The sequence below is a fragment of the Cucurbita pepo genome, chromosome 18 (assembly GCF_057944985.1).
Source record: "Cucurbita pepo subsp. pepo isolate OVF chromosome 18, ASM5794498v1, whole genome shotgun sequence".
Lineage (NCBI taxonomy): Eukaryota > Viridiplantae > Streptophyta > Magnoliopsida > Cucurbitales > Cucurbitaceae > Cucurbita > Cucurbita pepo.
In genome coordinates this window covers 4,785,480-4,929,658 of record NC_141815.1, presented here as the reverse complement: position 1 = coordinate 4,929,658, position 144,179 = coordinate 4,785,480, and the positions used below count along the sequence as shown (strand labels likewise).

The window sequence follows — 144,179 nt, the reverse complement described above, 5'->3', positions numbered from 1 at the left end:
TTCCAAGGTAAAAGATATTAAAGCTTGAGAAACTACCTTCATTGTTCCCCTATCATTGAGCCATTGAAACTTGTAAGGTTTAGGATGGTGTTGGGTTGAAATTTGTAACATTTTGATCAACATGGTACTTAGTACATTGGTGCAACTTTCACTATCAATGACAAGACTACAAGAAGTCTCCTTGAATAAAATACCGTGTGTGAAATAGGTTATCTCTTTGATCATCAACATCATTGCCTACGTTCCCACGACATTGTAGTGTCTTGTACCTACACAATTCGACCATCTTTATACCTCAGTATTCAAAAATTGTAAATTTGCTGACAGTGAAGAAAAGCGCAAGGGACGATGTGAATACGAGTATCTTACCGTAGGTATGCTCGAAGTCATGGACTGAAAAGGAATGGTAGAATAATTGGGCAAAGAAAATACTTCTTTCACTACTTTTTAACCATATTTATGATGGTAGGGCTAAAAAAGAATGGTAGCATAATTGTAAACTTGACCTAATATATTAATTAATTTTGATGTGTTGAAACCCTATCAAATATAAAACTGAAAAAACGAGGACACGTTGGTAATTTTCAAAATTTTGAAAGTATATGAAGATACTATTTATTTTTTAAGTTTAGAGATTTATTAGACACATATTTTGTAAATATTTGTGGTCCCCTGGTCTAGTGGTTAGGACATTGGACTTTGAATAGAAATTTACAATTCAATTTTGGAACTAAAAGGTAGGTGATAAAATAATGATTATACATTCAATAAAACATAATAAAATAATGATTATACATTCAATAAAACATAACAAATAATGTCAAATATATGGGCATTTCGTCTAGTAGTATAATTCTTGGAATTGCGCCTCTTTAAATCTAGACAAATGATATTATTGTGTTGCGTTCCCATGCAATACCAAACCCAAAATAATATTGCTCTCAAAATCTATTTTGAAAATCATTCCCCTTTTTAAATCTAGACAAATGATATTATTGGGTTGCTTTCCCATGCAATACCAAACCCAAAATAACATTGCTCACAAACTCTATTTTGAAAATCTCTCTGCTTTTTTTTTTTTTTTTTTCATAGAATGGGTTGCTTTCCCATGCAATACCAAACCCAAAATAACATTGCTCACAAACTCTATTTTGAAAATTTCTCTGCTTTTTTTTTTTTTCATAGAATCTTGAGTGACTGTCGCTCAATGCAAAGTTTGCTGCTAAGAAAAGTGCGATTGTGACACCTTGCATGCATTATTCAAGTCTAAAATTGGTAGGAATAGAGATCTTATTTGGTGGCACTAGGGGAGCTTCCAGCTAGCGTCTAGTAGTAGGCACATGTAGATTTACAAAGAGACCTGAGAGGCTACTCGAGAGCGAGGGCTTCAACATACCTGTTTTATCAACTCTAAAGCGAGATAGACGAGGGCAGCCTAACCTATCTACAAATAGCGCGATGGATAGATGGACCCTAGAATAACATATGTACAAATAGCGTGATGGATAGATGGACCCTAGAATAATAGAACATGAGGTTAGGTACACAATGAAACCATAAGTTAACCCCGTGGGGGTGACCTTGCACCTTTAGATTAAGTGTGTTTAGGGGATGAGACTTGATGAGCCCAATGAGACTAAAACCCTTACAACGTCAAACTAGGTGTCTTTAGGGTATAAGACTTGATGAGCCCAATAAAGCTAGAACTGAACCATGACTCCTTATATTTTGCCCGCTCATGGAGCATGATGAGCACATAGTTTGAGAATCCTAATTAGGAGGAGATGAGATGAGAGCTTATAAGTAAGTTACTTACTAAGTATTTTTTATACTCACTTTTGCTATACTTTATTTTTTAGGTGAATCATAGGCCACCGATAGTAAGACCACTTACTTGGTTGACCTAGGCCAAAGCTACTACGACCCTTTAATGCTAGTTTAACGTTGGTCTCTAAAATTTAATTCTATCTAGGAGTCCAATATCATAAATTAGAATTCTAATATGAGAATTGGCTCACGTAGTTTTGCATAAAATAATTTAAACTAGCTACGTCTAATTATGCATAAATACTTTAAACTTACTCCAAAAATATTGATCTTAAATGCTTCCCAATAATTGAAACTAGAAGAAAAGGTTTGATTGTATCAAATCTAACCTGAATCAGCCAAAATGCAACCTTGAGCGATAAAAAAGTGTACTCTTCGATTGACTCAAACCGTTCAATTAGGATGATAAAATAACATGGGGGCGGAGCTCCCTTCTATAGTCGAGGTCACCCTACCACTTCTCAACTTTAGCAGCAATGTTAGACAAAGTTTCCATCTTTTTGTTCTTTTGGTTATTACAATAATAATGTCATTTAATCAATAAAATAAATAACATGAATTTAAATAAAATAAATAAATAATAAAATAAAATATTTTTCTATTCTAGCCTAAGGGCTACAAAAACAAAATATATGTATCTACCCTAGCTTCAGTCTCAAGGCCGTCACTACGACGTAGTCATCCGTACATAAATGTTTTACCTTTATGTAGTCATACCTTGAATATTTTTGTTCAAAAAGAGACTAAAAATAATATAACATATTAACAGACTTATTAAAAAAAAAGAAAGAAGGCATACTGTAACGTCCAGTTAGGTTTAATATATATATATATATGTGTGTATTAAAATAAAAATAACAAAATAAAGAAAAGAAAAAAAAAACTGACCACCTCCTTTAATCTCTCCGTCCATCCCCTACAATATCTCCTTCATTTAGTATCAATAATTCACCAAAAACAGAAATAGAAAGAAAATATTTTTCTGGAGGAAAAAAATGCATATAATGGAGAGAGGGTTATACACTAATGGAGAGATCGGGAAGGAAGGCAGATAATGGAGAGATGGTAGGCAGAAGAGAGAGATGTCATTTGAAAAGGTTAGTATTCATATTTACCTTTTCCTTACTAAGAAGGATATTAGCAATTATTTAGATCTGAGTTAGAAATTTAGAAATTATCGGTGAATGATCTGAATTAGAAATTATCTATCTAACCAGAGTACATTAAAATTGGTCGAGGAATAGATAGATAAGAAAGAGAGGAAGATAGGGAGATAAGAAAGAGAGGAAGATAGGGAAAAAAAAGATCTGGAAGACATGGGAATGGAATTAAACTGCGGAACAAAATTAAACTATTTAGATATAGGAGTAAAATTAAACCCCTTGAAATAAACGGCTTAAAAGAATTATAAAGAATTATAGAGAGTGATTAAAAGAATTAGATTTAAATTCCTTAAAATAATTAGATATGGATGTAGAATTGAAGGACTCAAAAGAATTAGAGTTCAAAGAAAAAAAAAACAAAAGAGAGAAGATTTTAGGAAAGAAAAGAAAATTAGAACGGGTTGAAAATAGAAGTACTGTTCAAATACTATAAACAAAATTAAAATATATGAAATAAGTGAGGGAAGGAAAATGGAAAATATGAGAAATTATTATATTTGTATCTATACGATATAACATTAAAGGTTTAATTATACAAGCCACTTGAAATATTAATAATATTGACATATTATTAATTTAAGTTTTAAGTTTTATTGTCCTATATAATTTAGAAACAATGAAAACATGGAATTCGATTTTTATTGAGACCATTTAGAGCCGTATTTCACACGGTTTGTTAGATTCTTAATTAAAATGTGAAATACTAACAAAAGGTGACGAACGATGTGATAGGAAGCAAACCTTGGCAACATTTGGTGTAGTTCTGGAGGAACGGGAGCTTACGTTAAATAAATTAGGGAATACTTCGGCTAAGGCCAACCAGGTAAGTGGCCTTACTATAGGATAGGCTAAAAATTGTATGAGTTACGATGTTGTATGAACTATGTCGTACGATGCGGTATATGAGTTATGATGATGTATGACTTATGATGATGTGTGGGTTATGATACCTGATAATGTGCTCAGTATATATATATTTTGATGAATGTCGTACTTGATATGTTTGATACACTTTGTGGCAATATGATGAGTATGATGATTGCGTGACGTTTACCTTAATATGATGATGTTTTCCATATTGAGCATGTCATATGATGATGAGTGCCATATTGCATCATGTCGTTAGATCGACATAGGACACAACCCTAAGAGCGTGAAAATTATATTAATATAAATATCCACGAGTATGTGTTACCTAGAGTAACAAAGAGATGAGACTAGAGGGTTGTGTCAGAAGAGACATTATGATGAATTTAGAGGGACCTCATGCATATTGTATGTTCATAAGCATAGGGCTACTTCCCCTAGAGATGATGAGTGTGGACGCGCAACGTATGATGAGCGCGTATGCGCACAGGTGCGAAAGCACACAGATGAGGGTGTTCATGAGGTGCATGACACTATGGGGTTCCGCTGACTTCCGGAAGTCGCTACAGATTAGCTTGACCAGAGGGTCCAGGGGGTGTGCGAGCGCCCTGGGGATTCACACTCGCACGTGTGAGTCGTGTGTAGGAAAGTACTACACATCCAATTTGTCCGAGACTGGAGGCCACCCCTAAGATGATTAGAGATAGGTCCCTAAATCATGATTGCATGTGTTTGCATTTGCATGGCCCCTATAGTGGGGCCACTTACTGAGTATTCTTTGAAATACTCCCACATCATTTTTCAGGTAAAGGGCAAGGTGCACTTGTACGGAGGACGGCGGCATCGCGAGCAGAGACTGTGGCACGTGCATAGGGTAGATTCATATTTAAATTTCTAGTCTTAAGTTAGAATAGGTTGTTTTGCATTTCATTGTTTTAAATTATTTTGTATTTGTTTTTGTTTTCTCTAAATTTCAGTATTTCATATTTAAACACGTAAGACCATGGCTGTGTTTTTCTGAGAAGAAGTTGTTTTAAACGTTTTTTTTTTAAGTTTACGTTATCAATTATGTTTATGTAAGAGTTATATTTCCGCATTATAGATGAGCATGAGACGTTAGTAGCGACTCTGAGTGTGTGGAAATTTAGGGTCGTTATAGTTGGTATTAGAGCTCTAGGTTTTAGATTCTGTAGGCTAGCCTACAATGTAGGCTTGGCACGTTCCATGGTCCCAACGTTGATGCCCCGTCACCGTCAGGTACGCCTTGCACAAGATAAGAAAAGAGAAATGTTTTCAAACTCGCATGCATTTTTATGTTAATGTTACTGAAATTGTTATGATATTTCACGTATTTATTTAAGAGCATGATGTGATGTGTTGCATGCTGAGTGATTTTGTTTGCAATATGATGTGAACTTAGTAGATGTGATGCATAGCATAATTTCATAGGTAATGAGCCTTAGACTTAAGAGATGCTATCTTGGTTTCTAGAACCATGCTGCCCAGACCATGCGAAAGAGTAAGACGAGGAAGAGGACTACCTCCTATTAGAGATAGAGGACGAGGTGAGACTGAAGAGAGCCCACCTCGAGAGGGATTAGAGACAGGGTTTGAATTAGAACCCTTATGGTATGTATGTTCGGCAAGCAGCCCTGAGAGGGTAGACATAGTAACTAAGGATAGAGTAAAGAATGATCAAGCAATAGTGGCCGACCAAACTCTAAGCGTAGTCCTAATAGTAGTAAAGATGACCGAATTCAACGTAGTACTAGGCATGGATTGACTGGTTGCAAACCATGCTATTATAGAATGTCGCTAAAAAAAAAAAAAAAAAAAAGGTGATATTCTCACTATTAGTGGGACCTAGCTTTAAATTTAAAGGCACAAATATTGGGGCTACCCCCAAAGGTAGTCTCGATGATGAAAGCAAAGAGATTAGTCCAACAAGGCGGTTGGACTATATTAGCATGTGCCGTAGATGTAAGAGGAAAAGAAAAGACCCTAGAAAACGTGTCAATCGTAAACGAGTTTTCAGATGTGTATCCGGATGACCTACTTGGAATACCCCCTTTCCGAGCGGTCGACTTCATCATCGAACTCGAGCTGGGAACTGGGCCTATTTCTAAAGCACCCTATCCATGGCGCTAGCAGAGTTGAAGGAACTCAAGGCGCAATTACAAGACTTACGGGATAAATGGTTCATTCGACCTAGCATAATCCCCTGGGTTGCGCCAGTGTTTGTTCAAAAGAAGGATGGATCGATGCGTTTGTGCATCGATTACAGATAGTTAAATAAGAGAACCATAAAGAACAAATATCCTCTGCCTAGAATAGAAGACTTATTTGATGAACTCAGAGAGGCAACGATATTTTCTAAGATAGATTTGCGATTAGGTTACCATTAAATAAAGAGTAAAGAAAAAGACGTACCAAAGACAGCATTTAGGACAAGGTATGATCGCTACAAGTTCGTGGTGGTATCATTTGGCCTCACCAATGCTCCAACTGTGTGAATGAAGTTAATGAATCAAGTGTTCAAGGACTGTCTAGACACTTTTGTGATCGTGCTCATTGATGACATCCTAGTATACTAAAAAACAAACTTGGTACACCAGGAACACCTCTAAAATGTCCTAGCCACCCTAAGAGAGAACAAGTTGTATGCCAAGTTCTCAAAGTGTGAATTTTGGTTAGATAAGTCTCTTTCCTAGGATACGTGGCGACAAAGAACGGAGTATCCATAGGTCCTACTAAGGTCAAAGCGGTCACGAAGTAAGAACGCCCAACTTCGGTAACATTAGTACAAAGTTTCTTGGGACTAGCGAGATACTATCGAAGGTTCGTGTAGGACTTCGCTACAATAGCCTCGCCTTTGACACAGCTAACGAGAAAAGGGGTACTATTTATATGAAATGATGCTGGTGAGGTAAGCTTCCAAAACCTAAAAGAGAGATTGGTAACCGTCCCGGTACTCACGGTACCCGAGGTCTTAGAAGAGTACGTAATCTATAGTGACTCCTTTAAAGAATGGACTAGGATGTGTGTTAATGCAACACAGTAAAGTTGTTGCATACGCGTCTCGTCAACTAAAAGAATACGAAGATAATTACCCTACCCACGACCTGGAGTTGGCCGCTGTAGTGTTCGTGCTGAAAATTTGGTGACACTACCTATATGGAGAGAAAATTCAAAGTTTAACCGACCACAAGATTTTAAATATTTCTTCACCTAGAAAGAGTTAAATATGAGACAGAGAAGGTGGTTAGAATTGGTGAAGGACGACGATGTAGATATCCAGTACCACCCTGAAAAAGCAAATGTGGTCACAGATGCTTTGAGTAGAAAGGCGGCCCACTCTTTGGCCCTCATTACGAGGGAAGTAGGGGTACAAAGAAAATTCGAGGGAGCCAACATAGTTGTAGCGACCAAGAGAGTCATGGCAGAACTGGCCTGACTTACAGTGCAACCTACACTTAGGCAAAGAATGGTTACCTCCCAACGAGAGGATCCAAACCTACAGAAAGTCCTAAGCCAGCTAGCTGAGAGTCTAGTAAATGGATCCTCGAAGACCTCAGATGAAGGGTTATTGTATCAGGGACGCTTATATGTCTCAACAATAGAGGAGCTAGGGAAAGAAATACTGACGAAGCTCACAACTCGTCATTTGCCATGCACCCAGGAGGTACTAAGATGTACCAAGATTTAAAACAACACTTCTGGTGGAAGAGCATGAAGAGGGACATGGCCGAGTTTGTGAGCAAGTGCTTAGTTTGTCAACAAGTGAAAGCTCCTAGATAAAAGGCGGCGGGTTTGATGCATCCTCTAAGCATACTAGAGTGGAAGTGGGGAAACATAGCAATGGACTTCATAGTAGGATTACCCAAAACGCACAAAGCATATACGATGATCTAGGTAGTTGTCGATAGGTTGACCAAGTTGGCACACTTCCTACCTGGGAAAGCTACATATATAGTTGACAATTGGGCACAACTGTATGTGAAAGAAATAGTAAGACTACATGGAGTCCCAGTGTCTATAGTGTCGAATCGGGATTCACGCTTTACGTCAGCGTTTTGGCGCGGACATAAAAAAAAAGCACTAGGTACCCGCCTCGACTGTAGTACCGCCTTCCACCCCCAAATAGATGGACAAACGGAGTGTTTAAACCAAATTCTAGAGGACATGTTACGCGCTTGCGTACTAGATTTTAAGAGAAGTTGGGATTCCATACTCCACCTCATGAAATTCTCGTATAATAACAACTTCCAAGGCACTATTGGTATGACACCGTTTGAGGCCTTGTATGGGAAACGGTGTAGGTCCCCACTATGTTGGGACGAAGTAGGCGAAAGAGAGTTAGTAGGACCCGAGCTGGTTCGACTCACCAATGAGGCTGTTAAGAAAAATTCGAGCGAGGATGCGTATCGCTAAAAGTCGACAGAAAAGCTACACCGATGTAAGGCGTAGAAGCTTAGAGTTCGAGACAAGGGGCCTAGTATTCCTCAGGGTGGCACCTATTTAAGGTGTCTGGAGGTTCGGACGTACAGGCAAGTTAAGTCCTAAATTCATTGGACCATTCGAGATCCTAGAGCGAGTTGGTCCAGTAGTGTATAAGTTAGCACTACCTCTAGCCCACTTAGGAGTACACGATGCATTTCATGTGTCGATGCTGAGGAAGTACATTACGAACCCTATCCATGTAATAGACTATGAACCACTCCAACTCAATGAAGATTTGAGTTATGAGGAAAAATCAATAAGAATCTTAGCAAGAGAAGTAAAACCGTTATGCTACAGAAACATTGCGTTCATTAAGGTGTTGTGGCGAAATCACCACACTGAAGAGGCCACGTGGGAGTGTAAGGACGAAATAAAAGAAAAATTCCCTGAGTTAGTATACGAGTTGGAGAATTTCGAGGACGAAAGTTCTTTTTAGGGGTAGATAATGTAACGTCCCGTTAGGTTTAATATATATATATATATGTGTGTATTAAAATAAAAATAACAAAATAAAGAAAAGAAAAAAAAAACTGACCACCTCCTTTACTCTCTCCGTCCATCCCCTAAAATATCTCCTTCATTTAGTATCAATAATTCACCAAAAATAGAAATAGAAAGAAAATATTTTTCTGGAGGAAAAAAATGCATATAATGGAGAGAGGGTTATACACTAATGGAGAGATCGGGAAGGAAGGCAGATAATGGAGAGATGGTAGGCAGAAGAGAGAGATGTCATTTGAAAATGTTAGTATTCATATTTACCTTTTCCTTTCTAAAGGATATTAGCAATTATTTAGATCTGAGTTAGAAATTTAGAAATTATCCGTGAATGATCTGAATTAGAAATTATCTATCCTAGCTAGAGTACATTAAAATTGGTCCAGGAATAGATAGATAAGAAAGAGAGGAAGATAGGGAGATAAGAAAGAGAGGAAGATAGGGAAAAGAAAGATCTGGAAGACATATTCAAATAAAAAGAAAGAACAAGATTTGGAAAACACGATGAAAATGAACATCTGTAAAACATATTCAAATAAAAAAAAAAACTAAGATTTGGAAAACCTGATGAGAAGGAAGATAGGGAAAAGGAAGATTTGGAAAACATATTCAAATAAAAAAAAAAAAAACTTGGCCAACAGGAAGATCTGGAAAACATATTCAAATTAAAAAAAAAACCTAAGATTTGGGAATAGTAAAGCCAAAGAAAAAAAAATCTGTGAATAAAATTAAACTGCGTAACAAAATTAAACTATTTAGATATAGGAGTAAAATTAAACCCCTTGGAATAAACGGCTTAAAAGAATTATAAAGAATTATAGAGAGTGATTAAAAGAATTAGATTTAAATTGCTTAAAATAATTAGATATGGACCTAGAATTGAAGGACTCAAAAGAATTAGAGTTCAAAGAAAAAAAAAAACAAAAGAGAGAAGATTTTAGGAAAGAAAAGAAAATTAGAACGGGTTGAAAATAGCAAGTACTGTTCAAATACTGTAAACAGAATTAAAATATATGAAATAAGTGAGGGAAGAAAAATGGAAAATATGAGAAATTATTATATTTGTATCTATACGATATAACATTAAAGGTTGAATTATACAAGCCACTTGAAATATTAATAATATTGACATATTATTAATATAAGTTTTAAGTTTTATTGTCCTATATAATTTAGAAACAATGAAAACATGGAATTCGATTTTTATTGAGACCGTTTAGAGCCGTATTTCACACGGTTTGTTAGATTATTAATTAAAATGTGAAATACTAACAAAAGGTGACGAACGATGTGATAGGAAGCAAACCTTGGCAACATTTGGTGTAGTTCTGGAGGAACGGGAGCTTACGTTAAATAAATTAGGGAATACTTCGGCTAAGGCCAACCAGGTAAGTGGCCTTACTATAGGATAGGCTAAAAATTGTATGAGTTACGATGTTGTATGAACTATGTCGTACGATGCGGTATATGAGTTGTGATGATGTATGACTTATGATGATGTGTGGGTTATGATACCTGATGATGTGCTCAGTATATATATATTTTGATGAATGTCGTACTTGATATGTTTGATACACTTTGTGGCAATATGATGAGTATGATGATTGCGTGACGTTTACCTTAATATGATGATGTTTTCCATATTGAGCATGTCATATGATGATGAGTGCCATATTGCATCATGTCGTTAGATCGACATAGGACACAACCCTAAGAGCGTGAAAATTATATTAATATAAATATCCACGAGTATATGTTACCTAGAGTAACAAAGAGATGAGACTAGAGGGTTGTGTCAGAAGAGACATTATGATGAATTTAGATGGACCTCATGCATATTGTATGTTCATAAGCATAGGGCTACTTCCCCTAGAGATGATGAGTGCGGACGCACACCGTATGATGAGCGCGTATGCGCACAGGTGCGAAAGCACACAGATGAGGGTGTTCATGAGGTGCATGACACTATGGGGTTCCGCTGACCTCCGGAAGTCGCTACAGATTAGCTTGACCAGAGGGTCCAGGGGGTGTGCGAGCGCCCTGGGGATTCACACTCGCACGTGTGAGTCGTGGGTAGGGAAGTGATTGCATGTGTTTGCATTTGCATGGCCCCTATAGTGGGGCCACTTACTAAGTATTCTTTGAAATACTCAGGCCGTGTGCCACATCGTTTTTCAGGTAAAGGGCAAGGCGCACTTGTACGGAGGACGGCGGCATCGCGAGCAGAGACTGTGGCACGTGCATAGGGTAGATTCATATTTAAATTTCTAGTCTTAAGTTAGATTAGGTTGTTTTGCATTTCATTGTTTTAAATTATTTTGTATTTGTTTTTGTTTTCTCTAAATTTCAGTATTTCATATTTAAACACGTAAGACCATGACTGTGTTTTCCAGAGAAGAAGTTGTTTTAAACGTTTTTTTTTTTTTGAAGTTTACGTTATCAATTATGTTTATGTAAGAGGTATATTTCCGCATTATAGATGAGCATGAGACATTAGTAGCGACTCTGAGTGTGTGAAAATTTAGGGTCGTTATACATACACATGAGATTTCGACAAACAAATTTAATTCATGGAATGAAATTTAATTTGTATACTTTAATTTCTTTCAATATGCACAAGTGACTCGAATCACTTATTCTCAACAAGTTGATTTTGCAAGTTGGGTGTAATAGCCCAAAAATAAATAAAGAAATAAATAAATAAAAATAATTATAAAAAATAGTTAAAATAATAATAATAATTAATCAATTAATTAATTTAAATTTAAATTTAAATTAAAAAAAAAAATATTTCCCCACTTCTCTCAGCTAAACCTCTCATCCCTTCCCACAATTATCTCTCCTCAGCCGGCTGTAAAAAAAAACAACAGAAAAACAGCAATGGTCAGATTTGAGGAGAAGTAAAATGGGCTTTCAACATATTGCAGATTTACAGATTTTTGTCCGTTATTACGGTAGATTCGTATTTCAGATTTCCTTTTCTTTTATAGTTATGGTTATAAGAAATTAATTTAGGATCAAATCTTCCTTGATATTTTAACCGGTCCTGTAATAATCCGATCCCATATCCAATTGATTAGATTTTTGTTACCATTTTAAGTTATATGAAATAAGGTTATAAAGTTAGATTCAACAAAATTTTGGTTGGTAGATCTATAAACTAGAAGATCGTAGTCAAACAATCAACTTACAATTGTACTTACAATTGACCACTAATACCTGTTTACACAATTGAAAAACCTATTAGATTCAATAAAATTTTGGTTGGCAGGTCTATAAACTAGAAGATCGTAGCCAAACAATCAACTTACAATTGTACTTACAGTTGGCCAGTAATATCTGTTTACACAATTGAAAAACCTATTTACAGAATGTATTTACAAAATGAAAATAATTAGAGAGAGAGAGGGAGATTGAGGAAAGATTTGTTATACAGTATTTAAGAATAAAACAGGAAATATTAAAGGGTAGTGAGCTCCTTTAAATTTTGTTTAACACGAAATATCATAATTATACGATGGCCAATGTAAATTAGAGAAATAATTTTACAGAGTTCAAACTTGAAACTGATGTCATGAGCTCATATAGGTTGACTCGGATTTCAAAGGACGGAATCGAACTTTCATTAGAGATATATTTGTGACAATGACTTAAGCTAGCCAGGTAAGTGACCTTACTATCGGCATGGTTATATTTGATGTTGACACGTGCCCTGTGGTTCTGCACGTGTCATATATATTGATATGTGTGAATTGTCTGTGGATCGATATGCTTCCTATATGTTATGTTATGTTATGTTATAATATGTGGTTTGTATGATAATAATTATAGTACGATGTGCTCAAGAGTATGTTTGAGATAGGATACGAAAAGGATGCACAAAACGAAATGTAACGATAGGAGTAAGATACGTTCATGAAACGTTAAGGTTAGGTTACATACCGGAGTGCTATGGATAGGAGATATTGATGAAAGAATACGGTTAGGTTATGGGTAGAAAGGGATAGGTTTGTGATAGATTGATAGAACGATAGCGTTAGGGTACATTCTTGTGACGATATGACTAAGGTACGTTACGTAATGATATGTCTGTGATAGGTATAAGAATGTTAAGGCTATGGTAAGTTAGAGAACGATATGACTATGAAGTGTTTACGTTATGACTTGTTTATGATATGATACATTGTATGCTAGATTATTGTGCTTAAGTACGTAGTTATGTGAACGTGAATGTATGCTATGTATGCTTTTAGTCTGATGTTATGTGTAATGCATGTACTTACAGTTGTACTTACAGTTGGCCAGTAATATCTGTTTACACAATTGAAAAACCTATTTACAGAATGTATTTACAAAATGAAAATAATTAGAGAGAGAGAGGGAGATTGAGGAAAGATTTGTTGAACAGTATTTAAGAATAAAACAGGAAATATTAAAGGGTAGTGAGCTCCTTTAAATTTTGTCTAACACGAAATATCATACTTATACGATGGCCAATGTAAATTAGAGAAATAATTTTACAGAGTTCAAACTTGAAACTGATGTCATGAGCTCATATAGGTTGACTCGGATTTCAAAGGACGGAATCGAACTTTCATTAGAGATATATTTGTGACAATGACTTAAGCTAGCCAGGTAAGTGACCTTACTATCGGCATGGTTATATTTGATGTTGACACGTGCCCTGTGGTTCTGCACGTGTCATATATATTGATATGTGTGAATTGTCTGTGGATCGATATGCTTCCTATATGTTATGTTATGTTATGTTATAATATGTGGTTTGTATGATAATAATTATAGTACGATGTGCTCAAGAGTATGTTTGAGATAGGATACGAAAAGGATGCACAAAACGAAATGTAACGATAGGAGTAAGATACGTTCATGAAACGTTAAGGTTAGGTTACATACCGGAGTGCTATGGATAGGAGATATTGATGAAAGAATACGGTTAGGTTATGGGTAGAAAGGGATAGGTTTGTGATACATTGATAGAACGATAGCGTTAGGGTACATTCTTGTGACGATATGACTAAGGTACGTTACGTAATGATATGTCTGTGATAGGTATAAGAACGTTAAGGCTATGGTAAGTTAGAGAACGATATGACTATGAAGTGTTTACGTTATGACTTGTTTATGATATGATACATTGTATGCTAGATTATTGTGCTTAAGTACGTAGTTATGTGAACGTGAATGTATGCTATGTATGCTTTTAGTCTGATGTTATGTGTAATGCATGTAACGATACGAGGTCCTTGAATGATTATGACATGTTTGTATGAAAGATGTGATTGCGAACAGCATGTATTGTATGACATGAAACACGGTAAACTGTCGCGAACCATAACCCCGATAGAAATGTGTATGAAATGTCAAATGAAAATGAGAATGACATGAAGCCTGGAACGTGACAGGGGGGTTATGGTCATTAAAGATAAATGTAGAAATAGGGGGACCTCATGCATATGGGGGGATACCCCCATCCCATCACGAGTGTACGGACGCGTACATCCAATGGCAGGACAACGATCGTTATGCATTACATAGTGCTTCCGTGACGGTTCTAGTTTTAACGGGTCCCGGCATAAGGGGCTCCAGAGTATGCCCAGCGGTGTGCGAACTAGCTGGTGAGCCCATACTCGCACGTATGGGCTATGTGTAGAGTATATGGTACACGTCCACGATTATCCGTTAGGACAACACCGTAGGAAAAACGAAACGAAACGAAAGATAGGTCCCATCATTTCATTGCATGTGATTGTTGCATTTAACGGGGTCACTTACTGAGTATTTCTTTAAATACTCAAGCCATGTGCTACTACATTTTTCAGGTTAAGGCAAGGCATTCATGTACGGCTGACGACGACATCGCAACTCGAAATCATGGCACATGCATAGGATAGTGGTATTTATTTTCTTAGACTTAGGATAGAATAGGATGTTTTAAACTTAAACGCTTATTTATTTTATTTCGGGTCTTTTGTTGTGTCGATTTAAAGATTGTTTCGAAACACGCAAGTCCATGGCTGTGTTTTAAGTTAAATGTTATGTTTTATGGAATTTAAATGAAGTCTTCCGCATTCAATGTTTATGGTACGTATATATTAGCGACCTTAAATTAAGTAGAAAATTTTGGGTCGTTACATTGGAAATGCTAGCTTGTTTTGTGCGCTTCTCGAATCACTTATTCTCAACAAACTTGACTTAGTTGATTTTGTACATTGGGTATGCTAGCTTGTTTTGTGAGCTTCAAATGTCATCTACTTATTTGAATGTCTTTGAATATTATGACTCAATGTTATTAACTATCCGTACTTGATTAGATGGTCATGCAAACAAGTGATATTATTCAAAAATTTTCAATTCTAATTTAGGACACTTGTCAATTTAACTTCAATAATTTATAATTTTATTACCAATGTGATAAATATTTGCAATTTGTGACGAGTCAACGGTTCTCATTCAACCTAACACATTAAAAGAAAAAAAACACAAGTAATATCATGCCGTTGATAATATAATATAATAGAAATATATACATTGTTAAATGTATAATAGGTTAGTTTTGTACCTTAACGATCAACCATTGTCTCTTCTGGCTCTGATAGTCTACGTTCGAATCCAAGGGCACATGATTTTCCTTCCAATTATGTCATCGTGACATATGGCGCAATCGGCAGGGTCATAGCTCACAGGTTATCTAAAGGACATTTGGTCGGTTGGTTGCTGATCTTGGATCAGGTCATCGTGGGTCTACGCTCGCCAACAAAACGTCGACACGTGTAGCCTAGCTGCAGCTCCTCACCAGTTAGCTGACACACGTTTTCGTCAATGCTCGAGTATTAAATCTAGTGATTGTGTGCTTGAAATAGCTCAGTTGGTTAGAATTTGTGGCTCTTAACCACATGGGTGGTGTAACGGGTCAGATAAAAAAAAAAACGGTCGTCAGCAGGACCGAAAACTCCAGCGAATGCCAGAGTTTTCGTTTGCACACGACCCACAAAGGCCGCCCGACATCGGGGTCACCACGGAAACCAAACCCGACCTTCAGCCACCTCCAAGACACCTACAGAGAGGAAAAATAGTGAGAAAACGAGAAAGACAGTAAGAAAATCCGACGAAACTCCGGCAAAGCCAAAACCTACGAAATCGACGTCGAAACCTCCGTTTTACGCAACGAAAGTAATCCCAAAGACTTTTACACACACCAGGGGTAGATCTACACGAGTCCTACCTGTTGTACACCGTCGAGCAAGGGAGACAGAACGTTGGATTTTCGAACCCTCTCAGATCCGGGAGTGTTAGGCCTTTACGAACCAAACAAATACCAAAAACGGAATTAGGGGGAGAAGGAGACTCGGAAACGGAGAAAAAATGAGGGAAAAAGGACGTCGAAATGATGTTACCGAGGTGAGAGAGACGTCATCGGAAAACTTCGGGTAACCGGGCGAAGAAGATGAAGTCTGACCCGAGGGCCAAACTCCACAACCCGAACTGAGTCCAACCCACTCCAGTCCAAACCTCGGCCGACGACACTCCCGCGGCCCAGTTGCCTCAGCCCAAACCAGAAAGCTCAATTATGGCCTAACCCATAATCCACGACCCGAGAACAAAAACCCCAGCCGATCCGAGACTCGCAAGCCCAATCCAACACCCGACGCTTACAGCCCAACCCACCTGCAGATGTTACCTTTCAGTATAGGCCTGGTCAATCACTTGCGGTCAGCCCAGACCCGCGACTGCAACCGAAAACCCGCGCGCTCGACCCGAGACCGCTACACACGTGTCGCCCTCTAGGTATGCCACGTGGCACATCTGCAGCGCGACACCCCTCGGCTCCGGCGGCTTAATCGGCTCGGCGGTGGCTTCTTGGCTCCGGCGGCTTATTTGGCTCGTGAACCCTGTTTCCGACCTATTTTGCCACCATTCTGACCCTCCTGGACCTAGTTTTGACCCCATTTAAGGTAAAATAGATCATTTTAAGGTCATATTTCACAAATTCAAGTTGGAAATTATTTATGTTTGTGAAATACTAACGAAGTTGTCAAATGACCCAATAGGAACCAACCACCAACGGAAGCGTAGGACGTATACGAGGAGCTAGGAGCTTACGTTTATATTTTAGGGAGTACTTCGGTTAAGGCCTACCAAGTAAGTGGCTCACCCGTTGTAGGTTACGCGTTGTTTGTTGTATGTTGGCATGTGCCCGTGGATTCGCACGTGATGTTAAATTGTATGCTAGACTGTTGTGCTTAAGTACGTAATTTTGTGAATGTGAATGTATGCTGTTTAGAATGATGTGATATGTAGTGCTTATGACGTTTATGTGATTCTTAAATGATTATGGCATGATTGTATGAGATATTTGAATGTAGACAGCATGAAATGTATGACATGAAATACGATAAATTGCTTGAAATATAACCCCATTAGAAATATGTATGATAAGTAGACTGAGAGTGAGAAATGACATGTTAAGCATGAAAAATGATAGTGGGGTTATATTCATTAATGATATAGTAGAAATATTGGGGACCTCATGTATTATGTGTGCTCATCCATCTGGGGAGATACCCATATTCCATCACGAGGGTACGGACGCGTACATCCAATGGTAGGACAACGATCGTTATATTTTGCATAGCGCTGCCTTGACGGTTACTAGTAATAACGGGTGACCAGTCTAAGGAGCTCCCAGTGTATGCTCGCCTGACAAGGAAAGTGGCCCAGCGGTGTGCGAACTAGCTGGTGAGCCCATACTCGCACGTATGGGCTGTGTGTAGAGTATATGGTACACGTCCAAATTTACCCATTAGAACAGCACCGTAGGAAGACAGATTGAAAGATAGGTCCCATCATCTCATTGCATGTGATTGTTGCATAACCCCGATAGGGGGTCACTTACTGAGTATTCTAGAAATACTCAAGCCTCGTGCTACTATACTTTTCAGATAAAGGCAAGGCACCCATGTGAGATCGACGGCGGCATCGCACACCCCGAGACCGTAGCACATGCATAGGATAGTTGTTTTTCATTTCGTAGAATAGGTTAGTTTAGGTTGAATTCCCGTTTGCATCATTAGTATAGGTTAGAATAGGTTGAATTGTAATCGCATAATAAACCATAGGGTGGTATAAGAAAGTTGTTTCAGTGTTGTTCTTTTCCCTTTCTTTCCCTTGTATTCGTTTTTCATGAGGTAATAAAAGGCCAGCGTAAGGCGCATTAAGAGCCCACTTAATGTAAATTCCGCATTTCAAGATATAGTAATGACCTTAGATTAAATAGATAAAATTTACGGTCGTTGCGGGTGGAGGTTTAAACCCTCCTTCTAATGTTTTCTTCGGGCACTTATCTTCACATTATTCCTCCATATCCTTCAAACACTTTCTCTAGGACCAACCATTACTCTTTTTTACCCACCCACCGAGACACTCACCCTTACATCTTTTATAGCACCTCTCTTCTTCCTTTATTTATTGAGACCCTCAACCTAACACCTCTACCATTCGGGTCAAAAGTTATCGTTCAACATAACACAATAAATAAAAATAAAGAAATTGAAAAAAAAAATACTGTAAAAGTTTATACCATAGTGAAATTTATGGGGGTGGAAAAGCACTTATTTTATATATATATATAAATAAAGAATAATTTTTATTTTTCATTATTCAAAAAATGTAAAAATTATTTTTAGGCAACAATGTAATATAATATTCTACTCACGTCATTTCTAAAAATTTAGATTTTATTTATTACAATGTAACCCAAATTCTAAAAGAAAAAAAATAACATTAACGTAATCAAATAAATGTAGGCTAGAAATATATGTATATAATACAATAAACATAAATGTATAATGAATTAGTTTTGTACCTTATCGAACAACGATTGCACATTAGGAAACATTGATATATAATTTTTATCTTCATTTTCGTGTTTTTTTTTCCTTCTATCACATGTTCAAATTCTTTCTTTTTGACTCCTTAAAAATAATTATTTTTTCCAAAAATAAAAATTTTACATTTTTTAACATTGGGCGTTACACATATCTCCCCCTAGAACTCATTCTTGACTAAAATTTAAAGTTCAGTTCAATCGATTTGCTTCAAGTGCATGAGCAAGTTATAATTTATTTAAAAAATATTTGTTTGTAAATAAGAAACGAGCTCTGTGGATTTCAAAGGACGGAATCGAACTTTAATTAAAGATATATTCGTGACAACGTTTAAGCTAGCCAAGTAAGTGACCTTACTATCGGCATGGTTATATTTTGATGTTGATACGTGCCCTGTGGTTCGGCACGTGTCATATATATTGATATGTGTGAATTGTCTGTGGATCGATATGCTTCCTATATGTTATGTTATGTTATAATATGTGAATTGTATGATAATAGTTACTGTATGATGTGTTCAAGGATATGTTTGAGTTAGGATACAAGAAAGATGCACAAAACGAAATGTAACGATAGGAGTAAAATACGTTCACGAAACGTTAAGGTTAAGTTACATACCGGAGTGATATGGATAAGAGAGATTGATGGAAGAATATGGTTAGGTTACGGGTAGAAAGGGATAGGTTTGTGATAGATTGATAGAATGATAGCGTTAGGTTAAGTTCTTGTGATGATATGACTAAGGTACGTTCACGTAATGATATGTCTGTGATAGGTATAAGAACGTTAAGGCTATGATAAGTTAGAGAATGATATGACTATGAAGTGTTTACGTTATTACTTGTTTATGATATAATACATTGTGATGCAATATGTCATGGTATGATGTGTATATGGTGAAATGTTATGTTAAAAGCATAGAACGTTATGTTAGGTCTCTTAAATTGTGTGTATACAGCATGATATGAATGACATGAAATTACGATAAATGACATGAAATTACGATAAATGACATGAAATATAACCTCGTTAGAATTATGTATGATTTGAGAACGGAAGAATGAGAAACGATATGATATGAATGATGAACGATATCTAAAATGATATAAAAAATGATATGATATGTACTTAATGCTAGCGGGGTTGTATTAAAGGATAATGAAATTGTAGAAGTACTGGGGACCTCATGCATTATGTGTGTTCATGCATCTGGGGGGATACCCCTATCCCATCACGAGGGTACGAACGCGTACATCCAATGACTGGACAATGATCGTTGTGCTTTGCATAGCGCTCTCGTGACAGTTACTAGTTCTAACGGGTCCCGGCATAAGGAGCTCCCAGAGTATGCCCATCGGATAAGGAAAGTGGCCCAGCGGTGTGCGAACTAGCTGGTGAGCCCATACTCGCACGTATGGGCTGTGTGTAGAGTATATGGTACACATCGAAGATTACCCGTTAGGATAGCACTGTAGGGAAAACGAAATGAAACGAAACGAAAGCTAGGTCCCATCATTTCATTGCATGTGATTGTTGCATTTAACCTCAATAGTGGGGTCACTTACTGAGTATTTCTTTAAATACTCAAGCCATGTGCTACTACATTTTTCAGGTTAGGGCAAGGCATTCCTGTATGGCTGACGACGGCATCACAACTCGAGATCATAGCACATGCATAGGATAGTGGTATTTATTTTCTTAGACTTAGGCTATAATAGGATGTTTTAAACTTAACGCTTATTTATTTTATTTCGGGTCTTTTGTTGTGTCATTTTAAAGATGTTTTCGAAACACGTAAGTCCATGGCTGTGTTTTAAGTTAAAGGTTATGTTTTATGGAATATAAATGAAATCTTCCGCATTCAATGTTCATGGTACGTATACAATAGCGACCTTAAATTAAGTAGAAAATTTTGGATCGTTACACGTGCTATTCATTATGATCAGATCATAGTGTCTTGATAGATTTACCAAAATGGATTTAACTTTAGTCTCATTTTTCTTGAACTTTTCAAAAAAAAAAAAAAAAAAGAGTAAGTTACATTTGATAAGGATACTTATATATTGAATAATCATGAATCTGATCGATAAAATATTAACAATATTCTTTGACTTATGCAACTTTTGCATTGCATAAGCCCAAAACGTTCTTTGGTCTTGCAGCCTTATTCAATAAAAGCCCAATGATTATCCTGGATGAAAAGTGAGATTCCAACGTTTACCGAATTAACTTTTATTAGTCTTTTCATTGTATTCAATTTGACATTAATCAAATTAACTGGCAAAGACAAGTATCATCTTTTGGAGAAAACAATGTCTTTTCATTCTTGATTCTCTAATCATGAATATCTCAATGTTTCGTAGCATAACACATACTAATTGTACTTAATTTGAGCCGAACATATTTTCAAATAATTTTGAAAATATAAACAAATATTTCAAAGTAATTCATACTATATTAACTAAAGTTTGAGAAATTGAATTTCTCTCATGGTTATTAAAAACACCATATTCAGCATTTAGTAATAATTTTTACTTAACGACATCTCAATGTCTTCCACTACACCCACTGATATTAATTTCCTAATGTCAACTAGTAGAATCTAGTCTATCTTATCAAGTATTTTTCAAGAATTACATATAAATGGAATGAAGAACAAATCTTGATAGTAGATCTTATATAAACTATCCAGTGTCACTTAGTCTCCACCAAAAATCTAGTAAATCAAATTTGCTATCATTTAGATTTTTCTTTCCACAGAGTAATTTTGAAAATTTCTCTCTCGAGGATTAGGAACTATTTCCTATCATAGCTTTTTAGTCATAAGATTTTTCTTTAATTTTTGTAATACTTAATTTCAAGATCATTTAGATAACTATCTAAATTTAGCTTTTATTGACTTAAACATCTCACGTGTTTTTGTCATTTTCTTATCTTCTAGTCATGACATCCAACATGTCAACTAGAAGACATGAACAAAGCTTTCTCATCACCTTTGATTCACCAATCATATGCTCTTCGAATAATTCGATTCACATTAACAATAGGTCTTGAGAACATTTCTCAATAAAGACAACAAAAAAAATATATATATATATATATTACCATCATATAGTGCTAATGTTATTTTTTAAACATAATATTTGAAATATATAAAATATTATTTAATTACAAACAATCAACTAAACAATCAACTTCCATTGATAAGTTATGAAGAGTTTAACCATAGATAATCTCTTAACCATCCCATCAAATAAGTAGAAGATTCATTAAACTGTGAAACGTTACCTTGCCATAATGTGATGTGCTTCCAGTGCCAATAAAAAGTAACCCATCCAATGGTATTTAACATCCAGAAAACGGGCCACGATGTATATTTCATTAACTAGACATATATGTAATTGAGATGATATCTCTAATAGAAAGATATATATTGTAGATTCATCTATATTCAACCTCTAGTTTTATAGAGTACAATTGGATACACTTCAATAACAATAAGAGTATGGTAGAAGGATTCATATATTTCTTTCTTTCTAACATACTCTTGGATCTCATAGAAGACTTCTCTCGTAGAATACTAAGAGCAATTGATAGATGATCCAGGGGTTCGGTTCCGTAGGAACTTTTTATCTTCGGATTTCGAAAAGAATTAGTAAACCCCATCTTTAACGTTTGAACCATGATATAAAATGAGTTTGATAAAACAAGCAGAGGGAAGAGACTTTCCGAACCCGCAGAATCACAGCAACAGTAAGACTGAACGAAGTGAGTTACCAATTTCTATAGAGCTAGGGCATAAACCAAATATAGTGATAATTTTATTCTTCGTCTTTACTTTACAAAAAAAAAATAATAATAATAAAATAAAATAAAATAAAATAAAAAATAAAAAAAAGAAGGGAAATTTAGGGCATAAACCAAATATAGTGATAATTTAATTCTTCGTCTTTACTTTACAAAAAAAAAAAATAATAATAATAAAATAAAATAAAATAAAATAAAAAATAAAAAAAAGAAGGGAAATTCATTTAACTTATCAGTTATATATATATTTATATGGGCGAACGACGGGAATTGAACCTGCGCATGGTGGTTTCACAATCCACTGCCTTGATCCACTTGGCTACATCCGCCCCCTACACTATATATAAGTATTTTGATGGAAATAGGGGCAAGAAAGCTCTATGGAAAAAAGATGGTTAAATTCGAGGTTGTCTAACGGGGAGTTAGAATACAGGTCTAGGTTAGGTAAATCATGACGCAATATCTACCACTCAAAAGTGTGCATAGATATGAAAATATTATTACTCAACGAAAGAATACCGATTTAAGAATTAGAAAAAGAATTGGGATCGAATGTTCAATCTTCATTGATATTCACAACCTTTAAATAGGATACAAGATACTAAATAATATCTACAAAGAAAATATAAACTAACTAAATCCTGATAATAAAATAAAATATACTACTATTCAAATTTAACGGATTACGAATATCTAAGATATATTTCCTAACTAATATATTCTTCAAGATTACGAATATTATATATTCCATAACTAATTCAAACTAAAATAAGTTGCACTAAATTGTGACAGCCTCCCTTAGTGCAAGCTTATTTCTCAATAACTTCGAGAGCCTTTACGAAAAACTTCAAACTTCACTTTGGCAAGTGTCTTAGTAAATATGTCTGCAACTTGCTCATTAGTATGTATTTCCTGCAATTCAACATCCTGCTTTAACACTTTCTCTCGAACAAAATAATCTACGAAGAATTTCTTCCAGCTAGGCTGGCGTATGGACTTCTTAGGCATGCCACCACCTGAATAAGACATTGACACATCATGTTCAATGATTTCCTTCTTAATAAGTTCCACATCACAGCGATTCAATCGGGTAATCTTCTGAAAAGATCTAATTTTGAGAGCATTTGACAGTTCCGGTCTCAAAACAGTCTTCTCTCCAATGGTCTTAAACTTTGAGGCGTCCACAACTATAAAAGCTCCTTCGCCATTTGAGTCCACGTAAAGTCCACCCAAAATATACAAAGCATCTACATGGCCAAGCTTCAAGTCGATTGCCTTCTGAAACACCTCAATTGCTCGCTCATCTTCCCGCTTTGCATGAGGCTAAATCACAGTGAGCATCAACATAATCTGGTTTCATGAATATGTCTCTTCCAAGGCCTTAACGGCAGGATCCATATTACTGATATGACCCTCCAATGATTGAATCTGAGCCTTTGACTGCTCCAATTCTAATGACAAAGAGTAATAATTCATCTCAACTTGTGCAGACTCAGCATACTCCATACTCCGGTGAATTACATCACTGGCAGACTGCAAAAGCTCTTGATCTTCTGATCCTTTTTTACCACTCAATATATTTGCAGGAGCTTTATATCCTTGGTCAAGGTCCAAGTTATCCTAAAAAATGTCGTCGCCAAAAGATTTGTTATTAACAATATTCTGGCTTCCTGTCGCCCTCTCAAAATCTTTAGCCACACTAAACTTATTATCCGTTGAACCATGCTCCCCTTCTTCACACAAATTTGCCTGAACTACGAAATCCTCCTCCAAGTCCTCAACATCACAACCAAATCGTGATAAATCATCATCATCAAGCAGTGCAGCTATTTCTGGGTCAGGCTGGGGCGGAGCATCAGTAGCCGAATCCTGCGAATTGGTAGTTTGATCTAAATTCTCCAAGATGAGGAAATCGTCAGCCTCAGAGGGGAGGTAAAGACCGTCAAGATCGTCAAACGTTAGCTCGACAACTTCATTTTCGTCGAATCTCAAATCCAAGGCCGTGGAGTAAACAGAAGGGTCATCAGGGGCAATAGAATTGACATCGGAGAAAAAGAGAGAGTCCAGATGCGAAATTTGGAGAGAATCAAACTCAGAAGCGTAAGTAGTGGAATTAGAATTTTGATCACCTGTAGAGACATCATCTTGATATACGGCTGAAGTCACGTTTGTTGGCTGGTCAAGAACCTCAGTGGTTAAGCAATATTCCCAAATTGGATCTGAAGAACTTTTACTTTCATGTACCGAATTTGCTTCTGATTCCTGCATCTTGACTCGACAATTTGGTTTAATATGGTCTGGCTTTTCGCAACGATGACACACCACTTTCACCTCACAATCTCGTTTAAAATGGCCTGGTTTTCCACACCTGTAACACGCTTTAAATGGCTTCTTTGATGACTCCTCACTCCTGAATTGATTCCCATTGCTTGATGAAGGCTTTGAGTAAAAATTCTGTCTCCTTTGATCTTTGACATACAACGCACCTTCTAACTTTGGGGAAAATTCGTTGCTGCTAGTCATTTGCTTAATCAATGCTTCCTGATTGGAAAGAAGATTCTCCAGTTCAATAACTGTAGGCTGATTTGCCCACCCTTGTATTGAGGAAACAAAGGGCATAAACTCTTTTCGTAATCCACGAATAAGATAACGATGTAATCGGGCATCACTCACTGGCTCCTCAGCATCTAATTCTGAAATTTCAGAACACAGATTTTTCACTTTAAAAAAATATTCTTCAACAGAAAAATTACCTTGAGTTACCATAGCTAGTTCATTCTCTAGAAATTGCAGTCGAGCGGTATTTTTCTTAGTGAACAACTTTTGAAGTGTATCCCATACTTGCTTTGGTGACTTTAAATCACGAACATGATCAATATACTCCTTGCTAATCAAAGTCCGCAAGGTAAATAAGGCTTTTCCGCATTTAATCTTCCATTGTCGGCGTAATTCTGCATTCTGTGGAGTATCTGCTGGAATATCTGTGTCATCACCTTCAATTAAATCCCACAAATCTTGCCCTTGTAGATAAGCTTCCATGCATAACTTCCAATAACTGTAGTTATTGCCAACCAGCTTTTCCATAGCTACACCCATAGAAGCGCTCCCACTATTCATCTCGTTGAGTAATAATATCAAACCGTACCAACTTGGCTCTGATACCAACTGACGCAATATCTACCACTCAAAAGTGTGCATAGATATGAAAATATTATTACTCAACGAAAGAATACCGATTTAAGAATTAGAAAAAGAATTGGGATCGAATGTTCAATCTTCATTGATATTCACAACCTTTAAATAGGATACAAGATACTAAATAATATCTACAAAGAAAATATAAACTAACTAAATCCTGATAATAAAATAAAATATACTACTATTCAAATTTAACGGATTACGAATATCTAAGATATATTTCCTAACTAATATATTCTTCAAGATTACGAATATTATATATTCCATAACTAATTCAAACTAAAATAAGTTGCACTCAATTGTGACAAATAAATCAATAGTCTTGGTCCTATTGAAAGTGAAGGATCAATTATCAATAATATGAATAAAAACATTCCTAGTCATAGTGACAATTCTAGTTACAGTACTGTTGATGATTTAGTCGGCATTTAGAATTTCGTATTTGATGACACTTTTTTAGTTAGGGATAGTAATAGCAGTAGTTATTCCATATATTTGGATAGGGAAAATCAAATTTTTGAGATTGACAATTTTGTAAGTGAACTAAAAAGTTTTTTTTTATAGTTTTCGGAACTCTACTTATAAAAATAATGTATCTAAGAATGACTAAAAGAAACCAAAGATTTTCTCTTCTTAAACATCATATATCCTCCACATGGTCAACTATGGAAAGAAATAAACGCCTTCAAAGTTTGACTAAAATTCGAAAACTAACAATTCTTGAGGCTCAATCGAAACTTTGATCTTTGATTAGCGTTTCTTTTTTTATTTTCTTACTAAAGTGTACCATTTCTTCCTAAAACATTTTTGTCTAATTTCAAAACCTAAAACTCTCATTCCACAATAATGAACTTACCAGAAAACTATTTTTAAGATCGGGTGAGTATTAAAAATATTAAGTAAGATACTTCCCTATTGACTTCTCATTCACAAACATTTATATAGTTATAGCAACCAAGTTATAGCAACCAAAATAAAAGGACCTAGTGCATGGCTACTCATATATTTGTAGCCTTTCCATAAAATCATCTACAGTGACCCTGTAATAATTATGAACATCCAAAGTGAACCTGCAATAATTATGAACATCCAATGTGTTACATGGAAAACCACTCAACTACAAATATGTTAAATGGAAGATTATATGTGTTAAATATTGGTTGGTTAGTTGGTTCCAATGGGCCCTGCAACCTTCGACTCATTAGATCAACGCTCTAACCAACTAAGCTACGAAATCTTGTATGTTTTTCTTAAATAAATATTTGAATGAAAATAATATAAATGGTTCATAATATGGTTCATAATATACCTGGTTGATGACTCGCACTCGCCTTTTATTACCTCAGAGAAAAAAGATTACAAGGGAAAAAGGGAAAACATTATTGAAATAAAGGAAAAGTAACTAAACCCAAAATGAATGTTTTATTCTACCCCATAGTTCGCACACCGCTGGGCCACTGTCCCTAGCCGGTGGGCATGCTCTGGGATCCCTTATACAGGGACCCGTTAACACTAGGACCGTCACGGCAGCGCTATGCAGGGCATAACGATCGTTGTCCTGCCATTGGATGTACGCGTCCGTACCCTCGTGATGGGATATGGGTATCCCCCCAAATGCATGAACACACAATATGCATGAGGTCCCACTAGTCCTACAGTTATCATTAATGAACTTAACCCCGTGTCACATTTTCATGCTTACATGTCATTCTCATCCTCATTTCGTTACATATCATACATTTCACATGATTTCGTACTTAAGCACATTAAGCTAGCATACAATTTAATGACACGTGCATATCCACGAGCACATGCCAACATACAGCAATTAACGCGTAACCTACGACGGGTGAGCCACTTACTTGGTAGGCCTTAGCCGAAGTATTCCCTACAATATAACGTAAGCTCCTAGCTCCTCGTGGACATTCTACGCTTCCGTTGGTGGTTGGTTCCTATTGGTTCATTAGTCACTTTCATTAGTATTTCACAAATAATAATAAATTTCCAACTGGAATTTGTGAAATACGACCTTAAAATGTTCCATTTTACCTTAAACAGGGCCAAAACCAGGTCCGGGAGGGTCGGAACGGTGTCAAACGGGCTAAAAACAGGTTTCCCGAGCCGAATAAGTCGCCGGAGCCGAGGAGCCGCCGCCGAGCCGATTAAGCCGCCGGAGCCGCACTGCAGAAGTGCCACGTGGCACAATCAGAGAGCGATGCATGTGCAGGCATCTAGGGTCGAGGCGCGGGTTAACAGGTTGCTCGCGGGTCTCGGGCCGTTCGCGGGTGACGGGCCGCGCGGTGATGGGTCGGCTCGCGGGTGAAGGGCCGAGGTGTTTGGGCCGCGGGTAATGTCGGTTCTGGGCCGACCGAAGGGACGTGGTTCGATTCGGGTTGCCGAATCCGGTCTCGGGTTGAACTTCGTCCTCTTTGCCCGACTGCTTGCACGATTTTCTGGCAATCTCTCTCTCTCCTCGACAACGTCGTCCTGACGTCCTTTTCCCCTCTTTTTTCCTCCGTTCCCGAGATTATTCTTCACCCTAACCCCGTTTTTGGTACAGATTTTGTTGGTAAGGACCTCACACTCCCGAATCTGGAGGAGCTCGGAAGTCTGCCGTTCCGTCTTCCTTGCCGACGGTGTTCAGCGTACGAGATTCGTCTAAAAGCTACTCCTGATGTGTGTAAAGGGTTCTGGGATTACTTTTGTGGTGTAAAATGGGGGTTTTTTTACGTCGATTCGTACGGTTCGGCTTCGCCGGAGTTCTGTCGATTTTCTGTTCTTTCTCCTTTTTCCTCACCGTTTTCATTTCTTTGCAGGTTCTTTCCGGGTGGCTGAAGGTCAGGGACGCAATTTGTGGCATCCCAGCTCTGCCGATGACCCTCATTTTTTTTTCGTTCCGTTACATTACCTACCCCTAAAAAGAACTTTCGTCCTCGAAAGTCTCGAACACATGGATCAACTCGGGATATTTTTCCGTTATTTCCTCCTCTCGTTCCCACATAGCTTCCTCGACTTGGTGGTTACGCCACAATACCTTAACAAAACCTATACTCCTATTACGTAAGGCTTTCACCTCTCGAGCTAGAATTTTAATCGGTTCCTCCTGGTAACTTAAATTTTCCTCAATTTTGAGAGGTTTGTAGTCTATTACGTGCGTCGGGTCTGCAATATATTTCCTTCACATGGACACATGAAATACATCATGTATGCTTGAAAGTGAAGGTCGTAAAGCTAGTTTGTAAGCTACCAGACCTACTCTTTCTAAAATCTCGAACGGTCCAATGAATCGGGGGCTGAGCTTCCCCTTGCGTCCAAATCTTAGAATACCTTTCATGGGCGCTACTTTTAGGAACATTGGGTCCCCCTCTTCGAACTCTAAATTCCTACGCCTAACGTCGGCGTAGCTCTTTTGCCTACTCTGTGCGGTACGCATTCTTACTCTAATTTTCTCTATTGCCTCGTTGGTGACACGGACTAGCTCGGGTCCTACCAGTTCTCGTTCTCCTACTTCGTCCCAGCACAATGGGGATCTACATCGTTTTCCATACAACGCTTCAAAGGGTGCCATCCCGATGGTTGCTTGAAAGCTGTTATTGTAAGAGAATTCAATTAAGTGCAGTTTGGTGTCCCAACTCTCTGTGAAATCCATAACGCATGCCCGAAGCATGTCTTCTAGAATTTGGTTTAATCGTTCTGTTTGGCCATCCGTTTGTGGGTGGAAGGTGGTGCTAAAGTCGAGGCGGGTACCTAGCAGTTTTTGAAGTCCGCGCCAAAAGGCCGACGTAAAACGCGGGTCCCGATCTGACACAATTGACACCGGTACTCCATGCAACCTCACAATTTCTTTAACATACAGTTGGACCCAATTGTCCACTGTATATGTTGCCTGTTAAATAAAAGCCATGTTCCTTATTTAGTTAGGTTTCTCAAAACATGGAAGAGCGTAATTCTAGGTGCCATTTTTTGGCCAATTTGGGCGAAGTCTTCGTCCACTGTTTTATTTTTGTATAATTAGTTTTCCTATTTTTGTAATTAGATTTGTTATTTAAACCATTTAACCGAAGGAAAATGAGATATCGAGTCTTCAGACAATCTCAGCGAATCTCTCTCCCTCTCTCCTTTTACTTCCGCTAATTTTTCCTTCGAAGAAACCTTCGACCAATTTTTCGTCGACATTGTCCTCCGAATTGCCAGAGTCAACAAGTGGTATTAGAGCCTCGTTGAAGTGATCGGTAGTATACCATTACAGAAGAGCCAATCTTATTAACAATCAAGTTGAATAGCTCAAGTGGTTAGAGTGTCGACCTAACAACACACAGGTCTCAGGTTTGAGTAGAAGAAAATGCAAAGTGTAAAAATAAGCACATTGTGGGGTCCATCCCGAGCAGGCTCGCTCACTCCTCCACGCCGCCGCCAAGTGCCAGCATCTCCATCCGTACCACGAAGAGGTCGACGCCGTGATGACGGGCGTCGAGTTGTCATTGAGCGAGTGATCAGGGAGACAACGACTGTCGTCGTTCAGTACCGGATGTTTCTCCAACTACAACGAGTGGGCCTTGTTGATGCGCGTCAACCTATAGGCGCAAGGGTTATGGCATGCTGTCGAGCCAGAGGAAGGAGAAACAATCGAGTACCGGGAGGATCGACTGATCGGCTGGCGTTCGCCGCCATATTACGATCTGTGCCCCCAGAGATGCTGGCATCTCTTTCCACCAAGCGCACCGCACAATTGGCCTGGGAGGGAATCAAATCCCGTCGAGTCGGTGTACAGCGAGTATGGGAATTCAACATCGAGCAATTGTGGGAAGGAGCTCTCGGAGATCCGCTTTAAGGACGGCGAATTTGTTGATGATTTTTCAATGCGGATCACAGGGCTCGCCAACAGCATCACCACACTCGGTGGCAGCATCAGCGAGACAGAACGTTGAGCAGCGGAAGAAGAATACCGCTTCAGCTGTTGACAAGGAGGGCCGTCTACTCCTCACGGAGGAGGAATGGCTTGCACGCCTAAAGCTCCGCGACAACACCGGCGAGAGCAACGGGCCCTCTTCCAGCCGTAAAGGCAGTAAGAAGCCATGGATGTCCCACGGGCGCACGCCCGGGAAAGATGGGAATCAAAAGAAGGAGTCGACCAATGGCAGGCCGATCCAGTGCTCGAACTGTGGGAAGAGAGGACATCTGAGCAGGAATTGCTCGAACTGTGGGAAGAAAGGACACCTGAGCAAGAATTGCTCGAACTGTGGGAAGAGAGGACACCTGAGCAGGAATTGCTGGAGCAAGCTTAGGAAGAAGGAAAAGGCCGATAAGGCCCATGTGGCTCAATCTGAGGAGAACGAGCCAGCTCTCCTTCTCCGTGGGCTGGGCTAGGAGAGTTGCCTAATCGACGACGATGTTGAACCCGAGAAAGAGCTCCAGTTGGGCGTAGCAAAGGTCGCACCAGCTGGGGAGCCAATTCAACTAGAGGAGGAGCGAGTGTTCGCTCAGATTGGCGAGAGGGACGAGCAACACGAGCACCGGCGATGGATCCTTGACACAGGGGCAACAAACCATATGACCAGGGCTAGATCTATGTTCTCCGAGCTCGACTCGGGGATCTGCGGGACGGTGAAATTCGGCGACGGCTCCGTCGTCGAGATCAAAGGGCGCGGCACCATCCTGTTCGTCAGCAAGGGAGGTGAGCATCACAAGCTGACCGATGTCTACTTCATCCTAAGGCTCAAGGCTAACCTTGTGAGCCTGGGTCAACTCGATGAGACAGGCTGCTTCATTTCCATCGAGAGCGGACTACTCAAAATCTGCGATAATCAACAACGGCTGCTCACGCAGGCAAGGCGCACGACAAACCGTCTTTACATCCTGCAGTTAGAGATACAGCAACCCGTCAGCCTCTCGGCCAAGACCGAAGAGGTATCTTGGAGGTGGCACGCAAGGTACGGGCACTTAAACTTTCCTGTTCTAGAAAAGCTACAGAAGGAGGAGTTGGTGCATGGTTTGCCAGCAATCAGAGGCACACACCCTTTTCGTCTCGAACATCCTACCGAGCCGATGAGCCATTGGAGCTTGTACACGGCGATATCTGCGGGCCCATCAAACCGGCGACCCTAGGCGGTAAGAGTCTCTTCCTCCTGTTAGTCGATGACAAAAGCCGCTTCATGTGGCTGATCCTGCTGCAAGCGAAAAGTGAGGCGGCAGAGGCGGTTAAGCGCATTAAAGCGCGAGCGGAGGCCGAATGTGAGAAGAAGATGCGAGTGCTGCGCACAGACTGTGACGGAGAATTCACCTCAGCAAGTTTCGGTAAGTACTGCGACGAGATCGGCATACAACGGCACCTAACGGCGCCCTACTCCCCCCAATAGAACGGAGTGGTGGAGCGCCAAAATCAGACCATCGTCGGGACAACCAGGTCATTGTTGGTGACGACCAGGATGCCTGGGAGATTCTGGGGAGAGGAAGTAATGACGGCCGTCTATCTCCTCAATCGGTCACCAACCCGAAGCCTCGACAGGAAGACGCCATATGAGGCCTGGTCAACAAAAAACCAGCGGTACATCATTTCTGCGTGTTCGGCTGCGTCGCATACATGAAGGTAACACGTCCCCACCTCGCCAAGCTCGATCCCAGGGGGCTGAAGGTCGTCTTCATCGATTATGAACCCGGGAGCAAGGCATATAGACTCTATGATCCTGTAGGGGGCGAGCTCACGTGTCTCGTGACGTCGTCTTCGACGAAAGCACCTTCTGGCAGTGGAATGACGTGATCGAGGCAGACCATAATCCAAATCAATTCACGGTGGAGTACCTCGTCACCGAGCCGGAAGAAGGAGGAGCCCAGCATCAGGAGCCGTCACCGCCGCCAGCAGGTGCACCCCCTGAACCAGTGGAATACGCAACACCACGGACTGCGGATTCGACGCTGGATGCCGATCACGATACTGATCTGGAGGCCAGGTACCGGAGGATGGACGACCTAGTGGGAGGAGGTGAACCACCTGGACTGGCAGCGCGCGAGCTCGAAGAAGTGGCCAAACTACATGCCATCAATGCAGATGAACCAAACACCTTTGCCGAAGCTGTAACGGAACCGGAAAAAAAAAATGATGGTCGTCGGCAGAGCCGAAAACTCCGGCGTAGTTTTCGCTCACACACGACCCACAAAGGGCGGTCGAGGGCTGGGATGCCACAAAATCGTGTCCCCGATCTTCAGCCACCCTGAAAGAACCTGCAAAGAAATGAAAACGGTAAGGAAAAAGGAGAGAGAACAGAAAACTGACGGAACTCCGGCGAAGCCGAATCGTACGAATCGACGTCGAAAACCCCCATGTCACACCACAAAAGTAATCCCAGAACCCTTTACACACATCAGGAGTAGGTTCTACGTGAATCCCGTACGCTGAACACCGTCGGCAAGGAAGACGGAACGACGGACTTCTGAGCTTCTCCAGATCCGGGAGTGCGAGACCCTTACCAACGAAATCGGTACCAAAAACGGGGTTAGGGTGAAGGATAAGCTCGGGAACAGGGAAAAAAAGAGGGAAAAAGGACGTCGGGACGACGTTGTCGAAGAGAGAGAGGGACCGCCGAAAAATCGCGCAGGCAGTCGGGCGAAGAGGACGAAGTCCGACCCGCAATCTGGATCCGGAAACCCGAACCGAACCCCGTACCTTCGGTCAGCCCAGAACCCACGTTACCCGCAGCCCAAACACCCGACCTTCAATCGCGAGCCGACCCATCAACCCACGGCCCGTCACCCGCGAGCCGGCCCATCATCGTGCGGCTCGTCACCTACGTTCGGTCTGAGACCTGCGAGCGGCCCGTTAACCCGCGCCTCGACCCGAGATGCCTGCACACGCGTAGCTCTCGGATTGTGCCACGTGTCACGTCTGCAGCGCGGCTACTCTCGGCTCAGGCGGCTTCATCGGCTCAGTGGTGGCTCGGTGCTCCAGCAGCTTATTGGGCTCGGGAAACCTGTTTCTAGCCCGTTTGACACCGTTCCGACCCTCCCGGACCTGGTTTCGGTTCTGTTTAAGGTAAAAGGGAACATTTTAAGGTCGTATTTCACAAATTCCAGTTGGGAATTTATTCTTATTTGTGAAATACTAACGAAAGTGACTCATGAACCAATAGGAACCAACCACCAACGGAAGCGTAGAACGTCCACGAGGAGCTAGGAGCTTACGTTATATTCTAGGGAGTACTTCGGCTAAGGCCTACCAAGTAAGTGGCTCACCCGTTGTAGGTTACGCGTTAATTGCTGTATGTTGGGACGTGCCCGTGGTTATGCACGTGCCATTAAATTGTATGCTAGCTTAATGTGCTTAAGTACGAAATCATGTGAACGTGAATGTATGTTGTTTATGCTGCTTAGTTGATGTGATATGAATGCATGTGACGATGTGTGACCCTTGTATGATTATGGCTTGTTGTATGAGTATTGAAATGTAACTGAATGAATTGTATGACATGAAATACGATAAATTGCATGATACATAACCCCGCTAGGAATATGTATGATATGTAACGAAATGAGAATGAGAATGACATGTAAGCATGAAAACGTGACACGGGGTTATGTTCATTAAATGATGACTGTAGGACTAGTGGGACCTCATGCATATTGTGTGATCATGCATTTGGGGGGATACCCCTATCCCATCACGAGGGTACGGACGTGTACATCCAAATGGCAGGACCACGATCGTTATGCCCTGCATAGTGCTGCCGTTACGGTTTTAGTTTTAACGGGTCCCGGTGGGCCCCCAGAGCATGCCCACTGGCTAGGGACAGTGGCCCAGCAGTGTGCGAACTAGCTGGTGAGCCCATACTCGCACGTATGGGCTGCGTGTAGAGTATATGGTACACGTCCACGATTACCTATTAGGATTACACCGTAGGGAAAACGAAACGAAACGAAACGAAACGATAGGTCCCATCATTTCATTGCATGTGTTTGTCACATAACCCCAATAGGGGGTCACTTACTGAGTATTCTAGAAATACTCAAGCCTCGTGCTACTTTACTTTTGCAGATAATGGCAAGGCACCCATGTGACAACGACGACGGCATCGTACCCCCCAGGATCGTGGCACATGCATAGGGTAGTTGGTTGTTCTTTTTCCATTTCGTAGTCTAGGCCGAATTTGGTTGCATCATTAATATAGGTTAGTATAGGATGAAAGGTATTTGCATAATAAACCTTAGGGTAGAATAAAATATGCATTTTTGGTTTCTGTTTCTTTTTCTTTCTTTCAATTTTCTCTTTTTCCCTTGTAACCATTTTTCTCTGAGGTAATAAAAGGCGAGTGCGAGTCGCATTAATGAATAGGGCCCATTAAATGTATATTCCGCATTTCAAAGTATAGTAATGACCTTAGATTAGACAGGTAAAATATTAGGGTCGTTACAGAAGCAGAAAAGAACCCGTGCTAGCTGAAGGCAATGCAGGAGGAGATGACATCCATCATCGAAAACCAGACGTGGAGTCTGGAGGATATGCCGCCGGGACACCGAGCCATAGGGCTCAAATGGGTCTTCAAACTGAAGCGCAACGAAAAATGAGAAGTTGTGAAGCACAAGGCCCGTCTGATGGCGAAGGGCTACTTTCAGAAGCAAGGAGTGGACTTCAAAGAGGTATTTGCGCCAGTGGCAAGGTTAGAATCTGTTCATTTCTTGCTGGAAATTGCGGAACATTACTCTTGGGAGGTTCACCATATGGACGTAAAGTCTACTTTCCTTAACGGAGAGCTGAAGGAGACCGTCTATGTCCGACAACCACCTGGCTTCCTGGACAACGACAACCCCAATAAGGTACTGCGCCTACACAAGGCACTCTACGGGCTTCGACAAGCCCCACGAGCCTGGAACGCGAAGCTCGACAGTACCCTACTGTCACTGAAATTCAAACGTTGTGCCTCTGAGCATGGCATGTACACGCACGGCCATGGCAAGAAGCGACTGATTGTGGGAGTGTACGTCGACGACCTCATAATCACTGGAGGCGACGTGGAAGTCCTCGGAAGGTTCAAGAAGGAGATGTCGAAAAACTTTGAGATGAGCGATCTCGGCGTGCTCAGCTACTACCTCGGCATCGAAGTGCAACAGAATTCTACCGGCATCTCCATCTGCCAAAGTGCATACGCGAAGAAGCTGCTGGACACAACTGGTCTTGTGGACAGTAAACCTACAAGGACACCAATGGAGGCCCGACTCCAACTAAGGAAGGCCGGTACTACGACGACAGTCGACTCCACAAATTACCACAGCATTGTCGGGAGTCTGCGCTATCTGGTAAACTCTCGTCCTGATCTTGCTTATTCTGTTGGATATGTGAGCAGGTTTATGGAAGCACCTAGGGAGGAGCATCTAGTGGCTGTCAAGCGCATCCTACGCTATGTAACCGGAACCAGAGACTGAGGTGTAAGATACTGTGCAGGGAGCGGAAAGGAGAAACTCAAGCTGGTCGGCTACAGTGATAGTGACTTTCTCTCAGGCGACGCGATCTGCTGGCAATCAACAAAACAGAAGGTAGGTGCTTTATCTTTCTGTGAAGCAGAATACATCGCCGCTTCGATGGCAGCAACACAAGGGATTTGGCTTGCGCGACTAATGGAAGAACTCATCGGGAGAGAAAGCGATCCACCAATACTATACGTAGACAACAAAGCTACGATCTCCCTGATAAAAAAATCCAGTCTTGCACGACCGGAGCAAGCACATAGAAATCAGATTCCACTACATTCGAGGATGTGCAGATCGAGGGCTCATCAAGATTGATTTCATCCGAACAGAGAAACAACTTGGAGACATTTTCACCAAGTCCCTGGCGCGGGTGAAATTTGAAGAACTACGCTCAAAGATCGGAGTTTAAATAATAAGGTACAGCTTTTAGGAGGAGATTGTTAAATACAAGTCATGTTTCTTATTTAGTTAGGTTTCTCAAAACATCTGAATTTACGCCAATGGAAGAGCGTAATTCTAGGTGCCATTTTTTGGCCAATTTGGGCGAAGTCTTCGTCCACTGTTCTATTTTTGTATAATTAGTTTTCCTATTTTTGTAATTAGATGTGTTATTTAAACTATTCAACTGAAGGAAAATGAGATATCGAGTCTTTAGCAAATCTCAGCGAATCTCTCTCCCTCTCTCCTTTTACTTCCGCTAATTTTCCTTCGAAGAAACCTTCGGCAAATTTTTCGTCGACATTGTCCTCCGAATTGCCAGAGTCAACATTGCCATACCTGGTAGGAAGTGAGCCGACTTAGTCAGATGGTCCACGACCACCCAGATTACCGTATAGCCCTTTAATGTTTTGGGTAGGCCTACTATGAAATCCATGACAATATTTTCCCATTTCCATTCCGGTATACTTAGAGGTTGTAGTAGCCCGGCGGTTTTCTGCCTAGGGGCTTTTACTTGTTGGCACACCAGACACTTACTCACGTACTCCGCGATATCTTTTTCATACTTCGCCACCAGAAGTGTTGTTTCAAGTCTTGATACATCTTTGTTCCACCTGGATGTATCGAGAAGGTTGAGTTGTGTGCGTCAGTTAGGATTTCATTCTTTATTTCGCTCGTGGGTGGGACACATAAACGCCCTTGGCATAATAATCTGTCATCTGTTGACTTAGAGAATCCATCCACGGAGCCTACGAATTGGTCTAGGATTTTACTTAGGCTTGGATCCCCACGTTGTGAGTCTATGATCCTTTGTCTGAGCGGGGAGCGCACTATCAGTCAGGCTATTAGGGCGGCAACTTCTTTGGTTACTACCACTATATCAGCCCGTTCGAAATCAGTTCGCACTCGTGGCTCCCTGGTGATGAGGGCCGACGAGTGTACTGCTTTTCGACTCAGTGCATCAGTGACTACGTTTGCTTTTCCAGGGTGGTACTGGATGTCTATGTCGTAATCTTTTACCAGCTCTAACCATCTACGTTGCCTCATGTTCAATTATTTTTGGGTGAACAAATATTTTAGGCTTTTGTGGTCCATGTAGATCTGGGTCTTTTCGCCATACATGTAGTGTCGCCAAATTTTTAACGCGAACACTACTGCTGCCAGCTCCAAATCATGTGTAGGATAGTTTTTCTCGTAATCTTTTAGTTGGCGTGACGCATACGCAACCACCTTGCCATGTTGCATCAGTACACAACCTAATCCATTTTTCGACGCGTCACTGTAAATCACATATCCCAAAGAACTTTCTGGAACTGTGAGCACTGGGGCGGATTAGTCTTTGTTTTAGTTCTTGAAAGCTGGCCTCACAAGTATCGTCCCAAATAAAAGGTACACCTTTTTTTGTCAATTGGGTGAGAGGCGTGGCTATTCTAGCGAAGTCCTGGACAAACCTTCGATAGTAGCCCGTCAATCCCAAGAAACTTCGTATCTTGGTGACCGTTGTTGGGTGTTTCCATTTTATGACCGCTTCTATCTTATTGGGATCTACAAAGATTCCGTCTTTAGACACTACGTGCCCCAGAAACGAAACCTGTCGTAGCCAAAATTCACACTTGGTGAATTTGGCATACAGCTTGTTCTCCCTTAGGATAGTTAAGGCTTTGCGAAGCTCTTGGTGTTCTAGGTCCGTTTTCGAGTATATCAGGATATCGTCTATGAACAAGATCACAAACGAGTTTAAGCACTCCTTAAATACTCGGTTCATTAGTTCCATAAATACCGTTGGGGCATTGGTGAGACCAAAAGACATCACTACAAACTCGTAGTGGCCATATCTGATTCGAAAGGCTGTTTTCGGTATGTCTTCATTTTTAATCTTAATTTAATGGTATCCTGATCGAAGGTTTATTTGAGAAAACACTGTTGCCCTACGTAGTTGGTCAAACAGGTCCTCAATACGGGGTAACGGGTATTTGTTCTTTACCGTCCTCTTGTTTAATTCCCTATAATCAATGCATAAACGCATTGAGCCGTCTTTCTTTTTAACAAACAACACTTGCGCACCCAAAGGCGACAAGCTAGGTCGAATGAAGCCCTTATCTAACAGGTCTTGCAGTTGTGTTTTAAGCTCTTTTAGTTCGGCTGGTGCCATGCGGTACGGGGCCTTAGAGATGGGTCCCGTTCCTGGTTCCAGATCTATCCCAAAGTCTACCTCTCGCGATGTTGGAATTCCCGGAAGGTCCTTCGGGAAGACATCCATAAATTCGTTTACTATGGGTACTGTGTCTATAGGTTTTTCCTTTCCTTTTGTATTTACTGCACAGGCTAGAAATGCCCACCCCCCTTGTCGTCTTGCTTTCATCATCGATATTATTTTTGGGGTGGTACCTGTGGAGGTTCCTTTAAACTTAAAGGTAAGTCCGTTGGGAGGTGTGAATATCACCTCCTTCTTATGGCAGTCTATGCTAGCAAAGTTTTCTTCTAACCAGTCCATTCCTAGTATGACGTCAAAATCCGTCATATCCACTACCTTTAAGTCTACGTGGATGGTTTGTCCAGCTATTACCACTTGTCCGTCCTTTACTCTATTTTTCGTAACTAAGTCTACCCCTGCTGGAGTACCGACCGACAATGCATGCATTAAGGGTTCTACTACGAACCCTGCTTGTTTAACAAATGATAAAGCAACAAAGGAATGGGTAGAACCAGAATCAAACAATGTCAACGCAAAGTGTCCTAGTATAAAAAGCGCACCTGTCACCACGGTACCAGATTTTCCCGCCTCTTTACTGGTCGTTACATATGCCCTGGTCTGTGGACGGGTTTGTAAGGTGGGCTCTCGGATGACCGGTCCTCTAAGGGGTTCCTTTGGAATTCCCAGGCTCTTTGTAGGGCAAGTTCTGGCCACATGACCTGCATGAACACATATCGAGGTCTCTAGGACGATGGTTGGAATTCTGTGGTATCAACCTCGACAAGGCGTTTCCTCCCTGTGACGACTGTTGGCTCCGTTTTCTTTTCCTCTGGGGTTCCTCTAGGGCCTTGGTCGTCCTTAGGGCCTCTTCATAGGTTTTTGGGTAAAAGGCCTCTAACATGCAGCGGGTTTTCGGATTCAATCCTAACACAAATTTTTCTGTCTGTTTCTCTTCAGTGTCAGTTAAAGACGGTGCAAATCTTCTCAATCTCATGAAGTTCTGATCGTACTGATCCACCGTGCGATCACCTTGGGTTAAGTGGTTAAACTCTTGCTGTTTCTTTATACGGGTTTCCTTTGGATAATAGTATTTTAGAAAGGCTTCCCTAAAGGTTTCCAACGTTGTAATTCTCCCGCCCGGGTTGATGCTTGTTTGTTATCCGACCACCACACTTCTGCATCTTTTTGTAACACATATGTCGCACATGACACCTTATGTTCATCAGGGCATCTCATTGATTCAAAGGTCGTTTCCATGTTTGCGATCCACATCTGAGCCACTGTGGGATCTTCCTTTGAACCGACAAAAGGACAGGGGTTATACCACCTGAAATCCTTTAACCAACTCGCACCCCTATCCAGGTGCGGGTTGTTCACGGGTTGGATAGCTACCACATCCACCGGTAGCGGGGCTGCCGCATTGGCTGGTTGCGTGGCCATTACCGCGACTTGTTGCGTAGCCAACAACGTGGCCTGTTGTGTGTCTAGCATGGTTTGCATAGTTTTTTGGAGGGATTCCAACAGTAACGTTGTGGCAGGGTCTAACCCAGGCTGTGGTGCAGCTTGAGGGGGCGGTGCATATTCAGGAGGGGGTACAGCTTGTGGGGGAGGTGCATATTCAGGAGGGGGTACAGCTTGTGGGGGAGGTTCATATTCAGGAGGTGGTACAAACGCATATGGGCCGGTAGTCAATCCTTCTTGGGAAGAACTTCTATCGGCGTCTCCTCTTCCTCCTCTCCTAAAGGGAGGTTGTCCTCTCCCTCTCCTACATCTTCTACATCCTCTGTGCGGCATGGTTGTAGAAACCAAGAAAGAATTCTAGCTAAGTTTATGATTTACAACATTCCCTACATCCCTACCATATAAGTCATATGTATATATAATAAAAACATAAATCTCATAACGTAAAGACATGCATTACATCAGATCACATCAACACCAGATAACATCAACACCTTTTCATACAGTATCATGTCATGGATCATTTAAAGCCAATCACATTAAATATATCACAAATGTCATACATTTCTCATTCTACATAAGGTGTACCTGGCAATGACGGGGCATCGGTGATTGGACCGTGGAACATCCAAGCCTATTGTGTAGGCTAATCTACAAGATCTATAACATAAAGCTCTGATACCAACTGTAACGACCCGAAATTTTCTAGTTAATTTAAGTTCGCTACTGTATACGTACCATAAACATTAAATGCGGAAGACTTCATTAAAATTCCATAAAACATAACCTTTATCTTAAAATACAGCCATGGACTTACGTGTTTCGAAAACATCTTTAAAACGACACAACAAAAGACTAAATAAAATGAATAAGAGTTTAAGTTAAAAACATCCTAGTCTAGCCTAAGTCTAAGAAAACAAATACCACTACCCTATGCATGTGCCATGATCTCGAGTTGCGATGCCGTTGTCAGCCGTACAGGAATGCCTTGCCTTAACCTGAAAAATGTAGTAGACATAAGAGTGTATCAATTTCAAGTATATAGAGACATAAGAGTGTGTCAAGTTCAAGTATATAGTCAATAATCTATAGTATAGGGATAAGGCTGAGTACCTTATCCTGGGGAAACTATGGATGCGTCTCACTTTGTGTCAAGTTCAAGTATATAGTCAAAATAATCTATAGTATAGGGATAAGGCTGAGTACCTTATCCTGGGGAAACTATGGATGTGTCTCACTTTTTCTCGCCCTTAACTTTAAGGCTATGCCATCCTAAGGTGCTACTAAATGGAAGGATCTTATCAATGTCCATGAATGAGAAATCATAGATCGAACTGCCGAATCGGAAAACATAGAGTGCTATCATATAGCTTTGTATCGGCTAAGTGAACGAGTTGGAGATAAGCAGACTCGAACCGCTGACATCCGCCACAGGGTAAACCACCGCCTCTCAAGCCCCAAACTGATTCTACCATAGAGGCCAACGACAATAACTCCTCCCCAAACACAGCTTACAACTTTCATCGTACTGTGCTCTCCAAAGAGCAACTCTTCTCAAAATCTCAAAGGAAAGGTACTGAGTTGGAATCCCATTCTAACTAAGGTAAGGATTCTTGTGGTTTTGGAGAATCAAGCTACAGGAGAACCAGGAACGGAGAGCTTTCCCCCCTTTTCTACCTTCACTTCCAACACTCAACTCAAGATTACTGATCCTAAACCTCATTGAAGAACTGTAAACACTCTTTCTTTATTCATGAGACAGAACTACTGAAGGAACCTTTGCCTCTATTCCCTATTTATTCGTTCGTTTATGAAATAATTCGAAAGAGATTGAACCGTCAGTCAAGACTCAACTCAAGATTAATTCCCCTTTTCATTCTCCTTCACCATGATATAAACAATGTGATCACTAAATTGTACATGCGAAGACTTGTGAGTGGGGGCATCCTATGCAATGAGTATTGCATAAGGTCAGACCAGGAAGAAAATCACTCTCACTTTATAATGTCGTTTACTGTTGAGACTGTTTTTTTCATTCGATGACCTAGGTAACTCAATCTTAATCCTGAGCTAACCATGAACTCCTATTTATTCAGAAATATCCTTAGATTTGCATGGGTGAGAGTGGCTCGAGTTCGCCGACTCAATAAGCCTCCCATTTCAGGGGTAAGACTGGGTGAACAGCTGGGGACATAAGGTGCAAGATGGAATTCACTCCTACCCACTTTTATGGATAGTAGAGAGGTTGTTCCCTTAAGTACTGATTCCAAGTCTTGAACAAGAAGCCCCACCCTCTCATTGGTTTGAGAGGGATTTGGTTTACTGGTTGGACCACAAACCAATTGTTCATTACACACAAATCTTATAAATATTTATGGTCCCATGGTCTAATGGTTAGGACATTGGACATTGAATCCAGTAACTCGAATTTATATCTTGGTGAACCTTATTTTCTATTTGTGAATAACACAAATAAATTAATTGATTTTAAAGTGTTGAAATCATATTAGATATAAAGATTAAAACAATGACATATTAGATATTTTAAAAGTTGAAAGATATACCGATATAAGTTCGAAATTTCACATGAGAGCGACAGAATAAGTAATAAGTAAGAAATAAAACATTAATTAATTACAAGTTGCATACTCTTTAAAATGTTCCATTTTATTAGTTAAAAAAATAGAAATTGACCATTCATTTATTATAGTATTAGAACTCAATATAACATACCTCACTTTGCATTGAATCTGGTGGTAGGATTCTTATTAAAAATAAGTTGCCCAAGAATAGGAAAATTCTCCATTTTTAAAGAAAAATAATATTTAAATAATAAAAAATGGAAAATTACTAGAATGCCCCTGAAAGAGTTGATATCTACAAAAATTCTCTTTGGTACGAAATCTAATTGCGTGCACAAAACGCCATAAAACTCAGTTCTCGGACGTCGGATCTCCTTCAAAACTGGGGTGGATCTAGAACACTCACAAATTCAAAATTAACGTCGGTAAAGCCTTGGTCGAAGCACGTCGGTAAAGCCCGGGTCGGAGCAGATGTGTCCATGGCCCTTAGAGTTGAAGGAACCGCGTGAGGCTGGTTTAACAGAGAAGCGTAACTTTCCGCTCTTGTTGGTGGAAGAATAGCGGGTCAATTCTCTTAGGCCCAATATAAATCTCTGGGTAGTCCTCAACCTAACATCCACTTTTTTTTTTTTTTTTTTTTACATATATTTTTGGTGGCTTGGACTACGGACATCGTAAATATGATGGATTTCTCCGCTACAACAATCCCACATTGATAGATTTAAAATTGGATGTAGTCTTCATAAAGCAGTCATTGTCTTGAGGAAATCGCTGAGCTTGGTAATGTGAGCTTGTAACCCGTATGGGGGCAACAAAGTGGTTGGACGTTGGTTCAGCCCATTGGTTAGGGTTGTTTGGAGTTGTTCTTCGGCCAGTCCAGGGCTATGGGCTTTGGGTGAAGGCCTATTGTCCATGGCCCTTAAGTTGAAGGAAACCACGTGAGGCTATTTAAAAGTGGATGTAGTCTTCATAAAGTAGTCATTGTGTTGAGGAGATGAGGAGATGAGGAGATCACCAAGCTTGGTAAGACCTGGGGGCAACAAAGTTGGTTCAACCCATTGGTTAAGGTAGGATTGTTTGGAGTTGTTATTCGGCCTATATTCGGCCTATCCATTCCAAGTTGGGAGTTGGGCGAAGGCCTATTATCCATCAACCCATTGGTTAGGGGATTATTTATTTATGGTGGATTAAGTATTTTTTAATTCTATGAACCCTTATTTCTGGAGATTAAAATAGTATTTTTAATTCTATAAACCCTTATTTCTAGGGATTAAGTTAAAATTGTATTTTTTAATTCTATGAACCCTTATTTTTTTTTCTCGAAATCATTATTACTATTATAGTATATATCCGAATACATAATTAAATTTGTTTCCAAAATCCTCTAAAATCAAACTATTATTAAATTAATAAAATTATTCTAATTTTTTTTCAATCTCGACGAGTGAATAATAATAGGTTATTATGATTTCGAGAAAGCGGCTATGGTGAAATCGGTAGACAAGCTACTCTTAGGAAGCAATGTTTAGAGCATCTCGATTTGAGTCTGAGTAGTGGCATGTCATTTTATATTATAAAACAAGTTCTATAATATAATTAATTCACGTCCCCGATATTAATTCAAATAATTGAATTGAGGGACCTTTTTAAATTTTTTTTTATGATATTTTCAACTTTAGAGCATATATTAACTCATATATTTTTTTCGGTCATTTGAACTGTCATTACAATTCATTTGATAACCTTATTAGTCGATGAAACCGTAGGACTCTGCTTTGTCAGAAAAGGGCATGATAGCTACTTTTTTCTGGATAAAACAAGTTCTATAAAAAAAACAATTCAATTGTTTCTGTATTAGCCGCATGCCATTTTATATTATAAAACAAGTTCTATAATATAATTAATTCACGTGTCCGATATTAATTCAAATAATTGAATTGAGGGACCTTTTTAAATTTTTTTTTTAATGATATTTTCAACTTTAGAGCATATATTAGCTCATATATTTTTTTCGGTCATTTCAAGTGTCATTACAATTCATTTGATAACCTTATTAGTCGATGAAACCGTAGGACTCTATGCTTCGTCAGAAAAGGGCATGATAGCTACTTTTTTCTGTATAACAGGATTATTAGTTACACGTTGGATTTATTTGAGGCATTTACCATTAAGTGATTTATATGAATCATAACTATTTCTTTCATGGGGTTTCTCCATTATTCATCTATTTATTCTAAAAAATATAGAAACCATTTAAGTGTAAGCTCAATAACTGCACCAAGTACTATTTTTACCCAATGTTTTGATCCTTCAGGTTTTTTAACTCAAATGCATCAATCCCCACTATTAGTTCCCGCTCTCCAATCTCATTGGTTAATGATGCACGTAAGTATGATGGTATTGGGTTATGCATCTATGATATGAATCCAACAACCGATTACTTCCATGTACCCGAACGAGCAATTACAAGAAGCAATACAAAGAAGATTCAAGAATCAAATCAAGAAAATAATGGAGTGGCTGATATTGGAAAGTGATCAGAAGACTTGCCATTGGTAGTTGAACTACTAAGACAATTTATGAATGCCTTATTTTCTTCGATTTGTATTTAATAGCATTTATTAGTGATTTGTAGTTGGTGGCTGAACCTTATTATGTTAGGGTTATCTTTTGGGCCTATTTAAAGACATGTAATATTCATGTTTGAATGAATTGTTGAATACAGACAAAACCTTTCTGTTTTCTTGATACCCTTTTGCTGTTATTCTTTTTCAAACCTTGCTTTAGGTTTGATGTTTAAACAGATTCATTGAATTAGTTTTGATCAAGCTAATTCTGGAGTGAATTGTCTTGGTATCTAAGAGTGACCATCATAGATTCCAAGTTCGATCTAAGAGTCATTCATCTTCTAACCAGCTCTTGGTTGGAATCAATCCGTTAAGTTAGCTTTCTCTGTGAACGTTTTGCAAGGATTCTAGAAGGAGCTCTAGCTTTTCAAATTTCAGCATTGTATGCGCTTATCATTTGGTATCAGAGCTTTTGGTCGACGTTCTTTGGCCGCTCTAGAGGTGAAATAGTTCTATTGTTATTTTTTTTGTATCAATTTTTTTCTCTCAGATTATCGAAAAAAAAAAAAGAAAAAAAAAAGTGAGAAAAAAATCAGTAATAAAAAAAATCCGTTATGAGAATATATATATATATATATATATATATATATATATATTCCGTTCTTATCATTTATTTTCAAGCTCTTGATCCTTGAGATACTAGTCTTAGCTTGTTAGAATTGATGGTTGAATTGGTTATAATCAAGCTTAAAGCAAGATTGTGTTGAGTTATGGAGTCTGCTCCCTGTATTTATATCTTGGTCAATGGCTATATCCGGTAAAGCTATATTTGGTAAAGCCATATATGGTGAAGCTATATCCGGTAAAGCTATATATGGTACATAGCTATATATAGTAGATGGTTAAATCTGGTAAAACTATATTTAGTAGACTGAACCATATATATATCCCGTCTAGTAAAGCTTTGAAATGTACTTTTCTATTCTCTGTACTCTCTTGTTGTACATGCCTGAAGTCATCAATAAAAAATTCTTTTAGCCAGAGTTCTCCTTGCAATTCTCTCTATCCTTCTCTTTGTGATCATCTAGATCGAGCGTGTGCGTTGTTGTGAGATCCTAACAGATTGCACTAAAAAAAAGCCAGCCTTTACATTCTTGACCTAGTACCAAAATCCTACCTTTGAGTGTTAAACACGAGTGTCTCTGAGTGAAATTTTTGTGAGAAGGGTGGAGAGGTCCCTTGATAACAAAATGTCATATAATGGAGAAGCAGTACCACCAGTACCAGATCTTAATACAACCATTCTTCAAGCAATTCAAGGTATGATGGAAATGATGATGGAAGATAGACAAGAAAGAAGGGCTCAACAACAAAGACAAGAACGAACATTACAAGAAGATGAAGGTATAGTAGTACAAGAAAGACAAGTTGATGGTAGATGGAGAGGAAGAAATAACCATGCAACTATTATGCAACCTAGAAGGATGGAAAGAGTACATGAAGATAGAGATCGGGGAGTTAAACTCAAAATTCCACCCTTTTGTGGAACGGTAGATTCTGAGGCATACTTGCAGTGGGAAAGAAAGATAGAGCTTGTGTTTGATTGCAACACCTATCGTGAAAATAAGAAAATGAGACTTGCTATTGCCGAATTTACCAATCATGCTTGTGATTGGTACCAACATCTCAAATCCAAGAGAGAAGAAAAGAGGAGGATTCAATAGAGACATGAGAAGAAATTAAAGAAGCCATGAGAAAAAGGTATATTCCAAAACATTATGAAAGAAATTTGAAAACTAAATTGCAAGGTTTGAGGCAAGGAACAAAAAGTGTGGTGGAATATTTTGGTCATTTTACCCCTAATTCTTGGATTTGCTACTTAACGTGTTCCAAAGACTTTCAAACAACATCATCAAACATCATAAAACAAGATCTACTATAGAGTTTCATTGCATTTGGAGGTCATCTCGGTCATGAACTGAATGTAAATTACCTTGGGGGCATTAGAGTCATTTTACCGTGTTTCTTGGTTTACTTACTTATCCTTAGCCAATGACATTAAATTTCATACATAATCTCATTATAACAAGCTCAGCATTAAAATTTAATAGGCAGTAGACTTCAATTAGCGGGTTATTTTAGCGTTACTTAAATCTTGAGCAATTTGATTAGTTCAAGGCCTTAAATCATGATTCTTTGACTTTTTCTTTCATATATCCTTAATTCATACTTGGTTTAGAGTTCATATAGAAATCAAAGCAATTCCTACATGCATTTCTTAAGAAAATTTCAAGGTGGCTACTTACCTCGTTGTCGGCATTCAAGATCTCAGTTCTTGAGCTTACTTTATCCGACTTACCTCAAATTTTCTTCCACAAACTTCTTATTTTGTCTAGTTTCTAGAATCATAAAATAAAATTTCATAAGAATCGTTCTTCAAGGGGGGTTAAAATAGAGAAAAATCGAGGGAAGGGATTTTGGGTTGACATGGCCGGTTCAATTGAGTCGGCCACGTCATCGTCTTCTTCCTTTGGATAGGAATAATGCGCGTACGTCCTTTGCGTCACTATCTGAAACTCGCCTTCCACAACTCTATTTTTAGCATTTCTCCCCTCGATTTCATCATGAAACTTAAAGGTGTTATAAGGAATAACTAGGATTGATTTCATACCTTCTTGTTGATTGTAGCCTAAGATATTCGCCTCGAAAGTTCGTTTAAAATTAGTATTCTCGCCGAATCAAAAACAGAGAATTTCTTATTGGACAGCCAATTCTAGGGGTTTTCAAGGCTTGATTTGTTCATGGAACCTCTACCTTATCCTTCACTCGAGCTAAAGGAATTAATTTGGATGAACCACTTTGAGTCTGGAACTTTAATTTTGAGAAATTCTTCTCGGTTTGCAACTCACCAGAAACCCAAAAAATCGATCTCTTGAGTAGCTTGTTCTATAACGTTTGAGCTCTCCATTCTTTTACTGAAGTTACTTCCTCTCAAGCTAAATGAATCATCCATTTGAAGGAAAAGTGACCATAAATAGGAAATCTATACTTACCCCCAAATTTTACTCAAACTAATTTCCTTTAATTCCCCATGTTTTTGAGATTATTTCTCTTCATATTCTTCTATGGAAACAATCCTCATAGCTGCCAAAACAGGTTGATATTTTCCATGCACGACAAATTATCGTGTATCATCAGATTAATTTTTCATGATTTTCTTGAAGCTCTTCAATGGCGGATCGGACTGGGGGGGTTCTAGGTACTTTTAGTACTCGATTTCTTCATGAAACTTGTGTGTAATCTTGTTTAGAAACTGTATGAACAAATTTGAAGGAAAATGGCGGACAATTGCTCTCATATTTGGAACAAATTAGAGAGTAGGATACCTACAATCTAAACGCTTATTGCTTACAATTTGGAGCTCGACCTTCCTCGATTCTTGTTCCATATTATTGCCCCAACTTCAGACTTTATGGGGGAAGCTTCCACCGACGTTGAAACCTTAAGAATCAACGTGACTTGGAGATTAAATTTTTTGAAAAATTCATCAGAAATATCCTCTCCGATTAGCGAGCTACCGACTTCCAATTCGAATTCTAACCGTTGGATTTGGTGATTTGTGAACATTCTAGATTGTGTCCAATTTTGGAGGAAATCCAATGATTGGATCTTGAGATTTGGATGAATTTTGTGCATAATGGCATATCCTTAATTATCTATAATTTTAGGGGTATTTTGGTAATATTTTATTATTTTTCTTTAAAAAACAAATTTTTTTTGGTGATTCTAGATTGTGTCCAATTTTGGAGGAAATCCAATAATTGGATCTTGAGATTTGGATGAATTTTGAGCATAATGGCATATCCTTAATTATCTATAATTTTAGGGGTATTTTGGTAATATTTTATTATTTTTCTTTAAAAAACAAATTTTTTTTAAACATTCTTCATCCATTGTTTCCTTCTTGGTCATCTTGAGATTCCTTCTGGTAAGAAATTAAAAATCCAGAAAATTCCACATAAATTGGAAAAATAACTTTTTTACTACTCAAAATCTGTTAATAAGTTCCATCAAGATTTGAACTCAAGTTATAGGATTGAGACCATGGAACCACAAATAATTACGAGATTTGTTGGTAATAAATCTCAGTAGAAAATAAATAGTATCTTCGTATACTTCCAAAACTTTGAATATATGTGTCATAATTTTTTTCTGTTTTGTATTTGACAGGGCTCCAACAAATTAAAATCAATTAATTTAATTGCATTAGTTATAACTCACAAAGGGAAAATAATAAGTGGGAGATTTGAACTCAGGTTATTGGATTCAAAGTCCAATGTTTTAACCACTAGACCATGGGACCACAAATATTTATAAGATTTGTGTAATAGATCTCTGAACTTTAAAAAAATAAATAGTACTTATATATGAACTCTAGTTTAATATAATATAAATATATTGTATATTTATGTTTTAGCTCGTCTTTTTAAGCTACCGAGTCAGTCCCAAGATGAGTTGCATCGACTATGCCTTACTTTTCTGGTAGGTTGGGTAGAAATATATATATGAAGAAAGTGGATGATTAAAATGTTGTATACTAGATTTGTGAAAACTAATGGGTAGAGTAGCATCCACGGAAAAAATAAATAAAGTAAATTCCTTAGAGGTGAAAACGTAGCTGAATGTATTTCCAAGGTAGCTTGTATGCCGATAGTAGCAAATATAATGTCTGTAGAGCTTCCAAGTCCCTTTGAACTTCGGTACGGTACTATTCTGCTAGACATGAGGTTGGTTAAGGACGTGTAACATGATAGTTTGTTGGATTATCTGACATAGTGGATTCACCCTATAGGAGGGCATTGATCATGCAGATAATCAGTAATTACCCCACATGGTGGATCCATCCTGTGGGAAGACATTGATCATGTTGGAAGACATTGATCATGTTGGAAGTCTATGGAACTAGCACATACAGTAGGTAGAGCTCCTCACCTCTAACGACTACATGGCCTGTTGGATGGATTTGCTAGCAACCTCCCATGGATGATGAGAATGATAGCACTCACCATGTTATCTCCACATGATAGAGAGAGTTCACCTGCTAAATTGGTTACCAGTTACCTTGCGTATTCTAAGTTATCTACCCAAGGCTATGCACAACAAGAGAAATACATCTAGATCCTAGAGTAAAATTTGTGGTCTCCTGCTATGTCAACATTACAATAAGAGCTTATAAGTAGATTGTTTATGGTGTATATTTATACATTCACCCTTTTTTCCTTTCTTTGTCAGGTGTCTATAGGCTGCCAGTTGAGGTGGAGGAGCGTTTGAGAGCTGTGCGGTCACAAAGGGAATCATTCTGGAGCATCAACTCTTTATTGTATCTCGGGTCTTTTGTATTTCAATTTATATTCATATACTGAATTAATTTTTCCGTTTGTAATGTTTTTTTTTTTTATAATTTTATCGAATTTTCGTATTTTATTTTACAATTTTTTTTTTTTTTGCTTTCTATCTTTTTAGTATGATCCTTATTTTGAAACCTTGAAATTTGGATTGTGACATATTAGAATAAGAGTAGTCGGGTATTAGATTCTATAGGCTTTCTTAGGATATAGAGTCGTACACCTCTAAGACTCAGCTCGACGACATGGCTCACCACATCCGAGTATATAGGCTAACTCAATTTAGTACTACATGATATGTTGTAAAACCGGTATGAACTTGTTGTATGTTTTTTTTCGTGGTAGTTATGATAACAACCTCAGGCGTTGAAAAGCGAATGGAAATTTGTGTATCTATGCTCTGGGAGCTTAAGGGATGATATCGCCCCATTGAGTATGTGTGATTGTATACATGATTGATAGTATATTAGCTCTAGGTGATTGAATGTGTGATTCTCGTTATAGAGGATAAGTAGTAGAAATAGTTTTTAAGAAATATTCTAGATTTTTTATTTTCTTATAGATAGAGAATTTTAAGGTGGTGACGGAGGAAAAAATGACAAACATGGTGTAAGAAATTTTAATTTTTTTTTTTTTAGAGTTTTAGAAAAATAATAATAAAATATTTTAAAAAATGGTAAATTACCAAAATACCATTGAAGTTCAAGAAAATTACGATAATGCCATTGAACCAGAAAATCATATATGCTACCGTGCCTACTTGTAAAAAATCAACGATATATTTTCATCCAGAATCTTTACCAAATTTAAGTTTGTTCTAGAGAACATAAATTCATCAAATTAAACGGTTGGAAAATCTAAAAAATATTTTCAGCGAAAAATCTAGAAAGTTGAGTCACAAATTCAGGACGATTTTAGAGGTTTTAAAGTCAGTTATAGCTCTTTATAAAGTCTAAAAAAAGAGATTTCATTTGGCTTAAGAATCAAGCATTAGTGTGCCCTCAAACTTGGGTTAGAAGCATTTACCTTTTTGGTATAATTTTCTTAGATTTTCATCAAAATTCATAGTTCACTATTTACTTTCAAACTTGATTCTACTTCTAAATAACACTACCCACAAGTTTGGTGAAGGAATCAAGTAAAGATTGTCATCATACATCGTTGAAATGTTGTTAGAGCATTACATAGTCTATAGGGCATCCGTCTAAGTGCAAAAATTCTACAGGGTATGTAAATGTTGTCTTCTTTCGATCTTCTTGACTAATTTTAATTTTATTGTATCCCGAATAATCATAAAAAAAGCAATAATGTGACTTCAAGTAAGTCAATCAAGCATTTTATCAATGAATGGTAAGGAAAAATGGTCATTACGTGTCGCTTTGTTCAGTCGTCTATAATCCATACAAACGCTCCATTGTAGTGGAGGTCAACTCATTGTTTTCATTTGTCATTGTTGTTATCCTCCTTTCTTAGGAACACATTGAATAGAATTGACCTTAATGCGTTCGCAATTGGATATAGTATTCCAGCATCTAGCCATGTGATAATTTTTTTTCTAACAACTTTCTCCATCATTGGATTTAATCGTCTTTGTTACTTAATTGGTTTAAATTTTCCTTCCTCCAATTGAATCTTATGCAAGACTAATTCTTTTTATATCTACCAATGTCCACCCTATCGCCCCCTTATGCTTCTTAACCCGCTTCTAAGATCATATCCTCTTGGGTTCATGATAATGTTCCTGAGATGATGATCGGTAGTGTCTCTTTGTCACTTGAATATAGATATTTAAGGTTAGGAGGTAGTGGTTTCAAGTCTAGCTGCAGTGCTTTTTCCATAGATGCTTCATCGGTGAACTTATTCTTACCTCTAATTCTAGTGTCTCAAAAGTGCTGCTAAATTCATTTAAAATTGTTAACTGTTCTGTGATTTACTCAAGCGGTTGTTTTCTTTCTGCTCACATTCCTAACTATCCCATTCCTCTACTATTGGTTGCTCTATAAATTCATAAACTGTTGAGCATTCTTCTACTACTACTAGATATTTCCTGTTGTCAATGATATTAAATTTGACTTTCTTGTCACCCATTTTTAAAGTTATGGTTCCATTTTCGACATGTACTAGTGTTCTCCCCATCTTAAAAATGATCTCCCTAAAATAACCCGTACATCACGGTCCATTTCATAGTCTAAAATAAAAAAATTTGTTGGAAATACGAATTTATCAACTTGAATTAAAATGTCTTCGATCTTTCCTTCGGGTGAAGTGATGGACCTATCACCTAGTTGAATGATGACTGTAGTGGATCTAGCCTCTCCAATCTCTAACATCTTGTAAATGGATAGAGGCATTAAGTTGATGCTTGCCCCCCAAGTCACATAATGCTCAACCTAGCTCCTTTTCTCCAATTGATGCGAGAATGGTGAACAAGCCTGGGTCTTTTTCTTTTAGTGAGATCTTATTTTTTAATATTGCACTACACTATTCATTTAGTGCCACTACCTTGAATGTTTCAAATTCAAACTTTCTTCTATCAGTGAGCACATCCTTCAATAATTTCACATAATTTGGCATTTGCTTGAAAGCCTCCACGGGTGATATGTTTATATAATTTCCTTCAAAATATCCATGAACTTCTCAAATGGGCTTCCTCTTTCTTTCTTTTTATACCTTGTGGAGAAAGATGTGTCGGTATTTATGTTCTACTCTCTTCTTCAATGTTGACTGTTGTTTGCATTTTGGAGACTGCACTGTTTTTTGCATTTTTGCTCTGCTTCTTCTGTTTAGTAGTTTCCTAGGGGTAACTGTCTCTATGTTCTTTAAGTTTTCTCCCGTGCTGAGTATTTCTTTCTCACTTCTCAATTATATTGCTTGACATTACTCATTGCCTTCTCTTTTTGGTGTTTCGGTATCTGCTGGCAGCTTTCCAAGAAGTCTATTTCATAAGTAAGTTGCTAATCGATCTACTTGAACTTTCAAATTTCGCAAGCATGCTTGCTGACTCTATATCACAACATCATTTTTGACCATATATTTCTTTATTAGGCTCTCAAGAGATGTTCTCCATATCGGTTGAGCTTGGCTAAATCCTTTCCCTTTGGTGTTGGCTTGTTGAGGATCATATGTCATTTGATTTTTTAGTCCAAAACTTGGATGGTAATTTTCTTTCCATTAAATTTTTTTATTATAGGAACTTTGTCCCTTCCATGAAAATTTTGGAATTTCTTTAGGTAGAATTTCTGGTTGCCTTGACTAGCTTGATTCCTCATATAAGAAATTGAAGTCGGATTACTTGGACATTGATCAAGAGTGTGTTTCTCTTCTCAATATAAACAAGATTCGGTTGCTATTTGGGTCATTTTAGTAGTAGCTTGGACGGGTGCTTTAGTGATTGAGCCTTATCCCAAGGCTAGATTTTGTAGAATATTAGTCACCGAAGCTAATTAAGCGTTGAGAGAGGTCAAAACATCAATTTCAAGTACTCCTCGTGTTTTCTTTTCTAGATTTCTCCTCACATCGGCCCATTGACAATTGTTAGATGCTATTTTTTCTAGAATCTCATAAGTTTCATTATATGTATGACAAAATATCTTCATTGGTGGAAGCATCCAACTTGTTTAGTAAGCAATATTCAATCCATTATAGAAAGTCTTCATTTGGATACAATGGGTAATCCACGGGATGACACTTTCTAAGAATCTCCTTGAATCTCTCCAAAGCTTCACTTAGTGTTTCATTTTCAAACTGTTGAGAAGAAACAATCTCATTTCTGAACCATGAGTTTCTAGTGGATGAAAAATACTTGATCAAGAATGACTCTGCTAGACTATTCCATGAATCAATTGTTTCCGGTGCTAAAGTATTCAACCATGATTTAGCACAATCCTTCAAAGAATAAGGGAATAAACCTAATCACTCCATTGAGTTGAAATGAGTTACTAACTCCCAAAAATTGACTTTAGATGTAGGGGGATCTTCTAATAGTCGTCCATGAAATTGTCCAATCACTCCATTGAGTTGAAATGAGTTACTAACTCCCAAAAATTGACTTTAGATGTAGGGGGATCATCTAATAGTCGTCCATGAAATTGTCCAATCACTCCATTGAGTTGAAATGAGTTACTAACTCCCAAAAATTGACTTTAGATGTAGGGGGATCATCTAATAGTCGTCCATGAAATTGTCCAATCACTCCATTGAGTTGAAATGAGTTACTAACTCCCAAAAATTGACTTTAGATGTAGGGGGATCATCTAATAGTCGTCCATGAAATTGTCCAATGTTGGTCGTCCATGAAATTGTCCGATATTGTACGTATTTAGCTCTTCCAAGCTTGGTGTGCATATGGTCTGATTGCTCTCTTCTCCATTAGCCATCACTGCTGAATTTTCAAACACCTGATTCAGATTCAGTTGGGCTTAATCTACAAAGTTTGACTAAGAATAAAATAGCTATAAAGAATAAGGAATTTTCAAACACTTGACTAAGAATAAAATAGCTATAAAGAATAAGGAATTTGATTCAGATTCAGTTATACATGGTTCGGTTGGTTTCGGCGGGACTCGAACCCTTGACCTTCGGCTCATAAGACCAACGCTCTAACCAACTGAGCTACGAAACCTTGTATGTTTTAATTAAATCAATATTTGAATCAAAAAAATATAATTATAAGCTTTTCTTATTTCCAAACAAATAATTTTTAAACAAATTATAACTTATTTAGCGAGTATTCTCTACCTCGATTGAATTAAACTTTAAATTTTAATCAAGAATGAGTTTTATGAGAGGTATGTGTAACGCCCCCATTTTCAAAAATGTAAGAAATTTTTTAAAAAATAATTATTTTTTTGGAGTCAAATAAGGAAGAACAAGAAAATGAAGATAAATTCTTTTATATAAATGTTGGACATATTATATATTTATATTATATTATATACTATAATACATAGAGAGTTCGCTCCACCTGATGAGTAGCATATCACTCACCATGCTATCCCCACATGGTGGAGAGAGTTCGCCAGCTACATTGGATACCAGTTACCCCGCGTATGCTAAGCTATCTACCCAAGGCTATACACAACAAGAGCAATACACCTAGATCCTAGCGTAAAATTTGTCTATGTCAACAATACAGTAAGAGCCTATAAGTAGATTGCTTACGGTGTATATTTATATATTCACCCTTTTTCCCTTTCTTTGTCAGGTGTCTATAGGCTGCCAGTTGAGGTGGAGGAGCGTTTGAGAGTTGTGGGGTCACAAAGGGGATCATTCTGGAGAGTCAATCTCTTCATTAAATTTCGGGTCTTTTGTATTTCTATTTGTATTCATATCCTGGATTAATTTTTCCATTTGTAATAAATGAGACCATAGTCAAATTTTACTTTATATTATTTTTTTTTTTGTCCTTTTTATTTAAATTTTATCATTTCGTCTTTTATTTTATATTTTTTTTTTTTTGGCTTTTGTCTTTTCAGTATGATTCTTTTTTTGAAACCTTGAAATTTGGACGTGACATATTAGTATAAGAGTCTCTAAGACTCAGCTCGACGACATGCTTCACCACATCCCAGTATGCAGTCTAACCCTGTTTAGTAGTATATGATATGTGGTAAGACCCATATGGATTTGTTGTATGTTTTTTTTTTTTTTTTTTTTTTTGTGTGGTAGTTATGATAACAACCTCAGACGTTGAAAAGCGAATGAGAATTTGTGTATCTACGCTCTGGAAGCTTGATGAATGATATCACCCCATTGAGTATGTGTGATTGTATACATGATTGACTGTACATCAGCTCCAGGTAATTGTATGTGTGATTGTATACATGATTGACAGTACATGAGCTCTCGGTGAATGAATGTGGGGTTATCATACCTAATAGGCCAGCTTACAAAGTCAATCCAATTGAGACTAAAAAAATTCATGACAAGTGGAAGAGCTCATGGAAAAGGGGTATATACAACTAAGTTTGAGTCCATGTTCTGTATCAATCTTATTGGTGCCAAAGAAAGATGAAACTTGGCGCATATGTGTGGATTGTAGAGCCATCAATATAATCATGGTAAAGTATGAACACCCTATTTCCAGACTACACGATATGTTTGATGAATTGCATGAAACCCTCCCTTAATTTTTTTTCTTAGTGATTCCATTAAAAACTTGAGAACAGAGGTCCCGAACAACGACGATGAGGTAAGTAGCCAGTCTTGAACTTTTCTTAAGAAAATACTTGTACGAATCATTTGAATTTTAGCATGAAGTTTGAGTTAAGTATAGATTATGGGAATATGAAACAAAAATACTAAGAACCATTAGTTAAGAGCCCAAACTAAGCATTTTATGAAATATTAAAGATGTACATAAAGTTTTGTGGCCAATGAATAAGGATAAGTAACCAAACCAAGAAATAGTGCAAAATGACCAAAATACTCCTACATGGTTTGCCTTAGTTCAAGAACCAAATGACTAAGTGTCATAAAATTTTACAATAGGGCTTAGTGATTAAATGACTAAAGTACCTCTAATTACTTTAAGATATTTCAAGGCTCAAAATTTTTAGAAATGGCTTAAGAGGCCTACTTACAAGGTTATAATGACATGTTCAATGTATCAAGCTTGTTTTTGATAAAATTTAGAAATTAAACAAAGTTAGGGATATAAGTTAAGGCTTAAAGGAATACCCTTCATGATTCATAACTAGAATTTTTAAGAAACATGTTATGACTTTATGATACTTTGAATGATTCATGCATGTTACTATTCTGAGTTCATGATTTATGAGTAGTTTAAGATATGACTTGTGCCTCAATAATAAGAACTAAAAGACCCAAGAAACTAAGAGAATTCTCTAAGGACAAGAACCAAGTAAAAGACCAACACAAGCCCAATATCCATTAAGACAAGAAGAATACGAGGTACAACTCAAGAATTGAGGATCAAGGTTCTCAAACTAAGAAACTCAAGAAACCCCTAAAACTCCCCTGGTACAATATGTTCATGACTATTACTACATCGCTTGGAACATAATCTTTGTCGGTAGGTCTTCAGACTACATCACTTGGAACATAAGAAGTCTTGGATTCAGGTTTCAGATTACGCCACTTGGAATGTATAAAACATTGGGCCCTTATTCATTGAACACCTTCGAGCCTCACAATTCTTTGTTTGATATTTGAAGATTCTATTGACATGGATAAGTTTAGGGCATGACTCTAATACCATGTTAGGAATCACGACTCTCCACAATGGTATGATATTGTCCACTTTGAGCATAAGCTCTTATGGGTTTGCTTTGGGCTTCCCAAAAGGCCTCGTACCAATGGAGATAATATTCCTTGCTTATAAACCCATGATCATTCCTAAATTACTGCATGTAGGACTCACTCCCAATAATGCTCAACAGCTTCACTTGGAACGGTTTAATTAACACTATCTCACCTTATCAAAGGATCCTTTAAAAAATTACATTTGCCATACAAATATCTTTTTCTATTTAGAATTAAACAAAAACTATTTTGGTTCTCTTTTGGAGTAGCCTACACTTAGGCATGATTACGTACATATTTTTCTCAGTATATATGCTTGATTACAATTATTGAAGTGTTGTAAACTAAGTTTACTACATTCCCATAATCCTAAAAATTGTCTCATAGACAATTTTGAAGGCAATCATGTCCACTATGCAATCCCTATTTCATATCTTAACAAAAGTTTGGTAATGACGTAATTTTTTTTTTAATACATGACTATATCTAATATAATCTTGTTTTCTCCTCTTACATCACAATTTCATAAAATTGTATCATGGTTAGATCTGGAAATCAATTCAACTTTCTATCAACTAATTTTAGTACACAAGGTTCTCATACTATTCATTATGAACGGATCATAATGTCTTCATAGATTTACATAAATGGATTTCAATTTAAGTTTTTTTTTTTTTTTTTTTTTTTTTTTTTTTTTTTTTACATTTCAAAAAATAGACTAAGTTGCCTTTAGTAAAAATATCTTTTGTCTTGTAGCCTTCTTCAATAAAAGTTAATGATTATCTTGGCTAAAAAGCAAGATCTTCACACATGTAAAGTAATTAACTCCAACGTTTAGAGAATTATCTTTTACTAGTCTTTTCATTTTATTCCATTTGATGTTAATCAAATTGACTATCAAAGACAAGTATCATCCTTTAGGAGAAAACAGTTTGTCTTCTTATTCTTGATTCTCTAATCATGAATATCTCAATATTTCGAAACTATAGTAAGTGTTAACGTTTCAAAGTAATCTTTGGAAAATAAACATACTAATAAAATGTGAAAAACTAAATTTAAGCGCCCACCGTGGGACAACAAGGTTAAGAGCCTTGCGCTCTACCAACTGAGCTAGACGGGCTTTTGTTTAAATTTTAACGAATTTTTCTTTAAGTCTATAAAAACTTATAACAATTTCCATTATAGCTGAGGTTGAAAGAATACTACGAAAAAACTTAATCCATGCATAATCAAGCATGAATTGCACGTTGCCCATGTTCAAGTTAAAATCAGAGATTCTCCAAATGTTGCAAACATTTGAGAAATTTCATGGTTCCCTACTCATTAAGGGATCCTCATTTACACTTCAAATCATATGTAGGTTTAAGTGACTCGTCCAGATTTCAAGGAGTCAATCACTAATGGATCAGATTAAGTCTATTTTCCTACTCATTAAGGGACGCCACAAAATCATGGTTAAAGACTCTGCCTCTAGGAACAATTAACTCATGGAACACTTTGGCGGAGAAGTTTTTAATCAAGTACTTTCCACCTACTAGAAATGTCAATTTCATAAATTAAGCAGTAGTTTTTCAACAATTTGACGATGAGACGTTGAGTGAGGCATGAGAAAGGTTCAAGAAATTACTGAGAAAATTTTCCAATAACAAAATACCTCATTGCATACAAATGAAAACCTTCTACAATAATCTAAACAACACCACAAAGCAAGTACGTTAAGATTTTTAAGGGCATTCTGACTACACGAAAGAAATTTGAGGAATTCTATATTTAGCATTGAATGAAGAATGTAGTGCAATCCTTAAGAATAAAATCCCATTGAACCAGAAGGACCCATGATTGATCACTATTCTAGTAACAATAGAAGGAAAAAAGTTAGGTAGAGCCTTATGTAATTTAGGGACAATCATACACATAATAAAAAAAAAAAAAAAAAAAAAAAAAAAAAAAAAAAAAAAAAAAAAAACTAAACATGATTGGAGTACTAAAAGCACGTGGGAGATAGTTAAATATCTCTTAACATAGTCATGCTCGGCCAAGGACGACAATTATCTTATCTCGAATACATGTTACTAACTTCATTGAGATGCAAGAGAAGATTTCATGTAAGATCTAGATTCTATTTGATAATAATTTATAAAAGTTAACAAGTTAGAAGCGGCTCTCTAATTCACTAATCTTCTATTTGATATGATTTAATTGGAATAGTGAGGGTTTTGTGCGAGACTAAATCCTAATCGATAATAGTTTTTATGTCAAGAGTCGTGCACGGTACTCATCACGAAGGAATTATCGTTTCTTATACAAAGGTAATAAGAAGAGGGTAATTATTGGTTCACAAGAGTTAGTTTTATTAGAAATATTCAATATTCATGAAAAACCAAATTGTTTTAAGTTATGAATCAAGAGTTACGAAAATGAAAAGAAAATAGATTGGAATGAAATACTTATGATTTCTGAAAAATTTGTCGTAAGAAAGAAGAAACCCACGGACATGTGTCATTTCTCCGTTTATGTGCCGATTTTAATGCTAACCAATTTTTTTGTCTCAATTAGAATCCACCAAAGAATTTCAAGAATTTTTTGTGACTTTTGAGCAGTAATTGAACTCGGAAGGCATGAGACAAATTATGTAAGTATCTACTCAATTTCTAGGCAAGTAATATTTGTACGGATAGCTTAGATATGCATGTATGCTAGTAAGATTAAATCCTACGGGGTCAGATTTAGTATGACCAAAACTTAGAATTATCCAATAAGCATGAGAACTTTCACACTTGTTGTAGGTATATCTGAAATAGCTTTTGTATGTTGTAATTGACTGTGTATCTGCACTCCAGGTGCTTGATAAAATTTATCTCCCTATATAGCATGTGTAATTGTATGCATGATATTATACATTAACTCTAGGTGGTTAACTCTAGGGTGTTAGTGTCAACTTGGCTAGAACATGACCTAGGATGAAACACTTCCCGTACTCCAAGCACATTACAATCGTAAGAGACGATCAAAGGGTGCAACCCCTAATGCTCCCAATCCAACTAGACTCGTGGAGTCAAAACTGAGAAACCTGGAGACAAGTCCTCAAAATGGATCTAATTGCACTTCATGAGTTCATGTCAAGACAACCACACCACCCTAGAGAACTGGAAGACCACCATGGCAACCTAGGAAGACAAATGTAGCCTCCGAGACCATTAGCAGTCGGTACAGTGTTTGCAGAGTTTCTACTTCTCTTTGCACTCAGGTATAGTACCGTTGAGCAAGACATGGGGCCAATTAAAAATGTGTAGCCTAATAGTTTAGTTTGATTACCCTGCACGATCAATCCGTCCTATGGGAAGGCATGGATCATGAGGGTACTCAATGGAGTTGGCACACACAGGGGTTGCTCCCCCAACCTTCGGTAACTTGTGATCATATGGGAAGAGTTCACCAACTAACATCCCATGGATGACTACAAGCGAGCACACACCATGCATCCTCATGACAAAGAGAGAGTTCTATGATATAGCACCTCAATCTTGGACACCAGTTAACCATTACGTAGGCTAAGCTAGCTACCCAAGTCTATGAACAACAAGAGCTATATACCTCGAGCCTATGATAGTTACCATTAGTTGTGATATAACTTCATTTGATATTGTTTGTTTCACAATTTCCTTTGCATCTATTTAGTGTTGTTAAGATTATTATTATTTGCTTGACGGTGTTTCTTTTTACCCTTTATGTTAGACTGTTTTTCTCATTCTCTATGATAAGGCAAAATGGAGGTACACAAAACCTTGGAAGTTCAAAAGGATATTTACTCAGTTATCAAACCCCTATTCCAACCTCCAGGAGCCTATCTATCCACTTTACAATCTTGTCTTTGAACATTCTATTGAAGCACTTATTTCCTTTAAGAGTCAGGGGAGGTGGACGTGTGCGGGTCACAATCGGGTCGGGTTGGTAATGAGTCGGAGTAAAGCATGCGTGCGACCTAAAAGCCAGGTCAAGTTGGGTAGGCAGGTGGGTTATTAGTCCAGGGTGACGGCTCTGCCAAATGATATGAATTTGTACCCAATTCAAGCTCTATGCAGAGATCTACTGTCCAGGACGGAGGTATCCTCGGCACATTCTCTAAAAACACATCAGGGAAGTCATGAGATCAGAGAAGTCTTGTAGAGGGTTAGTTGTAAAGTGGAAAAGTAAATAATGTAGCATTTGAAGCAAAAAGGAAAAATAATTTAATGTCGTATTCTAACCTAATGGCTACAGAAAGACATAAAGGCAGCTACCCTAACACTAGTTTCATGGTCTTCTTACCGACGCTATCGTCATCTGTATAAGATGTCTTACCTTAAAATATTCAATGAAAATTATACCAAACCAGCTACACATGATTTTTAATTTTAAGAGTCTTAAATATGTAGTAAGAGACTTGATTTTGGAAAATTAAAATAGATTAAAGTAGATATGTTGAGATATTTCTTTTATCTTCAATAATTAGAATACAAGGTGACTAATCTTTGCAATGATTTTGTTTTAATTGATATCATCAAGAAGATGGATCTGAGGTTGAATTGGGCGTTAAAGAGTAGATTTACGCTGGTACCAAGAATAATTAGTTACTTTGACCTAGACCAACCAAGTAAGTAGCTCCACGATCGACTTCGTTGGATGAATTGTATTATGTATGATGATGCATCGCCCATTGCCATTGCACGTGTCATATGTATGAATGATATGCTACGATATATTTTATAATCTCATATTATGTTGTGTTATGTTGTGTTATAAGTTCAACTGTTGAGTGACTCAAAATATTTAAAATCTAGAGGTAATCTATTTTTAGCCTTCTCTCTTGGTTGATCAGAATTTTGAAAAAAGAAGGGTTAATTTCTTTGATTCAACGATTTTTGCTCCAAGAAAAGCTTAGATCGTTGGGCTGAGGATTAGGATTGTCTTATCACCCATGCTCAAGTTCGCTCCCATTAACGACCAACTCCTAGTTACCTGAAAAAAAAAATGTAAACATGGAGGGAATAAAAAGTCAATAAGTAGCCTACTTGTAGGCTTTTAAGGGAAACATTATTAGGATGTTATTTCTTATTGAGTTTCTAAGGCTTGACACTTAGAGCTTATATTCTTAACTATCACTTTCTGATCCTAAAAACTTTTCCCTAGAGTAAGCTTTAGTTTTCTTCCTGTGAACACAAGAGTGGCGCTATCATGATCGTATCATCCTACTAGTAAATTCTGATGCAGTGTATCTCATCTAAGTAAGGGAAATAGGAGGCCCTCCTTATCATTCTTCTCATGATACATAGTGTAGGGCATCCCACATAAAAAAGGAATAGGGGCATCGTCATACATCGCGTGATGGGAGATAATGTCACTTTTGGGTATGATCCTAGCAACTTATTTACCATGGTATTCAATTGATCCTACATATATTCTTGGAACATGGTTTATAAATTAACATAGGCTTATTATGGAGTAGCATCAAAACATATTAGTTTTAACTTAGTGAAACATTAAAGTGCAACCTAACGTGATTCTATGGGCGTGAAAACTTACTAGTAACCTGATAACCCCGTTTTAAGGTCATGTATAAAGTTCCACATTACTTAGGTGTCTTAAAAATTCAGAGATCTATTACACACAAATTTTGTAAATATTTGTGGTCTCATGGTCTAGTGGTCAAGAGATTAGACTTTGAACTAATACAAATCAATTAATTTATTTTAAAGTGTTGGGCTTTGTAAATGTTTTAATTGTATGTCACCAAATGCTTTAGGCTTTGTAAAACCGTTACATAAATAATTTTGTAACATGGAGTGAATAAGAATTCAAAAAGTAGCCTACTTGTGTGTAGGCTCTTAATTGCAACCTTAAGCTAAGCTTGGAACGTGGCCATGACTAACTCCTAGTTACCTAAAAAAAAGAATTCAAAAAGTAGCCTACTTGTGTGTAGGCTCTTAATTGCAACCTTAAGCTAAGCTTGGAACGTGGCCATGACTAACTCCTAGTTACCTAAAAAAAAGAATTCAAAAAGTAGCCTACTTGTGTGTAGGCTCTTAATTGTAACCTTAAGCTAAACTTGGAAAGTAGCCACGACTAACTCCTAGTTACCTAAAAAAAAGGTAAACATGAAGTGCTTAAGAACTCAATAAATTGCCTACTTGTATGTAGGCTTTTAATTACAACCTTAAGTTAAGCTAGGAACGTAACCACGACCAGCTCTTAGTTACCTAAGAAAAAAAATGTAATAACGACTAACTACTAGTTACATTAAAAAAAGATGTAACTGTAATAGCCAAAAAAAAAAAAAAAATAAACAAATAAAAATAATTATAATAAGGTAGTTAAAATAATAATAATAAATAAATAAAAACAACATTTCCCCACTTCTCTCCACTAACCTCTCATCCCTTCCCACAATTATCTCTCCTCAACGCCTGACGCCAGAAAGTAACAGTTACTGCAAACAGAAAAAAGAAAAACAATAATTGTCAGATTTACTTGAAGAAAAAAAAAAAAAAAAAGATGAGAATGACCTTTACCCAGCTGAGATTAGCTGAAGATTTACGTGAAGATAGATCTGATTAATAAGGTATGTATTAAATCTTTATTTTCTTTTATCCTATTTTTTAGAAATTATAGTTAGATCTTAATTATTACCATGATCCATCTTTTAGTTAGAAATTAAATGTCAAACAATTTATACAATTCTAGTCAATCATGCATATCAGTAATATTAGATTAAATTTTTATCAGTAGCCAAATGAATTAAAGATAGAATGGCCAAGAAAACTTCTGAATAGGAAACTGAGATAAGGAAATAGGAAACACTGAGATAAGGAAAGATTTGGAAATAAAGATCCACTGTTAATTTGGAATACATGAGAACAGAATTAAAAAGCCAACAGATAAAAAAAAAAAAAAAAAAAAAAAAAAAAAGAGATTAGGGAATTAAAAACCACAAACTAAATATGGAGAGAAAGGTAAATAGTAAATACAGAAAACAGTAAAGCTCAGAATAACTTAGTTGTATCTACTTTTTATACCACAATAACCATGAAAAATGAGATTTTTAATAAAAATATAATTATAGATATATAACATTTCAAGACTTCTAACAATGGACCAATGTAAATTAGAGAAATAATGTTGTAGAATTCAAACCCGAAACTAATGTCATGGGCTCATATAAGTGGACCCGGACGGAATCAAACTTTCATTAAAGATATATTCGTGACAATGACTTAAGTTAGCCAGGTAAGTGACCTTACTATCGGCATGATTATTTTTGATGTTGACACGTGCCCTGTGGTTCTGCACGTGTCATATATATATGTGTGAATTGTCTGTGGATCGATATGCTTTCTATATGTTATGTTATGTTATATAATATGTGGATTGTATGATAATAATTATGGTACGATGTGCTCTAGGAGATGTTTGAGAAAGGATACGAGAAGGATGCACAAAACAAAATGTAACGATAGGAGTAAGATACGTTCATGAAACGTTAAGGTTAGGTTACATACCGAAGTGCTATGGATAGGAGAGATTGATGAAAGAATACGGTTAGGTTATGGGTAGAAAGGGATAGGTTTGTGATAGATTGATAGAACGATGGCGTTAGGATACGTTCTGGTGATGATATGACTAAGGTACGTCACGTAATGATATGTCTGTGATAGGTATAAGAACGTTAAGGCTATGGTAAGTTAGAGAACGATATGACTATGAAGTGTTTACGTTATTGACTTGGTTATGATATGATACATTGTATGCTAGATTATTGTGCTTAAGTACGAAATCATGTGAACGTGAATGTATGTTATTTATGCTGCTTAGTTGATGTGATATGAATGCATGTGACGATGTGTGACCCTTGTACGATTATGGCTTGTTGTATGAGTATTGAAATGTAACTGAATGAATTGTATGACATGAAATACGGTAAATTGCATGATACATAACCCCGCTAGGAATATGTGTGATATGTAATGAAATGAGAATGAGAATGACATGTAAGCATGAAAACGTGACACGGGGTTATGATCATTAAATGATGACTGTAGGACTAGTGGGACCTCATGCATATTGTGTGATCATGCATTTGGGGGGATACCCCTATCCCATCACGAGGGTACGGACGCGTACATCCAAATGGCAGGACAACGATCGTTATGCCCTGCATAGCGCTGCCATGACGGTTTTAGTTTTAACGGGTCCCAGTGGGCCCCCAGAGCATGCCCACCGGCTAGGGACAGTGGCCCAGCGGTGTGCGAACTAGCTGGTGAGCCCATACTCGCACGTATGGGCTGCGTGTAGAGTATATGGTACATGTCCACGATTACCTGTTAGGATTACACCGTAGGGAAAACGAAACGAAACGAAACGAAATGAAATGAAACGAAACGAAACGAAAAGAAATGAAAGATAGGTCCCATCATTTCATTGCATGTGATTGTTGCATTTAACCCCAATAGTGGGGTCACTTACTGAGTATTTCTTTAAATACTCAAGCCATGTGCTACTACATTTTTCAGGTTAAGGCAAGGCATTCCTGTACAGCTGACGACGGCATCACAACTCAAGATCATGGCACATGCATAGGATAGTGGCACTTATTTTCTTAGACTTAGGATAGAATAGGATGTTTTAAACTTAAACGCTTATTTATTTTATTTCGGGTCTTTTGTTGTGTCGTTTTAAAGATGTTTTCGAAACACGTAAGTCCATAGTTGTGTTTTAAGATAAAGGTTATGTTTTATGGAATTTAAATGAAGTCTTTCGCATTCAATGTTTATGGTATGTATATGGTAGCGACCTTAAATTAAGTAAAAAATTTTGGGTCGTTACAGTAACCACGACCAGCTCCTAGTTACCGACAAAAAAAATTAAACCACGACTAGCTCTCAGTTACTGGGACTTAAGTTCTTTAGCTTTTAGTATCCGAACTACCTCAAATTTTTTTTCCACAAACTCCTTATTGTGTCTAGTTTCTTGAACCATAAGATTTTTCATGAGAACCGGACTGGAAGGAGATTTAAACTGAAAAAAATCAAGGGAAAGTCGAAATTTAGGTTCACATGGCCGATTCAACTGAACAGACCACGTCATTGTCTTCTTCCTCTGGACAGGACGAAGATGCACACGTCCTTTGCGCCGCCGTCTGAAACTCAAGCTCCACAACATCATTCATAGTGTTTCTCCCCTCAATTTCTTCATGAAACTTAAAGATTTTGTTACAAGGATGGGCTAGGGATTGATTTCATACCTGTGAATTGTAGCACAAGATATTCCCTCCCGAAGTTTGTCCAAAAATTGATTTCTGGTCTGAGAAAAAATAGAGGATTTTTTATTGGGTAGCCAATTCTATGGATTTTCAAGGCCCGATTTCTTCATGGGACCTCTTTCATATCCTTTCCTCAAGCTAAAAAAATTGGTTTGGAAGAACATCTTTGAGTGTGGGACCTCAATTTCCATAAATCGTTCTCGGTCTGCAACTCACCCAAAACACTAGATTTTCATTCTCTTGGGTAGCTTATTCTACGACATTTCAACTCTCAATTCATTCATCAAAGTTACTCAACTTCGTCCTCTGAAGCTAAAGGAATCCTTAATTTGAATGAAATTTGACTATAGATAGGAATCCGACACTTGCCCCCAATTTTGAGCCTAAAATTGATTTCCTTCAATTGGGCTCATTCCTGAGGTTATTTCTCTTGATGATCTTCTATGAAAACATTTCTTCGCGGTGCAGTAACAAATTGGAATTACTCTTGCTTGAAGATTTATCGTGTATCATCTAGTTGTATTTTCAAGTTTTCCTTGAAACTCTTTAATGGCTGATTGGATTGGGAGAAATGTTTCTAGGCACTTTTAACACCCTATTCTTTCATAGAACTTGTGGGCAATCTTGTTTAGAAACTGTAGGAACAAGTTTGAAGGGAAATGGTGGAGAATTGCTCTCGAATTTGGAAGAAATCTGATCGTAGGAGACAAAAAATCTAAACGCTTATTGCTTACGATTGGGAGCTCGACCTTGCTCTAATCTTGTTCCATATTGTTGCCCCAACTTTAGACTTTATAGGAAAAACTTCCACCAACGTTGAAACCTCCAGAATCGTCATGATTTGGAGATTGAATTTTTTGGAAAATTTGTCGAAAATATCATCTCCGATTAGTGAGCTACCAACAACCAATTTGAGTTCTGATCGTTGGATTTGATGACTTGTGAATGTTCTAGATGGTGTCCAATTTTAGAGAAGATCCAACGGCTGGATTTTGAGATTCGAAGGATTTTGTGCAGGAGGTGGTTCTAATTTTGAGCACAATGGCATATCCGTAATTATCCATAATTTTAGGGGTATTTTGGTGTTTTGCTACTTTTTGAATATTTTATTATTATTTTTCTCGAAAAAACACTAATTTTTCTAAAACATGTTCGTCCCTTTGGTCATTTTTCCCGAGCATCTAAGGAATTAAAAATTTGGAAAATTTCTTAAAAATTGGAAAATGACCTTTTTCGTCCTTTTCTAAAGAGCTTAAGTCGTTAAGATTAATTCTTACCGTATAGACATAACTTGCTTAAGACCTTTGTCCTTTCTTCATCCTCTTAATTTTTTTCCTTCGACTCTTTGGGTCTTACATGGCGGCTTATTCTTGTTGGAGCTAATTTCCTTCATTTTTTGAGTGTTACAATAATAATGGTAAGAATATTGTTCGTCTAGTTGTCTGATTCAAGCGTTTGATGTGAGAGGTCTTTGAGTCTGATTCTTAATCCTTTTGTTCATAAGTAGAATCATAAGTCAATAGCGAGCAAAATATCAAGCAATAACTAATAATTGTACCTAAGTTGACATTTTAAAAATTTTAAATTCCATTTTAATGGGTAAAAGACCTTCAGTTCAATTCTTGAAATGACCAATAATGCAGAAGTTTGACTAAAATAGAAAAGTTCTCCAAAATAAAAGTAAAAGATCTAGTGTACGATTCTTGCTGAGGGAGAAAGAGGTCCAAAATCAAATACTCGGACTGCTTCTAATTTTTTCTTATCCACATCATAGGGATAAAAAGCTTATTTCACAATTTTTTTAACCATATATATGTTGGCACAGTTGAAAAAGAATGGTAGAATAATTGTACGCCTAATCTAATAAATTAATTAATTTTAATGTGTTGAAATCCTATTGGATGCAAAACTAAAAAGTGAGGACACATTAATCATTTTCAAAGTTTTAAAAGTATATGAAAATACTATTTATGTTTTTTAAGTTAAAATATTTATTTTACACAAATTTTATATATATTTGTGGTCTAGTGGTTAAGACATTGAACTTTGAATCCAATAAGAGTTCAAATGTTGGTGGGACCTTATTTTTTATTTGTGAGCAGAAGATCTATAAAATATAAGTTTAAAAGTTCACATGAAAGAGCATAAGAAATAAAGCTGGTAACCCCAAGATAAGAATTCAAAGGTTTTCAAAGAACAAGAATCGTCATGATGAACAAATCCAATCCCAATTAATTTCTACACAACTAAGGATCATTTTTTAACAAGGTCTCGAAGGGAGACAACCTTAAGAACAAGCGTAACCAAAGAAATTCGATATCGGTAAGTTTTGGGGACAAAATTCAAATTCTTACTTACGGCACTTAAAATCCAAAATTGATGTTTCCAATAGCTTGAGGGGATTAAATGGAACATGTTTGCTGGCCTAGTTTGAGCTGACCAACGGAAAAATCATGTTCTAGGTTAAGTTGTAGATCGAGGGAAGGAACTCAAAATTCGCCTCAACCACGCCCAAGCAACCTCTACGAATTATGCCTTTAGTTTAAGAAAGGTGTAAGGAGGATATTTGGTGAGGAGGTGTGGCCTAACAGTGTCTGCATCGTCGTAACTAATAACAACACCTCCTAGGTTTACTCCGGCAACAAAACGAGTTTTCCCCGACTTTGAACGTCTATAACTTACGCTGTAGTTCACGAGCAGGTGAGATATCTATCCCAAACTCTTCCTTGACAGTTCATCTTTATGTTTTATGAAGGAATCGAGGGGAGAAATGCTCTGGAATGAGCTGGCGAACTCCATTTTCAAACGGAGGAGCAATGCCATGAGTCGTGTCCTTCCCTTGTGGAGGAAGAGACGATGACGTGGCCAATTGAACTGAACCGACCACATCAACCCTAAAACCGAACCACTTTAGTTTTTCATAAAATTGAACTACTTTTCGAGTGGTTCTCACGAAATTCTCAATGGTCACAAAGGAGCGTAACCATCCGGTATTTTCGGTGGAAGGATACCGGGTCAATTCTCCTAGACCCAATATAAACCTCTCTGGATAGTCCTCAGCCTGACATCCAATTTTTTTACATATATTTTTGGTGGCTTGGACTAAGAACATCGAGCTTGCCAACTACTTTTTTCCAATTTCAGAAATGTAACTTTAAAACTTTCCAAATTTTTTTGGCTCAATTTTTGTAGGAATATTTGAATGTCTATAATTGTCAACGGATTTGTTTTAAATCAATGTATTTATCTATTTTAAGTTTCAATATCAAAATATTTCAAAAAAACTCTTCAAAGTTAAATAAATGAAACCCATAATATGTTGTAATTGCATAAAAATATTAAAATTTGAGACCTTAAGAGTGTTTGGACAGGTGAGAATGATAGGTGTCCATGGCCCTTAGAGTTGAAGGAAACCGCGTGAGGCTAGTTTCACAGAGCAGCGTAACCTTCCGCTCTTGTCGGTGGAAGGATAGCGGGTCGATTCTCCTAGGCCCAATATAAACCTCTTGGTAGTCTTCAACCTGACATCCACTTTTTTTTTTTTTTTTTTTTACATATATTTTTGGTGGCTCGGACTATGGACATCGAGCTAGCCACTTGTTCTGAATGAATGTATTATTTTTTTACCTGTAAATATGATTGATTTCTCCTTTACAACAATCCCACATTGATAGATTTAAAATTGGATGTAGTCTTCATAAAGTAGTCATTGTCTTAAGGACATCGTCGAGCTTGGTAATGTGAGCTTGTAACCCATATGGGGGCAACAAAGTGGTTGGAGGTTGCTCAGCCCAATGGTTAGGGTTGTTAGAGTTGTTCTTCGGCCAGTCCATTCGGAAGTAGGGAGTTGGGCTTTGGGCTTTGGGCGGAGGCCTAGTGTCCATGGCCCTTAAAATTGAAGGAAACCGCGTGAGGCTGGTTTCACAGAGCAGTGTAACCTTCCCGCTCTTGTCGATGGAAGGATAGCGGGTGGGTCGATTCTCCTAGGCCCAATATAAACATCCATTTTTTTTTTCTTTTACATATATTTTTATATAGCCACTTGTTCTGAACGAATGTATTATTTTTTTTCCGGTAAATATGATAGATTTCTCCTTTACAACAATCCCACATTGATAGATTTAAAATTGGATGTAGTCTTCATAAAGTAGTCATTGTCTTAAGAAAATCACCGAGCTTGGTAATGTGAGCTTGTAACCCATATGGGGGCAACAAAGTTGTTGGAGGTTGGCTCAGCCGATTGGTTAGGGTTGTTGGAGTTGTTCTTTGGCCTGTCCATTTTGGTGGCTCGGACTATTGACATCGAGCTAGCCATTTGTTCTGAATGAATGTATTATTTTTTTACCTGTAAATATGATAGATTTCTCCTTTACAACAATCCCACATTGATAGATTTAAAATTGGATGTAGTCTTCATAAAGTAGTCATTGTCTTAAAGACATCGTCGAGCTTGGTAATGTGAGCTTGTAACCCATATGGTGGCAACAAAGTGGTTGGAGGTTGCTCAGCCTAATGGTTAGGGTTGTTAGAGTTGTTCTTCGGCCAGTCCATTCGGAAGTAGGCAGTTGGGCTTTGGGCTTTGGGCGGAGGCCTAGTGTCCATGGCCCTTAAAATTGAAGGAAACCGCGTGAGGCTGGTTTCACAGAGCAGTGTAACCTTCCCGTCTTGTCGATGGAAGGATAGCGATTCTCCTAGGCCCCATATAAACATCCATTTTTTTTTTTTTTTTTTACATATATTTTTATATAGCCACTTGTTCTGAACGAATGTATTATTTTTTTTCCAGTAAATATGATAGATTTCTCCTTTACAACAATCCCACATTGATAGATTTAAAATTGGATGTAGTCTTCATAAAGTAGTCATTGTCTTAAGAAAATCACCGAGCTTGGTAATGTGAGCTTGTAACCCATATGGGGGCAACAAAGTTGTTGGAGGTTGGCTCAGCTCATTCGTTAGGGTTGTTGGAGTTGTTCTTTGGCTGGTCCATTCCAAGTAGGGAGTTGGGCTATAGGCTTTGGGCGAAGGCCTAGTGTCCATGGCCCTGAGAGTTGAAGGAAACCACGTGAGGCTGGTTTCACAGAGCAGCGTAACCTTCCGCTCTTGTCGGTGGAAGGATAGCGGGTCAATTCTCCTAGGCCCAATATAAACCTCTTGGTAGTCCTCAACCTCACATCCACTTTTTTTTTTTTTAAATATATTTTTGCTGGCTCGGACTATGGACATCGAGCTATCCACTTGTTCTGAACGAATGTAGCCACTTGTTCTGAATGAATGTATTTATCTATTTTACCTGTAAATATGATAGATTTCTCCTTTACAACAATCCCACATTGATAGAATTAAAATTGGATGTAGTCTTCATAAAGTAGTCATTGTCTTAAGGACATCGTCGAGCTTGGTAATGTGAGCTTGTAACCCATATGGGGGCAACAAAGTGGTTGGAGGTTGGCTCAGCTCATTGGTTAGGGTTGTTGGAGTTGTTCTTTGGCCTGTCCATTCCAAGTAGGGAGTTGGGCTATGAGCTTTGGGCGAAGGCCTAGTGTCCATGGCCCTTAGAGTTGAAGGAAACCGCGTGAGGCTGGTTTCACAGAGCAGCGTAACCTTTCGCTCTTGTCGGTGGAAGGATAGCGGGTCGATTCTCCTAGGCCCAATATAAACCTCTTGGTAGTCCTCAACCTGACATCCACTTTTTTTTTTTTTTTTTTACATATATTTTTTGGTGCTCGGACTATGGACATCGAGCTAGCCACTTGTTCTGAATGAATGTATTATTTTCGTACCGGTAAATATGATAGATTTCTCCTTTATAAAAATCCCACATTGATAGATTTAAAATTAGATGTAGTCTTCATAAAGTAGTCCTTGTCTTAAGGAAATCATCGAGCTTGGTAATCTGAGCTTGTAACCCATATGGGGGCAACAAAGTGGTTGGAGGTTGGCTCAGCCCATTGGTTAGGGTTGTTGGAGTTGTTCTTTGGCCTGTCCATTCCAAGTAGGGAGTTTGGCTATGGGTTTTGCGCGAAGGCCTAGTGTCCATGGTCCTTAGAGTTGAAGGAAACCGCGTGAGGCTGGTTCCACAGAGCAGCGTAACCTTCCACTCTTGTCGGTGGATGGATAGCGGGTCGATTCTCCTAGACCCCAATATAAACCTCTTGGTAGTCCTCAACCTGACATGCACTTTTTTTTTTTGGGTCGATTCTCCTAGACCCAATATAAACCTCTTGGTAGTCCTCAACCTGACATGCACTTTTTTTTTTTTTTTTTTTACATATATTCTTGGGTGCTCAGACTATAGACATGGAGCTAGCCACTTGTTCTGAATGAATGTATTATTTTTTTACCTGTAATATGATAGATTTCTCCTTTACAACAATCCCACATTGATAGATTTAAAATTGGATGTAGTGTTCATAAAGTACTCCTTGTCTTAAGGAAGTCGCCGAGCTTGGTAATGTGAGCTTGTAACCCATATGGGGGCAACAAAATGGTTGGAGGTTGGCTCAGACGATTGGTTAGAGTTGTTGGAGTTGTTCTTTGGCCTGTCCATCCCAAGTAGGGAGTTGGGCTATGAGCTTTGGGCGAAGGCCTAGTGTCCATGGCCCTTAGAGTTGAAGGAAACCGCGTGAGGCTGGAGCAGCGTAACCTTCCGCTCTTGGTAGTCCTCAACCTGACATCCACTTCTTTTTTTTTTTTTTTTTTACATATATTCTTTTTTTTTTTTTACATATATTCTTTGGTGCTCGGACTATGGACATCGAGCTAGCCACTTGTTCTAAATGAATGTATTATTTTTTTACCTGTAAATATGATAGATTTCTCCTTTAAAACAATCCCACATTGATAGATTTAAAATATGATAGTCCTTGTCTTAATGATTGAATAGTCGTTAAACTAATTGTAAAAAAAAAAAAAAAAAAAAAAAAAATTCAAATCTGAACATATTCCATTCAATTTTGCTTCTGCACTTTGTCTATTTTGGTTTTTCTTATTATTAATGTACTCTTTCTTGTTTCATCATTTCATAAAAAAATTGATGAAATGTTGATGAACGTAGGAAAGAATGTAAATACATCTATGTAAAAATATGTATTAAATATTATTAATTAAGCTAGGATGATAGAGCTCATGTAAATCGTAAGGGCTCAAGTCATTAAGCATTTCTATGTGGTATCAGATTGACAACTTGTCAGCCACACAGTGAAGGCTCACATGCCAATTACCAATGTCGGTAAATTATTAGTCTTTTAAATTATTAGTTTACTTTATGTCTTATAGGAAACAGATCTTGCAGGGGTCCTATCCTCTTAGATTCGATCTTATCTCTTAGTTGACGTTTTTTAAATTTACGATCAAACTCGAAGTCTATAAAGGGACTTCATCAATGTAAAGAGGGCATCGATCGGTCGATAGCTCTCTCTTGAATATCAATTGAACAATTCAGAGAAAAATCATCCTACTCTTATCTTATCTATCTTATGAACGAATTTCTTAGAAAGCTCAGAAAATCAAGCCATCTCAAATGCTCTACCGATGAAGAAGAAAGTTCAAATGAACATCGAAGGGGAGAAAATCTCACAATCTCAAATACTGTCAATCAAGAATACCAGATTGCCAGAATCGAAGATCAACTCAAAAATTGGACTATTCCAAAGGTAGATCCTAAAACTATCTACCAAATTTCAACTTCAATTTTACTCAAAGATCATGCATCAAATTCTCAGAGAAGAACATCCCAATTCATAGCAATAGGGAATCTCTGAATCTTTTTTCAAGATCTCTTATACTCCAACATCGTGAAGAGTTTAACTATCTTCATGTCGGTCTTGTCCAAGTCACGGTAAAACTATTGTTCAGACTTGGATTAGATATCCCAGTCCTTATCTCCTTACGAGATAAGAGACGTGAAGATTTCTCCAATTCCTTGTTGGGAATGGTTCAATCCAATTTAGAGAATGGACCAGTCTATTTCAATTGTTATCCAAACTTTACTCTGTCTCTCCCCGACCCACACATATTATCAGCTCTCATGCTAGATTTACAGTCAAAAAATTTAAACATCAAGGCTGAAACCCATTCTTCAGTCGTCATATTAAGGATTTATTATAAGCTCATGAATACAAACATTTCTCCAAGAGCATTAAGATCCTCACCAAAAGGATCGACTATGCTCATAGAAGCAAATATTGGATAATCATCAGTGACTGTCCCAAAAACACTCTCTTGGGATCAAATAACCAGAAGCACTGTCTGGAAAATAGAAGATGCAAATCTTCCAAAGCGGAAAGAATCTCAAAACCCAATCTAAATCATCGAACATGACGATGGAAGTGTTGAAAAAAAATTCAGCGAAGAACCTTCGTCAGAGTCGAAAGTAAAAGAATTCCTGAGTTCTAGACCAAGTACTTCACGAATATCAAGATCAATGTATGACCCCTTAAAGGTAAAAGAGGTCAGTTATGATCAAAAAATGGCGTCAATCCACTATGAAGATGGCTCAAGGTCTCCAACCCATACGGATATGGATACTCAATCCGTCTACGAAAGCCAGCTAAATGTCATTACAGCTGATTTCCAGATAGACAAAGAATTTTTGAAAGCAGATTTTATGTCACCTACCAACTCTTCAAAAAGAAATGCCTTCTTCCAAACCTACAAAGACGCTGAGCGAAATGAATTAAGAGCTCAGTGGTATTCTCATATGGAAGCCATCAAAGAAAATATACCATTCTTCGAATGGTTTGAAGAAAATATTCTGCAGGTATGCACCTTGACCCAGAGGAGTTGGAAGACTACCAAAAGAGGCAAGGTATATTCGAAACATCCTCCGTTAGAAGAAGTCAAATTCGACAACTACTACGGAGAAAAGGTCAAAGCTAGCCCTTTCAAACATATTCTGGAAGGACTAGAAAAGGGCAATCCGACCCTAAAAGATATCACGAATATCCAGCATCAAAACAATTATTCAAATAAGATTTTATCCACGATCGCTACTCAACTTGAAAGTATCGAGGGAAAAATCTCAAAGAAATCAGGTACTCAGCAGGAACAGGCAAGCAGTTCTGTACCAAAGGTTGATGAGTCAATACCAATACTCAGACTGGCAAATCTCGAAATATTTACAAAAAGGATTTCAAAAGAAGAGGCTGCAATGGCCAAGATAAAGGAAAAGTTAGACAGGATATTAAATCCCGCCATGACGCCTCAAGATTCATCTGTCAATGTCGTTAACAATGACAAGAGAACCAAGAATTCGAAGACGAGATTGCACATGAGAGAGAAGAACCTTTCTACAATCGAATTGAAAGGATCTCTAGAAGAAGTCAAAATAATGCCAGTAATCAGAAAAACTGGTATCCTCAACCGTCTTTTTCGGATATCCAGTTCGAAGAAAAGACACTACAAACTCAAGCTCATTAGATGGTTTAGCAATCTATGAATGGAATATCGATGGATTGTCTGACTATCTGATAATGAATGTTGTCAATGAGATGATGATGGCCGCAAGCGCGTATAAATTACAAGGCCATAAATCCGACCATCAGATAGCTCAAGTTTTGGTAACTGAATTTACCGGGCAACTCAAGGATTGGTGGGACAAATATCTCGACGAAACAACCCACCAACAGATATTAAACCACTATGTCATTAGACCAACTACTCAAATTATCAAAGAAGAAGGTCCATCAACTAGGATCGAGGTACAACATGAAAGGGTAGAGGATGCTGTCAACACCCTCATATATACCCTCATAGAATTCTTCTTCGGCGACCCTCTAAAATACCAGGAGAGATCCGCCGAGATACTCATGAATCTGAAATGCCCTACCTTAGGTGATTTCAGGTGGTACAAAGACATGTACTTCAGCAAAGTTCTTATTAGAACAAATAGTTCGTTGGAATTCTGGAAAGAGAATTTCGTCAATGGACTACCAAAACACTTCTCAAGGAGGATCAAAGATGGTCTTAAGACAAAGTACAATGGAACAATTTCATGACAAACTTTGTCATACGGATCCATAGCATCCTTCATCATAGAAGAAGGACTCAGACTTTGTAATGAGTCAAAGATTCAAAACAAGCTCAATTCTTCGATGTCAAACAGAAAAGAGCTTGGCAGATTTTGCGATCAATATGGATGCAAGGGAATAGAAGCTCCATCAACCTCCAGACGAAAGAAGGTTAAGACGCATCCAAAACCTTATCATTCATACAGGCCTAGAGAAACATATCGGAGTAAACCCGTGCAGTCTCAAAAGCCAACATATTCAAGAAGGAAGTATATTCCTACAAAAACCCATAGAGGAAAGAAAAAGCAAACTTGCTTCAAATGTCGTGAAGAAGGACACTATGCTAACAAGTGTCCAATCAGAGGAAAGATCAATGAGTTGGATATAGATCAAGAGCTGAAAAATCAGTTATTACAACTGACCCTAACCGACTCAGAGCAATCAAGCGAGGGAGAAATCCTCGAACTCCAAGAAGAATCTGATTCATATTCTAGCACAGAATACGAATCAGAACAAGAAGGAAAAAGGACGTGCGAAGGATGCATAAATGTCCTTACCAAGGATCAAGAAATTCTACTCGAAGTAGTAGAAAAAGTTCAAGACCCAGAAATTCAACAGAAGATTGCTCAACGACTTAGGGATGCCATGACAATCTCTAAGCCAACTGAAAGGGAAGAAAGAAATCCCTACAAACTCCAATCTGTTCTCTAAAGATTTGAAAAACCGAGAGAACTCACTACTCAAGATTTACAAAGAGAGATTAATAATCTCAAACAAGAGGTACAGGCGCTAAGATCTAAAACCAGGTCAGAATCTTATACGCTTCGTCAAGAAATTCTCAATCTTCAGGAAAGGCTGCCAACACAAAAGGAAACGGCGCAACCGAACCTGGATGAAGAAGATTTTCAAAGTTCCTTCGTTGGAGCCATCACCACTTCTCAATTTCAAAAATGGTACGCTCTCGTTACCTTAGAAATTTATGATTTCAAAATCACACTAAAGGCTCTCATAGATACTGGAGCCGATCAAAATTGCATTCAAGAAGGCCTAATACCTACAAATTATTTTAAAAAAACTACTGAGGGCCTTAGAGGTGCTAACAACAACAAACTCAAAATTAATTACAAACTATCAAAAGTTCATGTTTGCAATGATGGAATTTGCTTAGTAAATTCCTTCCTTCTAGTAAAAGACTTAGGACAAGAACTAATCCTAGGTACTCCTTTCATTACTCAATTATATCCTTTTAGAATAACTGAAAAAGGGTTAGAATCAAAAGCCTTAGGAAAAAAGATAAAATTTAACTTTCTTTCCCATAAGGATTAGCGAAATAAATAACCTTCAAAAGAATACAATTATTCAATCAATAAATGTATTAAATTATAAAGAAAAACAAATTTACAATTATTCAATCAATAAATGTATTAAATTATAAAGAAAAACAAATTTCTTTTTTAAAAGAAGAAATTTCATTCAAAAAAATAGAAGAACAAATTCAAAATAAGACTGTCCAGTTTAAAATCAAAACTTTACAAACTCAATTAGAAAAAGAAGTTTGTTCAAATATCCCAAATGCCTTTTGGGATAGGAAACAACACATAGTTGATCTTCCTTATATCAAAGCTTTCGAGGAGAAAAATATTCCTACAAAAGCCCGACCTATTCAAATGAATAAAGAATTACTAACATTCTGCAAAGCAGAAATTATTGATCTTTTGCAGAAAGGTCTTGTTAGACCATCAAAGAGCCCCTGGTCATGTGCGTCTTTTTACGTCAACAACCAGGCAGAAAAGGAACGTGGAGTTCCGCGACTAGTAATTAACTACAAACCCTTAAATAAGGTTTTGGAATGGATTAGATATCCAATTCCAAATAAATCAGATTTAATGCAAAGAATTTCAAATGCAAAAATATTTTCAAAATTTGACATGAAATCAGGATTTTGGCAAATCCAGATTTCAGAAAAAGACAAGTACAAAACGGCTTTTAATGTCCCTTTTGGACAATACGAATGGAACGTTATGCCATTTGGGCTAAAAAACGCTCCATCCGAATTTCAAAAGATTATGAATGATATTTTCAATCCTTTTCAAGACTTTTCAATTGTTTATATTGACGATGTTCTGATTTTTTCTCAAAGCATCGATCAACACTTTAAGCATCTTCAAACATTTTTGACGACAGTCAAAAGAAACGGTTTAGTTGTGTCTAAACCCAAAATTAAACTTTTTCAAACAAAAATCCGTTTTCTCGGATTTGAAATTCATTTGGGTCTAATCAAACCCATTCAAAGGTCCATTGAGTTTGCAAACTTTCCAACCAAATTACAGATAAGACCCAACTACAAAGATTTTTGGAATGTCTCAATTATGTGTCTGATTTCCTTCAAAATATCATACCCATCTGCAAGCCCCTTTTTGAGAGACCAAAAAAGAATCCAAAGCCCTGGACTGGACTGAAGAACATACCAAACAGTCCAAAAAATCAAGTCCCTTGACAAGAAAGAATCCATTGTCCGTTTCCATTCGGGAATATGGAATTCTACTAAAAAAAAATTATTCAACAGTAAAGAAAGAAATACTTTCAATAGTACTTTGTGTACAAAAATTTCAAAGTGATTTGATTAACAAAAGTTTTGTTATCAAAACCGACTCAAGGGCATCTAAATTTGTTTTAGAAAAAGATGTCAAGAATCTTGTGTCTAAACAAATTTTTGCTAGATGGCAAGCCATTTTATCTTGCTTCGACTTTCAGATTTTGCCTATAAAAGGGATCGAAAACCCCTTGGCAGATTACCTCTCAAGAGAGTTCTTACTCTCAAAGAAAAATTCTCCCTAACCCATCTCCATCTCCCAGCAATGACCGGTAAGAAAGTGATAGAAAAAGGGAAGAAGCCCAATGCTTCTTCAAGCACACCTACTCCAATGACATCCGACAGCTATGCAATGGATTCTGGCTTCACATTGGTGACTAGATCTAAAGCAAAGCTTTCTCAGAAACAGGCGGAGGTTATCACTCCGACGAGGCCTTCAGCCTCTTCAACACGGCCATCTGTCGTTACTCCATCGAGACCCACTGTCTCTTCCACTTCAAAGGGACCTTCTGTCCCCTCGACCTGCTCGGACGCGGTTGTTCCCGTTCGTTTTTCTCCAGTTCCTGAAATCAAAACCTATGTTCAAAAATCTGTGTCTATACCAGAAGCTCTGGTAGAACCAGAATACGACGACCCGAAAATCGACGAAGTCGTTAAAAAAGCCTATCCATCGGGATTCTTTTATATCCCAGAAGATCTTCATAAAACCAGAAGGTTTTATGAATTCATTCTAGTCGACACAAAGTCCGTCAAAATTACTCATATTCCGAGTCGCGATGATCCTTCGAAAATCGCGTATTCAAAATTAAAAATTTTTAAAGTCATGAATCCGACGTATTGGAATCAAGACCCATACACGGAAAAGACATTCTCAAAACCTTTTGTTCCTCATTCTTACTCATACAGAGACTATCAAATGGCATGGTTCAATGTCATTTGGTATCAAAATTACGAGCATTCATGGTTCATTCAATTCTGCCAGAATGCTCATAAAATTCATTACCCATTTTGGTTCATCAAATGGTGGAAAATATTTGGATCAGCCAAAGATATATTTCCAGTTCCAATACAAGAATCGTTCCACTATTTTGTTCAAAACATATTCAAAATCTCATTTCCATTGACCATGCGCTTTTGCGTATATTTTCAAATTCCTTGGATTTTAACTTGGAATTTTCAAATTAAAGAGACCGAAGACCAAATAAAACAAGTCTTCAAAATTATCAAAATCAAATGGTGGGATAAATATACTTATACCCACGCAGACATCAAAGCGGTAAAGGTCTGGCTATCTGAGAATGGCCACCTTCAGGATTTATCCAAGAAGAAGACCTCCGAATTCCTTAATTCAAAGTCGAGGCTACTCGCCGCATTAGCCCAGACAACTTCGGAAGCTGATTTTCAAAAGCTTCTTCAAGAAGCCACATTAGTCGGTTCAACGTCTTCTCCTTCTATTATAGAGGAAAAAAATGAAGACACGATCTATGATCTCAATGATCCATTTTTGGATTCACAACCACCTTTGTAGATATCATCATCTCAATGACTGAATAATAATAAAAAAAAAAAATAAATAAAAATTTCAAATCCGTGAATGGAATATGTTCCCTGACATATTCCATTCAATTTTCCTTCTTTTGGCACCTTGTCTATTTTGGTTTTTCTTATTATTAATATACTCTTTCTTATTTCATGTAAATACATCTATGTAAAAATATGTCTTAAATGTTATTAATTAAGTTAGGATGATAGAGCTCATCTAAATCGTAAGGGCTCAAGTCATTAAGCATTTCCTCAGCCCATTGGTTAGGGTTGTTGGAGTTGTTCTTTGGCCTGTCCATTCCAAGTAGGGAGTTGGGCTATGAGCTTTGGGCGAAGGCCTAGTGTCCATGGCCCTTAAAGTTGAAGGAAACCGCGTGAGGCTGGTTTCAGAGAGCAGCGTAACCTTCCGCTCTTGTCGGTGGAAGGATAGCGGGTCGATTCTCCTAGGCCCAAGATAAACCTCTTGGTAGTCCTCATCCTGACATCTACTTTTTTTTTTTTTTTTTACATATATTTTTTGGTGCTCGGACTATGGACATCCAGCTAGCCACTTGTTCTGAATGAATGTATTATTTTCTTACCGGTAAATATGATAGATTTCCCTTTATAACAATCCCACATTGATAGATTTAAAATTAGATGTAGTCTTCATAAAGTAGTCCTTGTCTTAAGGAAATCGCCGAGCTTGGTAATGTGAGCTTGTAACCCATATGGGGGCAACAAAGTGGTTGGAGGTTGGCTCAGCCCATTGGTTATGGTTGTTGGAGTCGTTCTTCGGCCTGTCCATTCCAAGTAAGGAGTTGGGCTATGAGCATTGGGCGAAGGCCTAGTGTCCATGGTCCTTAGAGTTGAAGGAAACCGCGTGAGGCTGGTTTCACAGAGCAGCGTAACCTTCCGCTCTTGTCGGTGGAAGGATAGCGGGTCGATTCTCCTAGGCCCAATATAAACCTCTTGGTAGTCCTCAACCTGACATCCACTTTTTTTTTTTTTAAATATATTTTTTCTGGCTCGGACTATGGACATCGAGCTATCCACTTGTTCTTAATGAATGTATTATTTTCTTACCAGTAAATATGGTAGATTTCTCCTTTATAACAATCCCACATTGATAGATTTAAAATTAGATGTAGTCTTCATAAAGTAGTCCTTGTCTTAAGGAAATCACCGACCTTGGTAATCTGAGCTTGTAACTCATATGGGAGCAACAAAGTGGTTGGAGGGTTGGCTCAGCCCATTGGTTAGGGTTGTTGGAGTTGTTCTTTGGCCTGTCCATTCCAAGTAGGGAGTTGGGCTATGGGCTTTGCGCGAAGGCTTAGTGTCCATGGTCCTTAGAGTTGAACGAAACCGCGTGAGGCTGGTTTCACAGAGCAGCGTAACCTTCCGCTCTTGTCGGTGGAAGGATAGCGGGTCGATTCTCCTAGGGCCAATATAAACCTCTTGGTAGTCCTCAACCTGACATCCACTTATTTTTATTTTTTAAATCTATTTTTGCTGGCTCGGACTATGGACATCGAGCTATCCACTTGATCTTTATGAAATTATTTATCTATTTTACCTGTAAATATGATAGATTTCTGCTTCACAACAATCCCACATTGATAGAATTGAAATTGGATGTAGTCTTCATAAAGTAGTCATTGTCTTAAGGACATCGCTGAGCTTGGTAATGTGAGCTTGTAACCCATATGGGGGCAACAAAGTGGTTGGAGGTTGGCTCAGCCCATTGGTTAGGGTTGTTGGAGTTGTTCTTTGGCTTGTCCATTCCAAGTAGGGAGTTGGGCTATGGGCTTTGCGTGAAGGCTTAGTGTCCATGGTCCTTAGAGTTGAAGGAAACCGCGTGAGGCTGGTTTCACATAGCAGCGTAACCTTCCGCTCTTATCGGTGGAAGGATATTTTTTTTTTACATATATTCTTTGGTGCTCGGACTATGGACATCGAGCTAGCCACTTGTTATGAATGAATGTATTATCTTTTTACCTGTAAATATGATATATTTCTCCTTTAAAACAATCCCACATTGATAGATTTAAAATTGGATGTAGTCTTCATAAAGTAGTCCTTGTCTTAAGGACGTCGCTGAGCTTGGTAATGTGAGCTTGTAACCCATATGGGGGCAACAAAGTGGTTGGAGGTTGGCTCAGCCCATTGGTTAGGGTTGTTGGAGTTGTTCTTTGGCCTCTCCATTCCAAGTAGGGAGTTGGACTATGGGCTTTGGGCGAAGACCTAGTGTCCATGGTCCTTAGAGTTGAAGGAAACCGCGTGAGGCTGGTTTCACAGAGCAGCGTAACCTTCCGCTCTGGTTGGTTGAAGGATAGCGGGTCGATTCTCCTAGGCCCAATATAAACCTCTTGGTACACCTCAACCTGACATCCACTTTTTTTTTTTTTTCAAATCTATTTTTGCTGGCTCGGACTATGGACATCGAGCTATCCACTTGTTCTGAATGAAATTATTTATCTATTTTACCCGTAAATATGATAGATTTCTCCTTCACAACAATCCCACATTGATAGAATTGAAATTGGATGTAGTCTTGATAAAGTAGTCATTGTCTTAAGGACATCGCCGAGCTTGGTAATGTGAGCTTGTAACCCATATGGGGGCAACAAAGTGGTTGGAGGTTGGCTCAGCCCATTGCTTAGGGTTGTTGGAGTTGTTCTTTGGCCTGTCCATTCCAAGTAGGGAGTTGGGCTATGGGCTTTGGGCAAAGGCCTAGTGTCCATGGTCCTTAGAGTTGAAGGAAACTGCGTGAGGCTGGTTTCACAGAGCAGCGTAACCTTTCCCTCTTGTCGGTGGAAGGATAGCAGGTCGATTCTCCTAGGCCCAATATAAACCTCTTGGTAATCCTCAACCTGACATTCACTTTTTTTATTTTTTTTTACATATATTCTTTAGTGCTCGGACTATGGACATCGAGCTAGCCACTTGTTCTGAATGAATGTATTTATCTATTTTACCTGTAAATATGATAGATTTCTCCTTCACAACAATCCCACATTGATAGAATTAAAATTGGATGTAGTCTTCATAAAGTAGTCATTGTCTTAAGGACATCGCCAAGCTTGGTAATGTGAGCTTGTAACCCATATGGGGGCAACAAAGTGGTTGGAGGTTGGCTCAGCCCATTGGTTAGGGTTGTTGGAGTTGTTCTTTGGCCTGTCCATTCCAAGTAGGGAGTTGGGCTATGGGCTTTGGGCGAAGGCCTAGTGTCCATGGTCCTTAGAGTTGAAGGAAACTGCGTGAGGCTGGTTTCACAGAGCAGCGTAACCTTCCGCTCTTGTCGGTGGAAGGATAGCGGGTCGATTCTCCTAGGCCCAATATAAACCTCTTGGTAATCCTCAACCTGACATTCACTTTTTTTTATTTTTTTTTTACATATATTCTTTGGTGCTCAGAGTATGGACATCGAGCTAGCCACTTGTTCTGAATAAATGTATTTATCTATTTTACCTGTAAATATGATAGATTTCTTCTTTACAACAATCCCACATTGATAGAATTAAAATTGGATGTAGTCTTCATAAAGTAGTGATTGTCTTAAGGACATCGCCGAGCTTGGTAATGTGAGCTTGTAACCCATATGGGGGCAACAAAGTGGTTGGAGGTTGGCTTAGCCCATTGGTTAGGGTTGTTGGAGTTGTTCTTTGGCCTGTCCATTCCAAGTAGGGAGTTGGGCTATGGACTTTGGGCGAAGGCCTAGTCCATGGTCCTTAGAGTTGAAGGAAACTGCGTGAGGCTGGTTTCACAGAGCAGCGTAACCTTCCGCTCTTGTCGGTGGAAGGATAGCGGGTGGATTCTCCTAGGCCCAATATAAACCTCTTGGTAATCCTCAACCTGACATTCACTTTTTTTTATTTTTTTTTACATATATTCTTTGGTGCTCGGACTATGGACATCGAGCTAGCCACTTGTTCTGAATGAATGTATTTATCTAATTTACCTGTAAATATGATAGATTTCTCCTTTACAACAATCCCACATTGATAGAATTAAAATTGGATGTAGTCTTCATAAAGTAGTGATTGTCTTAAGGACATCGCCGAGCTTGGTAATGTGAGCTTGTAACCCATATGGGGGCAACAAAGTGGTTGGAGGTTGGCTCAGCCCATTGGTTAGGGTTGTTGGAGTTGTTCTTTGGCCTGTTCATTCCAAGTAGGGAGTTGGGCTATGGACTTTTGGCGAAGGCCTAGTGTCCATGGTCCTTAGAGTTGAAGGAAACTGCGTGAGGATGGTTTCACAGAGCAGCGTAACCTTCCGCTCTTGTCGGTGGAAGGATAGCTGGTCGATTCTCCTAGGCCCAATATAAACCTCTTGGTAATCCTCAACCTGACATTCACTTTTTTTTATTTTTTTTTACATATATTCTTTGGTGCTCGGACTATGGACATCGAGCTAGCCACTTGTTCTGAATGAATGTATTATCTTTTTACCTGTAAATATGATAGATTTCTCCTTTACAACAATCCCACATTGATAGAATTAAAATTGGATGTAGTCTTCATAAAGTAGTGATTGTCTTAAGGACATCGCCGAGCTTGGTAATGTGAGCTTGTAACCCATATGGGGGCAACAAAGTGGTTGGAGGTTGGCTCAACCCATTGGTTAGGGTTGTTGGAGTTGTTCTTTGGCCTGTCCATTCCAAGTAGGGAGTTGGGCTATGGACTTTGGGCGAAGGCCTAGTGTCCATGGTCCTTAGAGTTGAAGGAAACCGCGTGAGGCTGGTTTCACAGAGCAGCGTAACCTTCCGCTCTTGTCGGTGGAAGGATAGCGGGTCGATTCTCCTAGGGCCAATATAAACCTCTTGGTAGTCCTCAACCTGACATCCACTTATTTTTATTTTTTAAATCTATTTTTGCTGGCTCGGACTATGGACATCGAGCTATCCACTTGTTCTGAATGAAATTATTTATCTATTTTACCTGTAAATATGATAGATTTCTACTTCACAACAATCCCACATTGATAGAATTAAAATTGGATGTAGTCTTCATAAAGTAGTCATTGTCTTAAGGACATCGCCGAGCTTGGTAATGTGAGCTTGTAACCCATATGGGGGCAACAAAGTGGTTGGAGGTTGGCTCAGCCCATTGGTTAGGGTTGTTGGAGTTGTTCTTTGGCCTGTCCATTCCAAGTAGGGAGTTGGGCTATGGACTTTGGGCGAAGGCCTAGTGTCCATGGTCCTTAGAGTTGAAGGAAACCGCGTGAGGCTGGTTTCATAGAGCAGCGTAACCTTCCGCTCTTGTCGGTGGAAGGATAGCGGGTCGATTCTCCTAGGGCCAATATAAACCTCTTGGTAGTCCTCAACCTGACATCCACTTATTTTTATATTTTAAATCTATTTTTGCTGGCTCGGACTATGGACATCGAGCTATCCACTTGTTCTGAATGAAATTATTTTTCTATTTTACCTGTAAATATGATAGATTTCTCCTTCACAACAATCCCACATTGATAGAATTAATATTGGATGTAGTCTTCATAAAGTAGTGATTGTCTTAAGGACATCGCCGAGCTTGGTAATGAGCTTGTAACCCATATGGGGGCAACAAAGTGGTTGGAGGTTGGCTCAGCCCATTGGTTAGGGTTGTTGGAGTTGTTCTTTGGCCTGTCCATTCCAAGTAGGGAGTTGGGCTATGGACTTTGGGTGAAGGCCTAGTGTCCATGGTCCTTATGGACTTTGGGTGAAGGCCTAGTGTCCATGGTCCTTAGAGTTGAAGGAAACCGCGTGAGGCTGGTTTCACAGAGCAGCGTAACCTTCCGCTCTTGTCGGTGGAAGGATAGCGGGTCGATTCTCCTAGGCCCAATATAAACCTCTTGGTAGTCCTCAACCTGACATCCACTTTTTTTTTTTTTTAAATATATAGCTATCCACTTGTTCTTAATGAATGTATTATTTTCTTACCAGTAAATATGGTAGATTTCTCCTTTATAACAATCCCACATTGATAGATTTAAAATTAGATGTAGTCTTCATAAAGTAGTCCTTGTCTTAAGGAAATTGCCGACCTTGGTAATCTGAGCTTGTAACTCATATGGGAGCAACAAAGTGGTTGGAGGGTTGGCTCAGCCCATTGGTTAGGGTTGTTGGAGTTGTTCTTTGGCCTGTTCATTCCAAGTAGGGAGTTGGGCTATGGACTTTTGGCGAAGGCCTAGTGTCCATGGTCCTTAGAGTTGAAGGAAACTGCGTGAGGCTGGTTTCACAGAGCAGCGTAACCTTCCGCTCTTGTCGGTGGAAGGATAGCGGGTCGATTCTCCTAGGCCCAATATAAACTTCTTGGTAGTCCTCAACCTGACATCCACTTATTTTTATTTTTTAAATCTATTTTTGCTGGCTCGGACTATGGACATCGAGCTATCCACTTGTTCTGAATGAAATTATTTATCTATTTTACCTGTAAATATGATAGATTTCTACTTCACAACAATCCCACATTGATAGAATTAAAATTGGATGTAGTCTTCATAAAGTAGTGATTGTCTTAAGGACATCGCCGAGCTTGGTAATGTGAGCTTGTAACCCATATGGGGGCAACAAAGTGGTTGGAGGTTGGCTCAGCCCATTGGTTAGGGTTGTTGGAGTTGTTCTTTGGCCTGTCCATTCCAAGTAGGGAGTTGGGCTATGGACTTTGGGCGAAGGCCTAGTGTCCATGGTCCTTAGAGTTGAAGGAAACCGCGTGAGGCTGGTTTCACAGAGCAGCGTAACCTTCCGCTCTTGTCGGTGGAAGGATAGCGGGTCGTATCTCCTAGGCCCAATATAAAACTCTTGGTAGTCCTCAACCTGACATCCACTTATTTTTATATTTTAAATCTATTTTTGCTGGCTCGGACTATGGACATCGAGCTATCCACTTGTTCTGAATGAAATTGTTTTTCTATTTTACCTGTAAATATGATAGATTTCTCCTTCACAACAATCCCACATTGATAGAATTAATATTGGATGTAGTCTTCATAAAGTAGTGATTGTCTTAAGGACATCGCCGAGCTTGGTAATGAGCTTGTAACCCATATGGGGGCAACAAAGTGGTTGGAGGTTGGCTCAGCCCATTGGTTAGGGTTGTTGGAGTTGTTCTTTGGCCTGTCCATTCCAAGTAGGGAGTTGGGCTATGGACTTTGGGCGAAGGCCTAGTGTCCATGGTCCTTAGAGTTGAAGGAAACCGCGTGAGGCTGGTTTCACAGAGCAGCGTAACCTTCCGCTCTTGTCGGTGGAAGGATAGCGGGTCGATTCTCCTAGGCCCAATATAAACCTCTTGGTAGTCCTCAACCTGACATCCACTTTTTTTTTTTTTTTAATATAGTTTTTCTGGCTCGGACTATGGACATCGAGCTATCCACTTGTTCTTTATGAAATTATTTATCTATTTTACCTGTAAATATGATAGATTTCTACTTCACAACAATCCCACATTGATAGAATTAAAATTGGATGTAGTCTTCATAAAGTAGTCATTGTCTTAAGGACATCGCCGAGCTTGGTAATGTGAGCTTGTAACCCATATGGGGGCAACAAAGTGGTTGGAGGTTGGCTCAGCCCATTGCTTAGGGTTGTTGGAGTTGTTCTTTGGCCTGTCCATTCCAAGTTAGGGAGTTGGGCTATATGGGCTTTGGGCGAAGGCCTAGTGTCCATGGCCCTTAAAGTTAAAGGAAACCGCGTGAGGCTGGTTTCACAGAGCAGCGTAACCTTCCGCTCTTGTCGGTGGAAGGATAGCGGGTCGATTCTCCTAGGCCCAATATAAACCTCTTGGTAATCCTCAACCTGACATCCACTTTTTTTTATTTTTTTTTACATATATTCTTTGGTGCTCGGACTATGGACATCGAGCTAGCCACTTTTTATGAATGAATGTATTATCTTTTTACCTGTAAATATGATAGATTTCTCCTTTAAAACAATCCCACATTGATAGATTTAAAATTGGATGTAGTCTTCATAAAGTAGTCCTTGTCTTAAGGACGTCGCCGAGCTTGGTAATGTGAGCTTGTAACCCATATGGGGGCAACAAAGTGGTTGGAGGTTGGCTCAGCCCATTGGTTAGGGTTGTTGGAGTTGTTCTTTGGCCTGTCCATTCCAAGTTAGGGAGTTGGGCTATATGGGCTTTGGGCGAAGGCCTAGTGTCCATGGCCCTTAAAGTTGAAGGAAACCGCGTGAGGCTGGTTGTAGTCTTCATAAAGTAGTCCTTGTCTTAAGGACGTCGCCGAGCTTGGTAATGTGAGCTTGTAACCAATATGGGGGCAACAAAGTGGTTGGAGGTTGGCTCAGCCCATTGGTTAGGGTTGTTGGAGTTGTTCTTCTGCTTGTCCATTCCAAGTAGGGAGTTGGACTATGGGCTTTGGGCGAAGGCTTAGTGTCCATGTTCCTTAGAGTTGAAGGAAACCGCGTGAGGCTGGTTTCACAGAGCCGCGTAACCTTCCGCTCTTGTTGGTGGAAGGATAGCGGGTCGATTCTCCTAGGCCCATTATAAACCTCTTTGTACACCTCAACCTGACATCCACTTTTTTTTTTTTTTTTAAAATCTATTTTTGCTCTTGGTACTCCTCAACCTGACATCCACTTTTTTTTTTTTTAAATCTATTTTTGCTGGTTCGGACTATGGACATCGAGCTATCCACTTGTTCTGAATGAAATTATTTATCTATTTTACCCGTAAATATGATAGATTTCTCCTTCACAACAATCCCACATTGATAGAATTAAAATTGGATGTAGTCTTCATAAAGTAGTCATTGTCTTAAGGACATCGCCGAGCTTGGTAATGTGAGCTTGTAACCCATATGGGGGCAACAAAGTGGTTGGAGGTTGGCTAAGCCCATTGGTTAGGGTTGTTGGAGTTGTTCTTTGGCCTGTCCATTCCAAGTAGGGAGTTGGGCTATGGGCTTTGCGCGAAGGCCTAGTAAACATGGCCCTTAGAGTTGAAGGAAACCGCATGAGGCTGGTTTCACAGAGCAGCGTAACCTTCCGCTCTTGTCGGTGGAAGGATAGCGGGTCGTATCTCCTAGGCCCAATATAAAACTCTTGGTAGTCCTCAACCTGACATCCACTTTTTTTTATATTTTAAATCTATTTTTGCTGGCTCGGACTATGGACATCGAGCTCTCCACTTGTTCTGAATCAAATTATTTTTCTATTTTACCTGTAAATATGATAGATTTCTCCTTCACAACAATCCCACATTGATAGAATTAAAATTGGATGTAGTCTTCATAAAGTAGTGATTGTCTTAAGGACATCGCCGAGCTTGGTAATGTGAGCTTGTAACCCATATGGGGGCAACAAAGTGGTTGGAGGTTGGCTCAGCCCATTGGTTAGGGTTGTTGGAGTTGTTCTTTGGCCTGTCCATTCCAAGTAGGGAGTTGGGCTATGGACTTTGGGCGAAGGCCTAGTGTCCATGGTCCTTAGAGTTGAAGGAAACCGCGTGAGGCTGGTTTCACAGAGCAGCGTAACCTTCCGCTCTTGTCGGTGGAAGGATAGCGGGTCGTATCTCCTAGGCCCAATATAAAACTCTTGGTAGTCCTCAACCTGACATCCACTTATTTTTATATTTTAAATCTATTTTTGCTGGCTCGGACTATGGACATCGAGCTCTCCACTTGTTCTGAATCAAATTATTTTTCTATTTTACCTGTAAATATGATAGATTTCTCCTTCACAACAATCCCACATTGATAGAATTAAAATTGGATGTAGTCTTCATAAAGTAGTCATTGTCTTAAGGACATCGCCGAGCTTGGTAATGTGAGCTTGTAACCCATATGGGGGCAACAAAGTGGTTGGAGGTTGGCTCAGCCCATTGGTTAGGGTTGTTGGAGTTGTTCTTTGGCCTGTCCATTCCAAGTAGGGAGTTGGGCTATGGGCTTTGCGCGAAGGCTTAGTGTCCATGGTCCTTAGAGTTGAAGGAAACCGCGTGAGGCTGGTTTCACAGAGCAGCGTAACCTTCCGCTCTTGTCGGTGGAAGGATAGCGGGTCGATTCTCCTAGGCCCAATATAAACCTCTTGGTAGTCCTCAACCTGACATCCACTTATTTTTATTTTTTAAATCTATTTTTGCTGGCTCGGACTATGGACATCGAGCAATCCACTTGATCTTTATGAAATTATTTATTTATTTTACCTGTAAATATGATAGATTTCTCCTTTATAAAAATCCCACATTGATAGATTTAAAATTAGATGTAGTCTTCATAAAGTAGTCCTTGTCTTAAGGAAATCATCGAGCTTGGTAATCTGAGCTTGTAACTCATATGGGGGCAACAAAGTGGTTGGAGGTTGGCTCAGCCCATTGGTTAGGGTTGTTGGAGTTGTTGTTTGGCCTGTCCATTCCAAGTAGGGAGTTTGGCTATGGGTTTTGCGCGAAGGCCTAGTGTCCATGGTCCTTAGAGTTGAAGGAAACCGCGTGAGGCTGGTTCCACAGAGCAGCGTAACCTTCCACTCTTGTCGGTGGATGGATAGCGGGTCGATTCTCCTAGACCCCAATATAAACCTCTTGGTAGTCCTCAACCTGACATGCACTTTTTTTTTTTTGGGTCGATTCTCCTAGACCCAATATAAACCTCTTGGTACTCCTCAACCTGACATGCACTTTTTTTTTTTTTTTTTTTTACATATATTCTTGGGTGCTCAGACTATAGACATGGAGCTAGCCACTTGTTCTGAATGAATGTATTATTTTTTTACCTGTAATATGATAGATTTCTCCTTTACAACAATCCCACATTGATAGATTTAAAATTGGATGTAGTGTTCATAAAGTACTCCTTGTCTTAAGGAAGTCGCCGAGCTTGGTAATGTGAGCTTGTAACCCATATGGGGGCAACAAAATGGTTGGAGGTTGGCTCAGCCGATTGGTTAGAGTTGTTGGAGTTGTTCTTTGGCCTGTCCATCCCAAGTAGGGAGTTGGGCTATGAGCTTTGGGCGAAGGCCTAGTGTCCATGGCCCTTAGAGTTGAAGGAAACCCCGTGAGGCTGGTTTCACAGAGCAGCGTAACCTTCCGCTCTTGTCGGTGGAAGGATAGCGGGTCAGGCCTAGTGTCCATGGCCCTTCCCCGTGAGGCTGGTTTCACAGAGCAGCGTAACCTTCCGCTCTTGTCGGTGGAAGGATAGCGGGTCAGGCCTAGTGTCCATGGCCCTTAGAGTTGAAGGAAACCGCATGAGGCTGGTTTCGCAGAGCAACGTAACCTTCCGCTCTTGTCGGTGGAAGGATAGCGGGTCGATTCTCCTAGGCCCAATATTAACCTCTTGGTAGTCCTCAACTCAACCTGACATCCACTTCCTTTTTTTTTTTTTTTTTACATATATTTTTTGGTGCATCCACTTTTTTTTTTTTTTTTTTACATATATATATATATTTTTTTTTTACATATATTTTTTGGTGCTCGGACTATGGACATTGAGCTAGCCACTTGTTCTAAATGAATGTATTATTTTCTTACCAGTAAATATGATAGATTTCTCCTTTATAACAATCCCACATTAATAGATTTAAAATTACATGTAGTCTTCATAAAGTAGTCCTTGTGTTAAGAAAATCGCCGAGCTTCGTAATCTGATCTTGTAACCCATATGGGGGCAACAAAGTGGTTGGAGGTTGGCTCAGCCGATTGGTTAGGGTTGTTGGAGTTGTTCTTTGGCCTGTCCATCCCAAGTAAGGAGTTGGGCTATGAGCTTTCGGCGAAGGCCTAGTGTCCATGGCCTTTAGAGTTGAAGCAAACCGCGTGAGGCTGGTTTCACAGAGCAGCGTAACCTTCCGCTCTTGTCGGTGGAAGGATAGTCGGTCGATTCTCCTAGGCCTAATATAAACCTCTTGGTAGATGTAGTTGTAGTCTTCATAAAGTAGTCCTTGTCTTAAGGAAATCGCCGAGCTTGGTAATCTGTGCTTGTAACCCATATGGGGGCAACAAAGTGGTTGGAGGTTGGCTCTGCCCATTGGTTAGGGTTGTTGGAGAGTTGTTCTTTGGCCTGTGCATTCCAGGTAGGGAGTTGGGCTATGAGCTTTGGGCGAAGGCCTAGTGTCCATGGCCCTTAGAGTTGAAGGAAACCGCGTGAGGCTGGTTTCACAGAGCAGCGTAACCTTCCGCTCTTGGTAGTCCTCAACCTGACATCCACTTCTTTTTTTTTTTTTTTTTTACATATATTCTTTTTTTTTTTTACATATATTCTTTGGTGCTCGGACTATGGACATCGAGCTAGCCACTTGTTCTAAATGAATGTATTATTTTTTTACCTGTAAATATGATAGATTTCTCCTTTAAAACAATCCCACATTGATAGATTTAAAATATGATAGTCCTTGTCTTAATGATTGAATAGTCGTTAAACTAATTGTAAAAAAAAAAAAAAAAAAAAAAAAAAAATTCAAATCTGAACATATTCCATTCAATTTTGCTTCTGCACTTTGTCTATTTTGGTTTTTCTTATTATTAATGTACTCTTTCTTATTTCATCATTTCATAAAAAAATTGATGAAATGTTGATGAACGTAGGAAAGAATGTAAATACATCTATGTAAAAATATGTATTAAATATTATTAATTAAGCTAGGATGATAGAGCTCATGTAAATCGTAAGGGCTCAAGTCATTAAGCATTTCTATGTGGTATCAGATTGACAACTTGTCAGCCACACAGTGAAGGCTCACATGCCAATTACCAATGTCGGTAAATTATTAGTCTTTTAAATTATTAGTTTACTTTATGTCTTATAGGAAACAGATCTTGCAGGGGTCCTATCCTCTTAGATTCGATCTTATCTCTTAGTTGACGTTTTTCAAATTTACGATCAAACTCGAAGTCTATAAAGGGACTTCATCAATGTAAAGAGGGCATCGATCGGTCGATAGCTCTCTCTTGAATATCAATTGAACAATTCAGAGAAAAATCATCCTACTCTTATCTTATCTATCTTATGAACGAATTTCTTAGAAAGCTCAGAAAATCAAGCCATCTCAAATGCTCTACCGATGAAGAAGAAAGTTCAAATGAACATCGAAGGGGAGAAAATCTCACAATCTCAAATACTGTCAATCAAGAATACCAGATTGCCAGAATCGAAGATCAACTCAAAAATTGGACTATTCCAAAGGTAGATCCTAAAACTATCTACCAAATTTCAACTTCAATTTTACTCAAAGATCATGCATCAAATTCTCAGAGAAGAACATCCCAATTCATAGCAATAGGGAATCTCTGAATCTTTTTTCAAGATCTCTTATACTCCAACATCGTGAAGAGTTTAACTATCTTCATGTCGGTCTTGTCCAAGTCACGGTAAAACTATTGTTCAGACTTGGATTAGATATCCCAGTCCTTATCTCCTTACGAGATAAGAGACGTGAAGATTTCTCCAATTCCTTGTTGGGAATGGTTCAATCCAATTTAGAGAATGGACCAGTCTATTTCAATTGTTATCCAAACTTTACTCTGTCTCTCCCCGACCCACACATATTATCAGCTCTCATGCTAGATTTACAGTCAAAAAATTTAAACATCAAGGCTGAAACCCATTCTTCAGTCGTCATATTAAGGATTTATTATAAGCTCATGAATACAAACATTTCTCCAAGAGCATTAAGATCCTCACCAAAAGGATCGACTATGCTCATAGAAGCAAATATTGGATAATCATCAGTGACTGTCCCAAAAACACTCTCTTGGGATCAAATAACCAGAAGCACTGTCTGGAAAATAGAAGATGCAAATCTTCCAAAGCGGAAAGAATCTCAAAACCCAATCTAAATCATCGAACATGACGATGGAAGTGTTGAAAAAAAATTCAGCGAAGAACCTTCGTCAGAGTCGAAAGTAAAAGAATTCCTGAGTTCTAGACCAAGTACTTCACGAATATCAAGATCAATGTATGACCCCTTAAAGGTAAAAGAGGTCAGTTATGATCAAAAAATGGCGTCAATCCACTATGAAGATGGCTCAAGGTCTCCAACCCATACGGATATGGATACTCAATCCGTCTACGAAAGCCAGCTAAATGTCATTACAGCTGATTTCCAGATAGACAAAGAATTTTTGAAAGCAGATTTTATGTCACCTACCAACTCTTCAAAAAGAAATGCCTTCTTCCAAACCTACAAAGACGCTGAGCGAAATGAATTAAGAGCTCAGTGGTATTCTCATATGGAAGCCATCAAAGAAAATATACCATTCTTCGAATGGTTTGAAGAAAATATTCTGCAGGTATGCACCTTGACCCAGAGGAGTTGGAAGACTACCAAAAGAGGCAAGGTATATTCGAAACATCCTCCGTTAGAAGAAGTCAAATTCGACAACTACTACGGAGAAAAGGTCAAAGCTAGCCCTTTCAAACATATTCCGGAAGGACTAGAAAAGGGCAATCCGACCCTAAAAGATATCACGAATATCCAGCATCAAAACAATTATTCAAATAAGATTTTATCCACGATCGCTACTCAACTTGAAAGTATCGAGGGAAAAATCTCAAAGAAATCAGGTACTCAGCAGGAACAGGCAAGCAGTTCTGTACCAAAGGTTGATGAGTCAATACCAATACTCAGACTGGCAAATCTCGAAATATTTACAAAAAGGATTTCAAAAGAAGAGGCTGCAATGGCCAAGATAAAGGAAAAGTTAGACAGGATATTAAATCCCGCCATGACGCCTCAAGATTCATCTGTCAATGTCGTTAACAATGACAAGAGAACCAAGAATTCGAAGACGAGATTGCAAATGAGAGAGAAGAACCTTTCTACAATCGAATTGAAAGGATCTCTAGAAGAAGTCAAAATAATGCCAGTAATCAGAAAAACTGGTATCCTCAACCGTCTTTTTCGGATATCCAGTTCGAAGAAAAGACACTACAAACTCAAGCTCATTAGATGGTTTAGCAATCTATGAATGGAATATCGATGGATTGTCTGACTATCTGATAATGAATGTTGTCAATGAGATGATGATGGCCGCAAGCGCGTATAAATTACAAGGCCATAAATCCGACCATCAGATAGCTCAAGTTTTGGTAACTGAATTTACCGGGCAACTCAAGGATTGGTGGGACAAATATCTCGACGAAACAACCCGCCAACAGATATTAAACCACTATGTCATTAGACCAACTACTCAAATTATCAAAGAAGAAGGTCCATCAACTAGGATCGAGGTACAACATGAAAGGGTAGAGGATGCTGTCAACACCCTCATATATACCCTCATAGAATTCTTCTTCGGCGACCCTCTAAAATACCAGGAGAGATCCGCCGAGATACTCATGAATCTGAAATGCCCTACCTTAGGTGATTTCAGGTGGTACAAAGACATGTACTTCAGCAAAGTTCTTATTAGAACAGATAGTTCGTTGGAATTCTGGAAAGAGAATTTCGTCAATGGACTACCAAAACACTTCTCAAGGAGGATCAAAGATGGTCTTAAGACAAAGTACAATGGAACAATTTCATGACAAACTTTGTCATACGGATCCATAGCATCCTTCATCATAGAAGAAGGACTCAGACTTTGTAATGAGTCAAAGATTCAAAACAAGCTCAATTCTTCGATGTCAAACAGAAAAGAGCTTGGCAGATTTTGCGATCAATATGGATGCAAGGGAATAGAAGCTCCATCAACCTCCAGACGAAAGAAGGTTAAGACGCATCCAAAACCTTATCATTCATACAGGCCTAGAGAAACATATCGGAGTAAACCCGTGCAGTCTCAAAAGCCAACATATTCAAGAAGGAAGTATATTCCTACAAAAACCCATAGAGGAAAGAAAAAGCAAACTTGCTTCAAATGTCGTGAAGAAGGACACTATGCTAACAAGTGTCCAATCAGAGGAAAGATCAATGAGTTGGATATAGATCAAGAGCTGAAAAATCAGTTATTACAACTGACCCTAACCGACTCAGAGCAATCAAGCGAGGGAGAAATCCTCGAACTCCAAGAAGAATCTGATTCATATTCTAGCACAGAATACGAATCAGAACAAGAAGGAAAAAGGACGTGCGAAGGATGCATAAATGTCCTTACCAAGGATCAAGAAATTCTACTCGAAGTAGTAGAAAAAGTTCAAGACCCAGAAATTCAACAGAAGATTGCTCAACGACTTAGGGATGCCATGACAATCTCTAAGCCAACTGAAAGGGAAGAAAGAAATCCCTACAAACTCCAATCTGTTCTCTAAAGATTTGAAAAACCGAGAGAACTCACTACTCAAGATTTACAAAGAGAGATTAATAATCTCAAACAAGAGGTACAGGCGCTAAGATCTAAAACCAGGTCAGAATCTTATACGCTTCGTCAAGAAATTCTCAATCTTCAGGAAAGGCTGCCAGCACAAAAGGAAACGGCGCAACCGAACCTGGATGAAGAAGATTTTCAAAGTTCCTTCGTTGGAGCCATCACCACTTCTCAATTTCAAAAATGGTACGCTCTCGTTACCTTAGAAATTTATGATTTCAAAATCACACTAAAGGCTCTCATAGATACTGGAGCCGATCAAAATTGCATTCAAGAAGGCCTAATACCTACAAATTATTTTAAAAAAACTACTGAGGGCCTTAGAGGTGCTAACAACAACAAACTCAAAATTAATTACAAACTATCAAAAGTTCATGTTTGCAATGATGGAATTTGCTTAGTAAATTCCTTTCTTCTAGTAAAAGACTTAGGACAAGAACTAATCCTAGGTACTCCTTTCATTACTCAATTATATCCTTTTAGAATAACTGAAAAAGGGTTAGAATCAAAAGCCTTAGGAAAAAAGATAAAATTTAACTTTCTTTCCCATAAGGATTAGCGAAATAAATAACCTTCAAAAGAATACAATTATTCAATCAATAAATGTATTAAATTATAAAGAAAAACAAATTTACAATTATTCAATCAATAAATGTATTAAATTATAAAGAAAAACAAATTTCTTTTTTAAAAGAAGAAATTTCATTCAAAAAAATAGAAGAACAAATTCAAAATAAGACTGTCCAGTTTAAAATCAAAACTTTACAAACTCAATTAGAAAAAGAAGTTTGTTCAAATATCCCAAATGCCTTTTGGAATAGGAAACAACACATAGTTGATCTTCCTTATATCAAAGCTTTCGAGGAGAAAAATATTCCTACAAAAGCCCGACCTATTCAAATGAATAAAGAATTACTAACATTCTGCAAAGCAGAAATTATTGATCTTTTGCAGAAAGGTCTTGTTAGACCATCAAAGAGCCCCTGGTCATGTGCGTCTTTTTACGTCAACAACCAGGCAGAAAAGGAACGTGGAGTTCCGCGACTAGTAATTAACTACAAACCCTTAAATAAGGTTTTGGAATGGATTAGATATCCAATTCCAAATAAATCAGATTTAATGCAAAGAATTTCAAATGCAAAAATATTTTCAAAATTTGACATGAAATCAGGATTTTGGCAAATCCAGATTTCAGAAAAAGACAAGTACAAAACGGCTTTTAATGTCCCTTTTGGACAATACGAATGGAACGTTATGCCATTTGGGCTAAAAAACGCTCCATCCGAATTTCAAAAGATTATGAATGATATTTTCAATCCTTTTCAAGACTTTTCAATTGTTTATATTGACGATGTTCTGATTTTTTCTCAAAGCATCGATCAACACTTTAAGCATCTTCAAACATTTTTGACGACAGTCAAAAGAAACGGTTTAGTTGTGTCTAAACCCAAAATTAAACTTTTTCAAACAAAAATCCGTTTTCTCGGATTTGAAATTCATTTGGGTCTAATCAAACCCATTCAAAGGTCCATTGAGTTTGCAAACTTTCCAACCAAATTACAGATAAGACCCAACTACAAAGATTTTTGGAATGTCTCAATTATGTGTCTGATTTCCTTCAAAATATCATACCCATCTGCAAGCCCCTTTTTGAGAGACCAAAAAAGAATCCAAAGCCCTGGACTGGACTGAAGAACATACCAAACAGTCCAAAAAATCAAGTCCCTTGACAAGAAAGAATCCATTGTCCGTTTCCATTCGGGAATATGGAATTCTACTAAAAAAAAAATTATTCAACAGTAAAGAAAGAAATACTTTCAATAGTACTTTGTGTACAAAAATTTTAAAGTGATTTGATTAACAAAAGTTTTGTTATCAAAACCGACTCAAGGGCATCTAAATTTGTTTTAGAAAAAGATGTCAAGAATCTTGTGTCTAAACAAATTTTTGCTAGATGGCAAGCCATTTTATCTTGCTTCGACTTTCAGATTTTGCCTATAAAAGGGATCGAAAACCCCTTGGCAGATTACCTCTCAAGAGAGTTCTTACTCTCAAAGAAAAATTCTCCCTAACCCATCTCCATCTCCCAGCAATGACCGGTAAGAAAGTGATAGAAAAAGGGAAGAAGCCCAATGCTTCTTCAAGCACACCTACTCCAATGACATCCGACAGCTATGCAATGGATTCTGGCTTCACATTGGTGACTAGATCTAAAGCAAAGCTTTCTCAGAAACAGGCGGAGGTTATCACTCCGACGAGGCCTTCAGCCTCTTCAACACGGCCATCTGTCGTTACTCCATCGAGACCCACTGTCTCTTCCACTTCAAAGGGACCTTCTGTCCCCTCGACCTGCTCGGACGCGGTTGTTCCCGTTCGTTTTTCTCCAGTTCCTGAAATCAAAACCTATGTTCAAAAATCTGTGTCTATACCAGAAGCTCTGGTAGAACCAGAATACGACGACCCGAAAATCGACGAAGTCGTTAAAAAAGCCTATCCATCGGGATTCTTTTATATCCCAGAAGATCTTCATAAAACCAGAAGGTTTTATGAATTCATTCTAGTCGACACAAAGTCCGTCAAAATTACTCATATTCCGAGTCGCGATGATCCTTCGAAAATCGCGTATTCAAAATTAAAAATTTTTAAAGTCATGAATCCGACGTATTGGAATCAAGACCCATACACGGAAAAGACATTCTCAAAACCTTTTGTTCCTCATTCTTACTCATACAGAGACTATCAAATGGCATGGTTCAATGTCATTTGGTATCAAAATTACGAGCATTCATGGTTCATTCAATTATGCCAGAATGCTCATAAAATTCATTACCCATTTTGGTTCATCAAATGGTGGAAAATATTTGGATCAGCCAAAGATATATTTCCAGTTCCAATACAAGAATCGTTCCACTATTTTGTTCAAAACATATTCAAAATCTCATTTCCATTGACCATGCGCTTTTGCGTATATTTTCAAATTCCTTGGATTTTAACTTGGAATTTTCAAATTAAAGAGACCGAAGATCAAATAAAACAAGTCTTCAAAATTATCAAAATCAAATGGTGGGATAAATATACTTATACCCACGCAGACATCAAAGCGGTAAAGGTCTGGCTATCTGAGAATGGCCACCTTCAGGATTTATCCAAGAAGAAGACCTCCGAATTCCTTAATTCAAAGTCGAGGCTACTCGCCGCATTAGCCCAGACAACTTCGGAAGCTGATTTTCAAAAGCTTCTTCAAGAAGCCACATCAGTCGGTTCAACGTCTTCTCCTTCTATTATAGAGGAAAAAAATGAAGACACGATCTATGATCTCAATGTACCATTTTTGGATTCACAACCACCTTTGTAGATATCATCATCTCAATGACTGAATAATAATAAAAAAAATAAATAAATAAAAATTTCAAATCCGTGAATGGAATATGTTCCCTGACATATTCCATTCAATTTTCCTTCTTTTGGCACCTTGTCTATTTTGGTTTTTCTTATTATTAATATACTCTTTCTTATTTCATGTAAATACATCTATGTAAAAATATGTCTTAAATGTTATTAATTAAGTTAGGATGATAGAGCTCATCTAAATCGTAAGGGCTCAAGTCATTAAGCATTTCCTCAGCCCATTGGTTAGGGTTGTTGGAGTTGTTCTTTGGCCTGTCCATTCCAAGTAGGGAGTTGGGCTATGAGCTTTGGGCGAAGGCCTAGTGTCCATGGCCCTTAAAGTTGAAGGAAACCGCGTGAGGCTGGTTTCAGAGAGCAGCGTAACCTTCCGCTCTTGTCGGTGGAAGGATAGCGGGTCGATTCTCCTAGGCCCAAGATAAACCTCTTGGTAGTCCACATCCTGACATCTACTTTTTTTTTTTTTTTTACATATATTTTTTGGTGCTCGGACTATGGACATCCAGCTAGACACTTGTTCTGAATGAATGTATTATTTTCTTACCGGTAAATATGATAGATTTCCCTTTATAACAATCCCACATTGATAGATTTAAAATTAGATGTAGTCTTCATAAAGTAGTCCTTGTCTTAAGGAAATCGCCGAGCTTGGTAATGTGAGCTTGTAACCCATATGGGGGCAACAAAGTGGTTGGAGGTTGGCTCAGCCCATTGGTTATGGTTGTTGGAGTCGTTCTTCGGCCTGTCCATTCCAAGTAAGGAGTTGGGCTATGAGCATTGGGCGAAGGCCTAGTGTCCATGGTCCTTAGAGTTGAAGGAAACCGCGTGAGGCTGGTTTCACAGAGCAGCGTAACCTTCCGCTCTTGTCGGTGGAAGGATAGCGGGTCGATTCTCCTAGGCCCAATATAAACCTCTTGGTAGTCCTCAACCTGACATCCACTTTTTTTTTTTTTAAATATATTTTTTCTGGCTCGGACTATGGACATCGAGCTATCCACTTGTTCTTAATGAATGTATTATTTTCTTACCAGTAAATATGGTAGATTTCTCCTTTATAACAATCCCACATTGATAGATTTAAAATTAGATGTAGTCTTCATAAAGTAGTCCTTGTCTTAAGGAAATCGCCGACCTTGGTAATCTGAGCTTGTAACTCATATGGGAGCAACAAAGTGGTTGGAGGGTTGGCTCAGCCCATTGGTTAGGGTTGTTGGAGTTGTTCTTTGGCCTGTCCATTCCAAGTAGGGAGTTGGGCTATGGGCTTTGCGCGAAGGCTTAGTGTCCATGGTCCTTAGAGTTGAACGAAACCGCGTGAGGCTGGTTTCACAGAGCAGCGTAACCTTCCGCTCTTGTCGGTGGAAGGATAGCGGGTCGATTCTCCTAGGGCCAATATAATAAACCTCTTGGTAGTCCTCAACCTGACATCCACTTATTTTTATTTTTTAAATCTATTTTTGCTGGCTCGGACTATGGACATCGAGCTATCCACTTGATCTTTATGAAATTATTTATCTATTTTACCTGTAAATATGATAGATTTCTCCTTCACAACAATCCCACATTGATAGAATTAAAATTGGATGTAGTCTTCATAAAGTAGTCATTGTCTTAAGGACATCGCCGAGCTTGGTAATGTGAGCTTGTAACCCATATGGGGGCAACAAAGTGGTTGGAGGTTGGCTCAGCCCATTGGTTAGGGTTGTTGGAGTTGTTCTTTGGCCTGTCCATTCCAAGTAGGGAGTTGGGCTATGGACTTTGGGCGAAGGCCTAGTGTCCATGGTCCTTAGAGTTGAACGAAACCGCGTGAGGCTGGTTTCACAGAGCAGCGTAACCTTCCGCTCTTGTCGGTGGAAGGATAGCGGGTCGATTCTCCTAGGCCCAATATAAACCTCTTGGTAGTCCTCAACCTGACATCCACTTATTTTTATTTTTTAAATCTATTTTTGCTGGCTCGGACTATGGACATCGAGCTATCCACTTGATCTTTATGAAATTATTTATCTATTTTACCTGTAAATATGATAGATTTCTCCTTCACAACAATCCCACATTGATAGAATTAATATTCGATGTAGTCTTCATAAAGTAGTCATTGTCTTAAGGACATCGCCGAGCTTGGTAATGTGAGCTTGTAACCCATATGGGGGCAACAAAGTGGTTGGAGGTTGGCTCAGCCCATTGGTTAGGATGTTGGAGTTGTTCTTTGGCCTGTCCATTCCAAGTAGCGAGTTGGGCTATGGACTTTGGGCGAAGGCCTAGTGTCCATGGTCCTTAGAGTTGAAGGAAACCGCGTGAGGCTGGTTTCACAGAGCAGCGTAACCTTCCGCTCTTGTCGGTGGAAGGATAGCGGGTCGTATCTCCTAGGCCCAATATAAAACTCTTGGTAGTCCTCAACCTGACATCCACTTATTTTTATATTTTAAATCTATTTTTGCTGGCTCGGACTATGGACATCGAGCTATCCACTTGTTCTGAATGAAATTATTTATCTATTTTACCTGTAAATATGATAGATTTCTCCTTCACAACAATCCCACATTGATAGAATTAAAATTGGATGTAGTCTTCATAAAGTAGTCATTGTCTTAAGGACATCGCCGAGCTTGGTAATGTGAGCTTGTAACCCATATGGGGGCAACAAAGTGGTTGGAGGTTGGCTCAGCCCATTGGTTAGGGTTGTTGGAGTTGTTCTTTGGCCTGTCCATTCCAAGTAGGGAGTTGGGCTATGGGCTTTGCGCGAAGGCTTAGTGTCCATGGTCCTTAGAGTTGAACGAAACCGCGTGAGGCTGGTTTCACAGAGCAGCGTAACCTTCCTTTCTTGTCGGTGGAAGGATAGCGGGTCGATTCTCCTAGGCCCAATATAAACCTCTTGGTAGTCCTCAACCTGACATCCACTTTTTTTTTTTTTTTAATATAGTTTTTCTGGCTCGGACTATGGACATCGAGCTATCCACTTATTCTGAATAAAATTATTTATCTATTTTACCTGTAAATATGATAGATTTCTCCTTCACAACAATCCCACAATGATAGAATTAAAATTGGATGTAGTCTTCATAAAGTAGTCATTGTCTTAAGGACATCGCCGAGCTTGGTAATGTGAGCTTGTAACCCATATGGGGGCAACAAAGTGGTTGGAGGTTGGCTCAGCCCATTGGTTAGGGTTGTTGGAGTTGTTCTTTGGCCTGTCCATTCCAAGTAGGGAGTTGGGCTATGGGCTTTGGGCGAAGGCCTAGTGTCCATGGTCCTTAGAGTTGAAGGAAACTGCGTGAGGCTGGTTTCACAGAGCAGCGTAACCTTCCGCTCTTGTCGGTGGAAGGATAGCGGGTCGATTCTCCTAGGCCAAATATAAACCTCTTGGTAATCCTCAACCTGACATTCACTTTTTTTATTTTTTTTTACATATATTCTTTGGTGCTCGGACTATGGACATCGAGCTAGCCACTTGTTCTGAATGAATGTATTTATCTATTTTACCTGTAAATATGATAGATTTCTCCTTCACAACAATCCCACATTGATAGAATTAAAATTGGATGTAGTCTTCATAAAGTAGTGATTGTCTTAAGGACATCGCCGAGCTTGGTAATGTGAGCTTGTAACCCATATGGGGGCAACAAAGTGGTTGGAGGTTGGCTCAGCCCATTGGTTAGGGTTGTTGGAGTTGTTCTTTGGCCTGTCCATTCCAAGTAGGGAGTTGGGCTATGGACTTTGGGCGAAGGCCTAGTGTCCATGGTCCTTAGAGTTGAAGGAAACCGCGTGAGGCTGGTTTCACAGAGCAGCGTAACCTTCCACTCTTGTCGGTGGAAGGATAGCGGGTCGTATCTCCTAGGCCCAATATAAAACTCTTGGTAGTCCTCAACCTGACATCCACTTATTTTTATATTTTAAATCTATTTTTGCTGGCTCGGACTATGGACATCGAGCTATCCACTTGTTCTGAATGAAATTATTTATCTATTTTACCTGTAAATATGATAGATTTCTCCTTCACAACAATCCCACATTGATAGAATTAAAATTGGATGTAGTCTTCATAAAGTAGTCATTGTCTTAAGGACATCGCCGAGCTTGGTAATGTGAGCTTGTAACCCATATGGGGGCAACAAAGTGGTTGGAGGTTGGCTCAGCCCATTGGTTAGGGTTGTTGGAGTTGTTCTTTGGCCTGTCCATTCCAAGTAGGGAGTTGGGCTATGGGCTTTGCGCGAAGGCTTAGTGTCCATGGTCCTTAGAGTTGAAGGAAACCGCGTGAGGCTGGTTTCACAGAGCAGCGTAACCTTCCGCTCTTGTAGGTGGAAGGATAGCGGGTCGATTCTCCTAGGCCCAATATAAACCTCTTGGTAGTCCTCAACCTGACATCCACTTTTTTTTTTTTTTTAATATAGTTTTTCTGGCTCAAAATATGATAGATTTCTCCTTCACAACAATCCCACATTGATAGAATTAAAATTGGATGTAGTCTTCATAAAGTAGTCATTGTCTTAAGGACATCGCCGAGCTTGGTAATGTGAGCTTGTAACCCATATGGGGGCAACAAAGTGGTTGGAGGTTGGCTCAGCCCATTGGTTAGGGTTGTTGGAGTTGTTCTTTGGCCTGTCCATTCCAAGTAGGGAGTTGGGCTATGGGCTTTGGGCGAAGGCCTAGTGTCCATGGTCCTTAGAGTTGAAGGAAACTGCGTGAGGCTGGTTTCACAGAGCAGCGTAACCTTCCGCTCTTGTCGGTGGAGGATAGCGGGTCGATTCTCCTAGACCAAATATAAACCTCTTGGTAATCCTCAACCTGACATTCACTTTTTTTATTTTTTTTTACATATATTCTTTGGTGCTCGGACTATGGACATCGAGCTAGCCACTTGTTCAGAATGAATGTATTTATCTATTTTACCTGTAAATATGATAGATTTCTCCTTCACAACAATCCCACATTGATAGAATTAAAATTGGATGTAGTCTTCATAAAGTAGTCATTGTCTTAAGGACATCGCCGAGCTTGGTAATGTGAGCTTGTAACCCATATGGGGGCAACAAAGTGGTTGGAGGTTGGCTCAGCCCATTGGTTAGGGTTGTTGGAGTTGTTCTTTGGCCTGTCCATTCCAAGTAGGGAGTTGGGCTATGGACTTTTGGCGAAGGCCTAGTGTCCATGGTCCTTAGAGTTGAACGAAACCGCGTGAGGCTGGTTTCACAGAGCAGCGTAACCTTCCGCTCTTGTCGGTGGAAGGATAGCGGGTCGTATCTCCTAGGCCCAATATAAAACTCTTGGTAGTCCTCAACCTCACATCCACTTATTTTTATATTTTAAATCTATTTTTGCTGGCTCGGACTATGAACATCGAGCTATCCACTTTTTCTTAATGAAATTATTTATCTATTTTACCTGTAAATATGATAGATTTCTCCTTCACAACAATCCCACATTGATAGAATTAAAATTGGATGTAGTCTTCATAAAGTAGTCATTGTCTTAAGGACATCGCCGAGCTTGGTAATGTGAGCTTTTAACCCATATGGGGGCAACAAAGTGGTTGGAGGTTGGCTCAGCCCATTGGTTAGGGTTGTTGGAGTTGTTCTTTGGCCTGTCCATTCCAAGTAGGGAGTTGGGCTATGGACTTTGGGCGACGGCCTAGTGTCCATGGTCCTTAGAGTTGAAGGAAACCGCGTGAGGCTGGTTTCACAGAGCAGCGTAACCTTCCGCTCTTGTCGGTGGAAGGATAGCGGGTCTATTCTCTTAGGCCCAATATAAACCTCCTGGTAGTCCTAAACCTGACATCCACTTTTTTTTTTTTTAATATAGTTTTTCTGGCTCGGGCTATGGACATCGAGCTATCCACTTGTTCTGAATGAAATTATTTATCTATTTTAACTGTAAATATGATAGATTTCTCCTTTACAACAATCCCACATTGATAGAATTAAAATTGGATGTAGTCTTCATAAAGTAGTCATTGTCTTAAGGACATCGCCGAGCTTGGTAATGTGAGCTTGTAACCCATATGGGGGCAACAAAGTGGTTGGAGGTTGGCTCAGCCCATTGGTTAGGGTTGTTGGGGTTGTTCTTTGGCCTGTCCATTCCAAGTAGGGAGTTGGGCTATGGGCTTTGCGCGAAGGCTTAGTGTCCATGGTCCTTAGAGTTGAAGGAAATCGCATGAGGCTGGTTTCACAGAGCAGCGTAACCTTCCGCTCTTGTCGGTGGAAGGATAGCGGGTCGATTCTCCTAGGCCCAATATAAACCTCTTGGTAGTCCTCAACTTGACATCCACTTTTTTTTTTTTTTAATATATTTTTGCTGGCTCGGACTATGGACATCGAGCTATCCACTTTTTCTTAATGAAATTATTTATCTATTTTACCTGTAAATATGATAGATTTCTCCTTCACAACAATCCCACATTGATAGAATTAAAATTGGATGTAGTCTTCATAAAGTAGTCATTGTCTTAAGGACATCGCCGAGCTTGGTAATGTGAGCTTGTAACCCATATGGGGGCAACAAAGTGGTTGGAGGTTGGCTCAGCCCATTGGTTAGGATGTTGGAGTTGTTCTTTGGCCTGTCCATTCCAAGTAGGGAGTTGGGCTATGGACTTTGGGCGAAGGCCTAGTGTCCATGGTCCTTAGAGTTGAAGGAAACCGCGTGAGGCTGGTTTCACAGATCTGCGTAACCTTCCGCTCTTGTCGGTGGAAGGATAGCGGGTCGATTCTCCTAGGCCCAATATAAACCTCTTGGTAGTCCTCAACCTGACATCCACTTATTTTTATTTTTTAAATCTATTTTTGCTGGCTCGGACTATGGACATCGAGCTATCCACTTGTTCTGAATGAAATTATTTATCTATTTTACCTGTAAATATGATAGATTTCTCCTTCACAACAATCCCACGTTGATAGAATTAAAATTGGATGTAGTTTTCATAAAGTAGTCATTGTCTTAAGGACATCGCTGAGCTTGGTAATGTGAGCTTGTAACCCATATGGGGGCAACAAAGTGGTTGGAGGTTGGCTCAGCCCATTGGTTAGGGTTGTTGGAGTTGTTCTTTGGCTTGTCCATTCCAAGTAGGGAGTTGGGCTATGGACTTTGGGCGAAGGCCTAGTGTCCATGGTCCTTAGAGTTTAAGGAAACCGCGTGAGGCTGGTTTCACAGAGCAGCGTAACCTTTCCGCTCTTGTCGGTGGAAGGATTGCGGGTCGATTCTCAGCTAGCCACTTGTTATGAATGAATGTATTATTTTTTTTACCTGTAAATATTATAGATTTCTCCTTTAAAACAATCCCACATTGATAGATTTAAAATTTGATGTAGTCTTCATAAAGTAGTCCTTGTCGAAAGGGCGTCGCCGAGCTTGGTAATGTGAGCTTGTAACCCATATGGGGGCAACAAAGTGGTTGGAGGTTGGCTCAGCCCATTGGTTAGGGTTGTTGGAGTTGTTCTTTGGCCTGTCAATTCCAAGTAGGGAGTTGGGCTATGGGCTTTGCGCGAAGGCCTAGTGTCCATGGTCCTTAGAGTTGAAGGAAACCGCTGAGGCTGGTTTCACGGAGCAGCGTAACCTTCCGCTCTTGTCGGTGGAAGGATAGCGGGTCGATTCTCGTAGGCCCAATATAAAACTCTTGGTAATCCTCAACCTGACATCCACTTTTTTTTATTTTTTTTTACATATATTCTTTGGTTCTCGGACTATGGACATTTAAATATGATAGATTTCTCCTTTAAAACAATCCCACATTGATAGATTTAAAATTGGATGTAGTCTTCATAAAGTAGTCCTTGTCTTAAAGGAAGTCGCCGAGCTTGGTAATGTGAGCTTGTAACCCATATGGGGGCAACAAAGTGGTTGGAAGTTGGCTCAGCCCATTGGTTAGGGTTGTTGGAGTTGTTCTTTGGCCTGTCCATTCCAAGTAGAGAGTTGGGCTATGAGCTTTGGACGAATGCCTAGTGTCCATGGCCCTTAGAGTTGTAGGAAACCGCGTGAGGCTGGTTTCACAGAGCAGCGTAACCTTCCGCTCTTGTCGGTCGAAGGATAGCGGGTCGATTCTCCTAGGCCCAATATAAACCTCTTGGTAGTCCTCAACATGACATCCACTTTTTTTTTTTTAATATATTTTTGTTGGCTCGGACTATGGACATCAAGCGCACTTGTTCTGGATGAATGTATTATTTTTTTACCTGTAATATGATAGATTTCTCCTTTACAACAATCCGACATTGATAGATTTAAAATTGAATGTAGTCTTCCTAAATTAGTCCTTGTCGTAAGGAAGTCGCCGAGCTTGGTAATGTGAGCTTGTAACCCATATGGGGGCAACAAAGTGGTTGGAGGTTGGCTCAGCCGATTGGTTAGGGTTGTTGGAGTTGTTCTTTGGCCTGTCCATCCCAAGTAGGGAGATGGGCTATGAGCTTTGGGCAAAGGCCTAGTGTCCATGGCCCTTAGAGTTGAAGGAAACCGCGTGAGGCTGGTTTCACAGAGCAGCGTAACCTTCCGCTCTTGTCGGTGGAAGGATAGCTCGTCGATTCTCCCAGGCCCAATATAAACCTCTTGGTAGTCCTCAACCTGACATCCACTTTTTTTTTTTTTTTACATATATTTTTTGGTGCTCGGAATATGGACATCGATCTAGCCACTTGTTCTGAATGAATGTATTATTTTTTTACCGGTAAATATGATAGATTTCTCCTTTACAACAATCCCACATTGATAGATTTAAAATTGGATGTAGTCTTCATAAATTAGTCCTTGTCTTAAGGAAATCGTCGAGCTTGGTAATGTGAGCTTGTAACCCATATGGGGGCAACAAAGTTGTTGGAGATTGGCTCAGCCCATTGGTTAAGGTTTTTGGAGTTGTTCTTTGGCTTGTCCATTCCGAGTAGGGAGTTGGGCTATGGGCTTTGGGCGGAGGCTATCTATTTTACCTCTAAATATGAGATACATTTCTGTGCTACAACAATCCCACATTGATAGATTTAAAATTGGATGTAGTCTTCATAAAGTAGTCATTGTCTTAATTAAATCGCCGAACTTGGTAATATGAGCTTGTAACCTATGTGGGGGCAACAATGTAGTTGGAGCTTGGCTCAGCCCATTGGTTAGAGTTGTTGGAGTAGTTTTGTCCATTTTAAGGTAGGAGTTGGGCTATGGACTTTGGGCGAAGGCCTAGTGTCCATCGCCCTTAGAGTTTAAGGAAACCGCGTGAGGCATGGTTAGGGTTGTTGGAGTAGTTTTCGTGGGCTATGGACTCCGGGCAAAGGCCTAGTGTCCATTGCCCTTAGAGTTTAAGGAAACCGCGGCATGGTTAGGGTTTTTGCATGGTTAGGGTTTTTGGAGTAGTTTTCGTCCTGTCCATTCTTAGTAAGGAGTTGGGCTATGGACTTTGGGCGAAGGCCTAGTGTCCATCGCCCTTAGAGTTTAAGGAAACCGCGTGAGCCATGTTTCACAGAGCAGCTTTAAATCAACCATGAAATCAGACTATGTTTTTTAAGATATATCTCAATTACGATACTACCAAATTAAGACTAGAGAGGGAGATGGAGATGTATTTAGGACAACATTGCGAACGAGGTAGGATGACTATGAGTTTGTGATTAGTTCGTTTGTTCTCACCATCGCCCCCATGGTATTCATGGAGTTGATGAATTAGGTATTCAAGGGATTTTTTGACTCGTGTGTCATTGTGTTCATACACGACATCCTTGTGTCCTCGAAAACAGATCAAGAACACAAGGTTCATCTTCTTAAGTTCCTCGATTTTGGGGTAAATAAGTTGTTCGTCAAGTTCTCCAAGTGTGAATTTTGGCTATGTTATGACCCATTCTTAGGACACGTGGTGTCGAAGGATGAGGTTTGAGTAGACATCGCAATAGTGGAAGCTATCACTAAGTGGGCTCGCCTGAGTACAATCACCAAATGAATGGGAAGGGTGTTCCGTTTATCGAAGGATGAGGTTTCTGGAATTTGTAGGATACTAGTTTGTGCAAGATTTTGCTAAGATAGCTTCACCGCTCACGTAGTTGACTGGGAAGGGTGTTCCGTTTATATGGAATGATGCTTATGAGGCCAGCTTCTAAGATCTGAAATAGAGGTTATTGTCGGCTCTAGTGCCCACGGTCCAGGAGAGCTCAGGAGTATATGTGATTTATAGTGATGCTTCTAATAAAGGGTTAGGATGTGTATTGATGCCACATAGAAAGATGATTGTCTATACCTCGTGTCAGTTGGTTGCAATGGTGTTGGCACTTAAAATATGTGGGTACTACTTGTATGGAGAAAATACTCATATCTACATTGACCACAAGATCTTGAAGTAGTTTTTTTCACCCAAAAGGAACTGAACATGAGATAAAAAAGATGGCTAGAGCTGGTGAAGGACTACGATATAGACATCCAATACTATCCCAAATGAAAACATAGTCATTGATACCCTAAGCTGAACGACGGCCCACTCGTCGGCCATGATGAATAGAGAGACACGAGTGCAGATAGATTTTATGCAAGCGGAGATAGCAGTAATGAGCAAAGGAGTTGTAGCATAGATGGATCAACTGACAATCTATCCTACATTTTGACATTGGATTATGGAATCTCGACGAGGGGACCTCATTTAACAAGGATATTTTTAACAGTTAACATAGGTTTTGTGGACAATTTCTCCAAGTCGACATATGTTAGTCTGCTATCTCAAGGACGATTATGTGTGCGATCGATGGAAGAGCTAAAAAGTGAGATGAGAGGCTTAAACTTCCCAACTTTTCTTGAGTTTTCCTAATTTTAACTCCCTTGCCGACCAAATCTTATGAAAAATTTATGGTTCTAGAAACTAGACCCAATCAGGATTCTGTGGAAGAAAATTTGAGGTAATTTGAATATTGGAAGCTCGAGAACAGAAGTCCTGAACATCGACAACGAGGTAAGTAGCCACCTTGAAGTTTTCTTAAGAAATACTTGTAGCAATCGCTTGGGTTTTCATATGAACCCTAAATCAAATACAAATTAAGGATATATGAAAGAAAAACTCAAAAAGCGGTGAGTTAAGGCTCTAAACTTATCAAATTACTCGAAATTTAAGTAACGTTAAAACAACCCACTAAATGAAATCCTCTGCCTATGAAATTCAATGTTGAGCATCTTATAGCTTGTTGAAGTTATATATGAAATTTGGTGGTCATTGGATAAGGATAAGCAGGTAAACCAAGAAACGAAAACTTTACATAAGTTTATTTCTCTTGTCAAATGGTCATTACACCTAGTATAAATAATTTTAGAATAATCAAACTTTGCATCTTTTTAAAACTAAAATTTATGATAACAATCCTTGCACATGGATTTCATTAATATCCATTTCTTCATTAATAATATTTGAAAGATCAAATAAATGACCGAAATAATGATGATAGGGTCCCAAATCCAATAATCCAAATACTTATTTAACAACTTTTTTTAACCATATTTTGTATCGTATGGCTGAAAAAGAATGGTAGAATAATTATACACGTGATCTAATCGATTAATTCATTTTAATGTGTTGAAACCTATCAAATACAAAACTAAAAAAATGGGGACACATTAATCATTTTCAAAGTTTTGAAAGTATACGAAAATACAATTTATTTTTTAAAGTTCAAAGATTTATTACACACAAATTTTATAAACATTTGTGGTCTCATGGTCTAGTTGGTTAGGACATGGACTCTGAATCAAGTAACCCAAATTCAAATTTCGTGGAACTCGTTTTATGTTGGTGAGTATTAACTTAACAGAAATATTAAAGCAACAATATATTAGATATTTTAAAAGTTCAAACTATTTGTCATAGGTTTATAAAAATATTATCTATTTGTTAGAGGTTTATATCCACCTGAAAGGGGCCAAATAAGTAAGAAATCAAACATTAATCCCTCAAGTTCTTGAATAGTTTTTCATCTTAACAAAGTGACATGAAAACGGATAACATTTTTCAATATAAAAAGTTCACATAAAAAAAGATCATTCAATATATGCCATGCTAAAGTGATGTGAAAAAATGTGTAAAACATATAAAGTGAAACTATGAGGTCTAACCTCCAAAATTTTCTACTTAATTTAAGGTCGTTACTGTATACGTACCATAAACATTGAATGCGGAAGAGTTCATTTAAATTCCATAAAACATAACCTTTAACTTAAAACACAGCCATGGACTTACGTGTTTCGAGAGCATCTTTAAAACGACAAAACAAAAGACCCGAAATAAAATAAATAAGCGTTCAAGTTTAAAACATCCTATTCTATCCTAAGTCTAAGAAAATAAATACCACTATCCTATGCATGTGCCATGATCTCGAGTTGCAATGCCGTCGTCAGCCGTACAGGAATGCCTTGCCTTAACCTGAAAAATGTAGTAGCATATAGCTTGATTATTTAAAGAAATACTCAGTAAGTGACCCCACTATTGGGGTTAAATGCAACAATCACATGCAATGAAATGATGGGACCTAACTTTCGTTTCGTTTCATTTTCCCTACGGTGCTGTCCTAATGGATAATAGTGGACGTGTACCATATACTCTACACACAGCCCATACGTGCGATTATGGGCTCACCAGCTAGTTCGCAAACCGCTGGGCCACTGTCCTTATCTGGTGGGCATACTCTGGGAGCCCCTTATGCCGGGACCCGTTGAAACTAGAACCGTCACGGCAGCGCTATGCAATGCAGAACGATCGTTGTCCTACCATTGGATGTACGCGTCCGTACCCTCGTGATGGGATGGGGGTATCCCCCAAGATGCATGAACACACATAATGCATTAGGTCCTCCTATTTCTATATTTATCTTTAATGATCATAACCCCCCTGTCACGTTCCAGGCTTCATATCATTCTCAGTTTCATTTCACATTTCATACACATTTCTATCGGGGTTATGGTTCAAGACAGTTTACCGTGTTTCATTTCATACAATTCATGTTGTTCACATTCACATATTCCATACAAACATGCCATAATCATTCAAGGACCTCATATCGTTACATGCATTACACATCACATCAAACTCAAAGCATACATAGCATACATTTACGTTCACATAACTACGTACTTAAGCACAATAACCTAGCATACAATGTATCATATCATAAACAAGTCATAACGTAAACACTTCATAGTCATATCGTTCTCTAACTTACCATAGCCATAACGTTCTTATACCTATCACAGACATATCACTACGTAACGTACCTTAGTCATATCGTCACAAGAACGTACCCTAACGTTATTGTTCTATCAATCTGTCACAAACCTACCCCTTTCTACCTATAACCTAACCGTATTCTTTCATCAATCTCTCCTATCCATAGCACTCCAGTATGTAACCTAACCTTAACGTTTCATGAACGTATCTTACTTCTATCATTACATTTCGTTTTGTGCATCTTTCTCGTATCCTATCTCAAACATATCCTTCAGCACATCGTACCATAATTATTATCATACAAACCACATATTATAACATAACATAACATATAGGAAGCATATCGATCCACAGAGAATTCACACATATCAATATATATGACACGTGCAGAACCACGGGCACGTGTCAACATCAAATATAACCATGCCGATAGTAAGGTCACTTACCTGGCTAGCTTAAGTCGTTGTCACAAAATATATCTTTAATGAAAGTTTGATTCCGTTCTTTGAAATCTGAGTCAACCTATATGAGCTCATGGCATTAGTTTCAAGTTTGAACTCTATAAAATTATTTCTCTAATTTACATTGAACAACATATTAAAATTCTGATATTTGGTGTTAGACAAAATTTGAAGGAGCAAATTGCCCTTTGATATTTCCTATTTTATTGTTAAATCCGGTTCAACAAATCTTTTCTCAATCTCCCTGTCTCTCTCTCTCTGTAATTATTTTAATTATGTAAGTAGGTTTTTCAATTGTGTAAACAGATATTACTGGCCAACTGTAAGTTCAATTGTAAGTGGATTGGTTGGATACGATCTTCTAGTTTATAGATCTGCCAACTAAAATTTTATTAATCTAACTTTATAACCTTATCTGGTATAACTTAAAATGCTAACAAAAATCTAATGGATATGGGATGTTATTATTACTGGAACTGTTAAGATATGAAACAAGATTTGATCCTAAATTAATTTCTTATAACATAACTAGAAAAGAAAAGAAAATCTGAGATAAGATTTTACCGTAATAACTGACAAAAATCTCTAAATGTGCACAACCCATTTTACTTCTCCTCAAACCATTGTTGTTTTTTGGTAGGAATGGTTGAGGAGAGATAAGTGTGGGAAGGGACGAGAGGTTAGGGGAGAGGAGTGGGGAAATATTTTTATTTATTTTTTATTTTTATTTTTATTTATTTATTTATTTATTTATTATTATTATTTTACCTATTTTTATAATTATTTTTATTTCTTTATTTCTTTATTTATTTTTGGGCTATTACAATCCTATTTTAGCCTAAATCTAAGAAAATAAATACCACTGTCCTATGCATGTGCCATGATCTCGAGTTGCGATGCCGTCGTCAGCCATACAGTAATGCCTTACCTTAACCTGAAAAATATAGTAGCACATGACTTGAGTATTTAAAGAAATACATAGTAAGTGACCCCATTATTGGGGTTAAAAGCAACAATCACATGCAATGAAACGATGGGACCTATCTTTTGTTTAGTTTCGTTTCGTTTTCCCTACGGTACTGTCCTAACGGGTAATCGTGGACGTGTACCATATACTCTACACACAGCCCATACGTGCGAGTATGGGCTCACCAGCTAATTCGCACACTGCTAGGCCACTTTCCATATCCGGTGGACATACTCTGGGAGCCCCTTATGCCGGGACCCGTTAGAACTAGTAACCGTCACGGCAGCGCTATGCAAAGCATAACGATCGTTGTCCTACCATTGGATGTACGCGTCCGTACCCTCGTGATGGGATAGGGGTATCCCCCAAGATGCATGAACACACATAATGCATGAGGTCCCCACTACTTCTACAACTTCATTATCCTTTAATACAACCCCGCTAGCATTAAGTACATATCATATCATTTTTCATATCGTTTCAGATATCGTTCATCATTCATATCATATCGTTTCTCATTCTTCCGTTCTCAAATCATACATAACTCTAACGGGGTTATATTTCATGTCATTTATCGTAATTTCATGTCATTCATATCATGTTGTATACACACAATTTAAGAGACCTAACATAACGTTCTATGCTTTTAACATAACATTTCATCATATACACATCATACCATGACATATTGCATCACAATGTAGCATATCATAGACAAGTAATAACGAAAACACTTCATAGTCATATCTTTCTCCAACTTATGATAACCTTAACGTTCTTATACCTATCACAGACATATCATTACGTGAACCTGGAAGTGATGAGGTTTGCCGTTCAGTCATGGACGACTCTTTGGCTTACGATGTAAGCAGTCTACAGAATCCTATAACTTGGCTCTGATACCAACTGTAACGACCCGACTTATCCTGACGGTAGCGGTCAGGGTCATTATGAAAGGAAATGCAATTTATTTGGAAAGAGGATGAAAATCATACAGAATTTTATTAAAAATCACGTGCGGGGTACCCCTTTAAAATCGAGCAAAACAATGCCGCCTAAAACTATTTAAAACAAGGAGGAAATTTAAATCAAAGAAAGGCTGATGTTGGCCACCTAGCTCCCACAAACTAGGCGTCCACATCATAGTTTAAATTATTACGAAAGAGTAGAAACGTCTCTCCCACAAAAATGGGACTACAAACAAAAACATAAACATTCTTGAATCGCCCCATGACTGACTTTGGCATCCTACTCGTCACCTCCGTGCCACAGCTTCGCCTGAAAAATCATTTAAAAAAAAACAGGGTGAGTGTAAAAATACTCAATAAGGAACTCCCCTATTGGGGGTCAAGATATGAATCGTCATAAGGCGATTAGCCAAAACATGCAGCAGGTGATTATTACCACCACCACTTTCAATCCTTAAAGAGGATACTCCTAGTTGGTTACCCGAAACACACAGCGTGTAACCATTATCATAAGGACCTCACCTCCTTATTTCCTCCCATTGACTATCAACGACTGGTTACCCGATACACACAGCGTGTAACCATTTCCACGAGGACCTCACCTCCTGATTTCCTCCCATTGACTATCAACGGCTGGTTACCAGATACACACAGCGTGTAACCATTACTGGACAGTCCTTTTTTTTGTAATCACCCCAAAGGTGACTAGTGGTGGCTAGTTACCCGAAACACACAGCAAGTAACTATTACCACAACCCTTACTCATGTCTACCTACAAGCCCATTATGTCGCCAATAGACACATATCGTCAGACTGCCCAACCTAACCACATTACTCTACGATCCGAATACACAACCATTTGAATACGCAACCATCAGAATATGCAGGCAATCAGAACATACGACAATCAAAACATACGCCAATCAGAACATAGGACAATCAGAATACATAGCAATCAGGATACATGTCAACCAGGTTGCATAACATTACACACAAAGATCAGATTGTTCCCGGCAATGGGTTACCCAGCACCTAGCCTATAGACGATTCCATTCGACCCATTTTCAAAAAAAACAAAACATTTATTTTCAACAGGTGAGTCCCTTACCTGAGAAGCTGCGTTCTTGGCGTTTCCTAACCAACGACGATCCGATTCCCCTTGAATCGAGCCTTCCTCCTTCGCAGGCGTTGAACCTTTGCTACGTCTAACCCTCTTGAGGTCGGTTTTGGCAACGACGATGTCGTTCCCTTGCGGCGGCGATGTGGTGTTGGGCGAATGTTGTCTAATATGAGAAGGGGCGCGGAATGGTGTGGAAGAAATCGGTTACGGGGCCGTGGCTGAAGGGAGAAACGTGAAACAAAAAAAAGAAGGAAAAGAGCGGGCAGGTGGCGGCTAGGGTAATGGGTTTTCCTCCTACTGAATCCTAGGTTTATTTATTTATTTATTTATTTTGTCATGGGCCCAAAATGTGGGCCTTACAATATCCCCCCAAAAAGAACCTTTCGTCCTCGAAAGCTTCACTTAAATACATAAGGCTTGCACTACTTACTTTCCGCTCTGAAGAGCTCAGGGTATCTGCTCATCATTTCCTCCTCTCGTTCCCAAGTGGCTTCTTCCAGTTGGTGATTCCGCCATAATACCTTGACCAATGCGATCTCTCGATTACGTAAGGTTTTCACTTCTCTATCCACAATTTGCACTAGTTCCTCCTCGTAGTTCAAACTCTCATCCAACCGTAGAGGTTTGAAATCTATCACATGTGATGGGTCAGATATGTATAGTCGCAACATCGATACATGGAACACATTGTGGACTCCTGAGAGTATAGGTGGTAGGGCCAACCGGTAAGCTACTTGTCCCACTCGCTCCAAGATCTCAAATGATCCAATGAAGCGTGGGCTTAACTTCCCTTTGCGCCCGAACCTAAAAACGCATTTCATGGGAGCCACCTTAAGGAATACTTTGTCTCCCACCTCAAATTCCAAATCTCTTCGTCTCACATCTGCATAGCTCTTTTGCCTGCTTTGTGCCGTACGCATTCTAGCCCTTATTTTCTTGATAGCCTCATTAGTTGCTTGCACTAAATCGGGGCCCAACAGCTTGCGTTCTCCCACTTCATCCGAACACAATGGGGATCGACACCTCTTCCCGTATAAGGCCTCGAAAGGTGCCATACCCAACGTCGCTTGATAACTGTTGTTATAAGAGAACTCTATGAGATGCAAGTGTGTGTCCCAGCTACCGGTAAAGTCCAACATACAGGCTCGGAACATATCCTCCAGAATCTGGTTTAAACGTTCAGTTTGCCCATCCATCTGTGGGTGGAATGTTGTACTAAACTCTAGCCGTGTACCCAACGCTTTCTGAAGGCTTTTCCAAAACTTTGATGTGAAACGGGGATCCCTATCTGACACAATGGATACCGGTACCCCGTGCAATCTTGTTACCTCTTTCAAGTACAACTGAGCCCATTTATCCACGGAATAAGTGGACTTCCCTGGGAGGAAGTGGGTTGACTTTGTGAGCCTATCAACCACAACCCATATAACTGTGTAGCCTTTGGCCGTTCTCGGTAATCCCACGATAAAGTCCATGGCGATGTTCTCCCACTTCCATTCAGGTACACTAAGTGGTTGTAATAGCCCTGCCGGCTTCTGCCTTGGGGCTTTGACTTGTTGACAAACCAGACACTTGCTCACGAACTCGGCCACATCACGTTTCATATTCCGCCACCAATAATGTCGTTTCAAATCCTGATACATCTTGGTACTGCCAGGATGCAGGGCGAATGGCGAGTGGTGAGCCTCGGCTAGGATTTCTACCTTTAGTTCTTCTTCATTTGGCACACACAACCGCCCATGGTACAAGAGCCCCCCATCAGCTGTTAATGAAAACTCCTCTGTCTGATTGACATCTATCAAACGTCTTTTTCCAACCAAATCCGGATCACCATGCTGTTTATCAATAAGACGTTGCCTCAAGGTCGGTTGTATCGTTAACTGGGCCAATTGAGCGGCGACCTCCCCCATGGCCACCGCTACCCCGGCGCGTTCTAGATCCTGCTGGATCGCTTTTTGTGTAGTGATTAGGGCAGACATGTGTGCTGATTTTCGGCTCAACGCATCCGCTACCACATTCGCCTTTCCCGGGTGATAGAGTATCTCCACGTCATAGTCTTTAACCAACTCCAACCACCTGAGTTGTCTCATGTTCAACTCCTTCTGAGTAAAGAAGTATTTGAGGCTCTTGTGGTCAGTGAAAATTTGGGTCCTTTCTCCATAAAGGTAGTGTCTCCAAATCTTCAATGCAAATACCACTGCTGCGAGTTCTAGGTCGTGGGTGGGATAGTTTCGCTCGTATTCTTTTAGTTGACGTGAAGCATAGGCAATAACCTTCCCACGTTGCATGAGGACACATCCTAACCCCCTTTTTGAAGCATCGCTGTATACTACAAAGCCTCCATCTCCTGACGGTACAGTGAGTATCGGGGCAGATACTAACCTCTGTTTGAGTTCTTTGAAACTAACCTCACACTGATCATTCCAGGTGAACGACTTTCCTTTCTTGGTCAACTCAGTGAGGGGGGTGGCGATCTTGGCGAAATCCTGCACAAACTGCCGATAATACCCTGCTAGTCCAAGGAAACTTCGTACTTCCGTCACTGTGGTCGGGCGAGGCCAATTCGTCACCGCTTCAATCTTTGTTGGGTCTACGGTGATTCCTATGCTTGAAACTACATGCCCAAGAAATCCCACCTGTTCTGCCCAGAATTCACACTTGGAGAACTTTGCAAACAACTTGTTCGTTCTCAGAGTGGTCAGCACTTTCCGGAGATGTTCCTCGTGTTGTTCCCTAGTCTTGGAGTACACCAGGATATCATCGATGAAGACGATCACGAAGTTGTCTAAAAACTCCCTGAACACTTTGTTCATCAGCCCCATAAATGCTGCTGGAGCGTTGGTCAAGCCAAACGACATTACCCTAAACTCGTAATGTCCATACCTCGTGCGAAAGGCTGTCTTTGAGATATCACTCTCCTTAATCCTTAACTGATGGTAGCCTGACCGTTAATCAATCTTTGAGAACACAACTGCTCCTTGCAACTGGTTGAACAGGTCGTCGATTCGGGGCAAAGGATACTTGTTTTTAATTGTCACTTTGTTAAGTTCCCGATAGTCCATGCATAAGCTTATAGAGCCGTCCTTCTTCTTCACAAATATCACTGGGGCTCCCCAAGGAGACACACTTGGTCGTATAAAGCCTTTGCTTAGTAGCTCTTGAAGTTGCAACTTTAGTTCCTTCAGTTCAGCAGGGGCAATTCTGTATGGGGCTCTGAATATAGGGGTTGTTCCTGGCTCAAGTACAATTTTGAATTCCATCTCACACTCTGGGGGTAGGCCCGGGAGATCTTATGGGAACACGTCCACGAATTCTCTCACTACTGGCACTGAGTTAATGCTCGCCTCAGTTCGCCCTAATTCCACCACATGAGCTAATATCCCCCAAGCACCCTGAGATAACATCTTACTTGCCTTTAATGCCGAGACCATCCTCGAGACCGTTCCCTCCCTGGTCCCCTTGAACTTGAAGCTTGGTTGACCAGGAGGTCTGAACATCACCTCCTTGTTGAAGCAATCGATGGATGCATGGTTTTTAGCTAACCATTCCATCCCTAAGATGACGTCAAAATTGGCCATATCTAGGACTATCAGCGTCACATCCATCGTGTGGTTTGACACACACAACTGACAGTCCTTTACCCTCTCGAAGGCTTCCATACTTACCCCTGCTGGGGTACCCACAGACAACCCGTATCCTAGCGGTTCAACTTCTACCCTTGCGTGTTTTACAAGATTAGTGGAGATAAAAAAGTGGGTTGACCCGGAATCAAATAAGACCCGTGCGTAATACCCAAGAATAAAGAGCGTACCTGTGACTGCAGTGTTGGAGTTTTCTGCCTCCTGACGAGTGGTAGCATACATTCGCCCCTGTTGCGGAGCTGGCCTCAGGTTTGAGGTCAGTTGGTTACCAGGGGGTCTGTTGGTACTAGCTACTCTCCCTTGGGTGCAGTGCGTGACAACGTGGCCTTCTTGGTGACAGTTGAAGCATACCCTGTTCTTAAACCGACACTGTCCTGGGTGACGTCTCCCACAGTTCGAGCAACGTGGTCTGTCACGTGGCGTGTTCTGTGGGCAAGCCTTTGGTTGTCTGCGCTCTTGGTTTAAATTTGTCTTAGCCTGGTGCCAAGACACCTTTGAGGAAGTAGGGGACGTCTGCTCTCTCTTTCTCTTCTGGTCACCCGACGTGTTTGGGTGGGTTTGGGCATCTTCTGTTGGATATTCCTTAACATCGAGCGTCTCGGCCAGTCGGAGTGCCGTTGCGTAGTCAAGTGGATCGTGAGCTGACACCACCCCTCGGATATCAGCAAACCCATAACAAAACACTCTACTTTCAGCTCCTCCGTTGAGACCATTAATGGGACGAAACGGGACAGACGGGTGAACTCTCGCTCATACTCCTCTACTGACCTGTCTCCCTGCTCTATGCTTAGGAATTCGCGTTGCTTCTTATATTGCACCACTGGTTTGAAGTATTTTCGAAGAAACACCTTTCAAAACTGTGTCCAGGTTATGTCGTCCTCGTCTGCAGCAATCGCCCGGGAGGCTGAATGCCACCACAGTTTGGCATCTTCGCGTAACAAATAAGTCACGCAACTCAGTCTATATTCCTCCAGATACCTCATGCGTCGAAAAATTTCATCAATAGCCGACAACCATAATTCAGCTACGACAGGGTCCTTGGATTTTCCCTCGAATACTTCAGGGTCCCGACGTTTGAAAGCCCGAAAATACTTGCTTTCTTGTAATGCATCAACGTCTCCCGGGTTGTGATGGGTCGTCAGCCTGGCACTTGGCGCCAAGGTCGGGATCAGTTGGGTCAACTGCCCATTTGTCTGTGCCATAGATTGCATCAGTCCCATCATCATAGTCATATTAGGTACTTCCGTAGTATCAATGTTTGCTCTCGGTAGACCAGATGGGGGAACTCCTATCTCCGGATTTGGGTTCACATTCACTGACTGTTCTTGAAGTGGGGCCCCCAAAGAGGGTCCTCTTGTACCCTTGCCGACCCGCTTCGAGCACGTTTACCTCCCCAATTTGTTACTTGGCCAGCCATCCTTTCGCTTGTTTCGTTCCTAATCCACAATTAATTACCGCATAATTTTTTTTTTTTTTTTTTTTTGTTCCTTGTATTCTACACTAGTTCATGTCTGACAAGTATGCAAAGCCACACATGATAGTCAATCAAATATCACTACTTGACAATTCATATGCATCCATTAGGCAACATGCATTATCCATTAATTTTGATTGACAAGCGCACAAAAATCATTAGGATAACCAATGTAATTTCAGTTTTTTTGACAATACATATTTTATGGCCAAGCGTACCTGGAAGTGACGAGGTTTGCCGTTCAGTCATGGGCGACTCTTTGGCTTACGATGTAAGCAGTCTACAGAATCCTATAACTTGGCTCTGATACCAACTGTAACGACCTGACTTATCCTGACGGTAGCGGTCAGGGTCATTATGAAAGGAAATGCAATTTATTTGGAAAAAGGATGAAAATCATGCAGAATTTTATTAAAAATCACGTGCGGGGTACCCCTTCAAAATCGAGCAAAACAATGCAGCCTAAAACTATTTAAAACAAGGAGGAAATTTAAATCAAAGAAAGGCGGATGTTGGCCGCCTAGCTCCCACAAACTAGGCGTCCACATCATAGTTTAAATTATTACAAAAGAGTAGAAACGTTTCTCCCACAAAAATGGGACTACAAACAAAAACATAAACATTTTTGAATCGCCCCATGACTGACTTTGGCATCCTACTCGTCACCTCCGTGCCACAGCTTCGCCTGAAAAATCATTTAAAAAAAAACAGGGTGAGTATAAAAATACCTAGGAAGGAACTCCCCTATTGGGGGTCAAGATATGAATCGTCATAAGGCGATTAGCCAAAACACGCAGCAGGTGATTATTGCCACCACCACTTTCAATCCTTAAAGAGGATACTCCTAGTTGGTTACCCGAAACACACAGCGTGTAACCATTATCACGAGGACCTCACCTCCTTATTTCCTCCCATTGACTATCAACGACTGGTTACCCGATACACATAGCGTGTAACCATTTCCACGAGGACCTCACCTCCTTATTTCCTCCCATTGACTATCAATGGCTGGTTACCCGATACACACAGCGTGTAACCATTACTGGACAGTCCTTTTTTTTTGTAATCACCCCAAAGGTGACTAGTGGTGGCTAGTTACCCGAAACACACAGCGAGTAACTATTACCACAACCCTTACTCATGTCTACCTACAAGCCCATTATGTCGGCAATAGACACATATCGTCGACTGCCCAACCTAACCACATTACCCTACGATCCGAATACACAACCATTTGAATACGCAACCATCAGAATATGCAGCAATCAGAACATACGACAATCAAAACATACGCCAATCAGAACATAGGACAATCAGAATACATAGCAATCAGGATACATGTCAACCAGGTTGCATAACATTACACACAAAGATCAGATTGTTCCCGGCAACGGGTTACCCCGCACCTAGCCTATAGACGATTCCATTCGACCCATTTTCAAAAAAAACAAAACATTTATTTTCAACAGGCGAGTCCCTTACCTGAGAAGCTGCGTTCTTGGCATTTCCTAACCAACGACGATCCGATTCCCCTCGAATCGAGCCTTCCTCCTTCGCAGGCGTTGAACCTTTGCTACGTCTAACCCTCTTGAGGTCGGTTTTGGCAACGACGATGTCGTTGCCTTGCGGCGGCGATGTGGTGTTGGGCGGATGTTGTCTAATATGAGAAGGGGCGCGGAATGGTGTGGAAGCAATCGGTTGCGGGGCCGTGGCTAAAGGGAGAAACGTGAAACAAAAAAAAGAAGAAAAGAGCGGTCAGGTGGCGGCTAGGGTAATGGGTTTTCCTCCTACTGAACCTTAGGTTTATTTATTTATTTATTTTGTCGTGGGCCCAAAATGTGGGCCTTACATATTGCATCACAATGTAGCATATCATAAACAAGTAATAACGTAAACACTTCATAGTCATATCTTTCTCCAACTTATCATAGCCTTAACGTTCTTATACCTATCACAGACATATCATTACGTGAACGTACTTTAGTCATATCATCACAAGAACTTAACCTAACGCTATCGTTCTATCAATCTATCACAAACCTATCCCTTTCTACCCGTAACCTAACCGTATTCTTCCATCAATCTCTCTTATCCATATCACTCCGGTATGTAAGCTAACGTTCTTATACCTATCCCTTAACATTCTTATACCTATCACAGACATATCATTACGTGAACGCACTTTAGTCATATCATCACAAGAACATAACCTAACGCTATCGTTCTATCAATCTATCACAAACCTATCCCTTTCTACCCGTAACCTAACCGTATTCTTCCATCAATCTCTCTTATCCATATCACTCCGGTATGTAACCTAACCTTAACGTTTCGTGAACGTATTTTACTCCTATCGTTACATTTTGTTTTGTGCATCCTTCTTGGTCATTCTATCTTTAATCTATTCATTTAGCTACTGATAAAAATTTAATGTAATATTACTAATCTGACGTGATTGACTAGAATAGTATAAATGATAAAAATTTAATCTAATATTACTAATCTGACGTGATTGACTCGAATAGTATAAATGATAAAAATTTAATCTAATATTAGGAATCTGACGTGATTGACTAGAATAGTATAAATGATTGACATTTAGTTTCTAACTCGAAGCTAGATGATTCTAATAATTCAATGAAGATCTAACTATAATTAGTTGTGATTTCTAAAAAAAATAGGATAAGATCTATCTTCAAGTAAATCTCGGGTGAATCTCAACTGGGTAAAGTACATTCTCTTTTTTTTTTTTTCTCAAGTTTTTCTTTTTCTTTTTGCAGTAACTATTTTCTAAGGTAAGCATGGTTGAGGAGAGATAATTGTGGGAAGTGATGAGAGGTCAGTGGATAGAAGTGGGAAAAGGTTTTTATTTATTAATTAATTAATTTATTTATTTATTTATTATTATTATTAATTTAAGTATTTTTATAATTATTTTTATTTGTTTATTTGTTTATTTCTTTATTTATTGTTGGGCTATTACATCTTGCATCAAATATTTATTTGACAACAATTTATTCAATATAATATACATGAGACAATATTGACGTTTATCCTTAAATCTTTATTTTTAGGAGATACAGAATTATCCCAAATCATTTATTTGGAATTGGTTAGGTAGTCTATTTATGTTAGATTGAGAGATTAGATCATCATAATGAGTAATGTGTCATCAACATAAAATTTGAGAAAATCCACTAATCAATAATTTTCTTGTAACAAGCTCATTACAATTTATTTAAAGTCCTAGGTTATCGAACCTTCTATTAAAAAATCTATAGGTTAAATTCATTTCAAAAATGAACTTTTACTCTTTTTAGCAAACCTTTTGCTTTTAAACTTTAATAATAAATCCATTTAACATCTTTCATATAAAAATGAATCCCAGAATAATAATAGACTCTAAATGAAAATATGAGAGAAGTCTACTTCTAGTTACTTTCTCCCATTAAGTTCAACTCTTTGTCATGAGTCATGTTATTAAGTTCAACTATTTGTCATGAGTCATGTTTTGAAGATATGTATCTTCTCATCTATACATAATTTTCCTTCTGTAGATCCATTCATATCCTATGAGTTTAATCTCATCATGAACATCTACAAATCCCTGGATTTTATGATTTTAACTTATTTATCTTTCATCATCATCCCTCAAAACTATTGAGTAATAAGCCTTCAAATTGGTCATCTAACATGACAATTTGAATTTTAGTAGAATTGAATCATCTCATAATTCTCCAACTACGATGAGGCTTATCCAATTAATGATCAGGATTGATTATGATCCACTCAACTCTCAAGTGAAATTAAATTGTTAACAACTTTTGTTAACTATTAACCGCTTCACTTGGAACTATCTAATTAACACTATCTCACCTTATTAAAGGTGTATGTCCTTCTATTTGAACTTCTTTATAAAATTACATTTGTCATACAAATATGTTTCTCTATTTAGAATTAAATAAATGACTATTTTGTTTCTCTTTACGAGTGGCCTACACTTTTAGTACACAATGTTCTCGTACTGTAATTGTAACGACCTTAAATTTTCACATACTCAGAGTCACTACTAACGTCTCATGCTCATCTATAATGCGGAAATATAACTCTTACATAAACATAATTGATAACGTAAACTTCAAAAAAAAACATTTAAAACAACTTCTTCTTCGGAAAACACAGCCATGGTCTTACGTGTTTAAATATGAAATACTGAAATTTAGAGAAAACAAAAACAAATACAAAATAATTTAAAACAATGAAATGCAAACCAACCTATTCTAACTTAAGACTAGAAATTTAAATATGAATCTACCCTATGCACGTGCCACAGTCTCTGCTCGCGGTGCCGTCGTCCTCCGTACAAGTGCGCCTTGCCTTTACCTGAAAAATGATGTGGCACACGGCCTGAGTATTTTAAAGAATACTCAATAAGTGGCCACACTATAGGGGCCATGCAAATGCAAACACATGCAATCATGATTTAGGAACCTATCTCTAATCATCTTCGGGGTGGCCTCCAGTCTCGGACAAATTGGATGTGTAGTACTTCCCTACACACGACTCACACGTGCGAGTATGAATCCCCAGGGCGCTCGCACACCCCCTGGACCCTCTGGTCAAGCTAATCTGCAGCAACATCCGGAGGTCAGCGGAACCCCATAGTGTCATGAACCTCATGAACACCCTCATCTGTGTGCTTTCGCACCTGTGTGCATTCGCTCTCATCATACGGTGCGCGTCCGCACTCATCATCTCTAGGGGAAGTAGCCCTATGCTTATGAACATACAATATGCATGAGGTCCCTCTAAATCCATCACAATGTCTCTTCTGACACAACCCTCTAATCTCATCTCTTTGTTACTCTAGGTAACACATACTCGTGGATATTTATATTAATATCATTTTCACGCTCTTAGGGTTGTGTCCTATGTCGATCTAATGACATGATGCAATATGGCACTCATCATCATATAGCATGCTCAATATGGAAAACATCATTATATTAAGGTAAATGTCACGCAATCATCATACTCATCATATTGCCACAAAGTGCATCAAACATATCAAGTACGACATTCATCAAAATATATATATACTGAGAACATCATCAAGTATCGTAACCCGCACATCATCATAACTCATATACCGCATCGTACGACATAGTTCATACATCATCGTAACTCATACAATTTTTAGTCTATCCTATAGTAAGGCCACTTACCTGGTTGGCCTTAGCCGAAGTATTCCCTAATTTATTTAACGTAAGCTCCCGTTCCTCAAGAACTGCACCAAATGTTGCCAAGGTTTGTTTCCTATCGCATCGTTCGTCACCTTTTGTTAGTATTTCACATTTTAATTAATAATCCAACTAATAGTGTGAAATACGGCTCTAAACGGCCTCAATAAAAATCGAGTTCCATGTTTTCATGTTTTCATTGTTTCTAAATTATATAGGATAATAAAACTTAAAACTTAAATTAAAAATATGTCAATATTATTAATATTTCAAGCGACTTAGATAATTCAACCTTTAATGTTATATGCTATAGATACATATATATCTTCCATTTTCCTTCTCTCACTTTATTTCTCTTCTATGTTATATTTTAATTTGATTTACAATACTTGCCATCTTTGTACTTCCAATTTCAAACGATTCTAATTTTCTTTTCTCTCATAATATCTTCCCTTTCGTTTTGTTTTTTTGATTTTTTCTTTTCTTTTACCTTACTTCTTTTTCTAAGCAGTTCAATTCTACCTCCATATCTAATTATTTTAAGAAATTTAAATCTAATTCTTTTAATCCGATTCTTCCCCGTAGTTTAATTCTATAATTCTTTTAAGCAGTTTCTTACCAGGAGTTCTCTGCTCCCATGTCTAAATCGTTTAATTCTCTATAGTTTAATTTTGTTCAGCCATTTAATTCTATTCCAGATTTTGTTTTGCTTTACTATTTCCAAATTCAATCTTCCTCTCTTTCCATGTATTGTGTTTAATTCTATTCCAGATTTTGTTTGGCTTTACTATTTCCAAATTCAATCTTCCTCTCTTTCCATGTATTGTTTTTTTTTATTTGATATGTTTTCTCAATCTTCCTCCCTTTATCAGTCTTTCTCTTTTTTCTCTCTCTCTTTTCATCCCGTTTCAAAATCTTCCTTTTTTTTTTTATTTATTTGAATATGTTTTCCAGATCTTCCTGTTGTGTATTTCTCTCTTTCTTTTCTATCTATTTTTTTTTCTGACCAATTTTAATTCAAATCATTCCAATAATTTCTAATTCAGATCATTCCAACAGATAATTTCTAAATTTCTAACTCAAATCTAAATAATTTCTAATATCATTCATAAAAAAGAAAAGAGAAAAGGTAAATCCGACTACTAACTTTTTTTCATATGACATCTCTCTTCCTTTATCTTCCTACCATCTCTCTTCCTTTATCTTTCTACCATCTCTCTTCCTTTATCTTCCTACCATCTCTCCACCTTCCTTCTGTATCTCTCCATTAGTCTAACCATCTCTCCATTATCTTTCTATTTCTATTTTGTTGGCTGGATTTTTGATACTGGATGAGGGAGGTATTTTAGAGGGGGAGATATTAAGGAGAGGTTGTCAGTTTTTTTTTTCCTACTTTATTTTGTTATTTTTATTTTAATATATATATATATATATATACATTTCGATTAGGGTCGTATTCTATGGTTACGATTCTACCATATATATCTTTTTCAGTCCGTCGAAAATCAATTTTACGGTATAGACGCTTATGACCTCCCCCTCTATGCCCTGCGGTAATGATTCCTCTGGCATTACGACCTTTACCACAACGATGCTATCCATAGATCAAATTATTTCGTGGATTGGATTTTACTTGACTGTCTACGGCTCCATTGCGTGTGCTCGGGGTAGAAGTTTCGTATAAATGTATCGCCATGCTATTAAGTATTTTGATTTAATATATATTAAACCTAACGGGGCGTTACAGTAGTGGCCCAAAAATAAATAAACAAATAAACAAATAAAAATGATTATACAAATAGTTAAAATAATAATAATAAAAAAAAATAAAAAAATAATAAAATAATAAAATAATAAAAAAACTTTTCCCCACTCCTCTCCACGAACCTCTCATCCCTTCCCACAATTATCTCTCCTCAACCCATCCTTATGCAAGAAAGTAACAGTTACTACAAAAACAGAAAGAAAAACAATAATTGTAAGATTTACTTGAGAAAAAAAAAAAAAAGAAGTGAATGACCTTTACCCAGTTGAGATTCATTGAAAATTTACGTGAAGATAGATCTGATCAATAAGGTTGACTCGGATTTCAAAGGATGGAATCGAACATTAATTAAAGATATATTCGTGACAACGACTTAAGCTAGCCAGGTAAGGGACCTTAGTATCGGCATGGTTATATTTTGATATTGACACGTGCCCTGTGGTTCTGCACTTGTCATATATATTGATATGTGTAAATCGTCTGTGGATCGATATGCTTCCTATATGTTATGTATATGTTATAATTTGTGAATTGTATGATAATAGTTACTGTACGATGTGTTCTAGGATATGTTTGAGATAGGATACAAGAAGGATGCACAAAACGAAATGTAACGATAGGAGTAAAATACGTTCACGAAACGTTAAGGTTAGGTTACATACCAGAGTGATATGGATAAGAGAGATTGATGGAAGAATACGGTTAGGTTATGGGTAGAAAGGGATAGGTTTGTGATAGATTGATAGAATGATAGCGTTAGGTTAAGTTCTTGTGATGATATGACTAAAGTACGTTCACGTAATGATATGTCTGTGATAGGTATAAGAACGTTATGGCTATGATAAGTTAGAGAATGATATGACTATAAAGTGTTTACGTTATTACTTGTTTATGATATGATACATTGTGATGCAATATGTCATGGTATGATGTGTATATGATGAAATGTTATGTTAAAAGCATAGAACGTTATGTTAGGTCTCTTAAATTGTGTGTATATAGCATGATATGAATGACATGAAACTATGATAAACGACATGAAATATAACCCCGTTAGAATTATGTATGATTTGAGAACGGAAGAATGATAAATGATATGATATGAAAGATGAACGATATCTGAAACGATATGAAAAATGATATGATATGTACTTAAATCTAGCGGGGTTGTATTAAAGGATAATGAAATTGTAGAAGTAGTGGGGACCTCATGCATTATGTGTGTTCATGCATCTTGGGGGATACCCCTATCCCATCACGAGGGTACGGACGCGTACATCCAATGGTAGGACAACGATCGTTATGCTTTGCATAGGGTTGCCGTGACGGTTACTAGTTCTAATGGATCCCGGTATAAAGGTCTCCTAGAGTATACCCACCGGATAAGGAAAGTGGCCCAGCGGTGTGCGAACTAGCTGGTGAGCCCATACTCGCAGATATGGGCTGTGTGTAGAGTATATGGTATACATCCACGATTACCCGTTAGGACAGCACCGTAGGGAAAACGAAATGAAACGAAAGCTAGGTTCCATCATTTCATTGCATGTGATTGTTGCATTTAACCCCAATAGTGGGGTCACTTACTGAGTATTTCTTTAAATACTCAAGCCATGTGCTACTACATTTTTCAGGTTAAGGCAAGGCATTCCTCTACGGCTGACGACGGCATCGCAACTCGAGATCATGGCACATGCATAGGATAGTGGTATTTATTTTCTTAGACTTAGGTTAGAATAAGATGTTTTAAACTTAAACGCTTATTTATTTTATTTCAGGTCTTTTGTTGTGTCATTTTAAAGATGTTTTCGAAACAAGTAAGTCCATGGCTGTGTTTTAAGTTAAAGGTTATGTTTTATGGAATTTAAATGAAGTCTTCCGCATTCAATGTTTATGGTACGTATACAATAGCGACCTTAAACTAAGTAGAAAATTTTGGGTCGTTACAGTTGGTATCAGAGCCCTAGGTTATAGATCTTGTAGACTAGCCTACGATGTAGGCTTGGTATGTTCCATGGTCCCACCGTTGATGCCCCGTCTCCGTTAGGTATGTCTTGCTTAAGATAAAAAGAAAATGAAATGTCGTTGATTGTGTATGTTGTTATTGCTTGGTCATTATAAAATATAACTCATAATTGGACTTTTACACCATTGATTGTATTATAATTTACTCCATTATTGTTGGCTTAATTCTAAATTTATTAGAATGTGGAATATGTTATGTTTTACCTTGCATAGAATGTGAATGTAAATTGTTGTATTGAGTTTTACCTTGCATAGAATGTGAATGTAAATTGTTGTATTGATGATGTTTAGATTTACTGAGATTGTTCATGTGAATGAGTAGCTATAGTTTTAGTAAGCTACTAAATGTTAGTGTATACGTGAAAATGATTTTGCTAAGCAAGATCATATGTTTTAGTTAGACGTCTTCAACATAGATAAACTACATAGTCTTACGACCATAGATGTAACGACCCAAAGAAAAGAATAATAATAATAATAATAATAATAATAATTAAATAATTAAAATAATATTTTCCCTAAACTACTCTCCCCTAACCCTTCCTCTCTCAAGTGTCTCTCTTCAACCAACTCAGTCAAAATCCCAAATCAGAATATAGGATTCATGGTGGTTCCTACCATAAAAAAAAAAAGAAAAAGAAAAAAATACCAACAACCAGATTCCCAAATCAGAATACAGGATTCATGGGTGGTTCCTACCATAAAAAAAAAAAGAAAAAGAAAAAAATACCAACAACAGATTTAAGACAGAGCTGTAGATTTAATTATTGGAGGGAGATCTTGTTTCTTATTAAGGTAAGTCATATTTCAGATCTCTTTTTCATTTAATCCTATCATTTCCTTTCCTTTGTCTAATTATTCAAAATCAGATCTCTTTTCACTGCCCATCTATTTAGATTTTTGTCGAGGCTAATATCTGTCAATAGAATAAAAAAAATATATATACAGAACAGAGAGAAAAAAAATGGAAGAGAGAAAAAAATGGAAGACAGAAGTACATACATAACAGAGGAAAGAAAAGATTTGGTTTAAAAAAATTAAGAAGTAAATAAGAAATGAAAGATTTGGAAAGAAGAATTTATATGTGATATCTGTCCATTTGAATGATAAAAGAATTAAAAGGAAGAAAAAAAAAGGGAAAACCAGAGAAAGGGAAGATTTGGAGAGAAAAATTAATTAGAATACAGTAAAAAGACACAGAGCTGGAGAGAGGCCAGAATATTGTTAACAAAATCGGAAAGAAAAGAGAAAAAAAAAATATATATATATATAGAGAGAGGAAGCCAAATACGGTAAACAAAATCAAAAGGAAGGAGAGACATGAAGAAATGCAGACAAAAGAAAAAAAAATAAAGAGACAAAATCAGAAGGAAAGAGAGAAGAAATGGAGAGAATAAATAAATAAAGAGGGTAGGACAAAACTAAAAGAGGGAGTACAAAAAATAATAATAAAGAGAGCAGGACAGAAAAACAAAAGGGAAGAGTTGGGATTAAGAATCGATGGGATTGACCAATAATATGATTAATAAGAATGATTAAAAAATTAGTCAATAATATATTTTGAGAAAAAGCAGAGAATAGGAAGAATATCAGAAGACAAGAAAGCAGTCACTCGAAATAAAAAATAGAAAATGAAATCTTAATATAAATAGAATATATATATAATATGTATATATATTTAGAAGTATATTATAACGTTCCAAGACTTTATCCATGCAAAGTCTTTAATGCTCGCATGAAGTTTAGCACATGAACCATGGTAAGAGTTAGAGAATTGAACATGAAATTGATGCTATGGATTCATATAGGTTGGCTTGGATACAAAGGGGAAAATCGAACTTTCATTAAGGATAAATTGGTGACATCCGTATAAGCTAACCAGGTAAGTGGTCTTACTATAGGATAGGCTAAAAAATTGTATGAGTTACGATGATGTATGAACTATGTCGTACTTGATATTTTTGATGTACTTTGTGGCAATATGATGAGTATGATGATTGCGTGATGTTTACCTTAATATGATGACGTTTTCCATATTGAGCATGCTATATGATGATAAGTGCCATATTGCATCATGTCGTTATATCGACATAGGACACAACCCTAAGAGCGTAAAAATGATATTAATATAAATATCCACGAGTATCTGTTACCTAGAGTAACAAAGAGATGAAACTAGAGGGTTGTGTCAGAAAAGACATTATGATGGATTTAGAGGGACCTCATGCATATTGTATGTTCATAAGCATAGGGCTACTTCCCCTAGAGATGATGAGTGCGGACGCGCACCGTATGATGAGCGCGTATGCGCACAGGTGCGAAAGCACACATATGAGGGTGTTCATGAGATGCATGACACTATGGGGTTCCGCTGACCTCCAGACGTCGCTACAGATTAGCTTGACCAGAGGGTCCAGGGGATGTGCGAGCGCCCTGGGGATTCACACTCACACGTTTGAGTCGTGTGTAGGGAAGTACTACACATCCAATTTGTCCGAGACTGGAGGCCACCCCTAAGATGATTAGAGATAGGTCCTTAAATCATGATTGCATGTGTTTGCATTTGCATAGCCCCTATAGTGGGGCCACTTACTGAGTATTCTTTGAAATACTCAGGCCGTGTGCCACATCGTTTTTCAGGTAAAGGGCAAGGCGCACTTGTACGGAGGACGGCGCCATCGTGAGCAGAGACTGTGGCATGTGCATAGGGTAGATTCATATTTAAATTTCTAGTCTTAAGTTAGAATAGGTTGTTTTGCATTTCATTGTTTTAAATTATTTTGTATTTCTTTTTGTTTTCTCTAGATTTCAGTATTTCATATTTAAACACGTAAGACCATGGTTGTGTTTTCCAGAGAAGGAGTTGTTTTAAACGTTTTTTTGAAGTTTACGTTATCAACTATGTTCATGTAAGAGTTATATTTCCGCATTATAGATGAGCATGAGACGTTAGTAGCGACTCTGATTATGTGGAAATTTAGGGTCGTTACAATAGAGATGGGAAGGACTGTACCAATGTATACTGAAGAGTAAGTAGTTTCAGATAAAATAAAATGACCTAAGAAGCTTGATAGATGTCAATATGCTATAGTATACTATAAATATTAAAAGTAGTAGTGTCTGAAAGAAAATTTTATAAGTAAAGATGAAATTAAAGTATCAGTAAGAAAAAAAATTGAGTTAAAGACCATAAAAGTTTAAAACATGTATACTTAAATTGATTGGTAAATGACATAACTCCCTTTAATGGAAGATGAGCTTTGGAAGTAATGAGATGTAGAAAAAAACTTTCCTGCCTTAATACGAGTTGAAAATTAAAAAAAAAAAAAAGTAATACAACCGCAATTATGGAAGTTGTGAGATGATTTAAAAGTATCGAGCCACAGTTTGGATGAGGCATTACGATCTGGTCAAAATTTTAGAGGTATATGGACTACGAGATTGTCAAGGTACCTAAATTTAAGAAACCATGATTTAAGATGAACTTGCGTGGGGGATACACGAGTATTAGAGTGAGACATTGTCTCTAAATCAACTAGAAGTTTTGTGGTAATCCTCCTTAGAATTGTTGTAGAAAATTACCAATCAATTTTTCCTTGCAATGTGAACTTGGTTAAAAGGTATTAATAGTTAAAGTTTCAAGACGGTCATTTTAAATTTGATTTTCAAGTATCCCAAGTTTTATGGCATCTGAGGATATCCACCATGCTTATATAATACCAATTTTTAGAAGAGAATTTTGTTAAGTCCATTCTTGATATTACAAAGGCGTTGAAAGGGTTGTGATGTCTTTCCGTTATGGTTATAGGAACATTAGTTTTGGGCTATACTAGATAAGGTATACCAAGAGAAAAGCCTATTTGACATCGTTTCCAATGAAAGTTACCAAATTCTCAAACTCTAGCTTGACCACAAATCAAATACGGTAAGTCGTTTATAGATCCATATGATTTCTAGTGCATTCAATTTGCATTGGGTTAGGGTGGAGTTTTTTTAACCAGTTTCATGTCATGATTTTGACTCCAAAAATTTAATAGAATTGAGGTAGGTAGCCCAAGAGAAGAAATATTACAAATTTCTTGATTTTGCGGGGAAATAGGCAAATTTGTGTATGGAATTCATCCATAGAGATGAGACCTTAATGAGGAACCAAATCAAGTGGACACTTACAAACAATACAAATACAAACAATAATGAGGAAAGGAAAACAATTCTTTTTTTCTTTTTTTAATTATTAAAAATATAGAGAACGAACCATTTTAATTGAAAACATTCCTCTAATGAATTCCCTGGAACTTCTATAGTAAATGAACTATATAGAATCGTGATCAGTCAAATATTGCAAAGCCCTGGTATCTATTACCGGCTAGAATTGGACTATAACAAAATTTTGATCTATATCGGCACCATAATATTTAATTGGGGAGGAAGATTAGAATTAGAGATTGATCGAGAAACAAAGTTATGAGTGCGTGTGAGTAGGAAACAAAAAATATCTATTCTAGTTCTATCATCAGCTATGGGTTCGAATCTTAAGAGAAATTCTCGAGAAGGTTTTTACCCTGAAAATTTTTGTTGTCTTTCTTTAATGATAAGGAGAGGGAAGAATTTAGTTCAAAAGAAAGTGTCATTTTGGAGTTTTACCAACAATTTTCTTGTGTAGGCGGAGATCCCGTATTTTAAAATGAGATTTTGAGGATGTATAGACAAACAAGTCAATAAGTTAACCTTTAGCTAAGGGTAGAAAATATGATTTGGAGAACAATGTGAATCAGAAACTAGTAAAACTATTGATCCAGTAGATGGAATCATGGTAAAAAAATAAAAAATAAAAAAGTGAATAACTATGTAAGTTTTCCAACCTTATTGTACACATGAATATTTATTTCAATGAAGTGCCTAGCCACAAACCTTAGATGAATTATGTTGTCTATGAAATTTTAGAAGAAGACTCAGTATGGATTGGATGGTTATGTACGAAATTTGGTGACCATTAGGTTATGATAACGGGCTAAACCAAGTGTAGGTGTAAAATGATTAAAATGCCCCTATAATTACGTATCACTAGTTTATGACCAAAGTGACCTCTAAATGACATGAAATTTGATGAAGAGCTTTATATCATGGTGTAAAGGGATTACACAAAGTTAGAAAACCATTGGAATATGTTGAAGAATTAAATCAAGATTTGGGGGTAAATGACCAAAAGACCCTTTTGGAGTATGAATTAAGATTTAAAATACCTAACTATCTGACCCGACACCTTATAAGGAATCAAAGATTTTATGAATACAAAGTGATAGACTTATGAAAGTTTTATGCATGCAAATAAATGCTATGACTCATACGGATTAGGGTATACTTGTTAAGAATTTTTACTTAGTGGTAACTGAAGACTTAACAACTCTTAGAATAAGGACCCGAGTTATTCCAAGATTAAACCACTTTCGGGGATGAAAGTTTCTCTTAAAGAGATATAATGTAATAGCCCAAAAATAAATAAAGAAATAAAGAAATAAAAATAATTATACAAAGAGTTAAAATAATAATAATAATAAATAAATTAATTAATTAATTAATTAATTAAAAAAAAAATAATAATAATAATACAACTTTTCCCCCACTTCTCTCCACTAACCTCTCATCTGTTCCCACAATTATCTCTCTTCAACCCATCCATATGCTAGAAAGTAACAGTTACTCAAAAAACAAAAAGAAAAACAATAATTGTCAGATTTACTTGAGAAAAAAAAATGACATTTACCTAGTTGAGATTTACTGGAGATTTACGTGAAGATAGATCTGATCAATAAGGTTGACTCGGATTTCAAAGGACGGAATCGAACTTTAATGAAAGATATATTCGTGACAACGACTTAAGCTAGCCAGGTAAGTGACCTTACTATCGGCATGGTTATATTTTGATGTTGACACGTGCCCTGTGGTTCTGCACGTGTCATATATATTGATATGTGTGAATCGTTTGTGGATCGATATGCTTCCTATATGTTATGTATATGTTATAATATGTGAATTGTATGATAATAGTTACTGTACGATGTGTTCAAGGATATGTTTGAGATAGGATACAAGAAGGATGCACAAAACGAAATGTAACGATAGGAGTAAAATACGTTAACGAAACGTTAATGTTAGGTTACATACTGGAGTGATATGGATCAGAGAGATTGATGGAAGAATACGGTTAGGTTATGGGTAGAAAGGGATAGGTTTGTGATAGATTGATAGAACGATAGCGTTAGGTTAAGTTCTTGTGATGATATGACTAAGGTACGTTCACGTAATGATATGTCTGTGATAGGTATAAGAACGTTAATGCTATGATAAGTTAGAGAATGATATGACTATGAAGTGTTTACGTTATTACTTGTTTATGATATGATACATTGTGATGCAATATGTCATGGTATGATGTGTATAAGATGAAATGTTATGTTAAAAGCATAGAACGTTATGTTAGGTCTCTTAAATTGTGTGTATATAGCATGATATGAATGACATGAAATTACGATAAATGACATGAAATATAACCCCGTTAGAATTATGTATGATTTGAGAACGGAAGAATGAGAAACGATATGATATGAATGATGAACGATATCTGAAACGATATTAAAAATGATATGATATGTACTTAATGTTAGCGGGGTTGTATTAAAGGATAATGAAATTGGAGAAGTAGTGGGGACCTCATGCATTATGTGTGTTCATGCATCTGTGGGGATACCCCTATCCCATCACGAGGGTACGGACGCGTACATCCAATAGTAGGACAACGATCGTTATGCTTTGCATAGCGCTGCCGTGATGGTTACCAGCTCTAACGGGTCCCGGCATAAGGGGCTCCTAGAGTATGCCCACCGGATAAGGAAAGTGGGCAGCAGTGTGTGAACTAGCTGGTGAGCCCATACTCGCACATATGGGCGGTGTGTAGAGTATATGGTACACATCCACGATTACCCGTTAGGACAGCACCAGTAGGGAAAACGAAACGAAACGAAAGCTAGGTTCCATCATTTCATTGCATGTGATTGTTGCATTTAACCACAATAGTGGGGTCACTTACTGAGTATTTCTTTAAATACTCAAGCCATGTGCTACTACATTTTTTCAGGTTAAGGCAAGACATTCCTCTACGGCTGACGACGGCATCGCAACTCGAGATCATGGTACATGCATAGGATAGTGGTATTTATTTTCTTAGACTTAGGCTAGAATAGAATGTTTTAAATTTAACGCTTATTTATTTTATTTCGGGTCTTTTGTTGTATCGTTTTAAAGATGTTCTCGAAACACGTAAGTTCATGGCTGTGTTTTAAGTTAAAGGTTATGTTTTATGGAATTTAAATGAAGTCTTCTGCATTCAATGTTTATGGTATGTATACAATATCGACCTTAAATTAAGTAGAAAATTTTGGGTCTTTACACGTACTATTCATTATGATCAGATCATAGTGTCTTGATAGATTTACCAAAATGGATTTAACTTTAGTCTCATTTTTCTTGAACTTTTCAAGAAAATAGAGTAAGTTAAATTTGATAAGGATACTTATATATTGAATAATCATCGATCAGATTAATAAAATATTAACAATATTATTTGACTTTTGCATTGCATAAGCCCAAAACATTCTTTTGTCTTGCAGCCTTATTCAATAAAAGCTTAATGATTGTCCGGCATAAAAAGCGAGATCTATAGACATGTAAATAATTAACTCCAACGTTTACAGAATTAACTTTTACTAGTCTTTTCATTGTATTCAATTTGATAGTAATCAAATTAACTGGTAAAGACAAATATCATCTTTTGGAGAAAACAATTTGTCTTTTTATTCTTGATTCTCTAATCATGAATATCTCAATGTTTCGTAGCATAACACATACTAATTGTACTTAATTTGAGCCGAACATATTTTCAAACAATTTTAAAAATATAAACTTTAATATTTAAAAGTAATTCATACTATATGAACTAAAGTTTGAGAAATTGAATTTCTCTCGTGGTTATTAAAAACACCATATTCAGCATTTAGTAACAATTTTTACTTAACGACATCTCAATGTCTTCCACTACACCCACTGATATTAATTTTCTGATGTCAATTAGTAGAATCTATTCTACCTCATCAAGTATTTTTCAAGAATTACATATAAATGTAATGAAGAACAAATCTTGATAGTAGATCTTTTATAAACTATCTAGTGGTGTTACTTAGTCTCCACCAAAAATCTAGTAAATCAAATTTACTATCATTTAGATTTTTCTTTCCACGAAAAATCTAGTAAATCAAATTTACTATCATTTAGATTTTTCTTTCCACCGAGTAATTTTGAAAATTTCTCTCTCCTAGCTGATTAGAAACTATTTCCTATCATAGCTTTAGTCATAAGATTTTTCTTGAATTTTTGTAATACTGAATTTCCAAATCATTTAGATAACTATCTGAATTTAGCTTTTATTGACTTAAACATCTCAGGTGTTTTTCTCATTTTCTTATCTTCTAGTCATGACATCCAACATGTCAACTAGAAGACATGAACAAAGCTTTCTCATCACCTTTGATTCACCAATCATATGCTCTTCGAATAATTCGATTCACATTGACAATAGGTCTTGAGAACATTTCTCAATAAAGACAACAAAAAAAAAAAAAAAAATCATATATTACCATCATATAGTACTAATATTATTTTTTTCAAGTATTAAAATTTTCTCAATCTCAGAGAGAATTTGAACATAATATTTGAAATATATAAAATATTATTTAATTACAAACAATCAACTATCCATTCAATTTCAGCTTAGAAAACAAACAATTTTATAAAATGAACCCTATAAACCATTTCTAATGCAATGGTACTTAGTGATTTAGAACAAATGTAGGGTAGGTCAAGTGTTCCTTCTGTAAAAGAGACAATCTCAACCAAACATTATACCAGAATAACTCTTATTCTTATAATATTTAGTTACCATTAGTTCGGTCAAGAGCATCATTAACAACCTTAATGATCTCTTCGTAAATGTTACCCACCATTTTAGATCTTGTAATTTTATCCCAACAAGTGTCGTCGTATGGTAGGTCAAGTATTGGAAATAAAATTACTATCTTATCATTTTCAAGAGTTCACCCTGATGCCCCGCATGGATCTCACGTTATGAACCGATGATGGAGACCATAGGATATGTTGACACGTTTCCTTCTCCCATTTACTATAAATACTTTCTCAAGATATTCAGCTTGGTATTGACTCATGTAAACACCTTCCGTAGGGGGACGGTCCAAATGTCGCCACGAGGCCCCGCATGAATCGATAGAGAACGTAGGATATCTTGACATGTGTCCTTAATATCTTGATATCTTGACAAACGTCCTTCTCCCACTAAGTATTTTGAGAGAGTTTTCTATTACTCAGACAAATAGGCTAATCTCATTTATCTAAGTTTCCAATCTACCCTTTCATAACCCTTATGTTGGTTGGATTGTTTTAATGTGAATTACTAAGTTTTTAAACTATTAAAAACTAATCACATTATGAGCCTCCTTAATGAAATTAAATAAAATTTGACTAATTCAACTCCGGCTTAGTTCTCAGGTAGAGGTGTTCAATTTCTGTCAGCTTAAGTACCTCAGCTTAGCCTAGCCAGAACCTTCCTTAGACAGAGTTCCCTTATAGTCAATTTTTACTTAAAATTCATTAATCTTTAATTAACTATTAATTACTACATCAATGAACATGGGTGAATTAAACGGTTTTTAATCCTATTAAAAAACTAATTCACTTATGGAATAATCTTAAAATTCTAACATTTTAAACCCTTTAAAATCAAATTTAATAGATTATGCCTTCAATTTAAGAAATAAATATCTTAATTTAATTATCATGCCTTCAATTTAAGAAATAAATATCCTAATTTAATTTTCCAATTTATTTCCAAGTATAACAATTATACTAAAATGTATATGAAAAATACATGCTTAGTAGGAAATCATCTTGATTCTATTTGAAAGTAATCTAATCAAAATTTTCCAAATATAACATTTATATTAAAAAATAAATAAAATGCATGATTATGCTTAACCTAGGATTGGATTTTAGCCTAAATGACATACTTTATGCATTCAATCAATTAATTTAAAACCATATCCTATGCATAATTAAATTAAAAAAACAAAGCAAAATTGACAGGCATATTTGGTATATCCTAGAAATTGAAATTGGATTAAATTATAATAATTTAAATTCAAGACATATATATCTGTCTTTTTTTTCTTTTTGGAACCATTCTAAATTGAATAGTATTAAATTTTAAGATCGGTCGGTTATGTAACTCTTCCAAATTTCCAAATGTAATAAATTCTTTTTTTTCGAAGGATTCCAAATTAAAATTAAATTTTAACATTTTTCTTTTGGAACCATTCCAAATGTAATAATAATTAGGGTAAGAAATTTTTGCCTTGGAACCATTTCAAATTTAATATATATTTTCCTTATTCTCGAACAATTCCAAATCTAGAACTATTTGCAACAATTCCAAATCTAGAACTATTCGCAACCATTCCAAATATACATGTTTCCTTTAAAAAAAATTTATAAAGGTAGATCTTTTATTCATGGAACAATTCTAGATGTAATAAAATTATGGTTTCAAAAAAAACCTAAACTGTATAGCGAATTGATGAAAGTCGTCACCGCCGCCGTCTCTTTTCAATTTAGAATAAACCTAACCATATACATTTGTCTAACAAATCGGTAAATCTAATGCCACATCGATATGCCAAAAACAATCAATTTTACAAAACAATATTACACATATCACATATGATTTGAAATCAAACACCCACCCTACTACTTTTAATTTAAAATAAAAATCAATAAGCCCTGATACCAATTAAAGGGAATGAACTCTTCTTCCACGTAGCGGAAACATTGGGAACCGTTTTGATTTTTATTAAGAATTAAAACAAAGCAATAAAGAGAAGAGCAAGAACTCTACCTTTGTAGAAACTCTAGCTTGCAAGACTACTCGGAGTATTCCAACCATGTAGAAATTCTTCAACATTCCACAAGATCTTCCTTGCTATGATTCGAACACAAGGCCAAGGTTTGTGGGAGTCTCTTGAAAGAAAATTCCAAAGGGATTGGTGAAGAAGAAAGAGTTTCGAGAATTCTCTAGAGATGTAATTTCATTCTCTAGAGGAAGTGGGAGAGATTGATCTATCTTTGGCTCAACCCGGGTCCTAGAGAATATTTGCCAAATAATATATTTGCATATTTAATATATTATGATATTTTACCTTATATAAATAATATGTAGATAATTATAAGATATCCTAATATATATTTAATTAATTTGAATTTCATTCGAATTTCAAATATTTTTATTTAAGGTATCAAAATATGAATTAATATTTAATTGTATTAAATACAATAAATATATTTTTCCTTTTTACTATATCTAATATATTAAATATTAATTTGAACCCTTCAAATTAATATATTTTTCCTATTTATATTTAACATATCTAATATATTAAATCTTAATTTGAACCCTTGAAATTAAATATATTTTCTCTATTTATTTAATATATCTAATATATTAAATATTAATTTGACAATTTGTTTTCTCCTTTAAATTTGTTTTCTCCTCTAATATATTAAATATCAATTTGAATACTTTAAATTTTCTTTCAAATAAATGGAACCTTTAACGTTACCTTATGGACCTACGGATTATAAGCTCCAATGATATAAAATTAATTAATTAAACTCTTTAAATAATCAATTTCCATTCATTAACTATAGGTCATCTCACTGTAGACCTAGAGTTGTACTCTTATATATTAAATATTAATTTGACATTTGAAATTAAATTTATTTTCTCCTTTATATTTAATATATCTAATATATTAAAAATCAATTTGAACCCTCCAAATTTTCTTTCAAATAAATTGAACTTTTTAGCGTTACTATGAGCTAGCAAGGGGACCTTATGACCTACAGATTATAAGCTCCAATCATATAAAATTAATTAATTAAACTCTTTAATTAATCAATTTTCATTCATTAACTATAGCTCATTCCATTGTAGACCTAGATGTGCACTCTTATGCACTGTAAGTCAAGTTATGTCCGTTGATATAATCATTACAGGCAAGTCGATCCTTCATGAGTGGTTCATA

The 144,179-nt window shown here is 38.0% G+C and overlaps 43 non-coding genes and 5 pseudogenes across 43 annotated transcripts; 47 read left to right on the top strand and 1 right to left on the bottom strand.

Annotated features, from left to right (window-relative positions):
* Window positions 1–55,414: 55,414 nt before the first annotated feature.
* On the bottom strand, window positions 55,415–55,488 carry TRNAI-UAU (transfer RNA isoleucine (anticodon UAU)). The gene has a single exon. It is a non-coding gene; the product is annotated as a tRNA-Ile (tRNA).
* A 15,662-nt stretch (window positions 55,489–71,150) lies between these two features.
* LOC147787213 (signal recognition particle RNA) lies at window positions 71,151–71,457 on the top strand. Its single transcript, XR_015414068.1, has one exon.
* A 411-nt stretch (window positions 71,458–71,868) lies between these two features.
* LOC147787212 (signal recognition particle RNA) lies at window positions 71,869–72,168 on the top strand. Its single transcript, XR_015414084.1, has one exon.
* A 138-nt stretch (window positions 72,169–72,306) lies between these two features.
* Window positions 72,307–72,609, top strand: LOC147787211 (signal recognition particle RNA). Its single transcript, XR_015414030.1, has one exon.
* Window positions 72,610–72,816: 207 nt separating this feature from the next.
* LOC147787210 (signal recognition particle RNA) lies at window positions 72,817–73,119 on the top strand. Its single transcript, XR_015413926.1, has one exon.
* A 187-nt stretch (window positions 73,120–73,306) lies between these two features.
* On the top strand, window positions 73,307–73,610 carry LOC147787209 (signal recognition particle RNA). Its single transcript, XR_015414020.1, has one exon.
* An 8,214-nt stretch (window positions 73,611–81,824) lies between these two features.
* On the top strand, window positions 81,825–82,038 carry LOC147787208 (signal recognition particle RNA; annotated as a pseudogene).
* Window positions 82,039–82,248: 210 nt separating this feature from the next.
* On the top strand, window positions 82,249–82,551 carry LOC147787207 (signal recognition particle RNA). The gene has a single exon (XR_015413916.1).
* A 182-nt stretch (window positions 82,552–82,733) lies between these two features.
* LOC147787206 (signal recognition particle RNA) lies at window positions 82,734–83,037 on the top strand. Its single transcript, XR_015414038.1, has one exon.
* Window positions 83,038–83,223: 186 nt separating this feature from the next.
* LOC147787205 (signal recognition particle RNA) lies at window positions 83,224–83,520 on the top strand. Its single transcript, XR_015414069.1, has one exon.
* A 125-nt stretch (window positions 83,521–83,645) lies between these two features.
* LOC147787204 (signal recognition particle RNA) lies at window positions 83,646–83,948 on the top strand. Its single transcript, XR_015414012.1, has one exon.
* Window positions 83,949–84,134: 186 nt separating this feature from the next.
* LOC147787203 (signal recognition particle RNA) lies at window positions 84,135–84,437 on the top strand. The gene has a single exon (XR_015413977.1).
* A 188-nt stretch (window positions 84,438–84,625) lies between these two features.
* On the top strand, window positions 84,626–84,928 carry LOC147787202 (signal recognition particle RNA). The gene has a single exon (XR_015414193.1).
* Window positions 84,929–85,118: 190 nt separating this feature from the next.
* On the top strand, window positions 85,119–85,419 carry LOC147787201 (signal recognition particle RNA). Its single transcript, XR_015413953.1, has one exon.
* Window positions 85,420–85,608: 189 nt separating this feature from the next.
* LOC147787200 (signal recognition particle RNA) lies at window positions 85,609–85,911 on the top strand. The gene has a single exon (XR_015413988.1).
* Window positions 85,912–86,098: 187 nt separating this feature from the next.
* On the top strand, window positions 86,099–86,401 carry LOC147787199 (signal recognition particle RNA). Its single transcript, XR_015413922.1, has one exon.
* A 186-nt stretch (window positions 86,402–86,587) lies between these two features.
* On the top strand, window positions 86,588–86,890 carry LOC147787198 (signal recognition particle RNA). The gene has a single exon (XR_015413962.1).
* Window positions 86,891–87,076: 186 nt separating this feature from the next.
* LOC147787197 (signal recognition particle RNA) lies at window positions 87,077–87,414 on the top strand (annotated as a pseudogene).
* Window positions 87,415–87,570: 156 nt separating this feature from the next.
* LOC147787196 (signal recognition particle RNA) lies at window positions 87,571–87,874 on the top strand. The gene has a single exon (XR_015414010.1).
* Window positions 87,875–88,060: 186 nt separating this feature from the next.
* On the top strand, window positions 88,061–88,363 carry LOC147787195 (signal recognition particle RNA). Its single transcript, XR_015413940.1, has one exon.
* A 186-nt stretch (window positions 88,364–88,549) lies between these two features.
* LOC147787194 (signal recognition particle RNA) lies at window positions 88,550–88,850 on the top strand. The gene has a single exon (XR_015413929.1).
* Window positions 88,851–89,035: 185 nt separating this feature from the next.
* Window positions 89,036–89,341, top strand: LOC147787193 (signal recognition particle RNA). Its single transcript, XR_015413991.1, has one exon.
* Window positions 89,342–89,764: 423 nt separating this feature from the next.
* LOC147787192 (signal recognition particle RNA) lies at window positions 89,765–90,067 on the top strand. Its single transcript, XR_015414023.1, has one exon.
* Window positions 90,068–90,310: 243 nt separating this feature from the next.
* On the top strand, window positions 90,311–90,613 carry LOC147787191 (signal recognition particle RNA). The gene has a single exon (XR_015414007.1).
* A 186-nt stretch (window positions 90,614–90,799) lies between these two features.
* LOC147787190 (signal recognition particle RNA) lies at window positions 90,800–91,102 on the top strand. The gene has a single exon (XR_015413939.1).
* Window positions 91,103–91,288: 186 nt separating this feature from the next.
* LOC147787189 (signal recognition particle RNA) lies at window positions 91,289–91,591 on the top strand. Its single transcript, XR_015413937.1, has one exon.
* A 186-nt stretch (window positions 91,592–91,777) lies between these two features.
* Window positions 91,778–92,081, top strand: LOC147787188 (signal recognition particle RNA). Its single transcript, XR_015414034.1, has one exon.
* A 258-nt stretch (window positions 92,082–92,339) lies between these two features.
* LOC147787187 (signal recognition particle RNA) lies at window positions 92,340–92,627 on the top strand (annotated as a pseudogene).
* Window positions 92,628–93,094: 467 nt separating this feature from the next.
* LOC147787186 (signal recognition particle RNA) lies at window positions 93,095–93,394 on the top strand. Its single transcript, XR_015414058.1, has one exon.
* Window positions 93,395–93,419: 25 nt separating this feature from the next.
* LOC147787185 (signal recognition particle RNA) lies at window positions 93,420–93,706 on the top strand (annotated as a pseudogene).
* Window positions 93,707–101,389: 7,683 nt separating this feature from the next.
* Window positions 101,390–101,603, top strand: LOC147787184 (signal recognition particle RNA; annotated as a pseudogene).
* Window positions 101,604–101,812: 209 nt separating this feature from the next.
* Window positions 101,813–102,115, top strand: LOC147787183 (signal recognition particle RNA). Its single transcript, XR_015413915.1, has one exon.
* Window positions 102,116–102,297: 182 nt separating this feature from the next.
* LOC147787182 (signal recognition particle RNA) lies at window positions 102,298–102,604 on the top strand. The gene has a single exon (XR_015414039.1).
* A 186-nt stretch (window positions 102,605–102,790) lies between these two features.
* On the top strand, window positions 102,791–103,093 carry LOC147787181 (signal recognition particle RNA). The gene has a single exon (XR_015413951.1).
* Window positions 103,094–103,279: 186 nt separating this feature from the next.
* LOC147787180 (signal recognition particle RNA) lies at window positions 103,280–103,581 on the top strand. The gene has a single exon (XR_015413974.1).
* A 186-nt stretch (window positions 103,582–103,767) lies between these two features.
* On the top strand, window positions 103,768–104,070 carry LOC147787179 (signal recognition particle RNA). Its single transcript, XR_015413975.1, has one exon.
* A 185-nt stretch (window positions 104,071–104,255) lies between these two features.
* LOC147787178 (signal recognition particle RNA) lies at window positions 104,256–104,558 on the top strand. Its single transcript, XR_015413919.1, has one exon.
* A 188-nt stretch (window positions 104,559–104,746) lies between these two features.
* LOC147787177 (signal recognition particle RNA) lies at window positions 104,747–105,049 on the top strand. The gene has a single exon (XR_015413935.1).
* Window positions 105,050–105,235: 186 nt separating this feature from the next.
* On the top strand, window positions 105,236–105,538 carry LOC147787176 (signal recognition particle RNA). The gene has a single exon (XR_015413947.1).
* Window positions 105,539–105,663: 125 nt separating this feature from the next.
* LOC147787175 (signal recognition particle RNA) lies at window positions 105,664–105,965 on the top strand. Its single transcript, XR_015413979.1, has one exon.
* Window positions 105,966–106,153: 188 nt separating this feature from the next.
* Window positions 106,154–106,456, top strand: LOC147787174 (signal recognition particle RNA). The gene has a single exon (XR_015413987.1).
* Window positions 106,457–106,642: 186 nt separating this feature from the next.
* LOC147787173 (signal recognition particle RNA) lies at window positions 106,643–106,945 on the top strand. The gene has a single exon (XR_015413969.1).
* Window positions 106,946–107,128: 183 nt separating this feature from the next.
* Window positions 107,129–107,431, top strand: LOC147787172 (signal recognition particle RNA). The gene has a single exon (XR_015413966.1).
* Window positions 107,432–107,615: 184 nt separating this feature from the next.
* On the top strand, window positions 107,616–107,917 carry LOC147787171 (signal recognition particle RNA). Its single transcript, XR_015413981.1, has one exon.
* A 186-nt stretch (window positions 107,918–108,103) lies between these two features.
* LOC147787170 (signal recognition particle RNA) lies at window positions 108,104–108,401 on the top strand. Its single transcript, XR_015414042.1, has one exon.
* Window positions 108,402–108,496: 95 nt separating this feature from the next.
* On the top strand, window positions 108,497–108,798 carry LOC147787169 (signal recognition particle RNA). The gene has a single exon (XR_015414018.1).
* Window positions 108,799–108,942: 144 nt separating this feature from the next.
* Window positions 108,943–109,245, top strand: LOC147787168 (signal recognition particle RNA). Its single transcript, XR_015414000.1, has one exon.
* Window positions 109,246–109,421: 176 nt separating this feature from the next.
* Window positions 109,422–109,724, top strand: LOC147787167 (signal recognition particle RNA). Its single transcript, XR_015414003.1, has one exon.
* Window positions 109,725–144,179: the final 34,455 nt, after the last annotated feature.